We start from the raw sequence: 137,852 nt of genomic DNA, 5'->3' as shown, positions 1-137,852 counted from the left end.
TTTTCATCTCCCTTCTCTCCAAAACTTGGTCCTCAGTATCACAGCCATTTGATGAAACAGAAGTAAATTAAAAGGCTACAAGGCCCTGCCATCTCCATAGCTCAGGGATGTCAAACCAGAAGCCACAACACCAAGTGGGACAACAAGGGTGGTTTTGTTGAGCTGGATTAGGTCCAGTGTGATGCATTCTCTGGGCCATGCTAATGCAAGGTTGTACCAATGCACACAGGCACTCCCATGGGCCAAGGGACAACTGAGTGACATTTCCTGCCATCTCTACAACTGGAAATCCTTCCATCAGCTCAACACCTCCCAGCACAGGAGGTCTTTCCCTGGGTCCCTCACTTGAGGCTCCCAAAGGGAGGTCACTGCTCAAGTGACCAGTGCTCCTGGCCGAATGTGGGTCCAGCATCCCCCCACTGCTGGGATGGGGGTGGATATGTGACCCCATCCCACAGCTCCATCTGCTCCAGGGGACGCAGAAGGTGAAGTATTGCACTGTCAGGACATCAGTTACTGCAAACCGTTTCAAAACATGCTCAATTTGCCCAAGATAAGCAGGACTGAAGCTCTTCCTCCACTGCCCAGCACTTCCCCTGCTGCAGTGACAGGACCTATTAATTTCATTTTTGGTGTAGAAAATTGAAATCTGGGTCGGAAGCGTGGAAAGCAGAGGCACACAAGGTACACAGTCACTGCAAAGAAATACCACCCCTGGCAAGTCAGCAGCTACAAAGGGAGCAGGACAGGGACAAATTCTGGACTCTTGGAGGGCCAGCACCAGTCCAGTGGCCAAAGAGAACTGCATCAATTTGTACCCAGCTGAGCTTGGCCCCAGAGAGCTGAGAGCAAGTACTGCTTGAGCCAGGAATGAAATCAAAGTAGTGAAACAGCAAGAGAAAAAAGTGTTCAGAGCCTGTGAGTTCCTAGAGCTGGTAACAATATTGAGACTTGTTACCCTTGGTGTTGTCCTCAAGTCATTCCTCACGACTTGGACTGAAGTGAGAGCATAACTGTGTGGTGTACCACAGCTCACCTTGCACACCTTGCTGTCTTTGATGCAGGGAATGTCAGTGTTACCTGGTTGTGGGAACAGATGAAACTCTGAGTAAGTCTGCTGGCATCCTCTGCTCTCTATTGTCACAAGTCCCCCTCAGGCTCTTCTCTTTGCCTTCCCCAGTCTTACACAGAATTTTGGCTCTTTCCCTGTTAATTAAATGACAGCCGTCTGCAGCCAGAGCTTGAATTACACCTGCCTAAAGCGATCAGCAGTGATTGGATTTGTCGTATCATTTTGATTGCAAAGATTCCCACACAAGTCAAAACAAGCAGAGAGTGCAGGCATATGCTGAGAGCTCTTATGAGGCTGAGACAACTTCCTTTCTGCTCACACACCCCCAAGGCCTGTCCCAAGCTCTTCTCTGGAAGAGTTTCTGAGCAGAGTGCTTTTTTTTCCCTTGAGCTGCAGCTCTTTGCAGTGGGAGCAGATGATGCTGCTGCTGGCCAGAGCTGTTTGTGGGACCCGAGGTAGTGCTAGAGATGAGGCACAGCCCACGTATATCCTGCTCTGCTGTTTCAGATTATTCCTTCACATCAGGCTTGCAGCAGTTGATGTTTCCCTGGCTTGTTTTACAGCTGTGGTGGAAGAAGAAAAGCCAATGAAAGGGATATAACTGAAATAGGGCAACTTAGAAGCAGGCTCATAAAGATGAAAGAGTACAGATCAGTGAGGCTCTATGGAAGCTCTCCCCAGCAAGCATCGTGCCAGGATTTCCCCAGGGATTGTCCACTCCTCTCCATGCTGCACTGCGGTGCAAACACCAGCCCTCCTCTGCAGCTGTTCTCCACTCCCCCATAAAGTTTTGACCATACACACAACAAACGGGATGCCCAAAACTTCCCAGTACATCAGGAAAAGTCTGTCCCAGAGCTCATGGGAGGCTGTGATGGCACAGCTGGGCTGGGAGTTCTGGGAGAGGACTCGTGAATAGCTTGGGGAGAGGAGGGTCAGGCATCTACTGAACCCCTGATCGCCTACTTGCATCAGCTCTCCCATTGAACCAGGCACATGTAAAATGTTTTCAGTAAATATCAAACCAGCCAGGAAATGGACAATCCAAGAATTGAAAATCGTTGGTGAAATCAGGCTGAATTTGGGAAAACTGCAATGAAAATCCCTGGGGGAACAAGGCAGAAGAAAGATATTGCCCTCTATAAATGAAATTTCTAACTGTGCTTTCAAAGGACAGTTTCCTTTAAGACCAGACCTCATTTTTAAAGTGAAGCAAGAAGAAGGAAGGAAAGTGTGTGTCAGGTCAAATAACCTCAAGGAAAATATTTCAGCTCAGGTCTAGTGAGACACCTGGGGTCCCCAGCTGAAAGACAAAACAGGGGCAAACGGAACCAATTTTTTCCCCCTGATTTATTGGATCAAATACCAGCCAAAAGCCCTCTGACTTGCCAGCTCTGCTCTCCAGCCCAGGGCTGTGGCAGGAGCACCCACAGGACACTGCTGGGGGAACGTTTCCCTCCTGCTCAATCCCGCTCAGGAATTGCGGTGCCCCCTTCTGTTGCTACAGAAACAGCCATGATGTCATCCCCGCAGATGAGGAGGAAGTGCAGGAGCTCCCGGGAAGGGCAGAGAGGTCACCCAGGATCGGGTCCTCCCTGTGCCAAACCCCAGGCTCTCTGTCCCCGGGCATGCGAAGGTGCGCCGGCGAACACAAGAGCTGCAGGAGAAGAGGTGAACCGATTTGTGTCCTCGGGGAGCACATTTTAAGCGTTTTAAGTACCGATAACTCACATTTTTTTGGAGGTCTGGAATAGATTCCTCAATGTATTGGTTTGGAGCAATAATGACATCCAGTGGCTGGTTAGCTCAGTTCTCAAGGGGAATTGTGCATGAGCATCCCCTGTCCTGTTGCTGCTCAAGGGTGTTAGAAAGGGACAGGCTGGAGCAGGGGGGGCTGTTTGCAGGTCACTCCACGCTCCCCTTGCACCTGGAAGGAACAGCACTAGGACAAGTGCTCCAAGAGCTAAAGAACCTGCTCCCAGGACATGTTCCTGCTGCATCCTGCCCAGCAAGTCCCAAGCCTGCTTCTTTTGAAGTCTCTTGGTTTCAGGGAGAGAGCAGAATGAGAGCCAGGAACTCTGCTGCTTCTAGCAACCCTGGGCTTGATGGAGAAGTGCATGTGGTGAACACCAACCTACAGCAGCCAGTGAGCAGCATGGGCACTGGACACTGACACGGTTTGTGGAATTCAGTGGCAAGAGCTGAGACATTTGAGGCCAAGCTGAGCAATTTCTGTGCCCAGGGAAACCAGGGAACCCTGAAACACTGGGACACCATGACAGGTTACATGGGCTACGGGATGCCAACACAGACCAACTCCATTGGATATCACTGTGCCCATGCCAAGGGTGACACTGATTGCTGTGCCCCACAGCCTTCTCAGCAATTGTCCTGAAAGGGGTCCCCAGGCACCATGGAGAAGGGGTTAAGGTCTGGGGCACATTGCAGCCTCTGCATAGGAGAAACACTTTTGTCTCTATGGTGGGCAGGAGCACATTTCCTTGGTGTCAGGCAGATGGGCTGGAGTCAGTATCTCTTCCCAGCCTTGCTGTCCCTGCTTCAGTCCCAGCCAGGCTCCGTGTGTGGCATTTGAAGAAGCAGCAGCTGAAGATCCTCTTGGCAGACCTCCTCCTGCAAGGTCAGGCTCTCACGCAGGCACAAAGCCAACCTTAAAAACCAAGCAGCATCTCAGGGCCTTCGGCAAGATGCAGAGTTGTGTCTCTGTTGTCCAAACCAGGGACTGGGACAGCACAATTTAGGGATCCAAGGCATAGAATATTAGCAGATTTACATGAGATTAAATGAGACTCAGCACCTGGGGGGTGGCTTCATCACATCCCCTAATGACAGCAAAGGCAGGAGAATGATGTATTTGAAGCCAGAGCCCAGACATTGGGTTTTTAAGGTCCCTGAACACATCCTTTGCAAAAAGCCAGGTTGGCAAAGCCTGTCAGGAGTGGTTTCTCTGCTCATCCCTGCCAATGATTACTGGGTCAGGCAGAGGTTTCACTCTGGAGCTGATGGCTTTACATGCATGGATGTTCCCAGTTCCCCTCAAGGCTCCAGCAGCAAACGCAGCTCAGCTCACGTGCGCCTGCCCAGACCCCAACCAAGCCACTGAGACGTGAAGGATGCAGTTATGCAAGCAGAGAGTGAGCTCCAGTGCCTCTGCCCCTGAAGCTCAAAAATGGGCTGAGCTGGCAGAGGGGCTGGCACAGCATTCCCCCACAACCCTGCCAGAGCAAACAGGATGATTGGGATCAATGCAGGTGTGGGCTATGGCATGGTCCCAGGAGCCTCTCACCCCTTGACAGCAGCCTTAAAGCTCTTCCTCCATGTGTGAAGAGTAGGAGGTTTGCCCCACAACTGCTTCTCATCTGTACCTGCATCTTGGGGAGAGCCACCTTTGTCCTGGATGAGCAGATGGAGCCATTCATCTCTGAGGAACTCGGGAGAATGCTAAAGTCAATTAAGCCAGGGTACTAATTGCAGAGGGTCAATAGGCATCTTTCACTGCCCTGGAAGATGTGCAAAGACCCATGAACAATCAGGGATACAGAAGATTAGTTGATTTGGGGAATCATCTCTTTACAAGGCCACCTTAACAGTAAGGCCATCACCTTGTAGAATGATCTGTGCTCTCTGCAGTGACATTTTCCCAGCATGGATTGCACTGTCTTCTATCACAGCCTATAAGCTCACAAACATCTTCATTTCAGTGCTGTGAGGGCTTTGCTCACACTCCTCACTCCTTGGAGAGGATTACTCCATGTGCCCAACACCCAAACACAAATGCAGGAGCAAAATGCCTCCTGGCATTGCTGTTAGCAGAGCAAATGCTTGCTTCAACAGCTGTATGGACCACAAAACTGCCTGTCTTCAGCTCCCAGGGGAAAGGGACTTTGCCAACAAAGTGCTTCTCCATGGGACGTTTCACCCAGGTGATGAATGTACAGGCTTCTTGTTCTTTTCTCCTTTAAAAAACACGAGCAAATGCTCAGAGTCACATCTGCATGGGAGATGCACTCTAGAGTCCACCATGTCCCTCTCCTGCTGTTTTTGACAGGCCACCAGTGTCTCAGCAGTGCCAGGAGAGGAGAAGCCCTGAGGCTATTCCTTTGAAGTGCCATGTGCTACTGTGACAGGGAAACCTGTGCTGAGGTGAGGGAGAGATCAGCCACAGCTGGTCCAGGTGTTACCTTGGCCAACACATTGTCTGGATGGGATGTCTTTGTCTGCAGAGCCTCAGGAGCCTGGTGGTCTCAGCCAGCTCTTCTTGGCCAGCTGCTGGTGCACAGAGAGTGGGAAGCAATCCAGGACAGTCCTGCTGTGCAGGTTTCTCAAGCAAGGAGCAGAAGAAAGAGATTGTTGCACAAATGCAGAAAAACTCAAGTGTTTGGTAGGGATTTTTTCTGAGGGAGACGTGAGGGATGGCCAGCCTTTGGGAGAGCAGGGAAACAGAACACAGGTCTGGCTTCCCTGCTTTCATTTCAGAATCACAGAAATCATGGGGTTGGAAGGAACTCACAAGGGTCATTGAGTCCAGCTCCTAGTAAATAGCCCGTATAGGGATCAAACCCACAACCTTGGCGTTATTAGCACCGTGCTCTGACCAGCAGAGCTAATTTCATTGCTGTTGCTCATTTCTGGTCTGGGGTGAAAGGAAAAAGGGGAAAAGAAATGGAAAGGAAGAGTGAAAAGGGAGGGGCAAAAGAATTAAAGAAAATAAAAAGGAAAGGGAAAGGGGAGAAGGAAGGAAAAAGAGAAGCTATTCTAAACCCAAAAGACCCTTCCAGGCCAACATTTAACAGGTTTTCTCCTGTTATATTAGCACTAGACAATCAAACTGTTCAGCACAAGGTTATTTCCCTCAAGGATAAAGCACTGACCTGGTGAATGCTTAAAAAGATCCAACAGACATGTTATTGTGTTCCTGAAGGCTGAGAGATCACCAACAGCTCATGCTGGTCTCTGATGGCCTCGTGCTGCTGGGCATGATGGATTTGGAATGAGACAAACTGGATGTCTCAGCTGAGGGAAGTTATCCCAAGCTCTGCCTTTGGTCCCAGGGAGGAAGGGACTCCATTCCCCGGCCAGCCTCAGACACGAGGCAGTTCTGTCCCAGCTCACCTGTGCAGACACGTGGCTCTGTGGGGCTTCCCAATGTGCTCTTGCCAGCTGCCATTGAACAGCTGCCACTTGGCCCCCTGAGAGCTTTCCTCCTCCAATCCTCCACTGCCTCGCAAAGTGTGGGAAAAAATACACATCCTACCCACGGCATCCTCCAGTTACTGCCGCAGCCCCTCCTGCCTGCACTGGGGACACATGTGCTGTGCACTGAGTGATCCCAGTTCCACTGCAGGGCCCAAACCCCAGTCAGGCTCACTGCTGAAATGTGGGTTTCAGTTATGTAAATGGAATTTTTTTTTCTCTTGCAGCTCATGGCCACAAGGTACAGTTTTGTCAGTCACTAATTAAGCAAAATCATGTATTTCCTTCCTTCAGGCAGGGCTCCTTACACCCTTATATCTTGGCCTGAATATCCCCTACTCTCCTCTACAGATTTAATTTCCTTAATCTTTTGTCCTGTAACCCCTCCCTGCAACTTCCCATGCTGGTCTCTTACTGACATGCCCCAATCTGTGATTCCTCTGTGGCATCCCCTGTGCTGGACAATGCAAACAGATCCTGGGTCTTACACACAAAGCCTCCAAGTGGTACATCATCTGCCACAGGATCTTCTCCTCTCCTCTCCTCTCCTCTCCTCTCCTCTCCTCTCCTCTCCTCTCCTCTCCTCTCCTCTCCTCTCCTCTCCTCTCCTCTCCTCTCCTCTCCTCTCCTCTCCTCTCCTCTCCTCTCCTCTCCTCTCCTCTCCTCTCCTCTCCTCTCCTCTCCTCTCCTCTCCTCTCCTCTCCTCTCCTCTCCTCTCCTCTCCTCTCCGATTTCAACCCACACTCAGCATTTCAGGCATATTCCCCCTCATTACATCTCATTTTGGGCCTCTAGTTTACCAGGATCGAGTTATATTATAAACACTAGAAATGTCCATGTAGTTAAAGCTCTAGGGCTCAGAGATGGGGGTTTAATTCCCCTCCCTGACACACTCTGTTTGTACAGTAAGGTGCTTAGATATGACAGCAGTGAGACCCATAGAAAATCCCTCTGAGGCTTATTTATGGAGGGTGGTAAAGTGCATTTGAACATCCAGTCCCTACAGGTGCAGAGTTGCTCAATCTCACTTTTCCTAGTCCATGTGACTCTTCTGTGGAGTTTAGAAACCTCAATATCTCCCCAGCCTAGCACTGCTCTGTTGCTAGCATAAATCCCAGCTCCCTGTGCTGCAGCAAGCCCTTTAGAGCTCTTTTAAATGACATTACCTTCGCTTTGTATATTTTTGATCCAAAGCACAGGAGAAAGCTAACGGAGGGAAATCAGCATTTTAATCAGCATTGGTGATGTGGCATTTCATAAGCAAGTCAGCTTATACATGGGTTTGGAAGATACAAAAATTGGCTAGTGGGAAGAATATTTACAGGAGTCTTTTCCCAGCTTTGGAATTAGAGAAAATAATCCTACTAAATTAAACAAAAGTGATAATAATATAAGAGAGTGCTTCTTAAGCACAACAGCATCCTTCCTTGCCAGCAACATAGAACTCAATGTTTTCAACACATGTACAATGCATTTTTAATGTAAACAGGCAGGAGGCAAAATTCCAGCATAGGATGTGAAATAGACAGAGAAATTGTTCAGGAAGGGAGCTGGAGAAATTGCTAACGTTGCACACAGAATGAAACTTTCTCTAAATCCCAAGCTCTGTCTGCGGGGCATTACAGCATCAATACCATTATCGCTGCACACCATGGGCCGCTTATTGCTTTTAATTATGTTAGCAAAATAAAGGATCCTTTCTGGCCGGACTGGATGGACAATGTTAAGCCATGCTGGCAAAGCTGGATAAACCTCATTAAGGAGAATTTGGCACAGGGAGAGATAAGGCTGCACGCTCACCAAGTTGAGGATACTTCAAAGGGGAAAAAGGCTTTTGATAATGGATTGCTTGGGAGTCACAACATGACTGGGCACCTTACCCATCCTGCAGCCAACTGCTACAGAGGAGGAAAGGTCTTCCTGGGAAAAGGCCCTCTGCTTGCCTTGCCACCTCCACAGCCATGTGATGTAATGGTGCTGCATCACAATCAACTTGTGGGGTGACAAGGCTCTGCCTTGTTATTTTAGTGCCCCTGAAACCACCGAGCATGCAGTGAAAGGACTGTGGCCCCAGGCAGGCACAATATGAGATGGCAGGTCCCTGCAGATCTGCTGCATCCAGCGGCTCCCAGACTGTATGGACAGCTGGGCTGCACGTTCTCCTGTGTTTGCTCCATTTTGTTTGCATGGAAGACACAGTGAGGGATGTAGGAGCAGGTTATTATGCATGCAGACAAGAGTGATTGGGGAGGGATGGCAAGGACACTTTGGGGACAAGGTTAGAATTCAAAATTATTTAGACAAGTTGGATGAAACAGCCCCAGTTACTGAGGTGAAATGCAAATGGGGGACAACAGCCAGGCACTGCAATTCAGCAGGAGGCACAAACTGCTCACATGCAGGGTGGGAGTGAACAGAGGCATGACTTTTCTTCCAGAAAGGAGCTGGGATAATGGCAGCTGCAGGATAATGGTCTCTCCCGCAGATCCAGATGAGGAATGGTTCCTCTCCTTGCATAGCTTAACAAGTGGCAGAGGAGAGATGTTAGCCTTGCGTCCCCTTCAGCTTAACTATTCAGTCCTTAAGGCCTTTAAAAGATAACCTTCTGAGGAAGGGAACAGTCTGTCCTGCACAGCTGCAGCAGACAGGACAAGATGACACGGGTTTAAGTTGCAGTGAGAGCAAATCAGGTTAGACACAGAGAACTGTTTACAGGGTCTGAAAGTAGGTAACTTTCAGATGCTGGGGAGTCTCCATGACAAGAGCTGTAAACTTTTCTTTCCTGTTAGTCTACAGGTCTTTTCTCCCTTCTGTGATGTCTAAAATGCTATCTGTGTGGCAAAGGAATTTGAGAATTTTACCCATCCTTGAGGAGGAGTTTGTCTGGGTTCCCCTGAAGCATTTTCTCTAGCACAGGGGAGGCAAGGCCAGCCCATCATCCTATGTACTAACACTGCCCTGAATATTGGGAAAAGATAGAAGTGATGCTATTTTTGAAGGCAATATTGAATATAAATAGACATGGCAAGGTGCCAGCTTCAAAACAGAACTGTTTCCAATAGAGCTGGGTGAGGCACTCAAAGAGTCTTTTGAAAAATCCATTATGGCTCCATCAAAACAAGGAGCTTTTCAGGATGACAGACACATAGGTGCCTCCTTCAGCTCATTCATCGAAACAGAAAAATCAGGCATGCTTTCTCCTTATTTTCTTTCATTCAGATTCAGCCCCTTCAGAGGAAAAAAGAAGTAAATTAAAGTTCCTGTTGCAGAGAAGAAGGCAGCACCATTTCAAATTTTAACAGATCTTCTATTGATCAGGCTTAAATCAGATCTTAAATCGGCTGCGTGCTGCCTGCAGTCGAGCTCTCGGCTCAGCAGCTGCACTGCTGCTGACATGGAAAGGACTTAGCAGGCAAGCAGAGAGCTCCTGAGTCTGCAACCCTCATCTGGTGCTCAAAGCTTCAAAATGCAGAAGCTTTCAAGACTGAAAAGCCCAGGCTTTTGCCTTTCCACCAGTAGGTCTTTGAACACCTCTGGGTCTTTGTAATAGCAGCATCTGCTTCATCATTTCAATTTCTGCATGAGTCACAGTTCCCCTCATGTACTACTTTTTCTTTTCCCACTCTGCCTCAGAGATAAGAATTCACTGTCCCAGAGCAGAGATTTGAGAAACCTCAGGCAATGGATTCATGTCCAGAAAAAAATGAATCTTATCTATGACAAAGAGGGAAAAGGAAGGGGGCGAAATGTGTTTGTAGTAAAATTGTTAAGAGACCAAATGTGTGCTTCCTTAGGAAGTTCCTGGGTTGTAAAGCACCAATTAACGTGCACATGATGTGAAATATGAATAGGCCAGGGCTTTGACTCATCCCCCAGTGCAAACCAAATGAAGAGCTTGAGTTTGCAACACAAGCAGCAATTTCAAGAGGGAAAAGGGAAGCCTTTCATTTGAACTGGATGTGCCTCCAGCCACAGCGGAGGGACAGAGGAAGTAATACAAGTTAAGAAGTGCCCAGGCGTGGAGATGTGAGAAAAGGGCGCCTGAGGTCTGCCCTGGCCACATGCCAGATGACAGCCCTGGGACCTCGCAATTATTTCCATCATGAATCCAACAACAACTGCAGATTTGCACACATAAGCAAGGACCTCAGATTTCAAAGGAACAATACACATTTCAGCTGTGGATCCCCAAGCACTGGGCCATACTGATCAAGTGATCCACTCAATGCCTCTGGGAGCAGAATATTTTAAAAATATTTTAGGAGACAGGACAAGGATCAAATTGTTGAGAAAGCCACCAGAAATGATCATTTGATTCTTTAGAAAATGCTTGTTCTACATGATTGCAGCTGAATGCTGGGGACAGGAGGAGGTAGATGGGTGATATATTCTTAGTAGACGGGTGATATATTCTTAGTTGTGACCCCCAGCTGTCCCAGCCAAGACAGCATCAGTGCTCCTGTCCTGCCTGGCTGATATTTGGGACCCAGCAGAGTTGGTGCTCAGATGCTGAGGACAAACCAAAGCCATTTTTGGTGCACTCTCTATTTACAGTTGCAGCACAACCAAATCCATCAAACGGGAAGAGGAGTTCAGTTGTCACTGTCACATCCCAGAGGAAGACTGGGCTGAGTCAATTAGAAGACATACATGAGTATTGATTATTGCCAAATACAAATTCTCTCTCCCTCTCAACTACGTGGTATACTGTTAGTTTGTTTTCCCCCTCCAGGTTACTCTTAATTTCAAAATAACGTGATTGTTGTTGTTCCCAATGTACAATACAAATTGACAATATAATGTAGCTTGTATTGCCACAATCCCTACTGGCTTCTGATGAGTTAGTAATTCAGTCATTTGATTTCCTCATTTTTTTTCCCATTTCGCTTGTGGATTCCAAGTGCTCTGAAAATGTATTTCTTGTTTATGTTCAAAGCAAAGCCACTTCACAGCTGTAGGATGTTTGAAAGGTCTTTCTTGCCCTTCGACTCTACCACAGAGAGGTCTGGATCTGTTCCAAAGAGCTCATCCTGTAATTGCGGCCATCGGTCACTTATTCTCAGGGAAATTTACTTCAAGAGCATCACAGTGGGGTGAGGGCAGGTTCCTGGGAGCCACCCCTCTCTGTATGCTGACAACTATTTTGGAGGGGACAGTAGAGGCTGTGAGCTCCCTATTTCAGCTTACAGGCTGGGATTAAGCAAGGAGTGGATGCAGCAAGCTACAGTCTCCCAGGGTAAACGAAGTGTTAGATCCCACCAAACACATCTGCCTAAAGACCTGTCTATTCAAGTGGGAATCCATCATCCCTACTTCTGGAAATAAAGCCATTAGAGTACCTTGCTATAAACTCATGAGCCTAAAAAAGAGTCTCCCTCATCTGAAAATGGAGATCTCGTGGTCCTGCACAGAGGAAACAGAAAAGTCTAACTTTCTACACAAGCATCGTCAGTCTCCTGTCCTTGCAGCAGGGGAGTCTGGGAGTCCAACTTCTACCACACCTGCAGTTTCCTGCATGGAACTGGCAAAATGCACTGACTGCATTGAATAAGCCTAGGGGCTCAGAGGTCCCATGATCTCATCAGGAGATATTAAAATTCTTCATCTTCCTCTTGCCTGACAAAAGAGGGATGAAGTGTGCTTGGGCCAGTTAGAAATGAAACTATTTCCAGTGTATAACATCTATTGCTCTCCTTGGGGATGACTCAGGATGTGAGCTACACATTTCTGGTGGGATGGTACTGGAGAGGACAGCAGTGCCAGCACTTCAGTTCTGTATTTATGGATATCATCAGGAAAGTTTTATTGGATACATATTTTGCATCCCTCTCTCTGGAGGACCTTGCTTACTTTCCTAGTAGTTCTGTTCTCTTGCTTTCAGTAACTGATTTTATACATGTATGTATACACAGGGGATTTGAGTAAGAATTCCTCAAAGTGTGGAGAAACACTGGGTGTTTCCTACTTTATATAGGGAAGGAACACGGAACTGCAGCCTTGACTGGAAGTCCAAAGGGGCTGGAGTGGGTCTAACCCTTCTACCTGCCACCACATCACATTTCCCTCCTCCAAAGGAGGACTGCCATGCACTTGTCTTGCACAAAGGTCACCTGCCAAGGTTGTTTTTTTCTCCCCAGCAAGACGTGCTGCTTTCTCTACTTAAGTCACTCACCAAGGGCACCCGAGTGCCCTTCTTGAGGGATAATCCCACTGGTGATCCCCCCAGGGAGGCCTGGGTTGTGTTTCAGAGGGTATAAGATTGCAGCACATGGTCCCAAAAGCCTTTCTGTGAAGCACTGAGCCCAGCTTTGCCCAGGGATGGTGCTCACATGGTGGCACAACTGAAATATGGGATCACTGTGTAGATAAATACAAAACCCTTCTGCATTCAGATGCACCAGAGAGTGATTCAGTACCAGTCTTGGTTTAGCACCTTGGTCTAGGTACCACATGCCCTGATCGGAGTGTGTTGTCCTTTCTCCAAAACGTGAGACATCCTAAAATCTTCACCCAAATAGGGAAAAAGGAAGATATATTTTAGAGGTTTCCACAAAAACAGAGTGTCCTGCAGGTAGTTTGGGTCAATCAAATGTTTTCTTTGGCTCACTTTTCCCATGTAAGATAAAATGTGGATAAAAAAACCAACATGAAGTGAAATGACTGCAACTTTGTTTGAAAAATCATCAAAGCAGAACACTGTAACCTAAAAGTTACTTTTGAAAAGGGAGTGATCAAAACAATATGGCCTGATGTGTCGAAATAACATTTCCAACAAAAATTCCTTCAACAACATTTTCTCAAAAGCTCTTCATTGCACCATTCCCAAAAGGACCATTCCTGGTGATAAGATATCACCTAAGAATTTTCTCCTCTTATGCTTCCTTTTAAGGCAGTGGTGACGTGCATTGGTCTCTCCTTCTCTCTTCATGTGCTGTCTTTGAGACTTCTAGTCTTTTGTACCAAGTCTTGCTATTAATGTTGGGCATGGGGAGCAGGTGTGTGAGATGCACAGCACCACAGACCTGCACAGATGTATCACATCTGCCTGCAGTAAGGGGGGACTCCTTGCAGTGACATTGATGTCCCCAAGACAGCAGTGACCTTCCAGCAGGAAAGGCAGCCCCACATGAAGGTCACACGGCAGGTTTTGCCCCACTCATATTGGTAAGTCCAATGTGCTGCTGTTTTGCTGCTGTGCATGTACAGAGAAGACACGCAGATAAGAAGGGGTGTGCTCATGCACTTGTCAGCAGAGCATTGAGATGTCCAGCACGTAGGGGAAATATATATAGAAGATGATCCTTGGAGCATGATTGTGTGATCCCTCTGCCCAGGATAGTACATGCCGAACTCTGTCCACACGAGTAGGCTGGTACAGACCTGAACAGAGCAGAATGAATGCCCTTCTTCATCATGCAGGTGTCACTTCTCCTGACTCAGATTCAATTGCACTCATGGAGATGATTGCAAATTTCAGCCTACTCTTGCATATCAAGCACATATTCGATGTTCCAGGGACTCAATATACAAAAAGTCAGCACGTGATCTCCCCTACAGCCCCCGAGGCTTGTTCATCCCTGGTGAAGCCACGTAAAGAATGAGTTTGGCCTATTTTGTCAGATGCAGGGATATCTGTGGGATAGTATATTCAATCCTTTATGTCATCTATCTCTTCTCTGCAAAATGTATCTGTGACTACTTCTCCGTTTGCTGTTTTTTTAAAATGCAGAATTATACAATGATCTTCAAACTGAAGGAGAGAGGAATAAAAATGTTTAATTTAAAAGTTTAACTAGTCAAAACAAAGTTAGGGAAAGCACTAAGCATCTCAGGTGCTGGTTAACCTATAAATGAAAAATAATGAAGGCTGGGAAAAGGAATATTAAATTAAGTATATTCTTAGAGGAATCAGATCTTGGCTCATATGCAAGTCTTTAGTGCTGCAGGAAAGGAATGGGAAGACTGAGCTGGAGGAAAAGGGAAAATCAGTGTCTTCTCATGGAAAACAAGGGAAAACATCAGTGGAGCTTGGGTAGAATGGAAAATAGCTCCACTTAAAAAAAGTTTAGGTCACATTCATACCACATAACAGCAGTAACGTGTTTTGCCCTCAAAAACAAACAGCAAAGCAAGTCTCATGCTCACATACAGCTTATCCACACATGGAGCTGACACACAGCCCTGTAAGGATTGTTCCTGTTGCATGGAGCTCCTGCCTGATTGTAAAGGAGTTGTAGTGACAGGAGAGCTCCCAGAGATGGAGCTGCACACTCCTCTTTCTCCTCCAGACAGGGATACAGTCCCTTGGGAACACGCAGTGGCTTTTGCAGATACAGCCCTCTTCATCATTTATGGCAAGTTGCCTCAGCACCCTCCCTGGATGCCTTCCTTTGCCCTGTGCGTGTGGGACCCAGGAACAGTGCAAGGGCCATCTCCTCCCACAGCAGGTTTGGGGACAAGGATGGCTATAGACACATCAGTCCTGCTGTCTCCAGCTTCTCTGTGGAACCTGATGCTGAGGGAGACATGTTGCATTGTTGTGAAGAAAAGCAGAAACTCCTCTGCAAAGCTCTAAGGTGTCTTCCAAGTCAACAGCAAATAAACTTCTGCAAAGAATGCTGATTTGTAATGCTGGTCCCAGCTGGTTTGGGGAACACTGTTCTGCTGGAAACCATATTTCATGGTCTGTAACTGTGACAGGGTTTTCTGAAGATGGCCAAGCATGGGGGAACACTTCTCACTCCCTGGAAGCTATTGGTTGTTCATCACCACAGATTTACAATTTAATTGAAAAAAAGAAAAAAGAAAGAGAGAAAGAGAAGAAATTTTGATTAACACTGCTCTTAATCATCAAAGCTTTAGCTGGAAACTACCTGGTTTTGCCAGCCCAAGCCATAATATGTATTAGAGGATTGACAGTAGAAACAACCAGAGAGGAGAATAAAACAAGAATGGGGCAAATGATGGTCTCACTTTCTCAGGAGCAACTCCATGACACAAATAGCTACTCCACATTTATGTGGCTGCAGATCAGCTTGCCCCAGTGCCTTCTCAACACTGAACATTTGTCCTGCCTTCTAATCTTTACGACCTTCCCCTAGCAAGTCTCCTGTCAAGCTCCTATTTGTCCTGTTTGCATGATATATCAGGAAACATCTCTAAAAAGAGACATCAGTCTGTGGCATGCAATTCTCTCTGGGAAATAATCAGCTTTGCTGTAGGCTGTGTAGGGGAGATCTGTTACCATTCAAGACCTGTCCCATTCAAAAACTGCTGAAACAAAAAGCAAAAATACTCTGAGTCAACCCTGAACCAAAGTCCCAGCCAACATCAGGGAGCCCTTTTCTGTTAGAAGAGCCTCTTTTCAGTTAAGACTTTCATCCAAGGTTATCCGAACACTTGCAATCAAATGGCATTTTGTGCTAACATTAATCCTGGTGTCCTGGCCACATTCCAGTTCAAGTAACAACATTCTGCCAACCTAAATTCCTCCAGAGGTTTCAGTAGGATGGAATTTTCTTCTTCCTTTTTGTCTTTCATTTCTGGGCAGTTAATTCTGGACAGTGCAGAAGACTGACCATCTTCCAACCCAGCACTGGCAGCACCTCTATCAGGAGGAAAGTGGACCTTGAAGTGAGAAGGACCAAAATCCTGCACGAAAACACATAATTAATTATAAATGGCTTTTAAAACACTTTGGTGATTTTCTTTTAAATTCTGATATCAGTTGAAAATGTAGAGCTGGAATACTACTGACATCTCTGAGAAAGTTTACCAGCAATCCCAGCAATCAGAACAGAAGGTGCCTTTTAAGTTGTAATCAATACACTTGTGACACAAATGAAAGGGAGATGTTACATAAGGAGTTTTTTCCACTGGAGAGAGCCCTGACAGACAGTTATTGCACTGAGGAAAGGAAGTCACCCAGATGGACTCTCCGTCACACTAATGAAGCCATCTCATAACTGTAACAGAGACCTCATGTATCTGCTGTGACACTTAGCAAATCCGGGCATGAATAAATAACCAAAGTCCAATTGAATTAACCTCCAGCTGATCAGCCCTACTAAACAAATTATCCTAAACTCTGAACAAGATTAGAAGGACTGGCACAGGCCATAATCATGTGGCAGGAGTGTTAATTCAGTTTAACAAGTTTAAACCTAATCCTCCAGTGTTCTCAGATCTCAGAGTTTCAGGGCAAACTAGTTCCAAAATGCTCTTGGAAAGGTTAGAAAAAGAGGCTCACATGAAGTTGAGAACAAAAACATGAGCTCAGCCTAGAGTCACCTAAAGATACAGAAGAAGAATTGCAAATGCAGAGCAAAGAAGGATTTAAAAAGCGCATTTCTTACTGAGACAGAAGAGAATAAGAAAATGACATTGATTTCCTCATGGAGTATTCCAACCTCATTTCCAGGATGAAACTTAAAAAGTTGATAGCATATCTGCCTTTCTTAATTATCATGTTTCTTGTGCAGAAACAGGAGATAAGCACCTATGAAATAAGGGACAATAGTCCATTTTAATGCCATTTTCCCCAGTAAATAATTGTATTTTGTTCTAAGAGTACATTTGTACAGTCCATCAAAAGCACAATTAAATTATCACAAACTTCAGTTCGTTACTTAGAATGGCACTAACAAACAATTTCAGTACTTGTTTCTTTTTATGTTTATTCATAAAAGAATTTATGTGGTCAGTTAAAATTAACTTTGAACTTCAACTTTTATAGACTCAATATTTTGCAGGGCTTTGAAGTATTAAATCTGCTTCCAACGGGAAATATTTATTTGATTATTCTCTAAACACAGGAGGAAATGTAGTAAACTATACAAGTTTTCTGAAATGGAGATAACCAGGATTAGAAACTCCTCTAAAAACAAATTCCTGCAGCACATGCCTCACAGAATCTTTCAAATCTCAACATTCTTCATAAATGTATTTCCAATCTTCTGTCATAGGTAAGTCCTTCAATAGAGCTCCCAGTTTCCTAAAATCTCACCCCTGTTCAGTGAATCTGTTTAGTAGAGGCAGATGAAGACAGAAATCTGAGAGTCTCCATAGCCCACTGAAGGACACCTGCCTGAACTCACCTGCCTTGCCATGGAATGTCTTTATGCAAGTCTGACTTGGCTTCTTTACTGTGGCTTAAAGCATAACTTCAGTTTCATGTGCTAAACTTCAGCACCAGAAAGGATGATAATTTTGACTAGATGGCAAACAAATTTAATGTAAAATAAAAGAAAGAGACATTCACACACTAGGCATTTCCACCATCTTCAATAGATTTGACACCTATAAAAAACTTAAAAATCACATGAGGCCAATCTTCACCTAATATTCAGTATTAATTCATAATACCCAGAAATCATTTTGGAATTGTTTCATTGGCAAGGCGTTTGTTGCCCATTTTGTTGAGAACTTGCCTGAATGCTTCCACATATTTGTGTGCTGCAAAATTAATACCTCCTGTAATTCTGAAACTTTTGTTACACAACCCTCCAAATGGAATCATGACTTGTCTACTGTGTACTTTGCTGTTATTTATGCAGTATATAAATGCAAGGTAAATATTTATTCTCATTTTCCACTGTGTGCACTGACTGATATCTCCAAAAGTTAACAGCAGCATTATGAACTGCAAATGATGACACATTGTCAAAGTTGAAACCATTTGGTTAGATGCCTCTTACATTTTCAAATATTCCCAATGTAATTTCAAAACTGTCGTGAACATAATGAGGCAATGGATTTTTCCTCTTTCAACTGTGTAACAATGAACAACTATTAGAACCACTTTATTATTTCCAGAGTTTGAGGGATCAGTGGCCACAGAGAAAGTATGCCCTTTTCAACCAAGTTTTTAATTGTTTTCTCACTTGAAAGAGGAGCTAATTTATTACTGGCAGCACAGAAGGCATTTGTCTCATCAAGATATATCATTTTAACTGTGGGTGAATTCTAGACAACAACACTATTTAATTTGCTGCCACAATTAAGTGATTTATAGGACTGACTGTACTATTAGCATCATACTAATACTCAGACATTCTCGTTACTTCTGCAAGAGCCATGGAGTTAATTTCTGTGCTTTCACACTTCTCAGGAACAGAAGGATATGAATTTTACTCTTAGAAGCTATGCCACAGTGATTTTTACAATCCACCCCATTTGCATCTTGTCTTCCATCTGACAGACCACCACAAGCACCTGAAAATCTCCTACATAAACTATAGTGAGCTTTAAGGCAATTACTGCTGTCTTTACTGATCCATGGAAATAATTCCTTTGGCCATTGCAGCAATACAAAGCTTCTGCTGCTCACAAAGTAGATGTGCTGATGGATGACACCATCCACGGGCGCTGTCATGGTTGTGATCTATGAAGGGCTGTTATTTGACAAATGAAAATTATGTAAACAGTACTCAAACTCAATCTTGCCTCATGATGACTCTGTCTGTTCCATACCCCCTGCCTACAGTGCCCTGAACAGCCAGCTGTTATCTCATGATAAATATCGAGGATAAAATTATCATCAGACAGCACCAGGTTGACGGCATGATGTAATCCTGACTCTTTTAGGTAGCTGGAACTCTTTTGGCTCTCTTAGGTAGTCTGGAGTGTTTCTGGAGGTGTATCTCACACATTTCAAGAATGTCATTTTCATTTCAGTGGTTGTTGAAATAATTTCTGGAGAAATTTTTCCAAGGAAAAATTAAGATGTGCTGGTTTTAAGGGTACCAAATATATGAAAACTACTGCTGCTTGAGATCAAGCACCCCAGAAACTGTTTTCAGCAAAGTCCTTCTGCAGGTGTGACTTGCTTCACTCATGCCAGGCTCTGCAATCTCAGCAGGAGCCCCTTCCCAAAATTCTCCCCCAGCATCAAGGTTGCTCCTTTCTCCTCTCAGCCCCATGGATCTGTAATCCTCCTCCTCCAGCCTGCAGAGCAGCTCAGAAAACACCAATGACACAGCATAAAAAAGTCCTACAAGGGCTGGAGTACTCCTCTATTTATAGGTCGCTAAATCTGACTAAAAAAATCTTCCACAGAGCACCAGTCAAATTGCTACCTAGATGTTTCCAGGCCCAGCCAGGGCATGCTGGCTTACTGCCATGTTTTTAAATCCTACCCTGTGCATTGAGCTTTCTCAGGAAAATCTGCTAGTGCTCATATGTGGGCTGTTACTATTGACACAAACATTAATGAACATTCCCATATTGCTCCCTTACTAAGCTGCAAGTGCAAGAAACCAAAACAATAGCATGACCTGACATTCTCAAGCATGTAAACACATCCAGCACTTCTATTTCAGATGTGCAGCTGAGTGCAGCTCACTCAGAATGGGAAAAATTTGGGTTTAAGTGTTATGTTTGTTTTTTCTTCTAAGACTATGCTTTTTGCTGGCTTTGAATTTTACATTGAAAAAAAAAATGTTTCATCAACAACAGAATAGGCTGGAGTGGTTCTGCAATGCCTGATGGATTGGCTGAACCTTCCTCTCACACAATCAATGAAATAAGAGGTGCTCCGTACAGTAAGAGCCATGGGGACAACTTCAGAACAAAACAAACCTCTTAGAATTGTCTCTCAGAATAAGAACTGATAATCTTGTTATCCTAGGGAGCACAGAAAAGGGACCAATGCACAAAAGAGCCATAATCCCCTCATCTTCCTTCAAAATACAAGCACGTAAACTGAGAGCCTCAGAGCTTTAACTCTGAGATGCTGTTCAGGTATTACCTAATCCTGGACACATCTGAACTCCTCAGCAGCTCACACCCCAGCCTCAGGTTCCCCAGGACACCTGATGCCCCATTTCTGCTCAAGTGCAGAAGCAGTTGTCCTGTGGTCGTGTTTGGCAGGCTCATACCTTTATCAGGAGGAGCTCTAGAAACCCAGAGATAAAACAACCAACTTCAGGTGCAGCAGAGGTGACTCCTGACTGCAGACAGTCAGGTTCAAAGCCGTGTCTCCACCCTGCACCAAAGGCCAAAGGCTCTCTCCTGACCGCAGAGAGGCAGCCAGAGAGACCCGACTGCTGGGGCTGAACAGCCCCAGGTGTGCTCCTCTCCCTGCCTCCCCCAGGGCCTCCATTCACTATTATTTCCTGAACACGGTCTCTTCCAGACTAATTAAATGCAGTGGGGACGGCTTGAAAGGAGAAATCCAGGAGGTGAATTTCTGCCGTTTCTTTCACTCCTTTTACAATGGCCCCAGAGAGAGAGCCCCCACACAACCCTGCACCACCCACACCCCCGACCTTGCTGTGACAGTAATAAGGGGAAGAGGAGCGTTCTGATATTGTCTGGCCCGAGGAATGTACTCACAGGCAGCTCCACTTCATGTATCTGATTTATAACAAGGGTCAGAATAATTCCCAAGGAGCTCCTGCATCAGGGAGCAAACTAATTCCTTTCCTCTCTCCTTGGCTGTGCAGCCCAGAGTCCAGCTGCACCCGAGGTTCCAGCTCACAGTCTATATTCTGCATCATAAAAGATACAAGAGAGAAATCTAAACTAGAGAAGTAATAACCTGTAAACTAATAAACCAGCCCAGCACTTTGACAGTGAGGCACTCCCCAGAGCAGGGATTATTAATGTGTGTCCTGAAACACTGTGTGTCTATGTTCGAGAGTAGTGGGAAAGATTTCTGTTGCTCTATGGATCTTACACATTTGTTCTTATAAAATCAGTTCAGATAAATGCAAAGACTAATATAAAAGCAGCCTCCTTCCAGTCTACACACACAGAGGCACTTAAACAGTTTAAAAGAAAAGCAGTACGAAACTGCTCGAATAAATAATAACAAAGGTATTAAGCTGCAATATTAGAAGTTTTGCTTGTCAAGGTATGGGGCTGCACAGACATTGATTTTCTCTTATAATTGAGATAGTGGCATGCACGACTTAAGTTTCTTTGGCAGCGAGTGCATGGGAGTGGAAGAAGGGATCTTGAAATCCTGTGAAATCTCCAGCTGAGGATTTGATGGCTCTGAAACTGCCGTCGGTCTCGATTCTTTATTTCCCTCGAACTGTAAAATGGGTTATACTAACAATCTGTTCTGATGAAAGACAGTTTATGAAGCTAAATGTAATAATGTTTGCAATGTGATCAGGGATCTATGGAGAAAAAGTGTTATAGAAACCAGGAGTGTATGGATACAGATCTTTCTCAGGCAGAAATGCTGTGAAGCAGATGACAGGCAGACAGACTCCCTCAGGAAAGGTCCCATTACCTGTCCTGGTGTGTATCCTCAAATCCCCATCCTCTGCCTCAGTCACACAGACAACAGGAGTCTTCCCCTTAGTCCATTTCTTTAATGTATTCGCTTTCAGTGATGAGAATTCAGTGCTCAGTTACTTCAGCTTGCTATATCCCACCTCAGCCACATGCCAAAATGAGACATTCAATTGACTGAAACTGTGGAAGACAACTTTTGGGTTTTTGTCCCAAACTAATGCAAAACAGCAAAGAATGGTGTTTTCCATGTAAATCTGAACTACAGTGGACTCCCTTTGTTCTCCTGTGATGTAAAAAATAAAATGAAGTCTGGCAAGGATGGCAGGAAGAATCCAGTCCTTTGTGTCCTGAAGTAAAGTTACTCTCTGGAGAAGGCAGAGCAGAAATAAATTTCTTTATGAGTCAGGAGGTTTTACTGACAATAGCTGCTATTATCTCTATCAAACAGGCAAAGCCTCGAGTGATTGTGGTAAGCAAGAAAGAGGAATGCTGTTTATTCAGTGCTGGAAAACAGACTATTTGCCAGACTGTGAAGAGTACCGAAAAGGTATAGAGTCTCTCTGTTTGAATTAACCACAAAAATAACCTGCTGAATGAAAAGCTTTTCCATGGACCTCTGCTGCTCTCTAATGGTGCCTTAAAGGATTCTCAGCACAAGTGTATATGCTTCTCCTGTAATCAAGTTTCGGTAAAATTTTTAATGCAAAACAAACAAAAGAAGTATTCATGAGGGCCTTCAGAGATGTTACCTGAACAGATAACCCAGAGGTCAGGTAGCTATTGCTGTACCCATAGGCACGATACTTGGGATGTGGTGAGGATGCTGGTAAAGGAGAGCTAAAACATGGGAATGCAGGTTTCAACTGTATTTTAGGTGCAGCAATTGCAGGAGTCTGGGAGGTTGCAAACTTCTGGGAAATTCCAATTTTCAGGGTTTTGTGTATATTAGAATACAACATTTTTATTCCTGCGTATCAGTATTTCAAAGGAAAAAAATAACACTGTATTAACTGGGAATAATTAATAGAAACAAATGTTTGCACCTGGGACAGACACATTTGGTTTCACTCTCCTCACACAGATGTCTTTATTTTATCCCTCAGTACAGCTCCATCGGGCATCTGCCAACGCTCGCTCAGCTAATGGCAAGGCCACTTCCATGACCAAAACCAGCTTTGTTTTCATAGAATCACAGAATGGCTTGGGTTGAAAAGGACCTTAAAAGATCATCTCGTTTCACCCTGTCATGGGCAGGGACACCTTCCACTATCCCAGGTTGCTCCAAGCCCAATCCAACCTGGCCTTGGACGCTTCCATGGGGCAGCCACAGCTGCTCTGGGCAACCTGTGCCAGCGCCTCACCACCGTCACAGGGAAGTTCTTCCTAATAGCCAATATAAATTTCTTCCCTTTCAGTTTAAAAGCATTCACCTCGTCCTATCCCTGTATGCCTACATAAAAAGTTGCCTCCTTTACACAAGCCCCTTCTATAAGCAACTTTTATTTAGATGGGAAAGCACGCTCAGGATCTCACAGTGTGGCGTTAACACCCAGCAGTGGGAGCGATCGTATCCCACAGGGAAATGGAGGTAAAAATAAAAACAATCTTCACGGCCCTTCTAGGGCCCCCAGGGTCACCTGGCCCCTCACAGGCCACCCCCTCATGGCGCAGGGGGGGTCCTGCTCTGTGACTCCTCCCCACCTCCCGGCGTGAAACGGGAGAAACCAGACGTGAAGAGCGGAGCGGGGGAAAGGGTTCGTCCCCGGGAGAAGGGGTTCGTCCCCGGGAGAAGGGGCCGGGCGCGGCAGCTCTGCCCGAGCCCGGCGAGGGACCGTGAGAGAAGCGCGGCGGGGCCGGAGATGGCGCCTCCCGCGCGCGAAGGCGGCGGGTAATGGCGGCGGCGCTGAGGGAAGGGGAGGGGACAGGCCGTGAGGGCAGCGGCTACCCTGCGCCATCGCCCCCCGCCGGCTGCGGGAGGGAGGGAAGGAAGGAAGGAAAAGGAAAAGAAAGGCGCCGCTTCCGCCACGGCGGGGCGGGCCTGGGCGGAGAGCGGCGGCGCGGCGGGGCTGGCAAGGGTAGGGGCGGTGAGGGCCGCGGCCCGGCGGGATGGGGGGTGGCTGTCTGCCTGTGTCCCTGTCTCCATCCCTCTCCCAGGAAAAGCCTGGTGGAACCGGGGTGGAAAGCAGGGCTCGAGGTTTCCCCCTCGGTAGCAGCTACCCTCGTTAGCAGGGCCCCTGGCAGAGGCAGCGGGGCCATGCAGGGGCAGTGATGCCATCGCATCAGGATTTCCCAGTCCTCCCCAGTCTGGGCTGGGGGTTTGCACTGAAATTAACTTAAGCGTGGGTATTTAAAATTATGGAAAGGACTCGGTCTTTCTGTAGCCCGTAGCGCATGCTTTTAATCTAACGTTGTCATACTGTTGGTGCCGTTTTGTTCTTTTTTGGAAGCGATGGAAGCGAGTCCCATCGTGACGTCCAAGCAGCGAGAGGAGGTGGTGCACGGGGTGCCGACGGAGGTGGTGTGCACGGCCTTCTCCAACTCGGTCCTCGTGGTGGTCACACAGTACGGCAAGTTGGGGACCATCGTCTACGTGGACCCCAACACCATCGGCGACAACGTGGGCAGGCCCTCGCTCACCACCAAGGTGCTGCTGGGCAAGGATGAGGTGAGAGCGGATGCGAGGCGCAGAGGCAGCGAGGATAAGGGGGAAATGTAGTAGGTGGGGCTGTGCGAGTTGCCAGGGAGGTTGATGAATCACAGCAGTTAAGCAGTGTTTGAACAGTGATAAGATTAATTTTAAAATGAGGAAAGAGGGGCTCATCAGGAAAGTATGTGCGCTCGCTCGCTCGTCTGCTCTTGGACATAAAAGTTTAACTAGCCATCAGTGGTTTGGTGATCTGTTGTTTAGTGTCCTACAGGATATGGATTGCTTCTGCACGTTTATGGAAAGTTTGATAAAGCTCTGTTGATTTAAGGGTTGCAAGATTAAATATGCAGCCATTGATAACCTTTTTGGGTTTCTGTTCCAGTGAGTTTGTTTTCCTTTTCAGGTCTGTTTTCCCACCCCCATCCTCCCCTGTCTGTGCCAGCCCCATAATGGACTTTAGTTGCCCCCTCCCAAGTGTGCCTGCCAGCACCTTCCCTTGATAAAGTTTAATTTGTTTTACTTCAACAAAATGAGGTTTTTATTGAGCATTTCACAAAGCTGGAGAGAAAGCAGAAGCAAATGTGTTTCACAAAGCATCAACCGGTCAAACATTAAAACAGAAAGTTACAGAGCTACAAGATTATGAGGCTTTCCATCAGGGTTGAAGCTATCACATATTACTTGCTAGCTTTAACTAGAAAAGCTATAGCAACACAAGTTCCTGATTCTATCCATGACTTCCCCTTGTGGAGTTTTTTCTCTTGAGTAATAACCTTCCCTTTTTGGATGGGAGATACTTTGCTTTCTCTGCTTTGCTATCTGCTAATGCTGACCGCCTCCACCCCCAAGCTTATTTTGTGTTTTATTTGGAAATGGGAAGTACTATGTTTACTTTATTCCATTCTGTTTTTAAATAATTTTAACTAACTTAACTGACCTAAACTTCAAGAAAACACTTTCATTAGTTTGCTGCTTTGCTGCTTGTTACTGTTAACATCCTTCTTTGGGATGTTGCACACCTCCAAGCAGCAGCTAATACAAAGCAAACTCATCCTTCTGACAGATCCACAACTGTGGGTGTAAATAAAACCTAGGCAAGCTGGGTGGTTTGAAGCTGTGCTGGGTGAGGTTGAGACTGGACATTAGAATACACCTCTTCACCAAGAGGGTGGTCAGACACTGGAACAGGCTTGAGGTGGTTGATGCTCTGAGCCTGTCAGTGTTTAAGAGCCATTTGGACAATCCCCTGAATAATATTTTAACCTGGTCAGCTCTGAGTTGTCAGACAGTTGGTCTAGATGTCGTTGTAGATACTGTCTAAGTGAAATAATCAATGCTGTTCTGATCTATTCTTGTTATAGAAACCTCATGGAAAAGATTATATCCCTTTTTTTGCCTCCTTCAGCCTCACTACTTACTTCTGGTTTTCATTAGTCTATTAAAATAAAAAGTAACATCTCTAACACCAGGCATACAAAAAGTGTGCATATAACACCATTTGGGGGTCTCTAGGAATTACAAAAATAACAGCTTTTTTCCAGGGCTTGTCAGTGGAATGTCCCCTCTTCAGACCAAGTTTTTAAACAAAAAAACTGTACTTGCAAACTTCTTTAGAAACCTGGCTGTGAAGGAAGTAAAGGCATTTGGATCCACCACATTTCATATAATTTAACACTGGTGTCATAGTTCAGGTGGGAGGATTGTGGAAGGAAAGATTCTCCGTACTGAGTTTCCAAGTTTTCCAGACAGTGCTGAACTCAATTCAAGTGCAGCTCCAGTGAAGTTGTTTCAGGCTGGTGTGGGTGGCTGGCACACACACGCGGGACCAAACTCTTCCCTTTTAAACTGATTGAGAAAGTGCTTTCTAAAGTTCTCTGTCCCATGGTTTGCCTTTGCTGACCATGTTGGAATTGCTCAGTAAACATCGACTCAGGCTGAGTCCAGGATCAACAGGTTCTCCACGTCACTCCAGGGCTTTTCCTCTCCTAACTCCTGCAGGAGGACTCTCCCACCTGTAGGAATGTACATCTGTATCCCTTTGCTTTTCAGCCCCTCGTCCATGTTTGTGCCAAAAACCTGGTGGCATTCGTGTCGCAGGAAGCTGGGAACAAACCTGTTCTCCTCGCCATGGCTTTAAAGGACAAGACCGTGGAAGGAATACAGGCTCTACGAGAAGTGATCCGAAGTTGCCAAGTGTGGTGAAGTTTGTGCCATCTGGATTCAAGGAAATGATCTTGAGTCCATGACTCATCACCACCTATTTAAAAAGGACTAAGAAATGAAAATGATGGAATGTCTTTGTGGTGGTTTTGGACGTCCTGAGGAATTTCATGAATTTTTCTCTACTGTGTAGAAGATTTGTGGGTTTTGTTACTGGGACAGGTTTGCAAGTCCATGAAGACAGTGAGACGAGATCAGTTGTCTCAACATAGGAGAAAAGTGCTACTTTTATCATGTTGGGTGGGTCATTTATTTGGGAAAGGGCTCTGCTCTGCGCATGTGTCCAGAGGAGCAGCAGATGCCAAGCTCTGTAGCTGTGCCCTACCACAAAGTGGGAACACCCACTGCTGAGAGAATAAAAGAAACATTGTCAAATCAAATTTTACCTAGTGTTTTTTTGGGTTGGTTTTTTTTTTTTTTTTTGGTTTGGTTTGGTTTTTTGGGGTTTTTTTTTTCTCTGTGAGAATCACTTGAATTGAAATACAAGCACTGATTAAAAAAAAAAAATCAACAGTTGTATAATGGGAAAGATTTTCTTGCCTTTTTTAAGGAAATGAGTCCTAGATGGCTGCTTTGTCCTTATGTCCATTCCTTTCTGGATGTAGTCTGAATTAATTTTCTACTTTGATTTTAAAGAGAGGCAGATAATGATGCTCTGCAAATTTCATGAAAGGTGATGTCAGAATGGAAGACAGAAACCCAAAATAGTGGTGAGAAAGTAATCTCTGCCAATGGATTACATGCTACCAACACATCAGAGAAACAACATCCATGGGCTGATCACCTGCAATGAACATCTGTCTTAGGAGATGTGGGAACAGAGGGTCTGGGGGTTACATAGGGTTGTTTCTGCCAAGTCATTTACAAAAACTGTCAGATTAAGTTGTATGAGCTGATGCAGAGATTAATAGCCAAACTTTTGCCTTTTGCTTGGAAAGCACATTTGTTTTTACCTCTTGTAATAAACAACAAGTAGTAAATTTTTAAGTGAGCTGTTACACACTTTTGTCACTTATGAACTTGACAGCACAGACAGAGGCCAGGTCTTGGATTCTGGGCAGGGAGGAGTTGTGCTAAGACCAGTTGGTACAGCAGAATCAGCACAGAGCCTGTGCCTAACCCATGGTGATCCAGCTGCCAGGTCACTTCTGTTGTTAAAAAAATTCCCCTGAAGTAGAAAAGCAGAAAATGGATTTTGAAAGGACTCTTCTCTGGAGTAAGGGTTATTTACAGCATTTAAAAGGATTATGAGAAATGAAACTCCTTTTTAAAAATACATTCAAACACTGCAGGCTTCCAGCTGCCCTTGACAAGAAACTTCATCTAAAAATAATTTTCAAAACTGTGCTTCCAAGAATCAAAGATTCGCATCTGCCAGAACTATAAATTTTTCCTCTTTTACACTTCCCTTTTTTTTGTCTAGGAAGGCTGAGAGAGGCATGTGGAATTAGTTATTGTCAATCTTGATTTGCTAGTAGGGATTCTCTTCTGACACAAAACTGGTGCTCTCCCTGTGTCCATAGCTTGAGCAGCTTGTGGAAAACATACATGAATAAGCAAATTGGATGGAAATTGCATCTTCCACTGTGGTGATACAGTGGTGATACACCACGTCTGTGCCCCAAAGAGCTGAGTGTTACTACCTAAATGCCAGGCACAAGTTAAGCACCTTCATTTCCTGGCTGTGTATGTGCCACCCGGTCTGCACAGGACGGTGGGTGAGGAAAGGACGTGGAAACCTCTCTGATTTGATGCTCAGAGCCAGGACAGACTTACCTTGCTGCCTTTCTGCGTGCGATAAATTAGAGCACGAGCAATTGGTCCTTCGACTTTGCTCCTCTCTGCTGCACAGTAAACCAAGGGGGAGGCCTGTCCAAACAACAGGCACAAGGTGCCACCAGCTGTCTGCCTTTTAGTCATCGCTCTCCTCCAGGTAGAAATTAATTCCCAGTTGCTGGGAAAGCTGCCTCTGCCACCCAGGCAGAGCTCTTGCCCTTGGCCGCAGGACGTGTGCTGGGTGGGGGGCAGCGGCGTCGGGCAGCGCCGCGGCTTTCCATCCGTGTTTGCTTTGCGGGCGTGGGTGCCGAGCGCGGCGGACTGGAAAGGTAAGTTGGGTAGCTTTTCTGCGGGAGACAAAGCCCGACCTGCTGCTCCGGCTCCCGCGGGGCCCGGGGCGCAGGGAGGGCGCTGGCAGGGTGAGCCGGGCACAGCGAGGGGGTGCTGGTAAGGTAAGCGGGGCGCCAGCGGGGCACAGCAAGGGCCAGTGGAGCGCTAGTGGGACTCGGGGAGCAGCGAGGGCGAGTAAGGTACTGGCAGGGAGAGTGGGACGCTGACGGGGCCCAAGGCGAGTGGGGCACTGGTGGGAACAGCGAGGGTAACTGGGGCAGCCGCAGGGCCCGCGGCCAGCAGGCGGGCAGGGCTGGGACGGTGTCCGGAGGAGGAGTCTCCAGAGGTGCAGGTGGAGGAGGGCACGGGGGATGCAGAGGCAGGAGCACGGCAGCCAGAATCCCTCCCGGAGGAGCCCCAAAGGGTGAGTGGGGGCCCGGGGGGTACACAGCAGCTGGGGGAAACCCCACAAATCAGGGTTGACTCAGCCATTGGTTCTGAGCACCTGTGGAAACCGCTGGGAGGGCAGAGCCTCCTCTAAGAGCCCTTTGCCTGCGTCATCCACTCCTCCAGATGGGCTTCAGGGAGGGCTCGGTGCTGCCCTGCCGCGATTTGTGGCTGTGTGTTGTAGGTCCTTCCTCCTGAGTGGCCTGATGGTGGTGTGGAGAGGCTGGTCTCCCATAAATAACCCGAGAGTCCTGGCTTTATCTGAAAGCAATCAGGAGGAAAGGCATGTCTCCTGCTCTGGTGAGGCTAAGCCTGGATGCTCCCCTCTCCGGGATGTGGATCAGGGATCTCAGAGGCACTGCTGGGGGACTGCGAGGGCTCACCTTTCCCTGTTGATTTGCTTCGCCCCACAGGGGGCTGCCCCCCAGATAGGGATTTGTCCTAGGTGCTGCAGGACACAGGGAGGGATGTGAGCTGGGAGTCAGGCTCTGGCAGCCTGCAGATGGACGGGAATACCTGGCAAGGTGAAAAGCCCCATTTGCAGGTGGCCTGTCTGAACACAAGCTTCACTTCTCAGTTTATCTTCTCAGTTCTCACTTAGCATCTAATATCCCAGGGAGTGTGTGTAACAGGTAGACACAGTTATGGCAGGTACCTGCAAGGTGTCTGAAAACAGACAGATTGGATATGGCTCAGTCCCATCGAGCTGAATTTTGCAGCTGATATTATTCCCGGTGTCTCCTTGCTGCCTTTGTTTTGGAAGCAAATGGCTCTCTAACTGCATTGGATTGCCTGACTACCTTGCACGGCCGGGATCTAATTACCTATGGAGCTGGGAGCCCTGTCTCGGAGCGGCACCGAGGCTTTTGCTCTTAATGACTTGCTCTGCCATGTTCAGAGCGTGACAATGTCGGGGAGGCTGCCAGGACTGGCTGTTGGTGCCACTGTGCTCACACCGGGAAAGTTAATAGGAGATAGGGTATCTTGGGCCAAGCGTCTGTGGCACAGCACTGGGTTGAAAACAGAATAAATGGATCTGTTGAAGAGCACAGCTCTCTGCAATGTCTTGGGGAGTAAGCTGGATCCTTAGAAAAGTGACTAGAAAAGCACAGCTAGAAAGAGTGAGCTTTCAATCCTGCTCTGTCATGATACTCTGGCAGAGGCAAAGCGTGGCCAAATCCAGCCATTTAGCCCCAGCCAGCAGCAGGGCAGCCTCCAGAAAGAGTGAGGAGTGATTGGGGAACGGGGCACAGCCGGACTCTCATCTCCCTCCCTGTGCCACGAGCTATCTCCGTGCTCCTGTTAATGTTTACAAAGGCAGGTCCGGCAGCATCCAAGCCTGTCCAAAGACCAGATCCCGCCCCGGCTTTCCCGGGATCCTTTTTCCTGCTGGCCGGGGCAGGACCACAGGACGGTGGCAGGGAGGAAGAACGCGGCTCCCTGCTGCCCGTGTAACACTATCGGCCGCGCTGTCCCCGCAGCAGCTCCGGCTCCGCTTCCCCGCTCGGGTACTCCGGGGTGAGCTCCTGGGGCCCCGCCAGCTGCCGCCCGGGCATCTCCGCTTACGCGCGACTCCTGCCAGGCGGAGCCGGGCAAAGGTATTTTTAGGGCTGTTGATCTGACACCAGCTGAGTTTCCTCTCCTGTGAGGTTGGGGTTCGGTGACAGGGCAGAATAGGGAGCCGCGGGGTCAGCTCTTCCTTTGGTTTGTTTTCAGTGTTTAATTGGACCGAGGTCATTCCCCACCACTTTTATCTATGGCAGATATTTTTCTGCTTCTCTCTGGTTCATGCTTACAGTTTTACCCCAGGTGATAGTTACTGAGCAGCTAAAATATTTGTTATTAACAGTGCACTGAGAAGCATCTATATTGTTAGAGTTCAGCTTGCAGGTTGTTGGTTTTTTAAACCCTATTGTTATTCTTGGGAAAAAGCAGCTTTCCATAGATTAGCAGAAAAAGAACCCAAACATGGCAGTTTATGCATCTGTTGGCCTTGAGATATGAAGCTGCCCTATAAATAATTGCTTATTATTAGGTCCTTGCTGTCTGGAGCCGCAGGGTACACGGTGTCCATATGCCCAGCCACCCTCTGCACCAGGAATGCTCAGTGCCTTGGGGCAGCCAGCTTCCAGGAGCACACACCGAGCAGGGAGATGCCACAGCAATCCAGCATCCCCAAAGGGCCGCAGCTCTGCCTCTGGCATGGCAGGCTCGCTCCCTTGTGCTTAATTTGGGTGCAGGAGGGACCGCTGGCTGTCCTTCAGGTCTTGGGGTTGGCACTACTGGCACACTGACACCCCCACAATCCCAAAATAGCTGAGTGAAGAGTGTGGGTGACACCAAATGTCTGGTTTCTTAAGCAGCCCCAGGCTTTGCTCCCAGCAGGCCACACATGATGAAAGGAGCCAAATTTAGGGGGGGACCTGGTGTTTTCTGGGCTCCCAAGGAAGATGACACAAGTGTCCTGATGGCTTGTTGGTAAGGGACTCTTTATTATCCTGGGTGAGAGATTGGTTTAACCCCTAAGTCTCTGGTTTCTGATGGAAAAGGGTCCTGAGCCACAAGTATGAACTCACAGGGGCGCAAATATGTACAGATCAATCCCTTTCAAGTGGGAGTTATTCCTGAAAAAGCAAGGACCAAAGCTCAGAAGAAGTGTATCTTTTGGGAGACATGGGAGCTGCATAGACATCCTCAGGGAAAAGAGGGCCTGCTCTTGAAGGATATTTGCATTTTCCTGCTGGGAGAAGCAGACCAAATCATGGCAAAGGGGCTGGTTTGGGTGAGGGACACCCTGGAAAAACCCCGAGGAGGAGCTAAACCTCACAGGAGGTTTGTACATGCTGTGTGGGCTGGGAAATCTGCTGGGACCTTCCCTGTCACCAGCTTACCTCGCTCCTGCCTTCCTGCACCACTCCCCTTTCCTCTCTCTCCCTGCAGATGAGTAATGCCACACGTGCTGTGCCCTCTCCCATGGCACCTGGCACACCGGGGCCTGGCACAGCAGCCAGGCTGGCCTCAGCTCCCCCATTCTCAGCTGTTGCCCTGCTGACAGCTGCCCACAACAACTCCCAGGAGAGCCAGCAGCTTTTCCTGACCACGACAGCAGCGCACGTCATCTCTGGCATTTTTGTGTGGTCAGCACTCATCATCACCTTCCACCAGGTATGGGCTGCAGCAGAGATGGGGCTCAGCACAGGGGCTGACATGAGAGCAAAACTATTGATTGCCCCCAAGTTCATTACAAAACACTCAGCTCCAGATCTTTCTTCCTGTTGCTGCCCAGAGGCGATATCTCTGCTGAGAGGAGCCTGGTGCTGGCAGCTCGTAGGGATGGACTTTGCCCACACTCTCCCCAGGTGGCTGTCAGAGCCAGGAGAGGTTGCAGGGCATTGGCACTGCCCAGAGGCAACACCCAGTGGGGCATTTGGGGTGCACAGCACCAGCTGCCTTGAGGCATACCCTGAGTGGGCATGGTTTAGGGGGCTGTGCAGGTCCGTGTTGCTGAAGGCAGCCCTGGGGCAAGCTGCTGTCTCCAAGCACTGGGATGGGGCTGCACAGGGGAAGGCACATTCCTCATACAGCCCAGAGAAGGAACCTGATTTCCACATGTTTTCATGCAAGGGATTGGCCCAGGGACCAGGATGTGTGTGTTCACTGTGATGGGTCTGTGGTGGAAAGCTGGCAGAGCTCTCACCCCAGAGAGGAGGGTTAACAGAACACTCCTGTGGGCTTGGGGAGCATCTCTAGTCCCCATCCTGACTTGTGGCAGCCACAACTCTGCATGCTGGGCACTTTGCAGATCTACACACACCTGAGGAATTACACCGTCCCCAAAGAGCAGCGCTACATCATCCGCATCCTCTTCATCGTGCCCGTCTATGCCTTCGACTCCTGGCTCAGCCTCCTCCTCCTCGGCAGCCACCAGTACTATGTCTACTTCGACTCAGTGCGTGACTGCTATGAAGGTGAGCACAGCATCTGCTCAGCAGGGAGGCTGAAGGCAAAGCAAGGCTCTCATCCTGCTGACCTGTGTCTCTGGAGCATCTTGGATTGTGAAGTGGCAAATCTCCATCGCTTTCACTTCCCACTCTCCCTTCCTCCGTGCCGAAGTTTTCCCCTTCCTTCTCTGTCGGCAGCAGGGAGGGGATGCCCCACAGGCAAACACGAGCTGGTGCCTTTCAGATACAGGCTTGGAGGCACCCCAGCACCATGATCCCGGGAAAGAGGTTTTCCTGCTGCCTGTGGGTAGAAGTGCAGCTTCTCTAAAACACGAGGCAGATGTACCCAAGAAATTGGGGAGCTGGGGTGTGTTGAAGTGCAAGGGAAACTTGTCAGGATTAAGGCTGTTTTTCTACCTTGTTCCTCTCTTCCTCAGGAACTAAGTTGTGTGGGGATTCGCATTCCTTCAGGTTTGGAGTATATGAAAAGTATGTGGTGGGGATGTCCAAGAAAACTGTTGAGGACCCACTTCTTGCTGGCCACCAGCTACTTGTGCTGCCCCTGAGCAATTTTGAGGTACTTCCATGCAGGTGGTCACTGTGTGTGCCCAGAGGAGCTGCTGTGTCTGTAATGAACTTTGTGCCCATTGTGTCTGACTCCACTTGGAAGTCAGATGGATTTGACCTGCTGCTCCTCTCACTGGGCTCCCACCCACCTGCATCCCAAATCGTGATGCAGTGCCAGGTTGGATAAGGAAACACCTGAGCAGGAAGGAATGTGAGATGAAACAACCTCTTCCAGGACTTCCATCAGTTCTGCTGATCATGTCTGCCCTTGCCTTGGCAGCTTTTGTGATTTACAGCTTCCTGAGCCTGTGCTTCGAGTACCTCGGAGGGGAGAGCACCATCATGACAGAGATCCGAGGGAAGCCCATTGCGTAAGTCCCAGCATCCTGTGAGTTCCTTCTCCACCCACTTTCCCCACCCAGCACCTCCAATGTCATCCCCTCGCCTTCTGCTTTCAGGTCCAGCTGCTTTTATGGGACCTGCTGCCTTCAGGGTATGTCCTACTCCATCGGGTTCCTGCGCTTCTGCAAACAGGTGGGTACCCGATGGGGAGCATCGACTGCACTTCCCTCAGATGAGGGCTCTCTGGGTGGCAGGTTCCTTCCCCACTGCCCTGCCAGGGCAGCTTAGGTTCATTATTCTCTTAAGATGCTGGATTTGGAGGCTTTTTTCCTCTGAGGGAGGCAGGTCACCAGCTCACTGGCAGCTGGCCAGCAGCAAGGCTGCTCGCTGTCCTTGCCTCTGACTCACTGCTGAGTCAGGGTCTCCTCCCACTGCAGAGCTCAGATTGCCATCTCTGTCCAGTCCCAGGTTAGCCTGGATGCTGTCTCACTCTCCGGCACTGCACTGTGGGCTGAATCCTGTCACCCGTCTGTCCCCAAGCCCTCTGATCCCCCACCTTGGACTGGCTATGCTGCCTTTTGGGAGCTGCCTTCTGGAAGCCCCACTCCCTCACATCTGCAGACCCTTTGCTGGTTCATATTTCACCCCACAGCACTGCTCTCTCCTCTGTGTGTGTGCCCCTGGAGCAGAGGGGTGGGATGTGGGGAGTGGGATGTCCTGCTGCCCGTGGTACACCGTGTCTCTCCCCTGTGCAGGCCACACTGCAGTTCTGCATTGTGAAACCCCTCATGGCAATCGTCACCATCATCCTGCAGGCGTTCGGGAAGTACCACGATGGAGACTTCAAGTGAGGATGCTGGGTGGGGCTGGGGGGGGTGAATGGGAGAGGATGGATCCCTGCCACATCACCAGTGTGTCCTGCCAGTCTCCCCAGGAAGCTGCTGCATGCAAAGTGAGCACTGTGAGCCCAAAGTGACGGGGAATGGAGACTCACTAACCCCAAGCAATAAAGGGACAAAATTCCTGTGAGCCATAATAAATAAAATAATAAGTAAAAAGAAGCCCCACCAACAGAGGAGAAGCTGCTCTACCTCTGCCCTCCTCCCCCTCCTGGGCTGTGTTCTCCTCCACAGCAAAGCTATGCACTCTCCCCTTCCCCCTTTGATCTCTCTTTGCTCCCAGCTGCACTTGCTTTGCTCCCCGCAGCCCAGGGTAGCAGCTCTCTCTCTCTCTGCCCACAGTGTCCACAGTGGATACCTCTACATCACCATCATCTACAACTTCTCTGTCAGCCTGGCTCTTTATGCCCTTTTCCTCTTCTACTTTGCCACCATGGACCTGCTGCGCCCGTTTGAGCCGGTCCTCAAGTTCATCACCATCAAGGCCGTCATCTTCCTCTCCTTCTGGCAAGGTGGGTCCCACCATGGACACCCAGCACTTCTCCCACAGCCCCACCTGGATCAGGGGTGCAGGAGCAGAACTGATTCCTCTCCCTTCCCCTGCACAGGGACACTGCTGGCAGTCCTGGAGAAATGTGGGGTGATCCCTGAAGTTCAGATCATTGATGGGAAGGAGGTGGGAGCTGGGACAGTGGCTGCTGGCTACCAGAACTTCATCATCTGCATTGAAATGTTCTTTGCCTCCATTGCCCTGCGCTACGCATTCACCTGCCAGGTGTACAGGGAGAAGAAAGAAAACTCAACAGGTAACTCTTCCTCACTTCTTCCTTTCTTCAATGACTAAGGAAAGAGGAAACCTCCCTTATTTTATTAGTATCCCATTACCAATGGGATGCTTAAGGCTACAAGAGGAATTTCTTTATCCTGTGCTCCGTGCATTCCTTCTCCCTCTTCCCTCATGACACCCACAAGCTAAAACAAGGGGGCAGGGAAGGAGACCTTGGTGTGACTGGGCAGGATTAGGGGATGGTGGTATTACCCACATGCTGTTGGAGAGGATCTGTCCTCTTTGGAACATGGAGCTGGGATTGCCTTCCTTCTCTTTGGAACTGTAAGCTGGCATGGCCCACAATGAGCTCCACAATGATCTTGAATTTCTAAGGAAAAGTGTCTTGGATCACTTGGGCTCATTGACTGTCCACCATCCCTTCACCCTCCTGCTCTCCCTGTTTTGCAGCAAACCTCGCCCCGATGCAGAGCATCTCGAGTGGGCTGAAGGAGACCATCAGCCCCCAGGACATTGTGCAGGATGCCATCCACAACTTCTCACCCACGTACCAGCAGTACACCCAGCAGTCGATGCAGGAGGCAGAGCACAAAGCGCCGGGGGAGAACAGGCACATGGCCGCCAAGATAGATGGACAGAGCAGCAGGAAGAGCAAAAACATTGAAAAGAGGATGCTAATTCTGTCAGATGAGGAGCTGTAGGAGGTATCAGAAGAGACACTGACACTGAAGAGGTTTTAACCCATGCAAAGGGCAGGTGTCTTGAGGCTGAGACAGCCTGGGCTAATCAGAGTACTGAGAAGTCAGGAACTCTTTCCAAAAAGCCAGTCTCTCAGAGGGAAGATGCAATAACCCAGAAAAGGTTAAGTCAAATAGTGTCAGCTTCTGCTGTCATGGATGGAGCCGTGTTGGACCCTATGTTGCAGCCTGGGCTTTGCTGCCCCACTGTCTCTCTGCCAGCCCTGTGCCAATGCTGGGGGATGCCAGGCAGCGAGGGGAGCCAGAGTGCAGGAGAGACCAGCTGCCCTCGCCCTCCTCTTACCTCCATGCAGTGCTGAGGCCTGAGAGAAATGCTTTTCTCAGCACAGTTCTGCTCTAGTTTCTCCCAATTTGAGTAAAAAATGATCTCTAAGGGCTCCGTGGAGAAAAACAGCCCAGGAAGGTGACTTCACTTCACCTCAAAACCCGGTAAAGGTTGAAAGACGTCATTCCTTATTTTTACATCTTTCCCCCTCTCCTTCTCACAGCAAAGCTTATAGAGGTATGCAAAAGACCTTTACCATGGAGAAAGAGTAAGTCATCCTCTTCTCCCTCCAGATGTGGATGCAGCTGTCCAAGTAACTCCCCCGGGAGTGTGGCAGGACCTCACTGGGACTAACCAGAGGTCTGCAGCTGCATTTCTGAGAGCTGCCAGTGACAGAAGTGCTTGTTTATGTCTAAACCCGTTTATCTCTGAACAGATCAGAAGTTAAAAGGGATTCCAGCTTCCTTATCAGAATCTTTATTAGGGAACCAGACTGTGACTGGTGGTGGTAGGAATTCACTTACTGAGAACTGTCTGTTCCTCCTAACCCTTCACTACTCCCCATCCCTGGGCTTTGCCTGACCTGTGGGAAGGCAAGCAGGAGCTGAGCCCAGCTGGGTGACCATGGTGAGGAGAGAGAAGTGCTGAAGGATGTTGCCGTATCTTGGCTGGGGCAAGACCACAGGCAAGGGAAGACTTTATGGAGGGATGCTCCTCATATCAGTGATGGCAAGCTCACATCCTTTTGTTAGGACTTCTCCTTTCTTCCCTAATTTTTAGTCCAATTTCTATTCTCCTGTTAATGAGGTGATCCCTGGGAATTAACTTAGGCACTGGTTGGGCTGTTGTCTGGGATGGTAGCTGGCTAGTGGAAGGATGAAGGCAAATCTACAGCCTCAGATTTGCAGTCATGTGAGAAACAAACCAGTGGATAAGGCTTGGAGCCCTTTTAAACACAAATCATAGAATTTGGATCTTTTTATTCCCTGCTCTTAAGCTGCAAAATGTAAATCACAACAGAAAATTATTTATTTCTTTTTCTAATAAACAGCAGTTTCTAGCACAGAGCAAGCGAGCGTTTTCACTGAGCTCAGCAAGCAAAGCCCACGATCTGCCTGTTCCTGCTATAATGCTGATGCTCTTAAGCTTAACGTCCTCCCTGCCCCTCAATGCTGGCCCAGCAGAAATACCTGCACACGCAGCATCCTGCACATTTTGGCATTCCTACAGGATTTGTGCTCATCTTTTTGACTCCACAAAGAACGTGCGTGTCTCTCGCTTCCTCTCTTTGCAGAGCACTTCTTCCAACCCTCGCCCAAGCTGTGGATGCAGTGGTTCAGAGGTGCTGGATCCGGTTTAGATAAGCTAAGCCCAGAGTCCAACACCAACAAGACAAGCTCTATTTATTATTATTGCTGGAGAAATCTTACCGTGCTACAACCCAGACTCCACATGAGCAACCTATAGTTCAGCCAGCCCTGCAAGTCCCTCTGGTCCAAAGGAGCACTGCTTGTATCTATCTGCTCAGCCAGTGAGACTGTGGCCACTTCTGCAATAAGGTCCATAAACAAGAGCCAGATGCTCTGCACATCCAGGCATTCATCCAGGATCCTGCACATCCTGGGAGCAAGACTGTCCTGCATAGAAAGTGCAGCCTCAGTACTCAGGGGCAAGGCTGCTCGGCTTTGTAATGCAGCCAGCACTGAAGCAGGGACATCTCAGCTGAACATCTTGGTCTTCACCCCTCTGGGAGCAGGCAGCCACAGCTGCAGGAACAGAGGCTGCTCTGGCTCCTGGGGCGAGGACAGACTGCAAAGGTGATGATGGCACATCTGCTGGCGCACTCGCAGACGCTGAGATAAAGACTTGCACAAGAACACAGCAAGAACTGTGGTTGTACTTCATTGCACAAATGATCGACTCCGGTGCATAATGGGCTGCCTCCATTGCTCTGCCAGCAGGTGCAATTCCCACTGCAGACAATAACATTTGCCTATTTATGTCAAGCCCTGATTACTGTATTATATGTAAAACAGATCTTTCTTGCAAGCCAAACAAGGAAGGGAGAAGAAAAAAAAAAAAGTCAGCTGTGACTCATGCAAGTCAGCAGTGTGATACCAGCCTGAAGGAGCCGTGCTGGGCTGGACACCAGCTGGCTGCCGCGATGGCAACAGCAGGCACCCTCCCTGCTCCAGCCGGCGCGAGCTGGGCCTCCTGCTCGTCCGTCTTCTTGGAGAGGGGAGAGAGGCAAGAGCTGATGGCTCAGGCTGGGTGCTGTCACTGCCCTCAAACCCTTAAGCTGTCAAAAGGCATCCACGGGGAATGGAAATGCCAGCAGTGTTGTAGGCTGGACACGGTCTCCTCTAACACGTCTCCTCCACCTCCGCAACAAGGACACGGGGAAAGCTGGCGGCGAGCACACGGGTGACCTACACAGGAGCCTGCTGTGCCTGGAGCCACGCCAGCAGGCAGCCCGGGAGGAACAGGCGTCTCTCACTGCCAGCAGCAGGCTCCGGTGGTCGGCAGATTTGTTTTCCCGTTGTCACTTGTCCTCGGGCTTTCCCCAAGGACAAGGCTGAGCTGCAGCTATCGGATCTCCTGGTGCTTTTTGGGCTTGGATCAGGCAGGTTTACACCCCACTCATGGCAGGGATGATTGTCACAGGGCACACCCTACCACTACACCTGCAGGAGCTCAGGATGACCTGCCTAAAAGCCGAAGGGAAGGAAGGCATCCGCTGGCACCACAGCAGAGGCAGCTCTCACGCATGGCTGCTCGCTGCACAGCACCTAGTTAGAGATAGACACTTCTTTTTTTTGGGTGCTAGCACTCACCAAGTCCCTGGGCCCAGCTGCTGACAGGCACCGGACTGCCAGACATGCGGCAGAGAGCAGGATTTGTGCTTTTACCACGCTGTTCACAGAGACCTTCTATGCTCCTCCCCTGTGCACGGTGAACACCGAGTTTCCTTTCACTTCTGAACCTTCACTTGGCCCATCCCTGATACCCTTTTCCTCCTGAACTTATCCTCCTCCATCCCTCCAAGGGTCACACTGGCACACCTCCCTGTCCCCTCCACTGTCCTCGCTGCAGTGACTCCAGGCAGGAGCCAAAGGAGCTGATCATGCTGTTTTTGCTCAGCGCAGACTGCCATCAGCCCCAGGCTTCATCCACATGCCTGCTCAGCCAAGCCTGCCTGGCCCCACCTAATGACCATCCATTACCTGCTGACACACAAAGCCTTTCAGCCCTGCTCCTCTCCACTTTGCCCTACCTCTTAATTCCAGCTTTGGCCAACACACCCATCTATCTCCAGCCTACTGCCTCAACACAGGCCAAGTGTTTTACCCCCTTCAGCTGTTCCCTCAAGAAACTCGACCACTCGAAATAGGGAATTAAAGCCAACACAACCCCTGAAAGCTCACTGGCACAAGGTACCACCTTTTGAAAAGCCCCAACAGGGAAAAGCAAAAAGATGAAGTATTTATGTAAGGGGTTAAAGCAGTTTATTCACAAGAAGTCACACACGGAAACCATGAAGGGATATTTCACAACCCAAAGGAAGAGAGAGGAGTGTCTCTCTCTAGCACTTCAAGACAGGTCACAGTGTCTCCAAGCCACAAGTGGCTTTGCTCAGCATCACAACTGCAGGCAGGTGCCTGCTGAGCTGTCAGTCCTGCTTGTGCTAACACAGACACCCACTGATTGTGCACAAAGACAGAGCCCCTGCGTTAGGAACAAATACACACTGAGCATGGGATGGACCTGAGAAACAGCTCGGACAAGAGCTATCCCTGGAGCACATTCCAAGTGTTCCAAGAAAGCACCACAGCAAGGCTGAAATGGGCTCCAGGAGGCTGGGTCAGATGATTGCCAAAGCCCAAGCTGCCATCCCACTCGCCTTAGCCCAGCCTGCCTCCAAAAAACACATCGCTCACCGCAGCACCACTGCCAGCCGGGTGCTGCACTGGGGACAGGCAGCAAAAAAACCCGAGGAAAACACTCCACTGAAGATCAATTCAGGCTCCAAAACGCTGACCATAGACCAGGGCAAGTCTGAAACCAGAAAATGCTTTATTGGAAAGGTACAAAAAAACCAGTCACTGCAGCTAAATTTACAGCAATAAATTACGTTGTGGCTGTCAAGAGAAGTAATGGACACATACACAGGGCTATTCGCCTTACAAACAGGAATCCACATTGCTTGGTATATCAATAATTTATTTTATAATAAAAAAGCAGCACAAAAATAAATATTGAAATGAAATTACTGAGTAACCACAGAGGATAGAATGAGCTGGTGATAAAAAACAACTTAAAACAGAAGACTTCTATCATTAAAAAAATGAAAGCAAGTATCCACCATCTACAGAAACACCCCAGCAGACTGAAATACAGACGAAGGAAAACAAATCCACATTACAAAAGTTTTTCGGTTTTGTTTTGTTTCTTTTTTTTTTCCTTTCCCCCCCCTTTTTTTCTTTTTTTTTCTTTTTTTTTCTTTTTTTTAAATAAAAACAATCATGACAATGAAGTTTAAATGATTCGAGAGAGAAAAAAAAAACTGCCACCTTCTCCTCCTCCCCGGGTCTGAGCCATCCCGTGGCACAGCTTGTCTCTGCCCCAGCCCAGTGCCTTGTCCCTCCCTGCCGTGGCACCCAGGTCTCTGCACTTTTCAGTCTCCTCCCAGCAGAGTTGGGCAGGAGCAGAGACGCTGCCTTGTTTCAAAGGGATCTGGAGCTGCCCTGGAGGGAAAGGTTCCCCAACTCCCGACAGAGAGCACAGCAAACATGTCTATGAGAACAGAGGTGTCCCTTCCCGGTCCCTGCGTGACGCTTTCGTCTTCTCCTGCCTTCCCGCCCAGCCCTCGGTTCACACTGCGAATGGGGAGCAACCAAAGAAAGGCCAGGCCCAGGGGAGAGGATCCCAGCACCCAAAACTGAGAGCCCCCACTCCTCCTCAGCAGGCTCAGGGGGACAAACTAAGAGGGGCAGAGAAGGGAGCCCCGGCATCCAAAGTACTGCAGCAGAGGGACGCGCGGGAGGGGCGGCTGCGGGGACGCGTCCCACGTCACCAGCTCCCCACGCCACGCTCGCCCTGGGTGTCAGGCTGGCAAGTGCAGGACGGAGAGAAAAAAGAAAAAAAACCACAACAAAACAAAACAAAATAATAAAACACAACAGAAACAAACCGAACCTCAGAGGAATGCAACGCGACAACCCCAAGCTGGAGGGCCCTCCAGGGAGGAGGGTGGAGGAGCTGGGTCTCCAACGCGATCAACAGCTTTCGGGTCATTCCTCCCTCCACGTTACCTTGCAATTCTGATCCCTCTGTGGAAGTTTAGCCAGGACATTTCATTCCCCTCCAGGTCACCACCCAGGGAGCCCTGGACTGGCAATTTCTTTTAATAAAGATTTACAGTATCAAACTTGGAAAAAAAATTATTTTTTTTTCTTTTTTACGAAAAATCTGTACGATAAAATGTATATAATTATATATTTATATATATATTTCTCTCTCTTTAAATATTTCCACGTGGTCCTTATGGATATCCAATATGGATTACCTACCATGGCTATGGTATCAACAGCTTTAACAACACCCAGGCCTCTTGTTCTTTATCGAGTGACCAGAGATTTAAGTGCCTACCAGCACTAAACTAGCAATCACTTGGACAAGCCTTTGGCACCCTTCCAAGAACTGGAAAAAAAAGAAATACTTGGCCACAAGGGAAGTGCCACATAAAGATATGTTTCTCAACTCATTCCAACAGCAAGAAGACCCCAGGAACAAAGTTCGACCTCCGTCCCCTTCAGTGAGACAGGTCTGATTTCCCCGGAGGGGTGTCAAGGGCAGCCAGAGGGTGTTCCTATCTAGCCAGGAATGTTACGGAGCTCTGGAGCTGTTTAAAAGACTGGAAGCATTTGGGCATTTTCAAGTCAACTGGCCTTTTTCATTAAAGTTTTCATTTAAAGCCCCAACAGTGCCAGGAGTCTCCATTTTGCCTGTTTTTGGAGGCACCTGTAAGGTCTGGGAAAGTGTCCAATGTCTGTGAGCTGGAGAACATGAGAGGACCAGGAAATGACCATAACATCTTTCTCTTCCTCAGCTTCTGCTGTGGGAGTCAATAACTGGTACTGATACACAGGACATCAATCTGCCTGTTTGGAGATAGGGAGGGAATGGAGGAGAAATGAGGTAACACTAAGTGTCATCCAAACTCTACGTGTTGGAAAATCACTTGAAGGAAACTCCCTGCTCCCCTCCAAAACACGTGGATCTGGCAGGGGGAACGAGCCTTCAGGAAGCATTTCACTGACACCCTTTCTGGCTCAGTAAGGTCACGGATGTGGATGTTGGGGACTGAATGAGAACCAAGTCTGAGGTTTCTCTTTTCATTAACCTATTTCACAAAGGATCCTCCTGGGAAATCCAGAGACTCCGATGACAAGGTGAAAAAAAAAAGAAAAAGCAAGCTAACAACTTCTTCCAAAGACAAGTAGGGCTTCACTAAATTTCTACCAACTTACTGCTATTCAAGGCAAGACAAAGCCTCAAACAACAAATTATACTGGGTGTCAGATGCCAGTTCACTGTCCTCTTTCCAACAATGGTAGCACTTGATTATTCTCTTTCAGTCCAAACCACTTATGAATTCTCCGTGATCTTTGTTTTCTGTTTGGGAGCCCAAATTCTCTGAGCTCTTCTCCTCATCTTAAACCTCAGCAATCTCATTCTATTCTCACCTGCGTGAAAACAGGCATCGTCCATTCCACAAGTCTCTGACCTGCCCTACAAAACACACAATCCCTTTTCTTTCCTACTTCAAGAAGAAAAAAAAACAACAACAAAACACACGAACACCAACATAGCTATTTTTTTTACAGTGACCTGGAAACATTCATTGTTTCATCACTGCTGCGTGACAGCAGAACCTCTCCTTTCAGCTTCCCAAATCCTGCCCACTGCCAAGCCAGAAATCCCTCTCCCAAACCACTGCTCAGAGCCAAACAAACGACTTCTCAATCCCAATTCTTCTGTCCCCTACACGCACATTGATTTTCCATCCTGCCCTCCGTGCGCCTCTTGGGATAACTCACCCACTTGCAAGAGAAAGCATCAAGTTTCAGGGTCACATTCACACAGGTTGTCTGAACACTGAGGGTTGATCACTGTACTCTTTGGATCCCAAATTCAGCATCCAATGTGCAATGGAGAGGGAAAGACTCTTCCAAGCTCGCATCTGACCTCCCCATAGCCCTTCTCTGATCGCCAAGAACTGGTGAGCGCAGCTCTCCAGCTAAGGATGCTCACTGCTAACATACCAATGCTTTTGTCAAAGAGGAGACACTGAACTTCTCTCCTCCTGGCTGAATGCTATTGCCCTCTAGTTACACTTCAGTGCTTTAGAAACATCCTTCCGAAATGCTCTGCACAAACCCCTTCTCGTAGTGCTGATCCCAGCAGAACTGTCCTACCTTCTCTCACAGCCAATTCTGCCTCCACCAATAATACGTGCAGCATTTTTCCTCCTCATCTCCCCTTCTCCTCCCCATCATGCTGATCTTCACAGCATTTACTGTGCCTCCTTCCCTTCAGCTTCAGGTAACCCAGGAAAAAAAAGCTGCTACTTCAAGATTGCGGATCATTTGGAAGAAATAAACTGCATAAATATACCCAATTCACAGGCACACCTTTGGGAAGGAGCTATCAGGAAACTTGGGCTTGGAATAAAGAAGGCTGCAATGTAGTTTTTTTACAGGCCACACAGGTAATGGGGCATATTAAAATATGTAAAATATATATTTTTCCATATTTTAACAGCATGAATTGAAAACAAAAGGTTATTCTGAATGGGTGTGGTCAGACCCAAGCATTTATCTCCATCATCCTCCCACTCCCATCCACTCTTAGCAGGCTGAAATCAAACCCAAAAAGCCTGTATTCCTGCCCTCACAACATCAAATGGAAGTGGGGAAGGTAGGGGAGATCCTTCTTACAAGGAGTAGGAGGCCACTAAAGGAAACTTTTTCCCATACATTCATCTCACATGATGATCTCTACGGTCCGTATGTTTCCTGGCTCTTGAGCATCATTCACGAAGACTCCGGAGGCTCCTCAGGTATCTTCTCCCAGCTGGAAAGCTGCCCACAGCTGAGAGGGGTTTGTGGAGGCAGAGGGAAGGAGGAAGCAGATCTTGCAATTTGTACTGCATACAGAGCTCAAATCCTGGACACGAGAGGTTGATGGAGCCACTGAGTCCAGAGAGAAGCAGCCAGTTAAGTTCCCTTTGTAGGAACCCTTTGGGTTTGTTTGTTTTTCTCTTTTCTTTTTTTATTTTCTTCTGGTTTTTTGCACTTTTGGAAGAGACTTCTTAAAATGCCAATTCTTGACGTGACCAAGGACTCCGGAACAATGCATAAGAGCCTTATCCCCTCCCCGCTGAAAGGCTGCTAGTTCCCCCCACCGAGGGCACTAGGAGGCTGCTGAAAACGGCACAGAACTGGATGAGATTTCGGCTGATTTCACGATGGTGATGACACTGGTGGTGGCAACTTTGGTCGGGGTAATAGGCCCTCGCGCCACAGTACGAGCAAAGGTCTGGAGTGCTTCGTACTTGGAGCGCAAGGCATCCAGCTCTAGCTTCATGCTGCTGTTTTCTCTGGCCAGCTTCTCCACCTCTTGCTGCAGCTCAACCCGCTGCCTCTCGAGCTCCTCTTTCTGAGTCACACGCTTGATGCGGCAGCTGGCAGCGTAGCCCCGGTTCTTCAGCGTGCGCCTCCGCTGCTTCAGACGGATGACCTCCTCTTTGGTGAGACCCCTCAGGTGCTGGTTCAGCTCCCGTACGGACATTGACACGAGTTCATCATCACTCAGCACTGGGGCATTCTCTCCTGACTCCTCCTTTACCTGCAAATACCAACAGCACAGGGGTAGCAGCAACCCAACGTGAGCGGACGCTCTGGGCAGCAGAAGGAGGAAAGGCCACCACCCCTCAGCAATGTGACATCCCTACCTGGAAAACACCCCTGATGTGCCGTGGAGAGCACAAGCTCCACTAAAACACCTGGGTTAAACATTGCAGAGATCTGAGTACTGTACTTGTCTGGGTTTGGGTCACCCTCTTAGGTCAGACAAGGCAGTGATCTTTACATACCCAATGTGAACCCAAGAGCAAGATTTTCAAGGGGATATGTAAAGGCAACTGAAGCATTATTTTTGTGAAGTCCTTTGTCAGGACCTGGAATTCATAATGAATGCTAAAGATGACACCTTTTCCCAGCATTATGCTGGGACACCAGTGCAGCATCTCAAAAGCAGAATAGCTGCTTCTGTGCAGGGCTTAATTCAACATTTTGTGGCTTTTCGTTGAAGATTGCTCATTTCAGTAGTGAACGAAACCAACCATGCTTGGCTTCAAGGACAGCCTGATTTGGTTTTGCTGGGGCACAGCACGTAGTAACTGAAGTTACATGAGAAAACTACCAAGGCCTTGCCCTTTCCTCAAGCGCATTTGCCACTACGGTTATTTTCAGAATCACTGAATTGTTTAGGCTGAAGAAGATCTTCAATGTCACTGAAACTTTTAACAACTTTTAAGACACCATCCATCCTTTTGTCTTTTCAGAGACTGCAGGACATATGGAATGAAGAGCCAAAACATTAGACAGAAATTTCAACAACACATGAACAGCCCAGGCACAGACCACCATCAAGCTGGTAAGTCCGAGGCACTTATTGTCTCATGGGACTGGGAGACACCAGCTGAACAAGTCCCTTCCCCAGTGCCTCCTAGTCCTGACAGTAAAAGTACTTCATTGCCAAGACTGGGAGCACTTCAGGATGCTACCAATACCTCAGAAGTCTCTTGGATAGCTGCTGGGATATACCAGCCTCCATGCCATCCCAGAGACTTCAGGCCTTTTTCTGGGTAATGCCAGTATTCTTCTACCCTAACTTTTCCTGTAGACAGTGGGAAATTTGTATCAGCGCCCATTTCTAAGAGTCTCTCGGAATGAAAAAGAACAGTCACGTACAACCAACATCGCACAGCTCTGCGACAGCCTCCCCAGCCACCCAGCACCACCCACTCAGCTTCTCCCCTACCTTTAATGCCTTGTTCGGTTTGGGATTAGTCGTCATAACCTGAGCACAGTCTTCCGGACAAAACTGCTCAGAAATTGCAACTGGAAAAACAAAACAAGGTTTCCAGGTTAATCTCGGAGATGAGGGCAGGAAGGTCGTACCCAGCCCCCCAAACCCACCACCACTGAAAGAAATAAGCATGCAGTTGTTTGAAGCACTGGGATGGATTCAGATATCATCTACCCTATTCAGCTAAGAGAAAGAGAAATTTACGTTGACAAGAAATTTGTGTTGCATTGCTTTTTAACACCAAGACCTCATATTTTGCTGTTAACCACGCTACAGTCCAGGAGAGAAGATAGGGCAGGGAGGAAAGGAGGACACCCACATTGATCTGTAAACAAGAGTCACACTAAGCATCACGCACCACCTTGCCATGTGCCACCCCTTCCCAAGGGGAGAATGAAGCGTGGCCTCCAAGGCCCTGTCACTGGCTCACCTCCCTCTGGAGGCATCCCAGACGCTCCAAATGGCCTATTAGGGACTGAATTAAGAGTTACCTCTGCTCATAAAAGGCACTGAAAAGCCACAAGACAACAACTCCCTTCATTCTCATTTTGATGATTATTAGCCCAGCTCAAAACTGAGCCAGCAACCCAGAGAGAAGCTGCCTGGTTTGTAACCTGCTTCCACCGCTGTCCCCACCCAAAGGAGACGCTACCAGAAAACCCCAAACAACAGAAACAAAAGCCCCTGACAACAAAGCCAGGAAGGAGTTCACCTCTCCCAACACACCAAGACTGTTGCTTCCCAACCCTCCAGCCCCAGACTGCGAGAGCAAACCTGCTGGATATTTCTAGTGACGTGGAGGCATGTCCATCGACAGCCAGCCCGTCCCCTGCCGCGACGCTGCCCTTCAGTCTCACCTTAGCCAGCGACTACACCCCTGCGACCAGCGCCTCGCAGAAAATCCACCTGCCCGCACCTCCGCCCAGCCCCTTCACCCCGTGGTGACGGCAGCACCACGGCCCGATGGTACCTACCCTGGGAGAGGCACCGGCAGCCGTGCCACCATCACAGCCTCTGCTCTGGCTCCCCAGCGGGGAGGGGGTGAGGCGCCGGTGCCCCCGACACAGGGCGGCTTCGAGGGCTGCACACCCGCGGCACCGCAGAGCGCTGCCTGTCTGGCGGGAGTCCTCTCTCTCTCCCCCCACCTTCTCCAGCCCAGCCCAAACCCTCCCCATTTCCACGTCTGCATCGTGTCACACATCCTAATCATTCATGAAAAATCCAGCCAAAGCATCCCAAGCATGATTCCCTTCTGATAGTTGCCATGGTGACCTTGGGAAAGTAGCCAACCCGGAGACAGTCACCATGGAAACAGAGAAGCCCAAAAGCAATAATGACTTCAGGTCATGTCTGTGCAAAGACATCACGAGGTCGTCGGAGAGTAAACAAACTCATTCATATCTGCAAACAGGGGTGGCGGGATTTGGGGGGTGCAAAGGTGGGGCGTGGGGACCAGTGGGAGCAGGGTGGGTGAAGGTGCTGGCTCAGCCCGTGCTGCTGTCACTTGAATTTTATCAGTCAAGGCACCTCATCATCACACGACTTACATAAAAATCAAGATGAAGAGCAGGAGGGGAAAAAAATAATCCTGTAATTGCAGAGCTGCAAGATACTATCCTAGATATTAGGGAGTGTATTTAGGCGCCTCCTCTATTTTTAAGCCCGAGACAGCACAGCTCTCCATGTCTGGAGGAGGAACAAGGACAGCCGCACAGCACACAAGCCAAGATGCTCCGTGATGAATGGACCACTTACAGCAACTGGTGTGCGCTGCATTTTCTAGAGCATCACCGAGTCCTTCCCTGCTCTCCTCCAGCACTGAGCCCCACCCCGGGCACACCTCCAGCCACAGCCCCTTGTGCCAGGACAGCAGGAGCGGGCTGAGTGGGTGGGGGGGCAAGTCCCAGCCCCCCTCAGCTACCTTGGACAGACGGGGATGTGCCCAACCTCTGCCTGCGTGCTCTTCAGAGCACGATCTCCTGCGAGCACAGGCACCTCTTCACACCCCAGCACTGCCCTTTCACCGTCCACCGCTTCCCCTCCGCACCAGGCACCGGCTGCCCACCCCTACCTCCCGGCCGGAGGCACAGACGTAGGCACCGGCAGCTGGGGGGAAGGAAAAAGCTCCTTGTCTTGGCCAGCAGGTCTCGGAGCTGAGGAGCGCAGAGGCGCTGCCAGTGCGTAGAGGAAAGGGCCGGCAGCCCCCTCCCTGCAGAGGCGCAGCCGGGCCGCAGGCAGTTGGTGCCATAGTTATGCAGTGAGTCACCAGCTGTTTACAGAGTTTGAGCGCTCACATTCCCACAGCATCAGAAACTCTTCCTTCCCTCGGCGGCATCCCCCCTCCCTCGCCGCCCCCATCCCTACAAGGGAAGGGGCGCGCTGGGCGCGCTGGCCGCTCGCCGCGCTGCGAACGCCGGAAAAGGAAAGGCAGAAAGGAGGGGGAGGCCAACGACAGCCCCGTCACACCCACCAACTGCACAAAAAGCCTTTTGATCCTCACCCAGCGCGTCTTCAAAGCGTTTTCTGCGCCAGCCGATGGAAAAACTGAACGCGGCCACTTGGCTGCGCGGAGACGGAAAGAAATGTAAAGTATCATGGAAAACAAGAGCCGAGGGGTGAGGTTGCCTCCAGTGGGGGTCAGCGTGAGGGCTCACCTGCCACCCTGAGCAACGCTCCAGCTCTGAGTGATGAAACCCTTCTGGTCACCTGTTGCTCCATGTCACCAAAGCAACAGCTCTTCACCCAGCACATTCCTCGGTGGACAGCACAGGCGCTTGGCTCAGCGTCTTCTGCTGCACACCTGTCTCCCCCCACACACCAAAGCACCCTGGATGGGCCAGCATGCCTCAGAGACAGGCTGGGATCCACCCTACTGCACCGGGGGCCATGGGCCAGAGCTGCTGCTGACACTTACTGAGGAGGTTCAAGGCACCATCAGGAACTGTGATGCCAGACCCTCTTAAAACAAGGGTGGGAGACTGTGGGCTGGCCTGACCCAAAGGGCAAGATTTCATAGAGCAAGTAGAATCACTCAAACAGGCTCAAGTCTCACACTCAGATATGAGTGCCAGGGAGAGTCTTATCTCTGCACTAGGTGAAGGCACAGGTGTGGTCTGGGCTCTGCTCGAAACCGATACAACAACACTCGCAATCCTCACCAGCAGTCCTCCAGAGCCTTGGGCTTCATCTCCTCATCTACCAAATCCTTCCCAGCAGGATTATTTGGGACTATTCAGCTACCAGCAAGAAGACACTAAAAATCAGCATGTCATCTCCCAAACTTAAAAAGCAAAACCCTGCAATGAAATCATAAAGCACTCTGCAAACAAGTCCTACCCAGCAGCGTTCCCTAAACATGCTGCACAGGGGTCTTCTGGGACCCTGCCTGCAATTTGATTATTAGAACCCTTTTAGTCTTTACCCTACTCCTGCCCTTCTTTCCTTAATTGCATTTGCTGCATCACATCTAAAATTAGGAGCTCAGCTTTTTGGAACGAGGGCCGTGCTACATCCCTGCTCTGTAAGCAGTACGACACACTTCGAACGCCACATCAATAAAGCAGCAAGTAGTATTACACCAACTGTGAGGGGAAAAAGCTTTTCCAGAGCAGCTCCACGCTCATATTTACAGCAAGTGTTTTGACTGTGGGTTACATAAAGAGCCCTTGTAATTCTGCAATAAAGTTACCCATTGACAGCCTTGCCAACGCCCTCTCCCTCTCTCAGACAGCTCCTATGCATGCTGAAGCATCCTCCCAAAAACCTGGAAGTCTCCAGCTGACATCCTAAGCCTGACAGTCTCAGCTCAGAGAATCTAGAGATCCCAGTTCCTTCGTTTTGAAAGGGAAAGTCAGCAGAAAGCCTGACTCAGGCAGAGGTAGGACAGAGCTTTCCACACAAGGCTTGCAATTAAGAAAGAAAACATGCCAGAGTGAGATTTCAGACTTTCCACGCTACAGGGCTTTCCAAGCACATTACACATTAAGGAATTACTATAAAATCACTGCCGACACCCGACAACTGCAGATGAACTTAACATTTTAAAACTCTTTCTACACTGAAAGACAGCTCCGGCCACAACATGAGTGCCTGGCAGACGGCTCTGCTGGTGTTTAGCTTCCATCCTCACACTCATACAGGAGACTGAAAACATGCAGCCCTCACCTTCTGCCAGGCCAGCGACGACTTCCCGAGGGCAGAAAAACAGCGCAAGGTTCAAGCGGCGGCGGGGATCTCTGCCATCACGTCTCAACTCGGCACCGACAGCTACGCAGGGAATACTCTACTCATTCCCAAATGCAGCCATTTAATTCCTAGGCAGCTGTTTAAATTTCTCGTTTATCCGCAAGTTGTTCCCAGCTCCAGAGCGCCAGCCAAACGGATGTGCCTACCACGGGTAACATCTGAGCTGACAGGTGAAGGCAACTACAGATGCTTAAATCCTCGTCGCCGTGCCTCTGCCGCTCGGAGGCACGACACGGATTTCCAGCACATTGCAGCATGGTAGGCAGAGCACCATCCCTCTCCCCATCATTCAAAAAGCCATTCTCCTGCTCTGACAACCTTCACACATCCTGTAAGGCAGACTGACACTTGTCACTCATTTGTAATGAGAGCGGGGAGGGACGGGCTGGTGGTGTGAATCAGAGAGTAGAGAAGCATATGCGAGGCAATATATTTGACATGAAGAGAGAGAAGACACAAGGAGGGGGTGAGTCACTGTTTACTGTTCTAGAGGAGCTCCACGCAGCCCTCGCCCAGCTGGCCAGCTTTCCATTTCCCTTATGGATCAGAACCAGCATCCAGCAGCAAAGAGGAGATTCAGGAACCTTCAGAGCACATTTGAGAGCTGCCAGGACACAGCTCTCTGAGGCGCTCTCTGGGGAAGCCTGGACACGGATCAGACAGTCTTCAGTGGTTTGGTAAACAACCTAGTCAGAAGCTGCAGAGAGCCTGTGGTTAGGGAGCAGGGATATGGAGTACCAGGCTGGTATGCCTGTGTGTCACCTCTGAAACTTCATGGAGGAGGGAGGAGACTGAAGGGGAAAGGTATGCGACAGCCAGCCCTGGTACTGACAAGCTAACAGCACTTTTTCCATCACGTGCTTGTAAAACACGGTGACAGAGATATACTGGAATTACACCTCAGCATCACCAGCCCAGAGATGCAGCTCTCCAGCTGGACAAGCTGAGCCACCAAGCAACAAATAACTTGCTCAGACGCAAAGCCAGACCCTGGGGCAGAGCTGGGATTGGGATTTCTAACTTTGCTTCTCCTGACCCCAAGTGCCAGCCATCAAGTCAGAGATCTTCACTAAGTGCTAATAATGGGACATAGTGGCATCGCTATTTGGCATCCTGCAACATTGCAAAGCAGTAGGATCCACTATGCAGCCTGTCGTCCCTCCACGCAGGAGCGCAGTGCCAGGGTAATTGCTCTCATTACCGTCTTCCCCCGGCCCTTGTGCTGATGGTCACAGAGCACTGCATCACTTGTGCTTGCTTCATGCTTGGAAGACTCTCTGCCCAAGTTTGAAGATAGCCTCAAACAATAGCTGAGACAGAAGTGGAAACTGCCTGTTCATCTCTACAGGGTGCTGAGCCTGAAACTTCCTGATAATTGAAAGTGCTAGCACCGCTCAAGTATTTCACAGCTGGATGTTTACAAAAATGATCAGCGAGCGAGCTTATCCCACAAACCCCGACTGCCGCAGGGGCCAGCGCTCCCAGCTGTCCTTTCTTCGCTTCCCAAACATCTCACACAGCTAGAGATTTTCAATACCAAGTCCTGCAGCACATTCCATGCCATTAATCATCTTCCAATGCTGATGGAAATCAGAGGGTATCAAGCTGATCTGTATTTTTCCCTTTCAGGAGGCACACAGCAGTACTGAACTCCATGCCGCAACAGATTGCTGAGACGGGTGACGGCGCAGAAATGACATAAAACATGACAAAGCACGCTGTCCTTGACAGGCAAGCAGGAAAAAAAAAAAAAAAAAAGCCAACAAATTTTTGCCTCTGGCTCAGAAACAGTTGTGAAGCAAGGCAAGAACCTAGCGTAATACAGCCGGGAACACTGAAAAGGGCTCAAAGCCCTGTCAAGCTCAGAGCCCGCAGGAACGGGCAGGGTGTCCTGACGGCGAGAGTCACCGTGTGCCCAACCTTGCGGCAAGCGCCCCGTCGCTGCTCGCCGCCGGCCCCAGGTCCGGCAGCGCGGCCGGGCGGGAGCCGAGTGAACTCCGGGGCCGCGCAGCCCTGCGCGCTGCCATTGGGCGGCCGCGGCGTCCATCAGCCCGAGGAAGTGACTGCACGAGGAAGGCTTGAGGAAGGGCTCTCCGCAGGCGGCACCGCGGACACACACGGAAGGACGGGGGGGAGAAAAAGCGGAGGGACCTCGCGCTCCTTTCGTCAGTGAGGAAAAAAAAAAAAAAAAAAGCACCAGGTAAACTCGTACGCTGCTAAAACCCCACTGACAGCACCCCACGGCACACGACGGGCTGGGCTGGGGCGCAGGGCTGCGTCCGCCACAGGGCTTACAAAAACTGAAAGTGCAAGAAAAAGGCGTGCGGCTTTTCAGGGAAACGCTTAGCTCTCACTGGCTCCCTCCACCTTCCGCACTCCCAGCTCAGCTTTTAGGCACGCTGGCAAAGGAGGGGGCGGCCAGGTGAAAGCGAAAATGGAGGCCTTTCCCTTTTCTGTAACAACTTTGCCCAAAGGGGGCTCGTTCCTAATTTGAGACCTCATGGCCTGCTTTCAGCAGAATCTGTAAAATAAAACCTCCACGGAGGAACCCACGAGGGAGGGGAGCGGGCTCTCAGCCCGAGGTAGAGGAGGAGGAGGAGGAAGGAAACAGACCCTGACACACTGTGAGAGTTTGAAGATCTCAGTTCCCGTCGCTCGTGGCATGGATCTTTCCCCACCTTATGCCGCTGCCGTCACAGGGAGGCTGAAGAGGTTCCCCCCACCCACCTCCTCACTTCTGATTAAATCCCCAAACCGTCCCGCACCCACCAGACAGTCACGCGGCAGTGCCCGCTCCCGGAATGTCACCGTCCCCTTTCCTCCCACTGCCAGTCCCTGGGCGGCCCCAGAGCACCCCGTTTCCAGGGCGGCCCCATGCACACACGCATCCCTCCCTCCCCCCATAGGCTCCGGGACCAGCCCGAACACACCACGCACCTCTCTCTCTTTCGACCCAACCAGCAGCTGTGCTCAGCAGAGATAAGCCCCCCACCCGCCGCAGCCCTGACCCCCAGCCCATCCGACGGGCAGCGACGCGCCCGCCTGGCATTTCCCGCTGGCGGCTGCTCCTGCCCGATAACCCGGGGCGGACAGCGGATCACGAAGCCGCCACCACGCCCGGCCACCGCCGCGGCCACGCTGCCCGGCCCCGGCTGCGCCCCGGCTCCCTCCGTACTACAAAAGCTGCTATTTTTAGTCGGCGGAGCGCGCGGCGTCACAACAGGTTTCCTCACATGTATTTTAAGAGCCATTCAAAGGCAGAGACAGCCAGCGCGCTCATCCTCGGGGGGAAGAAAAATAACAACAAGAGACAGGGAAAGCATCACCCCGGCAAACACCCAGGGGACCCCCAGCCCCACGTCCCCGACAGTGAGGTGGTGCTGCCGGCCCCGTCCCACGGGGGCTGAGCGCTGCCGGCTCCGCACTGGTGCGAGGTGACAGGGAATATGTGGCGGCGGGGCCGTCGCGCCCCCGCCCCCCCGGGGGCTTCGGGGGCCGCTCGGCGGGGGCGGGCGGCGCTCCCCGAGCCCCCTCCCGCTCCCCCACGGCGGGGCCGCCGCCGCCCGCCCCTCGTCCCCCGCCGGGCCCCCACGTGCGCGCCCGGCCCGGCCCGGCCCGGTGCGAGGGGCGGCGGCACCACGTGCCCGGCGCGGTGGTGACTCAGCACTTTTACCTCCGCCGCCCCGCCCGCCCGCGCCCAACCGGACCCGACCGGACCGAGCGGGACCCGGGCCGGACCCGGGCCGAGCCGCCCCCTTCCCCCGCGATCCAGCGGCATCGCGCGGCCACCCCCCCTTTCCCTGCTCCGACCCACCCCCCCGCCCCCGCCCCCTCCGCGCCGCGCCCGGGCGGCTCCTCACCTGCGTGCCGGCGGGAGCGCCCCGTGGCGGGGGCGACGGCGGGGGCGGCGGGGGCGCGGGGGCGGCGGCGGGGGCGCTGCGCGGCTCCCTCCTCCCTCCCTGCCAGCGAGTCCCGCGGACAACAACAAGCGCGGGGCGGCCGCCTCCCCCCCGCCGCGCCGCCGACCAACCAGCGCCCCCGCCGCTTCCGGCATGGCGCGTCACCGCGCGCGTCACCGCCCGGCCCGCCCCGCCCGCCGCGTCACCGCCCGGGACCGCCCGCGCGGTTCATTCATGGGGAAGGGCGCGGGACGGGCGGGGCGCCGCTGCCGGCACGTAGTCGCCCCCCTTCGTGCTCGTCCCCGTCCTTATTCTCGCCCTGATGCTCAACCCTCCTTCATGTTCCTTCCCATCCTCACCCTGGTCCTCGTTCCTCTTTTATGTCGCCTTCATCCCCATCCTCGTCCCTGTCTCCTCTACACCACGCCCCGTGTGCCCCCGCCCCGCTGCGGAGCTGACCCCTCTCCGACAGCTCCCCACCACCCGGATCAGTTCCGATGGAGGGGGCACAGCGTGGCCGGGGGTTGTGCGCGCTCACACGACGGGTGCGTTTTATAGAATCGTAGAATGTCTGGTTAGGGAGGGACCTTAAAGCTCATCCCGTTTCAGCCCCTCTGCGATGGGCAGGGACACCTTCCACTAGACGAGGTTGTTCCCAACCCCATCTAAACCGGCCTTGAACACCCCCAGGGATGTGGAATCCACAGCTTCTCTGTGCAACCGCTGCCAGTGCCTTGCCACCCTCATGGAAAAGATTTCTTCCTGCCGTCTAATCTAAACCTGCTCTTTGTCAGTTTAAAGTCATTACCCCTTGTCCTGTCACCACATGCCCCAGTCAGAAGTCCCTTTTAAGCTTTCTTGCAGGCTCCTTTCAGACAGGGAAAGTTAGCAATAAGGTCTCCCTGAAGCCTTCTCTTGTCCAGGCTGAGCAATCCAAATTCTCTCCTCCTTTCCTCATAGGAGAGGTGCTCCATCCCTGTAATCAATTTGGTGGCCTCCCCTAGACTCACTCCAACTGCTCCATGTCCTTCCTGTGGTGGGGACCCCAGAGCTGGACACAGCACTGCAGTTGGGGTCTCATCAGAGCAGAGCAGAGGGGTAGAATCACTTTCCTTGACCTGCTGGCCCACTCTGCCTTTGGTGCAGCCTAGGACACGGTTGGCTTTCTAGGCTGGAAGTGCTTTGTTGGCTCATATCCAGCCTCTCATTCACCAGCACCCCCAAGTCTTTGGAAGGGTTGCTCTTGATCTGTTCATCCTGCAGTCTGGATTGATACCAGGAGTTACCCTGACCCAGCTGCAGCACCAACACTTGGCACTGTTGCAGGGCAAACGATGGTGGGGAAACATGTCCTGGGCATCCCAAGGCTCTTGGGAGGACTCTCTTGTTCCCTGGGCTCCTGGAGGTGGCCACTGACCAGCCTTGTCCTCCTCCACGAGCTGTGGACCAGCCTTTGCCCAGCACTGCCTGTCCTGCAGCCCCATGAGCATTACAACGGGGCCGAATCCTGACCAGGGGTGGATCCTCAACCCAATCTTTGCCCTTTTCTCGTGCAGTTATGTGAGCTGCTAAGCACAGCACCCTGACCCCAATGGTGTGAGCAGCATTTCAGACCCTGGGGGCATCCAACCATGATGATAATGCATCAAAAATATAATAATGCAGGCAGTTGTCTAAACCAAACTGCCTCCATCTCAGCTGGGCTTGTTTTGATTTCTTTGTGTCCATAACAATGTTGGAAAGTCTGTGTTAGCCCCCATACAACTTGTGCTTTCCAGCCTTGGAGCCAAATATTGACCCCTCCAGCCTTGGGACCAAATATTACAGCTCTAAGAGCCATAACTGAGGTCGCAAGATCCCATCTTTCCCCGCTCCCTTTGAACAACACGAGCTGCAAAACACAGGGAGCCTCATACCTGGCACAGCCCCATGGATCTGGGCAGCCAGAGCAAGGTTTAGGTGAATGCACTTCCCTGACGTTAAGAAATCCCTGCTTATTATTGGAACTGAGCTCTCAGGTGGTGGCATGAAGCTGCTGCCCAGTGTAGCTGTAACAGTTTTGGCCTTCACCTCTCCCAGATTTGCAGGAACCGGTTGAAATCCTGCACTGGGTGCTGGGACAGGGTGAGATAAGGGTGAGAAGGCAGATTTCAGCCATCACTGTGGTGTTCACTCATGCCTCTGAGGTTTGTCTCCAGGTCTCCTTTCCATCCAGGAAGGTTCTAGTGGCTCAGAGAGCAAAGACAAGCAAGGAGAGGGATGCTGGTTGTGGAAGCCTTTGGGGCCACTAATGTCCCCAACTGCGTCTGTGCTCTCTCTGAGTGGTGATAACCAAGAGTGGCCAGAGCCATCCTAAATCATCCAGGGTTTATCCCTGAGACATCCATGAGATGGGGGTCCTCAAGGGCAGGAGGGATGGGCTGGCTGCATTCTGGATGGGGGTTACACCCTCTGTGGTGACAGCCCCACACATGGGACTCACCAGAAGTGAGGTATTTCCCCTTGTTTTTGCAACAACATGGGGTTTGACAGATCACATATGGCAGGACGGGGGTAGCTGTGTCACCTGAAATTCTGTTTCTGGGTGAATTGCCCTGTTCACAACAGGTTACTTTTCATTTTCATTTTCTGGGGGAAGTACCTCAGCTCCAAAGGTCTGTTTTCATTCACTGCTGAACTTTAGACTGCAGTGGCCTTCAACAGTAAACAAGGAGCAGCTCTCCAGTCCCTTGGAAAGTGGGAAAGCCTGTGCAGTACACACACTTGTTAAGCAAATGAAGAGGAGTGCATGGGACTTCTGGTGAAACTTGGATGGAAAGAGGACGTTGCTCTGGGATGTGTGGGGTTTTGTGAGTCTGGCCCACCTGCTGTGTGCTCAAAACACACTCAGCATGACGATTCCCTGAAGCCACTATCCCCCTGAGCAGGGATAAAGTGCTCTCACCCTACAAGGGGGCACAGAAGCGTTCATTCTCTGGATTTTAACACCCTACATTGCATCGGCTGGGAAGAAACCTAAAAAGCCGCCCGCTGATCTCCCCATACTCTCCCCTCTTGAACAGCACCGCGCTGTTAGACACAAATATTAAAAATAAAACCAAAAAAGCGCACAACGCGGAGGAGCGAGGGGAGGAGGGGCGTGTAGGGATGCGCTGCTACTAGAGAGGCGCGGTAGGAGCCGGTCGAGCGGCTCGTCGGGTGTTTACGGTGGAGCTGCAGCGCCGGGAGCGCTGCCCGCCCGCTGCCCGCTGCCCGCCCGCCGCCCGCAGCCACAATGTCAAGAGGAGACACGTGTATGTAAGCGCCGGCACGGCCGGAGCGGGGCCCGCAGGCGGGCAGGGGCTCCCGGGGCGCGCCGCTCCCCGTGCCCGCCCGGGGACGCCGCGGCTGTGTGTGCCCCCCCGCCCCGCAGTGCCGCCGCTGCGGGCCGGCCGGGCACAAACCCCGGTGGCGTGCGGAGGTCCCCGCGGTTCGGAGCCACCCGCGCCTGGGGAAAGCGGCGGGAGGTTGCATAAGGCGGAGGCGCTGCCGCTCCGGGAGGTTCGCGGCCAGGCCCCGGCGGGTTGAGCCGTCGTGGTGGCCCGAGCTGGGGGAGCGCTGCCGGGGAATCAACCTGTTTGGGGGGGGGGGGGGGGTGGAACCGTTTTCTGAGCCTTTGCAAGAGAGCAGGGGTGAGGGGAGCAGGGTCTGAGTGAGAGTGAGATGGAGACAAGAAAGTTGTGTCTCTTTTTTAAGATGCTGAGATTGCTCTCTGCGAACTTAACAGGAGCATGGGGGTCTCCTTCGCTTAGAGTCCGGGAGGTGTTTGCCTGAGAGGTTGTCAGAATCAGCCTTTATCAGTGGAAAGCAAGGACTAATGGCATATTCCCAGCCATCCCTTGCCCAGCCCTCCTCGGGTCTAAAACCTCTGAGTCAGGGCTTTGGACGATGATGACAGAGGATGCTCAAAGAGGATGCTCAGAGCAGAAGACTGCTCAGAGCAGAGAATGCTCCACACCTCGGAGCTGCAGCTCTCAGCATCGCAGCTCTGTTCCCACAGGAAGAGCAGGCTTGGTTTTGCTTGCACCTTCCAGAAATACTGCAGCCCATTAAGGCAGACTCGGGAAAAACTCCTTGAGGGGCCCCTCTGCCACCTCCCAAAAGGAAATGGTGCTTTGTCCCTTGGGATTGGTGGACAGTCAGGTGTCAGTGTCTCCCTGCACTTAGCAGGGTCAGGACCACCTGACCTGGGCAAAGCCTTTCTTTGCCAAGTTTGCCAGGTGTATCTTGGCTGAAGGTGCAGATGTGATGCTGCAGGGTGCTGAGGTGGGGCAGGCTCTGCCCAAACCACAGGCATCAGGAGAGGGGAAACTGTCCTTGAGGCCTGGGCGAGCTCTCCCTCTCTGTCTCCTTCACACCTGCCACCCTCTCCTCTTCCATCCAGCACCAGGACAATGAAGTCATACCAGAAGCTGACTTCAACACAGCCAGCAGCATGCCAGGTGGAAGAGGAAGGGGCTGCCCCAACGCCCTCTGGCCATGGGAAGCTGGCCCCGTGGTGGGTGGGCAGCGGGCTGCTGGTGGCCGCTGTTCTGCTGAGCACCATCACTGTCTGGGTGCTGCGGCAGGTATCGGGGGGCTGGCTTGGACCCATGCCACCCCCAAAATGTCTCCTGGTACCTGAGAGCCATCGCTTTGACTGCTACCCAGAGCGACGTGTGGTGGTGACCCAGGAGCTCTGTGAAAGCCGAGGGTGCTGCTTCATCCAGAGTCCCCCGTCAGCAGAGGGCAAGCAGGGGGTACCCTGGTGCTTCTATCCCCCTGACTTCCCCAGCTACACCCTGGAGAGCCTCAACCAGACAGCGCTGGGCATGGTGGGGTTGCTGGTGCGAAGGGAGAAGGCCTATTACCCTCAGGACATCGAGAAGCTGAGGCTGGATGTGGAGTTTGAGACGGACACACGGCTGCACATCAAGGTGAGCTTCCTGCTCGCTGCCCTCAAGAGCCTGTGACTGTGCTCCTCAACCCTTGCACCTGCCATCCCATAGGTGACCATCCCTTACTCGGACCAAGTCTGGAGTCTGCTGTGCTCCAGGCATGGCTGTGTGGGCCCAGTGAGCATCTCCAGCCCTTTGCCCTCTTACTTTGTTGGTCTTTAAAGTGCTTTTTCTCCCTTTTGCAGATAACAGATGCAACCAACCCACGCTATGAGGTTCCCCTTGATGTTCCCCGAGTGACAAAGAGAGCAGAAAACCCCGTCTACAGTCTGAACTTCTCCTGGAACCCTTTTGGGGTGCTGCTGCAGCGCAAGGCAACAGGGACAGTGCTGTAAGAACCCACCTCTTGCTCACACTGTGGCAGGTGGAGAGCAGCTTATCCCACCCTAGGCAGGCTCCAGCATGCTTCCCAGAGGTTTTTGATTAGGAAAACCTATGCTGTGAGATATCCACCCAATTGTTACTCTTTGTCTTGCATCTTTTGAGCAGTGCTCACATGGGGATGTGGCAGCAGGTGGCTTCCTGGCCCCAAGGACAGGCCACATGCTTGCTCTGGCCGTGGCAGAGCTTTGTGGGACCAGCATCTCTCCAAAAATTTCCCACTGCTCTGATTCCTCCCAGGGTCCTACAGAAGCCAAACATTGTGTAGATCTCAGCACATCACCAATAAATGATCTGGTGGCTCAGGAAAAATGCCAAAGAACAGTTGTGGCTGTGCCCTCTCCTTGCTTTTGGGTTTCCCTGGCTATTCAAGCTATAGGGATACCCACAGCTCCAGACTTTTTGTGGGTAAGAAATGCAGGTGACTTAGCTGTACAGCTTCTGTCACCTCCACAGCTTTGCCCACACTAAGTTGGTGGTGAGCACCAACAGCTGCACAATGTCTGGCCTGGGTATTTTGGGATCCCATCCTTTCCTCCTTCCCATTTGCTGGTGGCTGTGGTCCATCCTGTACTTGCGAGCTGCTTATCAGTGACAGCAGGCTGAGAAACTCCATGGCCATATCACCTCACTGGTTAATAATAACCTGGGTGGAAACTTCTGGTGTCAAAGGGAAGGCTGTGCTGCTCTGGGTCAGGCTGGCTTGGGCTATGCCTTGTGTCCAGCCAGACCTGAATTTGCTCGGGGGCCCAAGGTGCTGGGGCTGGATGCAGGGTGGGATGTGCTGCTAGACTGACCATTGAGATGCTTTGAGAGGGAAGAGATCAGTTATTGATGGGTATATGGATCATAATGAGTCCCAGAACTCTCTCTTGACCCTCTCTCTTTCTTGGTGTCACCCTGGCAGGCTAAACACCACCGTGGCCCCCTTGATCTTTGCTGACCAGTTTCTCCAGATATCCACATCACTCCCATCCAAGTTTCTCTATGGGCTGGGGGAGCACCGTGGCAGCCTTGTGCACAGCCTGGACTGGAACACTCTCACACTGTGGGCCCGTGACGTCTCTCCCACGGTACATCTGCCCTCTCCCCCCAGGGGTGCAGAGGGTGAGGGCAGGAGGGCTGCTCTCCTGCGCTTTGGACAAACCCTGGGAAAGCATGGCAGGGGTGGGCAGCAGCACTGGGAGAGGCTGGGGATGGTTGAGGCTGATGAGCAGGTATGTGCCGGGGAGGATTTCAGAGCAATTGCAAAATGCTCTTGGCACTCCAAGGGCACTGGGTGTTTCCGCTCCACCCTGCTCCTCGTGCAATGTGTTGTGGTGAGGCAGGAGGTTCCCCCTCACCCAGCCCAGCTCAGTAGCAGCCCCTGAGCTGGAGGAAGAAGCATCTCCCATGGCCTTAAGCTCCAAACCTATCCTCATTCCTTGCCTTATGCTCCAGAGGAGTGACAGATGCCTGGTTAGGTGGTGGCAGTATATGCAGCACAGGGTCATTTATTCACCTTCAGTGACATGGGGCTCTCCTGCTTTGCCCTCTTTGCTTTCTTATCAAGCACCTCTCCTTGCAGGAATCATTCAACCTGTATGGAGCCCACCCCTTCTACCTGCTGATGGAGGAGGGCGGAAATGCTCATGGTGTTTTCCTACTCAACAGCAACGCCATGGGTAGGTGTCCAGGGGATCCCAGACCAGCTTGTCCATGGTGGAGGACCTGGCAGATTGGGACAGATGGGAGCTGCTGGAGTGGCCAGTTTGGGAACTTGGGGTGAGAGGAAGCCATAAAAGTGAAAGATGTGGTTTGATAGCTCCGTTATTGAGCGCAGCCATCTGTTTCCTGGCTACGGCGAGGCTCTTTAGCAACTGCCGAGCAGTTTAACCACACGCCCAGCTGCCGAGTTGCCATCAGGAGTGCAGATCCCTTGCCTGCAGGTCCATGCCCACTCCCCCTCCACCAAAATGCCCGTGCCCCCAGGCCCGGCAGCGAGGCACGGCTGGGGCACAGCCGGGGATGCCATCTGTCACCTGTGCTCTTCCCAGCTGTGCTGCGCCAGCTGCGGCCGTGGCATCTGCCCGTGTGTGCTGTGATAACACAGCAGCTCCTGCGGGCCCCTGCCATGTCAGGGGCGGCACCAGGACCACCTGTCCCTCCCAGCAGCTCCCTCTTGCAGCCAGCTGGGATGATGCTGCTCACACCTGGGCTCTGGCAGCTCCAGCTGTGCTCAGCTCTGTTGCTGTGATGCTGCTGAGGAGGAGCTCCTGTGAGATGCAGCCACCTGAGCTGAGGTGCAAAAGCTCCTCCGTGTGAAGAGCCGTTCCCAAGAAAGGCCTGGCTCCCTTGTGCTTGCTTGTACAAGTAGCTCTGGATTCACTTAGGAGGGGATTTTAGGGGATGACATGAAGGAAAGCACTGCACTTAAGTGCTTTGTCTTGGTCCAGCAGTGGAGGCTGGCACAGATTTGAGCTTAAAGAACAGATTTTCAAGATAGCATAAACCCATGATCTCTCTGGGCTATGATGATTTAAGCTTTCAGACATCCATTTACCATCTGCTGAGTTCAGGTCAGGGATTCCTCTACTCCCCTGAGCATTGCCTGTATTGCTGCCTGGGCTCCATCATAGGGGCTGAGGTCTGGGGGTTGCTCCCCAGTTGTCACTACCTTTTTCTCTTCTCTTTCCCTTTCTACCTTCCTTCTCTAAGAGGTGGCTCTGCAGCCTGCTCCAGCCCTGACCTGGAGGACCATTGGGGGTGTGCTGGATTTTTACATCTTCCTGGGACCCGATCCCCACATGGTCATCCAGCAGTACCAGCAGGTGATTGGTAAGTGCCCACACCCCAAAACAGCTATGTGCAGGCACCTTCTCCATGCCCACATCCCTGTCTCAGCCCAGCTTCACCACCATCCCCAACCCTCTCAGCTGGGGAGAGATCAGCATCCCCCAGCCGTCCCATCCCCAACCCTTCCAGCACATTGTGGTCAGTGATCACCTTTTATCCTCCTTCTCCCCTTACCGTCCCATCCTTTTGAGAGGTTGCAGTCATCTTGGGAAACCCCACCCAACCTCCCACTGCAGGTTTCCCAGCCATGCCACCCATCTGGGCTCTTGGCTTCCACCTGTGCCGCTGGGGCTACGGATCCAGCAACGAGACGTGGCAGACCGTGAGAGCCATGAGGAACTACCAGATCCCCCAGGTAACCCCCCAGGCCTGTGGGGCAGGGGGTCCAGTCTCCATCACCCGTTCCTGAGCCTCTTTCCTGCAGGATGCGCAGTGGAATGACATCGATTACATGGATGGGTACCGGGACTTCACCTTGGATTCCCAGAAGTTTGCCTCCCTCCCCTCCCTGGTGGAAGACCTCCACAAACACGGGCAGCGCTACGTTATGATCTTGGTATTCCCCCTCCTCTCCCACTGTCTTTGCCAGCTGTCTTTGCTGCAGGGATGTCAGACGAGGGCATAATGGATGTTTCTGGTCCCAGCTGGTCAGTCCTGGCCCTGGGGATTTTTGTAGGAGGCCAGTTCCCAGTGCTGGTCAGGCAGCTGTAAACTGTGACTGGAAATCCCCCTAATGCAGGGACCTTGGAGACATGGCCAGGTTCTTGTGCTGTGCTCCTGTCTCTCTGCGCGTACAAGGATGGCCCTGACCCCTGTGAGAGGCGAATGGAGGAGCTGTGGGTCAGGCAGTTTAACTTGTGGTTGCACAGCTCAGGTGCCCTCACATCCCCACAAGTGCTGGGATCTTGTGGCCCGGCTGTGATGTCCCTTCTTCCCTCTGCAAGGAGTGGGGGCATGGGTTCTGCTTGCTGGAGGCAGTGGGGACCAGCAGGTCCTTGCAGGGGAAAGTTGAATTTCTTCCTCATTGAACTCTCCGTAGTAACCTAAGCCTGTCCATGACCTGACATTTCTTGCATAAGAGCAAGATTTCTTGTATTTGTCCCCCACTCCCCAAAACACCATAATGGGTCCTGGAGACTTGCAGAAGTGGCATTTTAGAAAACATGCCTGGAAGTGTTGAAGCAAGTTTCTCTTCCCCTTGGGGGGAAACAGCCACAGTGTGTGGGCTCTGGCTGACCCTGTCTGGGTTCTTTTCTGTGAATCACATGGGTCTGGCTGTGGGAAGGAGCTGTGGTCTGCCTGGAATGGCCCTAACCCTCTGCTCCATCCCCAGGATCCTGGCATCAGCAGCACAAGCCCTCGTGGCTCCTACTGGCCTTTTGATGAAGGCTTGAGACGGGGCTTGTTCCTCAACACCACCCAAGGGCAGCCACTCATCGGGCAGGTGAGGAGCTCCAGGGAGAAATCCCAGCCCAGTGGGGTGTGCAATACCAGGGCTGGGATTTCATCACAAGAGGGGGAAAGCCAAGTGGCCGAGGGACTTCTCCAGGATAATTGCCGGAGTCTGGCTCAGCCCTTGTCTTCCTCATGTGTCACCTCCTGGTGTCTTCACCAGCCCCTGCTCAGCAGAAGAGCCTGTGGGAGTCATATGAGCTTAACAGAGTCAGCAGTGCTGCCTGAGGCTGGTCATCTGATTTCTCTCCCTTCCTGTTTCTGGGGTGAGGAGAGGTTGTCTGTGATAGACAGTGTGCCTCCAGACCTGCTCTGCAGCTGTTCCCTCCCACTCTGACCCCCCTGGCTGTTTTCTCCCACCTGCTCTTTCTCACCATCTCCAAGGAGGGGGCTTTTGATGTAGTCTGAAAACATGGGGGAAAACGAATTGGGTAAAATTCCTGGAATGAGGCAAAGAACAGAGAAATCATGGCTTTTCCCTGACATGTTCTTGGTGAGGTGGTATCAGGCCTTGTGCAAGTGGGGGCAGAGCAGCTGCTCCCGTCACCTGCCACTGCCCACGGACTGTGGGGACTCCTCAGCACCTGGTACTCCCGGTACCATGGAGCGAGGAGAGATGCTGTGTGTGTGTGTGTAGCACCCAGGAACTCAAAGCACTGGCTGGGTTTATCTTCTGTCTCACTGTCTGTTTCACCGCCCATTAAAATCCCCAGAGTGCTGTGGGTACCCTGTTCACCATGGTGGCTCCTCAGAAATCACCTGCTTGCTGAACCCGTGGATTTGTGGTGTCCCCACAGGTATGGCCTGGTTTCACTGCCTTTGCAGACTTCTCCAACCCAGACACACACCAGTGGTGGCTGGAGAACCTGCAGCACTTCTATGCCCACGTGCCCTTTGACGGCCTCTGGATCGTAAGTCCCTCCTTGCCCATGGGTTGCCCCCTGCCAGCATCTCAGCTGATGCCTGGTGTGTGTCCTGGCGGACTCTCCCTGCAGCTTTTCCAAGTCTACCACTAATCCCAAAAACACACACCTGAAATTACTGCTTAATTTTCTCTGCTTAGGACATGAATGAGCCATCCAACTTCATGGATGGGTCTGAAGATGGCTGCCCCCCAGGAGAGTTTGACAGCCCACCCTACACTCCAGGTAAAGAGGGAGATGAGATACAAGGCTGTGCTTTGAGATCACTGCCAAGTGAGTGTGGTGGAGGAAGACCATTTCTAAGAGACGTTGTGTCTCTTTTACACCCTGAATGCCTCCATCCCTACCTTCATGTGCCAGTATCCATGTCTAAGCCATGCACACTTGTTACAGCCATGTCAGGGTGCAGCATGGGGCCATCTGTGTGAGCTTTTGGCACTGAGTTGGCAGTGACAGCTGGCTGTGGGAGGGCTGACCCAGAGCCAGCAAGTGTGGGGAGTCCATATCCCCTGCACCCCACCACCACCGGGTCCAACTGGGCTCTCCCTCCTGGCAGCCGTGCTGGGCGATTCCCTCTCTGCAAAGACAGTCTGTGCCTCAGCAAAGCAGAAAGTCTCGGTGCACTACAACCTCCACAACCTCTATGGGCTGATGGAAGCCAAAGCCACAGCAAGGTACCTGAGCATCCCACTTCCTGAGAGCCTGGGGATAGGTTGGGATAAAATCGTTCTCAGAGCTGAGTAGGAAAGGGATGGGAATTTGAGTGCGATCTGAGAAGGGGGGAAGCTCTGACTGCTCACAGCCTCTGGGATGGGAATAACCCAGGAGAAGAGGGGAGCTGACACTGCTCTGAGAGGAATGGGTGAATGAGACTGGTCCTGCTGGAAGCCTTTGCCATACTGCCTGGGCTGACTCCCCACCCCTCTGCCAGGGGGCTGGAATTTTCCCTCAGCTGTTGTGGCATAAGGGAAACACCGGGCGGGCTGCTCCTACCTTCTGCCGCCAGCTCTCCTGTTGTTTTCCAGCGCCTTGATCAAGATCCGGGGGAAGCGCCCCTTCATCATCTCCCGCTCCACCTTCCCCAGCCAGGGCCGGTACTCAGGGCACTGGTTGGGTGACAACCGGAGCCAGTGGAAGGACATGTGTTACTCAATTCCAGGTGGGTGGTGAGCTTTCAGCTTGTTTGGAGATGTCTCCGAAACTGTGCCCTGTTGACTGTCCCTTCCCTCAGGGCTGCTGAGCTTCAGCCTCTTTGGCATCCCCCTGGTCGGGGCAGACATCTGCGGCTTCTCGGGCAGCACCTCGGAGGAGCTGTGCACCCGCTGGATGCAGCTCGGTGCCTTCTATCCCTTCGCTCGCAACCACAACACCCAGAACGAGAAGGTCGAGGGCAGTGTGCCCAGTGGGAGGCATCCTAGGGGTGGGATGCAGGATGTGGGATGCAGGATATGGGATGTGGAATGGGGGATGCAGGAGGTGGGGTTGCGGGTGAGACAGCTGCTGACTGCCCACGTCTTCCCCAGGCCCAGGACCCAACAGCGTTCAGCCCCGCAGCCAGGACAGCCATGAAGGACGTGCTGCTGACCCGCTATTCCCTCCTGCCCTTCCTCTACACCCTTTTCCACCGTGCCCACCTGCAAGGGGACACCGTTGCCCGGCCCTTGTTCTTTGAGTAAGGCCATCCCCAGTGGGAGCTGGGGAGATGCTTGGGCTGAATCACGGAGAAGCGGCCGATCGAGCGCTGTCTCCATCCCGCCACAGGTTCCCTCAGGATGTGGCCACCTGGGAGCTGGACAGGCAGTTCCTGTGGGGCCGGAGCCTGCTGGTGACACCAGTGCTGGAGCCCGGGGTGGACTCAGTCACAGGTTATGTCCCCCAAGGCACGTGGTACGACTTCTACACGGTGAGGAGCATCATGGCATTTGGCTGGGGGCTGGGTGATCCCTGCTTGACCCTCTCGGGGCTGTGGGTGGGAAGCCCTGGCTGAGCCCAGTGAGCCCTAATGGAGGGAGGGTTGGGGATGGCTGCTCTGCAGATCTGATCCCTCACACCCATGTCACTTCCTCCCTGCCCAGGGTTCCTCAGTGAACAGCAGTGGGGAGATGTTGAAGATGTCAGCCCCTCTGGAGCACCTCAACCTGCACATCCGGGAAGGTTCCATCCTGCCCACCCAGGTGAGTGCCCACCCATCACCTGTGGTGCTGTCCACAGCGTGTGTCCCCCAGCAACTCAACTCCTGGACCCCCATCCCCAGTGGTCATGACCCTACAGGACACATGTGCTTGAACCCCAGAAACCAGGAACCACCACAGAGGTGACCCGGGCGAATACCCTGCGTCTCATCGTGGCCTTGTCCTCAAATGCCACTGCCTGGGGTGACCTTTTCTGGGATGATGGCGAGAGCCTGGACACCTTTGAGAAGGGCAACTACTCCTATGTGATGTTCAATGTCACGCAGGTGGGATGTGGTGGGGAGGGCAGAAGTGGGGGGTCCTATGTTACCTGGTCACCTTGAGCTCATACTGTCCCCTCCTACAGAACATCTTCACCTCCACCGTCCTCCATGCCAGCACTGAGGCCACCAAGGTCACCATTGGCACACTGAGTGTCTTTGGCGTGCAGAAGCCACCCAGCAAGGTCCTCTTGAATGGCCAGGAGAAGGCCTTTTCCTACCTGGACAACCAGGTATGGCCCCATTTCAGAGTGCCCTTTGCTGGGTGGGGGTCCCCATCCTGAGGGTCTTCACCTCTCCTCCTCCAGGGTCACAGTGTGCCCAAAGAGGGGTGTGAGGACTCTGTGTGGCTCTTGTGCCATGCCAGGATTTAGGAGAAAGCATTCTCTGCTTCCCCCCCGTCAAGGCTGTATCCCAAAATGTCTCCTCTCTCCCCACAGGTTCTCACCGTGAGTGACCTTGGCATGAGCCTCAGCCAGGGCTTCTCCCTGCAGTGGCTGTGAGCAGGGGGCCCTGGGGTCACCCTCACCTCGCCAGGACACCCACCTGGGAGGTGCTCAATGCTCCAGCCCCTGAAGCCGGGATGCTGCCATGGATGGGGCATCAGGGACTGTCACCTGCTGCTGCTCGTCCCCCTTCAGCACAGCTGGGGACAGGGGGTGTGGGATGGGGGCTTGGCTGCTGGGTGCCCCCTGCATGGTCCTGGGTGGGTGGTGTGGGTACCCATGGTTCCTGCTGCAATAAAGGCATGTGGAGAGCTTGTCCTGGGCGCCTGATATGGGGACAGAAGGGGTGCCATGGGGGAGAAGGGGTGGGCAGCCAGGTGCTGCAGGGCCCTCAGTTTTAGTCCTTGACCTTGGTTCTCCTGACTCCAACACCCTGATTTCAGCTTCTCAATTTTAGCCCCAATCCAACACCCCCAGTTCTAGCCCCACACTCCAGCCGTCCAATTTCAGCCACTACTTTCAGCTCCCCAATTTCAGCCCGACTCCAGCCTCCAGTCCCGCCTCCTTGATCCTCCTATTTGATCCCAGATCTCCCAATTGCAGAATCATTTAGGCTGGAAAAGATCAAGACCAGCCTTGGTCTAATCACTTTTTCAAATACACCATGGCACTGAGTGCCACGTCCAGTGGCATTGAACACCTCCAGGGACGGTGACTCCATCACCACCTGGACAGCCCATTCCAATATGTAATCCCACTTTCCGTGAGGAAATTCCTCCTGATGTCTGATTTAACACCCCCTGGTGCTGCTTGAGGCTGTGTCCTCTTGTCCTGTTGCTAGTTGCCTGGGAGAAGAGACGGATCAAACACCAAAAAAATCATCCTTTCTTAAGAAAACGTTTACATACCTTGCAGCAACCCCAGCCCGTCTCTGACCTCGGGGTACCCCGGAGCCCCCCGATGCCCCCGGGGGTGCAGTTCCCCCTCCCGCCCGCCAGACGGCGCTGCCCGGAGGGGCTGGACGGGGCGGGCGGTGCCGCCGTGGCGGCGATTCCGGTTCCGTGTGGCCGCGGCCGTCGGTCGGTGCCGGGTGTCCGTCTGTCCGTCCCGGCTGTCGCTCGGTCCGTCCCTTCGGCCATGAACCGGCCGAAGGCGGCCGCCGTGCGGCGGCCCAGCGCCGTGCCCAAGCCCTCCGGTGAGTCCCGCGGGGCCGGGCGGGCGGGGGGCTGCAGGCGCTGTCGCTCAGTGTCGCTCGCTGTCGCTCACTGTCGCTCACTGTCGCTGTGTCTCCCCTCGCAGCGCACCCGCCGCCCGGAGACTTCATCGCGCTGGGCTCCAAGGGGCAGAGCGGCGAGGGCAAGGCCGCCGTCACGCTGCTGAAGCCGGCGCCGCCCGGGCTGCCCTCGGAGCGCAAGCGGGACGCGGCCGCCGCCTTGGCGGGCCCGGCGGGGCTGCCCGGGCTGACCAAGCGCCCCAAGCTCTCCTCCACGCCGCCCCTCAGCGCCCTGGGACGCCTGGCAGAGGCGGCCGTGGCGGAGAAAAGAGCCATCTCGCCCTCCATCAAGGAGCCGTCTGTCATCCCCATCGAAGGTGAGGCCTCGCTGCGCTCCTGCCGTCGCACGGAAACCTCAGAGAAAGAAAACTTCTCCTTTCTCTGGAGTCTCATCCCAGGAGTTTTTCTTGATGCTCACATAGTGTTGTGCTATCCTCGAGAGTTTCCTTTCCTGGATGCAGGGATGAAGTCAAGGTTTTCTCTTCTGTTGGCATTGGGTTGTGTTCATTCTGTCTGACAGCTGTTCGGCACCCATATGTGAAATACTTCCTTGAGGAAATCTCAAAGTCTGGATTGTGGTATTTTAGTCACATACTTCTTTAGACTCTGGGTCTGGATGTTGTGTTTTGAATTGTCATTCCGTTTCTGTCGTTGGATACATTTGCAGAGGAGTGTGCTAGCATAGAAAAACAATGAAGGGGCATTGTCGGTTTTGAAACAGAACTCTTAATGGCAATTGAGTAGGGAAAAGCTATTGCAGGGGCTAAAAGTGAGCTGGTGTGTGCTTTGCTGTCCCTTGTGACTGGTCCTGAAGCACCTCAGGGTGGTTATTTGGCATGAGGGTAGATGCTGATCCCTCTGTGTTGGTGGTTGCAGTTGTCCCCACGGTGCTGCTGGATGAGATTGAGGCAGCAGAGGCAGAAGGCAACGATGACCGTATCGAGGGGGTGCTGTGTGGAGCTGTGAAGCAGCTGAAGATGAACAGAGCCAAACCTGACACCACTCTGTACCTGAGCCTTATGTACCTGGCAAAAATCAAACCCAACATATTTGCCACCGAAGGGGTTATTGAGGTGAGGACTTGCAAATTACTGATGGATCCTTCCTGCCAAACTATGAGCAGGGCTGCACTTTCTCTCAGGCCAGAGTGTGATCTGCATGGCTTTGTAAATACCAGAGTTCTGTGACAAGCTTCTGCAATTTGTATTTCTCTTTCCGCAGCTTCTCTCCATGCTATTTCTCAATAGATGACTTGTTTATGATTTTATTTTTTGTGGATATTATTCCAGGCACTGTGCAGCCTACTCCGAAGAGATGCCTCCATCAATTTCAAAGCCAAAGGGAATAGTCTTGTGTCTGTCTTGGCATGCAACCTTCTCATGGCAGCTTATGAAGAGGATGAGAACTGGCCAGAGATCTTTGTCAAGGTTGGTGAACTGAGGAGGCTTCTGTTGGACTGAGGCAATGGTGGGCAGACTGGGTTGGGGAATGTGGATGTCCTGGAGTAGCAGAGCAGCATAATGTTTAATACAGCTGTAGGGAAGGGGGTGACTGGTGTCCTCTTGTCCACTGTGGGAATGCAGATGGGGGAGGCAGAAATTGGAGTCTGGGCCCATACTTTTAAAGAAAAATCTCCATGGATTTCTGGAATGTAGCCTCTATCGCCTTTTGTTGCCTTATCTCTGCTCTTTTCTGAGTTGTGTTTGAGAGTCTGTATTGATGTAAGTGTTGCAGAGACTCCTTGCTTTTTATTTGGTGTGTAGAGATTAAAACAGCCCATTAACTTAAAAAGACTGAGCTGACCAGCTTCTGTATTTTGATGGTAGAAGTTTTGTAAAGTCTTTTTTGAGACGGTGCCCAGTAGAGCTTGGGATGTGATGGTGTGTGTTTTTGGTCTTGTATAATCTGGTTTTCACCCATGCACTGGTTATGCTAGTTTCCTACTCTGTGTATTTTTATGGATATAAATCCATACAAACTCACAAATACTCCTGTAATTAACCCCGTGAAAATGGATTGTGCTCGCTGCTGCAGGTGTACATTGAGGACTCCCTTGGGGAGCGCATCTGGGTGGACAGCCCTCACTGCAAGACGTTTGTGGATAACATCCAGACAGCTTTTAACACAAAGATGCCTCCTAAGACCATGCTCTTGCATGGAGAAGTTGGACGTAGTGGAGGGGACCTCAGTGCTGGTAAGAAGATGTCTGGGAACCAGGAACAAAGGTTTAGGGAGAGGATGGAGCCTGCACTGCTTATTGACTTGTGAGAATAGTTTGATACTGGATGGAGTCTCATAGGCCAGGCTTTGAGTTCCAAGCAGTGCTCTTCTTCTTTTTGGGGCTCTTTCGTGTCCAGGGGATGTTTGAGGGTGGTGAAAAATGAGCCTGTATGGGATGCAGTGTGAGAGGCTGTGGTCTTGCTGGAAGGCATCCCTGCAAGAAGCGAAACAAGCCAGAGCACAAGTGATTGATCTCTAGAGAGTGGAGTTGTCTTATGAAGTGTGCTGTGTCCAGTGATTGATCTCTAGGGAGAGGAGTTGCCTCACAGAGTGTGCTGGTCTCTCTTAGGGAGTAGCCCACACCCTTCCATGACAGAAGAGGAGGACAGCCAGAGTGAGCTGCTGATTGCAGAGGAGAAAATGAGCCCGGAGCAGGCAGGCCAGCTCATGCCCAGGTACAGTGTCTCCCTCTCCTAACACAGCTGTGTGGCAGATGTGTCTGTAGATGTGTCTGTGCTCACCCACCCTGCAGAGCTGTGTCAGGAAGCTCCTTCTCTGTGCTCCCGTGGCACCTGCTGGGGGATGTTGAGCATCAGATAAAATTGGTTCCAGGAGAAAAGAGCTTATTTTCTTGGTTTGCAAATCATACCACAAACAAAAAAGAGCGCTGATCTCTGGACTGGCTTTTGTGGAAATGAGTAAAGTTCAATTTGTGTGGCCCAGGTATGAAGACCTTGCAGAGAGCGTGGAGGAATATGTCCTGGACATGCTGCGGGACCAGCTGAACCGGCGCCAGCCCATGGACAACGTCTCCAGGAACCTCCTCCGGCTGCTGACGGCCACCTGTGGCTACAAGGAGGTGCGTCAGATGGCCGTGCAGAGGCTGGAGATGTGGCTGCAGAATCCAAAGGTAAGGGGAGGAGCTGTTGAAGCACAACCCTGATCTGGAATCCAGCCAGGAGGGCTGCATACTGTACACCAGTTACGTTTCTGATCTGTAGTGGTGAGTGGCTGGAGCCTTTCTGCTCTTTCTCTGCAGCTGACCAAGCCAGCTCAGGACTTGCTGATGTCGGTCTGTATGAACTGTAACACCCACAGCTCAGAGGACATGGAAGTTATCTCCAACCTGATCAAAATTCGACTCAAGCCAAAGGTCCTTCTCAACCACTACATGCTGTGTGTCAGGTACTGGGTCTGTGACAGGAAGAGAATGGCACTGTGAGAGCCATGCCCAGGGACTTGACAGTCTCAGTGTCTCTGCACAGTGGTTTTAAATACCCAACTAGGGGCATGGAGTGTCTTGTGTTCATTTAAAAGAATTTCATTGTCCTAGAAATCTTTCAGTAGTCCTTTGATATTGTCCTTTGATATGTCTTGTTCATTCTTTTCACTTTTGTGTGCTAAATACTTCAAGGAAAAATGAAAAGAATGTGTCCAGCTGCAATGAAAGGTCAGTTCAGGTATTCCTGGTCTTCCCTTGCAGAGAGCTGCTGAATGCACACAGGGATAACCTGGGCACCACCATTAAGTTTGTGATTTTCAATGAACTATCAAATGCAAGAAATCCCAACAACATGCAGATCCTGTATACTGTGCTTCAGCACAGCTCAGAGCAAGCTCCAAAGGTAGGTGCAGTGTCTTGGATGACTGATGGTAACCCCAGAACCCAGAACCTGACAGATTTAGTTGTTTTGAGGCTCTGATGAATCTTTTCACAGACAGCTGTCTGATCTGTAGCATACTATTTTGAAAGTGTATAATTATTCTTGGTAGGAATAAACATAAATGGGCATTTTCTAACTCCCACATTCTGGGTGATAATGCAGTTTCATGAGAGAAACATTATTACAGCTCCCCAGGGGTCTGAAGGACAGGATACCTCCAGCATGGTTTCCTTGTGTCTCTTCATTTTGTGGGTGCAGACCCATTACAGTGCACTGAAACTTTTCTCTCTGTGGCCCCAGTACCTGGCAATGGTGTTCCAGGACCTGTTGACCACCAAGGACGATTACCTGCGAGCTTCACGGGCTCTTCTGAGAGAGATCATCAAACAGACAAAACATGAGATCAACTTCCAGGCCTTCTGTCTGGGTCTCATGCAGGAACGGAAGGAGGCCCTGTATGCTGAGATGGAGTTCAAGGTACCATTTTTGACCCTTGTGCTGCTGGATGTGCCAGTGATGCACTGAGCTCTTCTGTGTCTGTTTTCCTGGCCATTCTTTCTTTTGCTTTTTGGTGTCTGAGTGAGTCACTATTTGTGTGTCTCATAGCAGCACTCCCATATCTCATTTCCAAACATCCATGTTCATCATTTTTGATGATAAAACACTTCCAGAAGGCAGCTTTGGGTGTTGCTATTCAACTCTTTTTTTTTTTTTCCTTTTTCTATTTTAAGGAGCGATTTGTCATCCACATAACCGACCTCCTAGCTGTCTCCATGATGCTTGGTATTACGGCCCAGGTGAAGGAGGCTGGAATTGCTTGGGACAAAGGAGAGAAAAAGAGTAAGCAGGAGAACCTAAGTTCTCTCTGAGGATGGGCATCTTGGTATATATCTGCCCCTGATGCTGGGAGCACATCAGCTAGGGTTGGGAGTTTGCTGTCATCCTGGGACTGACAGAGATAGGAGATGTGGCATTTGCATGGCTGGGTGCTTCTCATATCTATGGAAGCAGTGGCTGAGAGGCTGGGGAAAGGGAGCTGTGGGTGGAGAGGCCCTGTGGTTCCCCTTCCCTAGTGGAAGGTGTCCCTGTCTGTGGTGCAGGAGTTGGAACAAGATGATCTTTAAGGTTCCTTCCAACCCAAACCATTCTGTGATTCTATCATTTACTGTTGATGCCTCAGAGTCCTGGTTACTGTCTTGAAACCACCACACTTCTGATGGGCCCCATGTGTGTAATTTGTGACCTGACTGTTTTTCAGACCTGGAAGTGCTGCGCTCTTTCCAGAACCAAATTGCTGCTATTCAGCGTGATGCTGTCTGGTGGCTGCATACGGTTGTTCCATCTATCAGCAAGCTGGCTCCAAAGGACTATGTGCACTGGTGAGAGTCAGCCTGGTCATGTCTGTACATAACCAGTCCCTTCCCCAACACTGTGATATATTATGAAAAACCAGGTATACACCAGGGTTTGGTTAGATTTCTCTCTCATTTTCAGGCAGGGAGCAGAAACAGTTTTAGCAGGGTTCAGGCTGGGACTGCCTCCATCTCTGAAATTCTTTCAGCTGCATCCTCGTACCAGAAACATATGATAATGGAAAATATTTCTGATTTATATTATTTGGGTCCACTCAGTAGGGGATTTTTAGCTACCTGACCAAACAAATTCCCTGTGGACTTCTTGTTGGTTTTTTGTTTGACATCCTTTCTATGGCTGAGGGCTCCACAGGTAGTTCTATCTTCTGGAGGACATATGGTAGCCTGGGGTCTTGATCCAAGGCATTAATGAGGCAGTTCAAGCCAGAATTAATAGTAAGCAAGATAAGTTACTGAAAGTATAAAAGCCCAGAGCCCATATTGTATTGTCCTCTTTGTTCTGAATTGTGTTGTTACTGTTGCTAGACTCACTTACCTGAAGGGGCTCCTTCATGTGTAGGATAGGAAGCTTTAGCAGGATTTGGGGGAGACTGGACTGTTGTATGAGTTCTTAAGCCTCACAGATGGTGTTTAATGTCCACTTCATCTCTGCAGCCTCCACAAGGTGCTCTTCACAGAACAGCCAGAAACCTACTACAAATGGGACAACTGGCCCCCCGAGAGTGACCGCAAGTGAGTGTGTGCCCCTCCCGTGGCGGGTGCAGGAGGGGAGCTGCTCAAGCTGGAGACAGAGGAATGGGTGTTTTCTGGTGATCCTTATATAGCTCTGTGTTGAAAAGGCTTGGAGCTGTGCTCAGATTTTCTTCATCTGTTACACTGCCATAAAACCGGGGGGTGTTGTTCCACTCTCCATCTGTTCCTCTTCCTCCTTCATTCCTGTTCCCTGTGCCAAGCTGTTCTGTATCTTGACGTTGTAGTTGTAAGGAGGGCAGCCCCGCAGTGCCTGGGTAACTGGGGTAGCTTGGGGAGCTCAGACTCAAGCAGGCTGAATTGGAGAGGTACAAGGCAGTGCAAGTGATACTCAGATAATAATTTGTTTCAAATAGTTGCATTTGGAGCTGGAGATCAGGGAAGGTGGTGTAAACTAGGCTGTGATGTATCTTCTGCTCAGATGAGTTGTAGGGTCTGTGGAGGGTTCCAGGAGTCCCCGTGCTGCTGTCCAAAGAAGTGAGATTGTTGTCTGGTGTCTCCTGCAGCTTCTTCCTTCGCCTGTGCTCTGAGGTGCCCATCCTGGAGGACACCCTGATGCGCATCCTGGTGATCGGGCTGTCGCGGGACCTGCCCCTGGGCCCCGCCGATGCCATGGAGCTCGCCGACCACTTGGTGAAGAGGGCTGCAGCTGTGCAAGCAGATGGTGAGGCTGCACAGAGCTCCCACCAGCAAGTGCTTGCTTCTGTCTCCGCGTCCTCCTATTGCCACCCAGGGCTGAGACAGCTCCTACCACCTACCAAACAGCCTTTGCATCACTTAAAGCATATTTTAGTCGTGATGGCTAAGCATTTGGCTCGAAGCCAGACATGTACTGCTGTTGCTTTCTCACTAGAGAAGCTTCTTATTTTCTCTTACTGTTTCTCTCTGTTACTAATTTTGTATCATGGAGTGTTTGGGAAATTATTGGTTGTGTGGAGAATGAAGGACTGTGAACAACCACCCAGAGTTTTGAGTCAGCATTTTTAAATTCAATTTAGTCCTTTGTACATACTGTAAAATGAAATTTATAGGCTATGCAAAAATGGTAGGATTGGAAGTTAAATTAATTAACCAATTGTGTGCACTTCCCAAGTCCATTATTAGGACACTTAGAGAATAGCAGTTACGAAAGCAATCTTTACTCTTACCCCTTTTATGAATTCATTTAGCATTTGTCTAAATTCCTGCGTTGCTGGGAAATACGTCCATTCAGCTGAGCTGTATGTGTTTGTGGCAGAATTCAGGGTGTTGTCAAGAGTTTGTCAAGTCTAAATCTTACATGCTCTTAGTGCTGACTGGTTAATGGCAAAGAGCAATCCTGAACTGCTCAGTGCTTGTGAAAGGATCTAGACTTTGCTGTTCAGTATCCTCTCAAAATATGTCCAGCCTCTCATAGAGGATTTTAAATCCTACACCATTTCATATACTGGAAGACTCAGAGTTAGAGTGAGTCTGAAAACTTGCAACAAAGTTGAAATGCATTTTTAGTTCCTCTGAACTCCAGAAGTTTTGATCAAATTTGTTGCTTACCTGAAGGAATGTATCCAAGTTCTGAAAAAGGTACAAGTATCATATTGGATGCATTTGGGAAAAAAAAAGTACCCTTAAGAGAAAAAAAGTACCCTTAAGAATTTAGACCAGATTGCTGCTGAAAAGCTCCATATCCTTATACACTGACTTACAGGATTTTTTAAGTGTTGTTGCTTTTTAAATGTTGGTTTTTTTGTTTCTGTAATATCATGAGAGCAAGCCCACAATAACATACTTGCTTGAAGTAAAATTTGTTTTATACTGTGATGCTTGAAGGACTTTCAGGCAGGTAGACAGGTCAATAACTTGTTCAGTCTTTTCTTCTCCTCCAGATGTTGAGGTCCTGAGGGTAGAAAGAATCCAGCTGATCGATGCAGTCTTAAATCTGTGCACTTATCACCATCCAGAGAATATCCAGCTACCCCCAGGGTAAGACTTATCACACAGATAATCTTGCTGTGATCTAGCTCACCTTCACCTTGTGACTAACATTCCCAGCTCACAGATTTTAAGATGCTTTTCTGAATTAAAACTGACAAGGAAGGCTTTTCAGGGTCGTGTTCAGGTGGGTATTTTTCTAGAGCAATCAAGACCCGAGTCGTGGAATGTACTTTGGTCTGCAAGCACTGACCTTTCTGCCCCAGAAATCTTCAGCTGAATCCTGCTGTCCCTCCTGAAAGGATCTGTGTGTATGTGTGTCTCTTTGTTGGGAAGAGCACTGGACTGGCATGACTGAATCTAAACAATGCATGATCAAGGAGAAAAGCAAACTTGAGATGGGCTTGAGGAACCAAACTTGACCACTTATCTCTATTGATGGTTTTTGCAGGTACCAGCCTCCAAATCTAGCTATTTCTACTCTCTACTGGAAAGCCTGGCCTCTCCTGCTTGTAGTGGCTGCATTCAATCCTGAAAACATTGGTGAGTGTGGACATTTCTCAGCATACCAGGTCTGCTGCAAAAAATTGGCCAAGGTGCTTTCTGCAGAAATCTGGTTGCGTTGTGTGGAAGGCCTGTTGGTGGGTTGGTGAGGTAACTGCAGTGAAATAACTTGTGTATCCCCTGTGGGTGAAAAATGTGTGGGGGTGGGATTTGGACCAGCACGTGGCTGGAATCACCTTGTTTGTGCTGCAAGTGTTAGAAGCTGTTCTTAAGTGAGTTTGTGTCTCCCCACCTTGGAATGTGTTACAGTATATATAAAGGCTCTGTTTTTTTCCTGTATTTCTTATTGTTCTTCTCTGCTGCAGGTCTGGCTGCATGGGAGGAGTATCCCTCTCTAAAGATGCTCATGGAAATGGTCATGACCAAGTTAGTATGGTTAAATCCCTATGTATATCAAACAGACCACTGAAAAAACACATTTCGGAATTAAGTTTGTGCCATGCGACTCCTTCATCTCCAGTGGGACTTGTGTAAAATGAACAGGCATTAGCACTGCAGTTGGAGTGGGAAAAGTACCTTCCCTCGACAAAAATATTATAAGCAAGGGAATAAAGCTGAGGAAAAGGGGGAGGGGAATGACTGCTGTGCTTGTTGAAAAGGTCTCAGTCTCCTGGCTCCACTGAGAAACTACTTGTTTTTTTCTACATTGTCTATCAGAGGCGGGGTCCTGTGTTCTTTCTGACTGTGGTTCGTGAATTTTGAATAGAACAAGATAACCATTTCCTTTTTTAAAACTTATTTTCTCAGTAACTATTCCTATCCTCAATGTACCTTGACGGATGAGGAGACACGCACAGAGATGATTAATCGTGAACTTCAGATCTCCCAGAGAGAAAAACAGGAGATTCTTGCATTTGAGGGTCATCTGGCAGCTGCATCCACAAAACAAACAATTACAGAAAGCAGCAGCCTCTTGCTGTCCCAGCTGACAAGTCTGGACCCTCAGTAAGTAGCTTTCTGCATTCTGGTACCATCATGAAATCCTAGCTATCAACACCTGCCAGGAAACCCTGGTTGATGTGGGGAAGAAGAACCCTGTAGTGTGGTAGCCTGTGGGATGACAGAATCACAGAATGGTTTTGGTTGGAAGATCATCTGGTTCCAACTTGTCTGCCACCTTCTATAAACCCCTCATGCACTGCAGAACTGACTGATCCTCACCACATCAGAGTGAGTCTGTCAGCCTGTGGGTAACTTGCTGTTTCTGTGGCAGGGGCCCCCCTCGCAGACCTCCACCACACGTCCTGGAGCAGGTGAAGAGCCTGAACCAGTCGCTTCGCCTGGGCCACCTTCTGTGTCGCAGTCGCCATCCTGACTTTCTTCTCAACATCATTCAAAGACAGGTGGGCTGTGGTGGGACTGGATCCCTTGCCTCTGAAACTTGAGCAGAGTGAGGGGCAAAAGGAAGCTAAGTGAGATTCAGGGGAAGGTGGTTTGCTGCTCAGGAATTAAATGATCAGTGTGCTGCATCTGTGTTCTGCTGATCTTGTTACTCTCATCCTTCCCAGGCCTCATCGCAGTCAATGCCATGGCTGGCAGATCTGGTTCAGTCCAGCGAGGGCTCCTTGGATGTCCTGCCCGTGCAGTGTCTTTGTGAGTTCCTGCTTCATGATGCTGCTGATGAGTCGACCTCAGGTGAAGAAGAAGAAGAGGGTGAGAGTAAGGACCAGCGTGCCAAGAAACGCCAGGTGAGCAGTCTCTTGGGGATCCCTTCTGTTACCTACTTTCTGTGCCTCCCAGATTTGATTTCACTGGACTGACCAACTTATCGCTCCACAGAGACAACAGAAACAAAGGCAGTTGCTTGGACGTTTGCAAGACTTGCTGTTGGGACCCAAAGCAGATGAACAGACAACCTGTGAGGTGCTTGACTACTTCCTGCGGCGCCTGAGTTCCTCCCAGGTGGCTTCCCGGGTCCTGGCCATGAAGGTGAGCAGAATGAGAATCATCTTGACTAGGGTCTGTCTGAAGCCCAGGGTAGAGCCCTAGGTTATCTTGAGTCCAAAACCAGCACAGTGAAATTGTTCCATGTCATCCTCCTTCAGTGACTTGTCTCAGTCTCCAAGCCCCATCAAATACACTTCTGCTCCCTGCTGCTCAGTAAGAAGTTATTGTTCAACAGTTGAGTTGTACTTAAGATAGAGCTGGATTTTACTGTTTCCTGTGAAGTTCAGGTGTAGAATCAAGAGATGGTGTGTCATGTGCAGTAATTGGCAGAGGCTGTTGTCTGTGAGGAGTGTTGAGTGAGTGCCTGGTGCTCTGGAGCATAGACAAGGCAAAGAGAATTGCAGGGAGCTCAGAGAGATCATGTTCAGACTGAAACTTCCAGCAGGGTATCTGTCAAGAAAACACATCACATGAGCTGAAACCTGTTGTGCGCTGCATTTGGATCATTCTGTGGTATTTGAAGCACGTTTCTGTTATATTCACTAGTATGAAACTAGCAGTCCAGCTGTGGCTTCATAGGTAACAGCTGTATCTGTGTGACTTGTACAGGGCCTGTCCTTGGTGCTGTCGGAAGGAGGAATGCGTGATGGGGAGGAGAAGGATCACCCCATGGAAGAGGACTCCGGCGATTCTGAGCTGCTGCAGGGATATCAGTGGCTGCTGAGAGACCTCCCGAGGCTGCCACTGTTTGACAGTGTGAGAGCCACCACAGCTCTGGCCTTGCAGCAGGTGGGTGGAAGCAGCTGAAGGGAGGAGTGTCAGCTTGTTCTTTTTCTACTAGTGCTGAAACAGATCTAAACAAACTGGATCTGGCTGTGATGTTGACATGGTTATGTGCTTGCAGAAGAGTTTTGCCTATGCTGGTGCTTGTTTTCATTAAATCCTGATTTCTAATGGAAGGAATTCTCATTCTAGGCCATCCACATGGAGACAGATCCCCAGACCATCAGCGCTTACCTGGTGTACCTCTCCCAGCACGCCCCAGTGGAGGAGCAGGGACAGCACAACGACCTTGCTCTGGTGAGAGGAGAGATTGTGTGGGGGACACATGGTATGGGACTTGCTGTACCACCAGGATGAGTTTTAGGGTGTGTGTTACTCCGAAAACTGCATGTTTGTGTCTCTGTGTATGGGTTGAAAGGCAAACCTGTGTTTGTGCGGCAGCCCATCATCTGAAATGGGGAATGCAAGAGTGAATAGTGTTTCATAAGTAAGCAGGTGCTAAACCTGCTGTCATATGTGTTTGGGGAGAGAATGGGAAGTCAGGAACTTTAGTGGTGAGATATGTACTCCCCTGTAACCAAAACTAGATTTCTGGCTTTATTTGTTTGTGTGAGTTTTTTTGTTGTTGTTTTTTTTTTTTTTTTTTTCTGAAAGAAAAGCTTTTGGTGATTTTTTTTTTTTTTAATAATGATTTTTTTTTTCTCCCTGGGTGCTTTGTTCATTGGTTTTAAGACTCATGTGCTGATAGTGCCTCTGTTTAGATACATGGAGGAGGCTGAATGATAAGCATCAGTAGATCTTTTTCTTCAGAGAAATGCAATGTAAATGCTTACTTTGTAATGGGGTGCATCAGAATGCATCTGTGCTCCACTGGGGCACTGTAAGATGCATGCAGAGCAGTGGCCTTTTCCCTCCTGTGTCAGTTCTGCTCCTGACCCCACAAGCTGATCTTCAGAGTGGTGTGTACTGGGCTGATGATGGGGGCTGGAGAACATGATGCAATGGAACAGGGGGACCTGGCTGTGTTTTGCAGTAAAGACCTCCTGGTTGTTTTTTTCCCTGCAGGATGTCGCCCGACTGATCGTGGAGCGCTCCACCATCATGTCCCACCTGTTCTCCAAGCTCTCCTACAGTGCTGAGTCAGATGCAGTGCTCGTGGCTCTGCTCTCCATCTTCTCCCGCTACATCAAGCGCATGCGGCAGAGCAAGGAGGGCGAGGAGGTGTACAGCTGGGTGAGTGCCTGCTGCCTTGCCCCAGCAGGTCACACAGACTGGGCAGGTTAACAGAACAGAAGCCCTTTATGGTTACTCAATTTGAGTAAACCAAGTCCAGTGCAAGAATTCTCTGATCTGAAAATAATGAGATTATGACACGGTATCAGAGCCAAGCCTATGTGTTTGTAAAAAGCCTTTTTAACTTTTCCCCAGGTATCTTGTGTGGCTGCTGTTGGAGATATTGGGAACCATGATCAGACTAAATTTGTCCATTCTCATGTTCTCCTTTCTCTCCCCCACCTTTGCTCATCCTGTCTTTTCCTGCCTTTTTCCAGTCAGAGTCCCAGGATCAGGTGTTCCTTCGTTGGACTAGTGGGGAAACAGCCACCATGCACATCCTTGTGGTCCATGCCATGGTTATTCTCCTGACACTGGGGCCACCTCAAGGTTGGTGAAATATGCTCAGATTTTTTTAGGGGGTAATGGTCAATACAGGGTGGCTTTTTTCTATCTCCTGTCTCCTAACAGGTCAAGCTGGTGTTAATCCTTCTACTCACAAGCTTGACCCTTGCAGTACTTGTTTGTAGCTGTGAGATTTATCAGAATATTGCTGCAGAGAGTGAAGGATTTGCAGGCTGGGTTGTTGGGGTTTTTTTGCCTTCTGCAGACAGCAGGAAATACTAAAACAATGGTGTGTTCTGGTGTATTGATAGAGAGGGGCAGGGCATTCTAGCTGCTTGTGAACATGGGAAATAACTTCTTATCCACTCTTAAGCAGGGGATGGCGATTTTTACACCTTGCTGGATATCTGGTTCCCGGAGAAAAAGCCCCTTCCTACAGCTTTTCTGGTTGACACGTCCGAGGAGGCTCTGTTGCTCCCCGACTGGCTGAAGCTGCGGATGATCCGCTCCGAGGTCCCGCGCCTTGTGGATGCAGGTGAGCCTGTGGCATGTTTCAAACCCTGCTGAAAGGAAAGGGAGAGGCTTCCCTGCTCAAGTGTATCCTGCTTGGATGCCTCTGGATGGAGCCATCCATCACTGTTAATTTTATCGCAGGGGAGTGAGTCTTAATGGATCTTCCCCTTTCTGCGTATCTTAAAGGAATGAGAGACTCTGAATTGAGATCCCATCTCTTTTACAACAATTCAGATGGAACTAAGCTATGCAGTCACCAGCACTGTGGAAAGCTGTGCCTAAAGGATGTAAGCTAAACCTCTGGTTGCTCTGGTCCTCATACCACTTGTCAGTGCTCTCTTTCTTCTTGGTATTCAGAGCTTTCATCCCATTTTACTAATTAAATGACAGCTGTCTATAGCCAGCGATTGAATTATTCAATAATTCCTGCCTGCAGCCATCAAGAGATAGGGTGGAAGTTATTTTTTAATACGAATGATTGCATTACTGAGGTTCTAATAAAATTAAACAGAAGATCAGATTAGCCAGTGAGTGAATTAACTGGAAGACGCAATAAGGCAGCAATGATTTGCAGAGGAAAGAAAATATAGTAGGCAGCTGTCAGACTTCTGGCTTTAGGCTCTCTGCAGCCCTGTCATTAATGTGTCACTGTTGGTCCAGACAAAAGCATAAAGATAAGTAATAAAGATAACCCTCCATGGGCAGTTCAGAGGTCTGAGGACTCAGTGTTTGTCTGTTTCAGCCCTTCAGGACCTGGAGCCACAGCAGCTGCTTCTCTTTGTTCAGTCCTTTGGAATCCCAGTTTCCAGCATGAGCAAACTTCTGCAGTACCTGGATCAGGCGGTATCTCATGACCCACAGACACTGGAGCAGAACATCATGGACAAGAGTAAGAGCTACAGATGAGGCTGACTAGGCATTTAACTTTTGCTTGAATAGTTTCCATGAGTATCTTCTGTGACTTCCTTGGAAAAATCCAAGCTAGTTCAGCAAACTTTGTGCCCAGGTTGCTTTGGCAGCTTGTTGTCACTGTAGACACCTGGGTGGCCCTTGGCTGTATTTCCCAAAATAGAGGAGAATTTTTGGATTGGAATGTACAGAGTCAAAAAGTACTTTGAAAGATACTTTGTAAAAGAAACAAAGTTTTCAAGGCATCTTGTTTTCAAGGTCTGTGGGAACAGCAGATTCTCTTGTCTGTGGGAGCTGTACAAAGAGGCAGTTCTGTCCTGCTTTACTGAAGAGGGTAAGATGATGATGTGTTCTTATTTCCTCCTTTTTTTAGACTACATGGCTCATCTTGTGGAGGTTCAACATGAGAGAGGAGCGACAGGAGGCCAGACTTTCCACTCTCTGCTTACTGCCTCCTTACCAGCCCGCCGAGGTACTGCCCGGGATAGCCTAAATATCAAAATCATCTTCTGAACTTCCCTCCTTGGTTGCTGTTGAGAGGAACAGGCAGAAATGTCTTAAAAAGCAGTTGTGTTGCAATAAACCAGCAAGCTACAGTTAGACACTTGCTAGATTTTTTTGCTTCTGGCAACGAGAGAAATTCCAATATTTTTGGAGTTTATTACAGTGAGTTTTTCTGAGTCATACGGAAAAGTAGGTCTTGCTTGGAATTAAAAGAAAAGCTGCTGAATATCTCAGTAGTTAGAGACTGTAAAGCTGAAGGTGATCTGGTGTTGGGGCTCCAGTTGCTATCTACCATAACAGCATTTTCCTTTCTTTCCTTTCATTCCTCTTGCAGACAGCGCTGAGACTGCAAGGTCAAAATCTAGTCCTGAAAACTCTCAAAGTCAGAGTCGGATCCGGGCCTTGAGCCAGGTCCGTGTTCTGGGCCCAGAAGATGATCTGGCAGGCATCCTTCTGCAGGTACTATTATAACCTCCAGCTGAGCAGCTGCTTCCCTGCAGCAGCTTTACCAAATCCATTTCTCTCATACTTGCATCTTGTGACTCCTTATCCTGCAGTGTTTGCAGGCAATAAATATGAAAGCCCTGATGCAATGAGGCTGTGCCATTACTGCCTGCTGAAGTTGATACTGGCAGGATTTTTTCTAGTAGTTGGAACGTGATGTGGCTTTTGATCATGCCTAGTACTGCCAGTACCTACTAGCATGTTGCTGTCTCTGCACCTTGTTTGTTCTGTGCATAGTGCCTTTCCTCTCAGCAGTGGATGTAGGATTTGTGAAATGCTCACAGGGCCCTGGCAGCAAAGCTGTGTGCAAACAGCATTTGTACTCTGGCTTGTCTGCTTACAGAGCTTCCCTCCCTCCATTGACTGCAGAAGGAGCCTACAGGGAATTAATTGGCCAAGTCGGTTGTTGGTGTTTGGGTAGTACATTCCCCTGCAGTGTCAGTGCTGATTGTCATGTTAGGGTTGCAGAGTTGCTGCTTATGTTCATGTGCCAGGCACTAGAATATAGAAAAAGCTGTATCAGAAGGTTCCTGTTAGCCTACAGTCAGTAAAACTATCCAAGGTAAATCTTGGCTCCTCTGCCTCAGGGTGTTCATGGCACAGCAATCCTTTCATTGTCTGTCATAAACGTATTCCCTGTTGTATTCCCCCAGCTTTTCCCACTGACCCCGGACCCGCGGTGGCAGAACTCCAGCCTGCGGCCGCTGGCCCTGGCACTGCAGCAGGCGCTGGGGCAGGAGCTGGCTCACATCCGCCAAGGGGCCACACCAGCCAGCGGGGTCACAGCCAGCGGGGTCACGGCCAGTGGGGTGACAGCCAGTGGGGTGACAGCCAGCAGTGTCACAGCCAGCGGTGTCACAGGCAGCGGGATCACAGCGCGGCTGCTGCAGGCCTTGGCTGCGCTGCTCAACTCCCCTCACAGCGGTGCCCTGGTCATGGCCATGCACCACCACCACTTCATCTCCTGCCCGCTCATGCGCCAGCTCTACCAGTACCACGTGAGTGCCTTTGGGAGCATTTTGTAAAGAGGGGTGAGGGAGAAATGGGAAATCTGTTTTGGAGCATTTCATAGAGAGGGGTGAGGGAGAAATGGGAAATCTGCAGTGCATCTGCTCTGCTTTGTGCACACTTTGTAATGCTCAGCTCAGTTTCCCTGGCCATGGGCATCTGGATGCAGGCTGGCCACATTAGCCTAGTACCGATGTGGTTACCTGCAATGTTAGTGTACCTTACCTAGCCTGGTAACTGTTTTTTGGATTTGCAGCTGTAGGTCTCTGCTGGTTTTGGGATCTCTAGTCTGCTGTCCTGTAGCATTGGACATGTCTTGCAAGCCAGGGCATTTGCAGACAGTTTGAGAGCTGAAGTCTAATTCATAGAGTCATAAAATGGTTTGGGTTGGAAGGGACCTTAAAAGATCACCTAGCTCCAACTCCCCTGCCATGAGCAGGGGCACCTTTCACTAGACCAGGTTGCTCCAAGCCCATCCAACCTGGCCTTGAACACTTCCAGGGATGGGGAATCCAGAGCCTCTGGACAACCTGTGCCAGTGCCTCACCACCCTCACTGTAAAGCATTTCTTCCCAGCGCTCCATGCCGCAGGACACTGCCTTCTCCTCGCTCTTCTTCAAAGTGCTCATGCAGATGCTGCAGTGGTTGGAGAACCCCGCGGTGGAAGATGGTCCCCTGCGAGCTCAGCTGAAGGCCTTTGCTGTGCAATACTCCTCAAGGCACAGGATCAGTGATGGTACTGGCACTGGGCAGCTTATGGGACTCAGAGGGGACAAAGTGGGACAAGAAAGAGACAAACAAAACTGCACCTGGAGCAGGAAGTGTCATGGGCAGCCTTTTAGACAGGAGTCATAAGGAGTTACAAAAGTAGCACACAGTGCTGCAGAAACTCTTGGAGGCTGTGAACAAGTGCCTTAGCTCTGGGGGCTTGCAGTAGACACCTGGTAGCATCTCACCAAGCACAGCAGATCTCTCAGGGAAAAGTTACAATTTCTGAGGCCAGGAATTCTGTGTGAGCTGTTGTTTTGGTAGATGAGCATGCAGGAATGCCTCTGGAACAAGATCACATCATGACTTGTAGAGTTGTTTATCATCTGCCATCCATTGGAGTCTAACCAAGAGCTTGGGCATGGAAATGGGCTTGTGGTTACAGAGCCTTTTCTTAGCTGCATGTCCCTGTAACATGCAGGAGAACTGTCAAGGGTTGTGGTGGCCATAAATGGCAGTAGAATGTATATTTGTCTGTTTGAGTAGCTGTGCCCTGGAGCCACCTGGGGAGTCTGTAGGAGGGAAGTCTGATGTGGGGGCTGGCTTGTCCCTGTGATGCCAGTGCTGTGATTTCGTTACAGTTCGAGGTGGCTTCCTGCACCTCACAGAGGCTCTTTCTTTCCGTCGTGACCCTGACTTGATCAGCTCCACGGTCTGTGCCATCATTGCAACCCTGAAATCAGGAGAGACATGTAATGTGGAGCCAGAGCTCATCAGCAAAGGTATGCATGTCATTCTGCTCTCCTTCTTTGCAGCAGCAACAGGGCAGTGCCTACTGTGCAGGCTGTGGGAATCTGCCTTCTCTCTGGATCAGAAAATGTGAACTGATCTAAGCTCAGCCCTATCTTGTATTCACCTCCTTTCCCCCACTGTATGTGGATTTATAAACTGTGATCTAGGGCTGGGATTAAGTCTCTGAGCAAACTGTTGGTTTCCACTAACAAAAAGAGAAATACAAGCTTACTATCCCAGATAAAAATGGCTTCCCTCTTCCTCATTGAGCCTGGCTCTCAGGAATAATACTTGCAAGGTTCCATACCTTTCACCACATCCTGAAGTTAATGAGTGGCATCTTTCTCCCTCCGCTAGTCCTTCAAGGTCTGATTGAAACCCACTCTCCGTACCTGGAAGAGCTCCTGACTGTCCTCTTCTCAGCTACTGTTGAGACCACTGCCAGGTGTCCTGCCATGAAACCAATTGCTGTGGTGTGCTCCTTGTTGCTCCAGGACAAAGAAGATACACCAGTAAAGAAGGAGGTAGAGAGCTGCAGGTGAGCCAAGGCAATGATGGGAATTCAGGGGCAGGTCTGGGTGCATGGTATCACCAGTGACACTGGCCTTGCTTTGTCCACAGTGCTGAATCAGCTTGGCCAGGGCCTGCCTCTGGCCTTCTCAATGACTGGCTGGAGATGTTGGACCCAGAGGTCATCAGCAGCTGCCCTGATCTACAGCAGAAGCTACTGTTCTCCTGGAACAAAGTAAGAATTGTCGGGCAGAGGAGCTGCTATGCTGGAATGACTTTCTGGGGTACTGGCCTGCACCTGGAAACAGGGCAAGGGGTAGTTTTATGTTTTGCCACGTGTTACTGTGTGAGTTCCAAAGCAGTACAGGCTGTGCAAGGCTCACATTTCTCAGTGCAGGGCTTATGTTTCCTCTTATCTTTATATTTCCTCAGCTGTGTTCTTTTAAGGACCTCAAAGTGCTTTACAGACACAACACAGTCCCATAACAACCCAGCCAGCTGTGTTTCCATTGGTATTTTTGCAGATGGATCAATAGCTTGCCCAAAGTGCCATGCCAAAGTTAAGGCTGAAGCTGAATTTCACATCTGATGCCATGTTCTGTCAGATAGTGCTGCCCTAAATCCTCTTGCTGTCATTGTCATCCTTCTGCAGTACACATGGCATCTCCTACACCCACCTTGCTACCAGGATCTGTTCATTACCTCTCTTCCTCTTTTGGTGCTTCCAGGCAGGGTCCCAGGTGCCCTCCTTCCGCCCGTACCTCTTGGCTCTTCTGACTCACCAGTCCAGCTGGACCACGTTGCACCAGTGCATCAGGCTTCTGCTTGGCAGGAACAGGGAGCAAAGGTGAGTCTTGTTTGTCAGGCCCAGCCAAGGGATTGAGTTGGGCAGCTCATGTCTGTCTTGAAAGAGAACAAGACCTGCCATGTTCATGATGTGTCTGCCAGGAGATGTAAGTCAGCCAAAAATAGACTTTGTGAGAAGGATACAGATTTCATCTGCTCTTTTTTTTTTTTTTTATTTGTGTACCTTGATATCAATATTGCCTACTCTTAGGTGGAAGCAGAACATAAAGATTTGGCTGTCTTCTAAACAGGAAGTGCTAATTGTGGGTAATCCATGTTGCATTGCCCTTGTTGATAATCTTTATGGACACAGGGTTTGCAGGATGGCTTGGACGGCAAACTGGGGGCTGTCTCTGAACCTGGGCAGGCTCTGATGAATCTTTTGGTTGTACTAAACTGCATTTCCAGTCTTTCTCTAACCTTTTAATGATATCAGCCTCCCAGTTTTGATCTCTGCAGCAGCCTTAGCTCTCAGCTTCTGTACGCAGCTTTCAAATACTGGAATTCTAGTGTAGTAGTATTGTTACAGTTATGGACCAGGAAATGTTAACACCTAATAACAACAATGCTTCTAAAACTGGTAGCATTTCAGTTTATTATTTTATTCTTAAATTCTTGCTCAAAATTACAATAATTTCTCAGTTCAAGGTAACTGCTGTGATAGGGGCAGTAAGGTCATTGGTCTGATTGTACCAACTGTTTGTGTTGATGACCAACTCCTGGCCTTGGTGCAAGGCTCCATGTAGCCTCCACACTTGCTGAATGCCATTTGTTCTGCTCTGTACCCTGTGCTGTGCTTATTGCAATAACTGTTTAGTCATAATCTGGGAACAGAACCAACCCCCTTCTCGGGACTTAATAGATCCTATTTTTACATTTGCAGATGTTTCTTTCTTCACAGCACTCATCATGTTTAGTGATGCTTCCACGTGTTTGTGTGCTGCCCGAGGGTTGTGTTGATTCTAATTGCAAATCTGTCTTCTTTTGTCTTCTGGCAGGTTTGACCCAACTGCATCCTTGGATTTCTTGTGGGCCTGTATTCACATTCCTCGGATCTGGCAGGGAAGGGACCAGAGAACTCCTCAGGTACTGGTTCAGTTCTTCCAAGATTCCTATCTGGATGGAGTGAGAGGCAGTGTTTTCACAGTGCCTGATTGTTCTATGGCCAAGAGGTGGCTGGAGTGATTCAGGTGCAGTGTGCCAAGTTTGCTGCCTGTACCTCAGCTGGTTACGTAGCTTCTCTGCTGTTACATATTACAGTGGCAATTTATAGCCCAAAAAGCTGATAGGAACACATCAAGTTTGCCCACTTGGCATTTCCCTGCAGCAATTGCCACAATATCTGGTGAAGGTGTAAGGCTAGATTGGCAAGCAAGCTAATACCCAGCAGGGGATAATTGCCATTTTACAAAGAAAAGGAGGCTATGTCTCTTCTCCACAGAATTTCTTTGGTTTGATGACCGGATTATGCTTTTTGACCAATCACACATGCTGAGATGGAAGTAAATGAAGAAGTAGAGGAGGGGTAAAGAGGTTTTATTTGGGGCTGTGATGCTTTCAGAGCTCTAGATCTGGGGCCATTCTTAAGTCTGGTTCTAAGATGTTCCATTCCAGTCAGGGAAGGTGTGACTAGAAGGAGCTAAGGATTTTGGGATTTGGTGTGGAATCATTTGGGATGTTCTCTTGCATTACAGAAGCGCCGTGAGGAATTCGTGCTCCACCTGAAGGCATCAGAATTGATCAGCATGGTGGAGCTGATCCTGGCTGAAGCAGAGACCAGATACCAGAACACTGACGAGGCCTCCTGCACACTCATCCAGTCTCGACTGCCATTGCTGCTCAGTTGTTCTCATGGAGACCTTGAGAACGTCAAAAAAGTAACAGAATATTTGACCAGCTGCATCCAGCAGTGGGGAAGCAGGTGAGGCTGCAAATGAGGAGCATTGTCTGCTGGAATTGTAGTTCTGGGGCACAGGCAGGCAGGTAATGATGAGACTTGCCAGTATGTCTTCATTAAGAATATCATGTTCCAGAGCCTGTATGAAAAGTGCACACTATCCTCCCTGAGGTTTGGGGGAATAGCAAGTGGTTTTAAGTGGTACTCAGACCAGGAAGCTGACTTCAAAAGGGAAATTTAAGGGCTTTTTTTAGGACTTCAGAATGAAATTCTTGAGATGCTTGAGTTTTTTTCTTTCATTCTTTAAGGCAAGAGTTATTTTAATTACTAGTTCCTAACGTGGGATTTCTTGTCTACTCATCCCTTGAGTCACTGCTTGTAATACATCCTGCTTCTGACTTGCTTTCAAAGCTGAATGGAGACCAAATTGTTTCCTAACAGCTATTTTAGGACTGTGGAAAGAACAGGAAGATGATGTTTTTGTGGCAGTGAAAGGAACTGACCTAATTCCAACCTTGCGTATGGTGATATTAGGAAAGCTTCTGAGTAACTGTTGCTTCCTACTGCCTCCTAGTACAGACTATGTCAGGATCTACAGGGGTTTCAGGTGTGTAGAGAACATGTTGGTTAGTCTGAATAGTCGTGGTTCTGACTTCTTTTCCAGTTGGGCTGGGGCTGACCATGGGTACCACATGCAGGAGCTCTGCACTGGGATGTAAGCAGAGCTTTCTTGTCCTATGCCCTTTGGAACTGCAGTTTTCTATTTCCAAATGGCCTCATGATGGATCCCCATAGACTATGGATGGATCTCTGTAGAAAGTGAATGATTTGAGTTGTTCAAAAGGAGCAAAGACATAAAAAACGCTGGTTGAGATTGGTTATGTCTGTGTTTTCACATGCTCTGTTTGCCACATGCAGGAAGGCTGTGACTAATGTGGTGGGTCTGGGATGTTTGTTGGTTGAACTAATGTAGTAGCCAGTGGCTGACCTCTCCCTTTTACCTTTAGCTCTGTGGGGAAATGCTGCCAGGACCTTCTGCTGCAGATATACCTGCAACTACCAGAGCTCCTTGTGCCTATGCCGGAGATGCTTCTTACCAGTGAAGGAGCCAGGGACAGCAGCACTTGCAAGGTAAAGTTAGAGGCATAGAAAAGCCCCTTTCCAGTTGTGTATGCAGAATGGATGCTACCTTGATGCCCAGTTTAGAAGGTGAGGACTGGCAAAAGCTTCCTGGGTGACTTTGGATTCTTTATTTTGCTTTTCTGTTACTCTGCCCCTGCCTGCACTCTCCAGAGCAGAGAGTTCTGGTGTGGTTTATTTTGCAGTGTCCTTCTATAAAATAGTATAAGCTCCACAAGCTTCTGTGTGCCAAAGGCTTCTATAAGGCACAAATGTGCAGGCATCTGATCCTGCTTTGATGTCTGTAGGGACTGTGGACTTCAGATCCCATGCCAGCTGGAACACTGCATCTACTCACAGATTCTACCTGAAAATAATTTCTGTTAACCCCCCTGTGTAGCTGGAAAGGAATTGGGAAACACTGCTGGAGAGCCAGGGGCTGGTTTGTACATTAAACTTCTTAACAGTTTGCTCATTATTTTTCTTGCAGCTTGATGCCCTGGTTCACAGATTCATTAACCTCCTCGCAGACACCAGTGACTCCAAGTCATCCGAAAGCCGCGTGTGGGATGCCAATATGGCCTGCAGGAAGTTGGCTGTGGCTCATCCCATCCTCCTCCTTAGGTACCTCTCTCTCCCTGTGTGTGGCTGGGGTTTATTGAAAAGCATCCACCCTTGTCCTAGAAAGGGAACAAACTTGCAGCAACCACAACGGTGGTGAGAGAATTCACCTTCGTGTAGAGAAGTCAAGAGAAAAGGCAGCAAAGTTACATCTTTTACAATGAGGCAACGCCTTGTGTCTGTCAGGAAATAATCTTGGAATGGGAGACTAGGGAACAGAATGTGGGTGGGAAATCAGGCTTGCTGAGTCTATCAATATAGGGATCAAGACCAGAACCCTGAGAGAGGATAAGGGATTTTGCCTTCCAGGAACTGAGGTAACATGTAACTTTCTTGAAAGATCTAGGCCTAGATTTTCTTGTTTGGTGTTTCAGGCACTTGCCAATGATTGCAGCACTGCTGCACGGCCGTGTTCACCTCAATTTCCAGGAGTTCAGGCAGCAGAACCACTTGACCTTCTTCATCCACGTCCTGGGGATCCTGGAGCTGCTCCAGCCGCAGGTCTTCCAGAACGAGCACCAGGCGGCACTCTGGGACTGTCTGCTGTCCTTCATCCGTCTGCTGCTGGTAGGAAAATCCCTGCTTCCCTCCATGTACCTGCTGCTGGCCACTAGATGGGGAAGCTCGTGTAACACAGGGCCGACCTTGGTGCTTCTCGTTTGAAGGGAAAGCCTTCCTTGATGCCTAAGAACAAAAAAGTGCATTAAGCACCTTGGAGAGCTTGAAGAGGAGGCAGGAGAGTAAGAAACTGCACCCTGGTACCCAGAGGTGCAGGATGGGGCAGTGCATTGCTGCTTTTTTTTGTTAACTCTCACTTTCTTGATTGTTTCCCAGAACTACAGAAAATCCTCGCGGCACCTGGCTGCCTTCATCAGCAAGTTTGTCCAGTTCATCCACAAGTACATCACATGCAATGCCCAGGCAGCTGTCTCCTTCTTGCAGAAGCACTCGGATCCACTCCAGTAAGCTTCCTTATGCCTGTTAGCCCATGCACAGTCAGACTGCCAGGAGCTAATCAGACAGAAGACAGCAAGAGGATGTGACAGAGTAGCTGCTAATATGGCACTTTTTCACCCTTGTCTCCCTTAAGTCTCCATTGAAATGAGCAGCATATCTCTTCTTTATAGGTGAAAACTGAGCCCAAGGAAGTCACATAATGACTTTAACTCACATAATGGCCTAAATGTTATATTGAGGTATTATAGCGCCCTGCAGCCTTTCCAGAGAGGCAGCTGGAGAGTCTTTCCCCCGAGCAGTGGCTGCAGGGTCCCACCTACACATATGTGGGGAAAATGCATTTAAGTTCCAGTTATGAAGAAAGGAAAAATCTTGTTTCTGCTTCTGAGAAGCTCTTTGTTTCAGTGTACATATCTGTGCTCATGCCCTTATTGCTACTGAAAGCCAATACATGCCTCTTTTTCCCAGTGACCTGTCATCAGACAACAGTGACCTAGCAATGCTGAAGTCCCTCCTAGCTGGGCTGAGTCTGCCTAGTAAGAGTGGCATCTTGGACAGGGGCTCTGATGAAGAGAAGGATGGTGAGTCTGAGTGGGAGAAGAGTTACTCCAGCTGGTGAACCTGCAGTCTGTTTTGGAGAACAGGTGTTTTTGTGGGATGTATACTGTGTTTGTTCTTGTAACAGCCCAGTGGGTTTAGAGTGGAGAATGGCACTTGTATGCTCAGCAGTTGGGAAGCAGTATCTGGGATGGGTTAATTTGTTTTCCTGCCAGTGGTATCACTACTGGAGCAGGAGAACAGCCTTTAACAAGGGTGCTTTTCCTGGTCGTGGATTTTGCCCTTTTAATCCACACTTAAGGATTGACCTGTTGGGGGTATTCTAAGGGTACATCCACTCTTCCACTGTTTACAGCTTGCACAGCTTGCATGGGAAAATTATTCAGTATTAAAAGAGCTTGTGAAGCTTCCTCCTCAGTGTCAGTTGATGGGGTTACAGGAGGTGCAGTGAGATTAGAGACAGTGTGAGAGCCAGGAATTGTATCACAGCATTGCTGGTGGCTCATGATACAGCACTGCACTGGTAGGGAATACTGGCCAGTCCACGGGCTGTCAGGAGTGTCCTGCTCTGTCTCTCTCTCCCCCCAGATGAAGCAGCTGCTGGCTCTCTCCCCCTGGTCAGCGTGTCCCTCTTCACTCCCCTCACGCCAGCTGAAATGGCACCATATATGAAGAGGCTCTCCAGAGGCCAAACAGTGGAGGGTGAGTGAGGACCTGCAGAGCTGTGCAAAGACACAGGGCAAATGCAGACATTTGTCAACCTTGTTTCTTATCTGCCAGCAGCAGCCTGGTTTCCTGTTTCAATCTTGTGTTTGGAAGTCACCAGCAGTTAGGATGTTGTTCCATTTTTGGATTAACTTGTCCATAACCTCCTGTGATTCTGTGACACGGGCCTCCTATGATTCTGTTATCACTTAGCTCAGCAGTGCTTCAATGGCCTCTACTTTGAGGCTCTTCAAGGATCTTTAAGCATTTTGGGAGATAGTATGAGTAAATCAAGGAGTATTGCAGTTTGAGCCAGGTCTGAAGTGCTGATAGGAATGAAATACCAAACTCATGAGAAGCAGGATTTGTTAGAAATCCCTAAATGGCCTTCGTGGAAGAAAACCATGTTAACCTGTCATATGGGAACAATAATCTTCTCCAAAGGTCTTCTGAAATTACAGGTGTCCTGTGTTCAAAAGTAAGTTATGACAGTTTTCCTTCCAAGGTAGAATAGGACAAAAAAGTCCTGCCTGTACCCTGTTTCTTAAAGAGACACTCCGTGATGGTCTTTAGTTAGAGAAGAAGGTGTTCTGGAGCTGAGACCTCTCACCCCATGGTATTCCTTCCTCTGTATGGGCAGGTTGGGATGTGTTGATCTGACACATCCCTGGTCTCCTCCTTTCTGAAAAACTGCCTTTATTACACTACCTCTGTGTGCGAGTGGGAAAACTTGATGGCTTGGGAGGTTGGTTTTGTGGGGAGAAAGAAAAGATTCTTTGCTGGATCAGTGAATTTCAGTCACCTTTTCAACCTGTGTCTTCTCCCAGACATCCTGGAGGTGCTGACAGACATTGATGAGATGTCCAGACGGAGGCCAGAAATTCTTGCCTTTTTTGCTGTGAGTATTGGTGTCTCAAACTGCCACTGGAAGGAAGAGATTTTTTTCACCAGAATCTGTTGCACAGCCAGCTTAAGCACTACCCTTCCTCTGCTTTTTGGGTGGTTGTTGCAGCACCTTAGAAGAAAAGTGTCCTCAGTTAGCCCAGTATTTCCCTCCACTGCATACTGGCTCAACCATCATCTACTTTATGTCAGAGGAAGAATTAAACCTCTGTCCTCTTCCCAGGGCAAGGAGAGAACAGAACAGCTCTGTTGAATAAGCTGGAAACTAGGGAAAACTCAGCTGTCCCACATGAAATAAGATTACAGAAGGGTACTTTAAAGTATTCAAAACCAGGATAATCTGTTTTACAAAGAGGGATTTCTGGGGTCAGCCAGTACCTGCTGGATTTGTTTTGGGCTGGGTTGGTGTGGAGGGGGAGTAATGCCAGTCTGAGGAGTTTGTGCTCCCTGAATGGTCCTGTGATCCACATTTGTCCATCTTTCAGACAAACCTACAGAAGCTGATGAGTTCATCAGAGGATTCCTGCCGAAACCTGGCCTTCAGCCTGGCTCTGCGCTCCATCCAGAACAACCCCAGGTGAGCCCCACTGGAACTGAGGCCGTGCTGGCTGATCTGGGCTGTACTGACACTGTCATGTTTCACTCCCAGCATTGCTGCAGATTTCCTGCCCACCTACATGTACTGCCTGGGCAGCCGAGACTTCGAGGTGGTGCAGACAGCACTGAGGAACCTGCCTGAATACACCCTCCTTTGCCAAGGTAGGTGGAGATCAGCCACCCTTGGGGTATGGTTGGCCTCTCAAGGGTCAAAGCTGGGGTCCTGTGCTGGGAACAGCTCCCCTGGGAAGTTGCCATGGATTGCTGTTGCTTAGGCCAGGCCATCAATACCCATAGTAGCTTTGGGCTGAGCGTCACAAGGGGGATTTGTCATAGAGACTAGGGGAGCTTCCTTGGGGTAGATTTGCTCCCTTATGGTTTTCTCTGAGTTGTGACTCTCACATGATCACAGACCCACAGAGCTGTTAGCGGGGGGATTGTGCCAAGTTCTTATGGAAGGAGAGATTTCTCATGCAGCTGCAGATGCTCACCCAGTGGTTGTTGGTGGATTGCTCTTGCATGTGGAGCCGTCGAGCCAGTCTTCACTGTGCCTTTCCCTTCCCCAGAGCACGCAGCAGTGCTGCTGCACAGGGCCTTCCTGGTGGGCATGTATGGCCAGATCGACACCAGCTCCCAGATCTCAGAGGCCTTGAAGATTCTGCACATGGAGGCCATGATATGAACACGTGGTTCTGGGAGTTCTACTTCCAGAGGAATTAATTTAATGGATTCATCAGCTGCATTACTGCCCTGTAAGAAGAACAGTGTATTGCAACCCATGTGCTGGAGGATCAAAGAGGTGATGTGGCTGGCCAGGCTGTGCTGGAAAAGAAGAAGGTGCTGACTGAAGATCAGAAAGGGGCAAGGATCAATCTGGCTGGCTAAGAAATCATCATTGTGGGAGAAAAAATCTCCTGAACATTGTGCCAAACGGGGACCACTTCCTTCATGGGGTCTTGGGGCAGTGGCTGTCAGTTTGTTGTTTAGGGTTTTTTGTCTCTCCAAGAAGGCAGAGCTGCTGGGAGAGCAGAAGGGAGTGAGTGATGGCCCTTGCACTTGAAGTGTCTGCACTCTCTTTGTTGGAGAGAACATGCAGATTTGTGCAGGGGTAGAGACCACTTTGGTTTCTGGGGATGGGTGGTTTTTTATTTTATAATTAAAATTCTCTTTGTTTCCATTGTGCCTTTCTCTGCTCCCTTGGGCATAGCTTGACATCCCTCTCCCCCTGTTCTTCAGACTCTTGTTATTCTAGACAAAGCATCTCTGGAAGACCTGTCTCCATGGCCAAATGCTCACAGAGCTGTTTCGGCCTTTTACAGGATATGCAAGAAATGGAGCAGATTTGGAAGGTCGACTGGGGTACCCTGGATGAGTTGGGTCAGCACCAACTGCTGACACAACAACATTTAAGAGGTTCCTTGGAAAACTTTTGTTTAAAAACAAATAAACTTCTTGGTCCATCTGCAAACATTCCAGCAGCTGGCCAATGTCACAGTGGAGGCTTTGAACAAGCAGCTGGGTTTCCTCTTTAGGATCTGCCAGTTCCTCCCTGTGACTCTTCTGACCACTGTTCTTTGGTCCTTGCCTGCTGATAGGGGTGATGGTTTATTTGCCAGCTCTCATTTGAAGACAGGAAATCTTCCTTTCCCCTGCTTCAGAGAAATTACTGCTCCATGTGCTCATTCTCCAGCCTCACTTAATTCTCATCACCAGTTTGTTCTCATATCCTTTGTCTCTATTCCTCTGGTGCTCCACTTGTTAGTAGAGAAACATTATAGTATAGTAAAGACAAACATCCTGGAGGAATTTTATCTCCTTGCTGGTGGCAGGGACAGTTGTGACCTCATAGGTGGCTGGGTGGGGAAATACTGCCTGTTCTTGCACATGAGGAATACCACAGCTGAACTCTTTAGCTGGTGTGTCAAAATACGAATGAATGTCCAACTGGCTTTGCAGAGAAATGGAGAAGAAAAGGGGGAGAACTGAACTTCCCATCAACTCTAAGTAGCCTTGTCTTTAAATAGAGATTAGAGCCATCAGTTATGGATGCAACATGCTCTTTTCCTCAGCAGCATCTGCTTCGCATCCGGAGCCACTACTGTGGCAATTAGCTCCATATAAATTATGTGGAGGAACAGCTGAAGGAGATCAAGTCAGTGGAATGGGTTTCCTGAGGGGCACAGTGACAGCAGGATTAACGCCAGTCCAAGGGGAGCCAGTAATCTCACTGAGAACCCTTACCTTAGTCCCTTATCACACATAATTAAGGCACTGCTCAGTTTGTCAGAGCAGGGAGGTAGTTCTGTTGGTGCTGCTGTGGGCCTAGAGCAGCTGGGAACTTGTGCGACTTCCTGGAAAAGGGCTTTTAAGGACTTTGAGTCAAGGAGTAAGGAAGATGTCTCAAGACTGTAATTGTGCAAAGACAGTGAGTCAAACACAACAGTGGTGCTTTGGTGAAGATCCTCTCTGCAGCTGGGGCTTTCCAGAAATTCCACTCTGGGGCTGCAACTAGAAACATTTACAGGCAAAACCAAACAATGTGGCTGGTCCCAAATGATCCTGAGTCTGTTTTGCAATGCCTGTGGTGAGCAGACCTGCCCTAGGATGCCTGGGTCACAGGAGCAGGACATGCTTGGATGTTGGCAGAACTACTTCATGACCCCTGAGTCCAGAACAGACAGGCTTTGCAGAGCTGTGTGGCAAGAGATGTGTCTGGGAAGGTGGAAGGAGCGTCTCCAGCAGCAGCAGCAGCAATCACCTTTTGGGAGATCAGGAAATGAAGTCGAATGGAGATGATGTGGGTGGAAGTTACTCTGCAGAACTGAGACTTGCCATAGATCTCCCAGTACAAAACTCATCATCTCTGATTTGTTGATCTCTCCTTTTTGCTGTGTTGAAGGTTCCCACAATGCATTTTCTCTGCTGCTTGGACCCAGTGGAACTAAGCAGGTTGCCTTGGCTTGAAGCACATCATCAAAACCAGATCAGTGCTAAAAACAGGGCTGTCAGGGGGTGCCTGGCTGTGTGGAGACAGCTCAGGGCAGGAGCCCATCCCTGCTGTCAGGGAAGGCAGCCGTGACAACTCTCAAACGGTTGGTGACAGTGGTACTGATGCCCTGACACTTGCCTGCCTGTAATCTGTGCTCTGTAACTCCCATCTCTGCCTGGCTGAGCACCTCCTCTCCTCCCATCCTGGCTGGGTTGACAGTGTCACCCTTCACAGCTCTCCCAGGCTGCTCCTGGGGCTGGGGCCATCTTCTGTGTCTTCAAGAGCTTGTGCCTTGATCAGAAGAGGAGTGGTGAGGAGGTTTGCAGGGTCTTTCCTGGCCAAGCCCATGGGGCCCCATGACTCACCCAGTGCAAGTCACTGCTCCCATCTGCCTCACATCCCAAACTGGTGCAAAATGCTTGTTTAGACACTTTTCTACCATCATCTCCTGTAGTCAAGAGCTTTCTAAAGAGAACTGGGCTGCCAGAGCCGGTGTCTGGGGCTGGGGAATGTGCTTAACACTGGCTCCTAAGGGAGGCTTTTTGTCTTCTTAGATACACTGGCAATCTCCTGCCAGCTGTAGGGAGAGGCATGATGGGGAAGAAAAAACTGGCCAGAGGTTTGTTTCTCATCCTGTGGCTGCACCCAGCTCAGGGCAAGGCTGGCTCTTGTCCAGCAGTCACATGATGGACCTTCACTGCTTGGCTGGGCACAAGTGGGCACCTCTAACCTGGCCATACCACGCATCTGCCAGGCCCTGTGTGGCTGGAATTGTGGCCCCTCACATGTGCCAATGTCCTGGAGGTTTGTGTCTTTGTGACACAGCTCTGGGCAGGGTTGTGCATCCCAGGAACTGAGGGGTGTCCTGGAGCAACATGTAGATTTGGTCATGAGCAGGGCATGACTAACCAGGCAGTGCCTGCCTGTTCCTGACTCGGTGAGGCTGCAGCCTCGGGGACATGCCTGGCATTGGGGAGCTGGATGAGCCCCAGCACTGAGCTCAGAGGAAAATCTGCCCAACCTGCCATGCCAGCAGTGGAAGTGCAGGGAGATGTGTGCAGGTAACAGCCACCAACTGGGATTTCATGGCTAAAGGCTGATGTTGTGCCAGCAATGAGAGATGAGAAAGGGTAAAGAGAAGCCTCACCTTGCAAGCAGCAGCAGGCAAGAAGTCTTGTGCAAAATAAAAAAAAAAAAAAAAAAAAAAAGGAGAGGAAAACTCTGTCTCCATTAGCTCATGTCTGTGAGTGGAGTGTATTCCCAGGACTGCTCCCTGGGGCCCTGCCATCCACTCCCCCCAGCCAACCTCATCTGTGACCTCCATCAGTGGCAAATGCAATCCTGGCCCTGCCTGCCCTCAATTAACTTCCTTCTGGCCATACCACAGTTCAGGACGGTACAGTTCACACTTTACTCGGGGACTTGTTTGCTAAAAGCTATAAATGGTAAGACTTTTGTTAACTTTAGGAGTGTCAAAGCCAGCCCCATGCCAGCTAAGTAGCCTGGCTGCTCTAGGGGTAGCATTTGCCTGAGGTGGACTGTTCCCTGTGTTCCCTGTCCTTATATTTAGATAATTTGCCCCTAAAGTAGCAGAATACAGAGCTGGAAATTTCCCATCATTTTAAAATCAGAAGACCTCTGTAATAACATATCTGTCTGTCCTGTGCTGCTGGTGGTGTTTTGGGATCAGCCTGTTTGCAGGAACACCATCTCTAACACAAGAAGATACTGGCAAAAAAATGTCAAGACCCCCAGCAACAATTAAAAAATTAATTAAGCTACAGTAGCCCAGTCATTGCTGGGTAATTATTAAGCTGTAAGAATCGCTAATTGTCTTATTAGCATTAAGCAATTATGCAAATAATGGAAAACATACCATAAGAGTAATAAAATTACCTCCCTTTCTCTCTCTTTTTTTTTTTTAACCAATAATATTCAAAATATTATTGGATATTCAAAATCCAAAGGGATGCATATGGTTTTATTGTATCTTTGGAGACGAGTGAGACGTCTAAGGATGCTCAGCCCTTTTGGGGCATCCCAAAACACATCTACCATGTTCTCTTGCAGAGCTTGTAGTGCCCCACACCAGGCCATTCCCTGGTTCTGCACCCACCAAGGCACCAACACAGGGACACAGGGTGCCAGTGGCTGTGGAGGACACAGAGTGGCCACGCTGCTATGCCAGGACTGGAGAGTCCCAATTTTACACTGTCACAGATGTTCCAGGGGAGTCCCTGTCCTCCCCCTAACAAAGCACACAGTGCTTCAGGTTTGGTCTGGGTGCAAACAAGGCAATTTGTAGTTTTTCTTCAATTCAGTGCAAAAGTGGAAAGTTCTGGCCTTCAGAATTACTCTGTCTCAAGGATTTTATTGCTATTAAGTTCGTAACCTGATGTGAGAGCTGGCTTCTCTTCCAGGTGAGGTCCCAGCTGGATTTCAGGGTTCAGAAATAACCTGAATGATGAGCAAGTGTTTTTGTGTTCCTTGAAACAAGAACAAGACCTCACTTACCCTCACTTCCAGGGAAAGGAAACTTCACTTACTCATGTCTGCAATGAGCCTGGAAAACACCAAGTGCTTTTTTGCTTCAGCACGTTCACACTGTTAATCACTAACAAATTTTATTGGTTTTACAGGCTTTAAACTCTGCTCTACTGATAAGACACAGCATTTTCAAGTGCCCAAGCCACTTCCTGCTCCAGGGTGTGTCCTGCTCCCATGGTGGTGCCTTGATAAACCTGGGGTCACTTCACCCAGTTGCATGATCCAAACAGGTTTTGGTCTGCAAAACACACATTTGCTTTTGCTTTCTGATAAGAATGGGGATGTCTGCAGCTCCTGGAGGACCAGAGAGAGTGTTCTGCCATGGCAGTGCAAAGACCAGGGATCACCATCATCTGTTTCTTCTCTCTGGAAGACAAGGGGAGATCACCTTATGAAATAAATACCACCCCCAACCCTCTTGGAGAGCTCCTTTCAGTTCCCTGGGACTGGTGACCCACCAAGCTGCTGTTTATGTCCTTTTCATTTTTCCTATCACCTTGTGTGTAAGATGCAGGATGTGAGGAATCTCTTACCTTTGTTGCCTGAAAATAACTTTCTGATATCACCCTCTAGCCTGTCCCTCATTTCACTGCACTGGGGGACAGAAAAGCCATCAGGACATCTGGCTGGTAGGTAAGAGGGACAAGGGAGAGAGACTTCTTTCTGTTTTGATGTGATATTGTATTATGCCTAGGTGACAGGAAACTCTTTGTTCTGATGCTCATGATTTCTGATTTTGGTCCTTTGAGATTTTAGGATAATGGGTTTACCATTTATGAACTTCTCAGGGGGATTGTTGCAGAGAGATTTATCAAAGTGCCTTTTCCTGTAACTTCACATTTCTCTTTCATCTTCTTGGAAGAATGGAAGAAGTGGAAATTCTTGTTCAGACTTGAATTTCATAATAACTTTTTTTTCTGCTACTTTTTGCAGGTCAAACTAGTCAGACTCTGAGGGGAGGCAGGTATCATGTGGAAGCATTTCTGCGTGAGTAGCTGTGAAATTGTTGGGGCTTTCTTTTCCCTGTTTGGGGCCTTTCCATCTCTGTGGAGTCAGCCTGGCTGCCTTCTGGGAAGAGAGCTGATGAGGCATGTTACTGATGAGACAAATGCTTTTTCCTTCTTGTTTTAAATCCCTCAATTTAATTCAAGCCATTGGCACGGGGATGTATGAGAGCTCTTGGCTACGACACACACTTCCTATTGTTGGGAGTGAACAGCCCGCAGCAAAATTATGAAGTAGCTCAATTTGATCAGCTGATTTCTCACAATAGTTAAAAGATGTGATTTTTTTCTATGATGTTATGCTCTCTTATGAGAGGGAAAAAAAAAATGCATCTCTTGATTCTCAGCTTCATGAGGCCCCACATTTCCTGACACAAGCAATTAGCCCTTCCTCCCCTGGAGTCTTCAAGCTGACAAATGTTGGTTGGGTTTTTTTGGGCTTTAGGGTGGCCGAGTCAGATATTTTTTTCTCTACTAATAGTAAAATCCATTGGTTGCTGCATGTGGGAACCAGGATAAATTTAAGAGGTGATGGCAGAGTAATCCCCACTAGCCATAGTCATAGCAACTGTCAGGAAACACTCAGCATTTCTCCGGTGCAGTCTGGTATGTAAGAAGAGAACTGAAAAGGAATAAGGAAGAGAAAGAAGAGTGTCTATAAGTAGAGAAGAATAAAACAGTCCATGTATGTGGATTGCTATTCCAACAAGCTTCCAAACACACCTTGGGAAGGGAGCTAGGGGAGCAGGCTGTGTGCTGCAGGACACACTTTGCTCCATGAGCCAGCTGTGCATCATAGGTGGGAAACCTCACCCAGCAGCTCTGGGAAAAGCTCAGTGAGCAGGGGCAACGTCTGCAAAACAGGATAAGGACCTATAAGGCTCCCTCGAAGGAAAAGATGTAGAAAGGAGAGGTACAATCCAGAGTGAGGATTTGTAAACATCATCCCCTGAGAAGCATCCTGGGAGAACAGCAGCTGTGGGTAATAGGCAGCTGCACAGGCAGCTCTGCTCCCTTCCTGCCCCGTTCCTATCTCAGTGTGTGTTAGTTTACCTGTTGGTGCATTAAAGGCTCATCATAGCTGCAAACTCCCACAGAGCTCTCCTTAATTCACCAGCTAACACTGCACAAGTCTCTGCTGCCTGTACTTTGGAAAGCCATTATTGGGCCAGCAATAATATTCTTACTGTATTAGCAAACTCCTTCAGAAATGTTATTTTAATCACCGTAGTAGATAACGTGGACCTGATTCCTCTGGTGCAGCAAGGGCTGTACCTCCAGACTGACCAGCAAGGGCTGTACCTCCAGACTGACCCTCTCTCGGGATGCACAGCTTGGAGCCAGTAACTAATAGTTTCTTCTTCTGGTGTCTGCAAGCCTGGATTTGTGGTATGACCGTCCTGGTGAAAAACAGCACAGTGCAGGGAGGGACGAGGTGAAATGTGCAGGCCTGTGATACACAGGAAATCACAGCTGCTCTGAGCCCAGCCTGGCTTTCCACTCCCTGGGTCTGTGTCCCCTGCCACCCAGCCCCAGCTGCCCCTTCCCAAAGCACGAGGTAATGAGAAGGGACTAACTGCATTGAGTCATTAAGCTGGGTTTGTTAGAAGACAGATTGTCATGTTAAACAAATATATTAAAACAAAAAACAACACCTAAGTCTCATTCCCTGGGCTGTGCCCCATCTGGGCCATTAAATCTGAAAGGGGTAAGTACAGCTGTGTCAAAGCTGCACTCAGGAGCTGATTTTCACTGTTTGTATGACTGGCAACTGGCAACCACTCCATTTCCAAACCTCATTTCCTTCTCCTCTTTTCCCAGTGCTGCACTATGTTGACTGGAAGCGCAGCAGGGGATGCAAACAGAAACTCCACAGCCACATTTCCTATACCTAGTGCTTCCTCTTTATTTCTCACCAAGGCCTAAGATACCTGAGGATGGGAAGGGCTGCTCATTGTTAGCCAGGCTTTTTGTAAATGATACAATTTTATCAAAGGTGGTGTGGAAATGTGGGACAGCTCATCTTTCAGGGCTCCAGCAAGCGTATTTTTTGAGGGGAGTGAGGGGTAAAAACCTAACTTTGAGTTAATCCAGCATTTCTTTTGATCAGTCCCTTGGTAGTCTGATTAATTTTGAGTGCAGATGTTTCTGCTTTCCATCACAGAATATACCCAGGACCTGGGAGCAGCCTCACAGTGCCGTATTTCCTCCTCACCACACCACTCTTGTTACAGTCGTGCAGCAACATATGCTAAGGCCTTATTACAAGGGATTCCTATAAATGGCATAAAGGATTAATAATGTATTTATAACACAACTTTGTTTTAGTATAAAGTGATCTATAAATTTGTAATAAATGTTTTATAATGTTTTTGTAGCCTGTTATAAATGATAAATGGGAGACTATAGATGCCACATCAAATATTCATGCTGCATTGTGTGCATTATTATGCCATTACTGTTCAGGAAACCATTAATAATAAAGTGAATGGAGATGTAAAAGTTGCTGACATGCCCAGCAAGCCATTTATAATGAAATGTATAATCCTTACCATAAAGTAAATACATTGGCCAGTGATTGTTGATGAAATGGAAACACTCTGAATTATTTGTGAGGTATTTATATATTAATGTATATTATCCATATCATGTCACTGAAATGCCGTTAATATATTATATGTATTATTGATTATTTTTACCTAATTTATAGGCAGCTGTTTAAGTGTTACCTTGTCTCTTCTCATGCTTTGCCAGCTGCATGAGGTCTGGTGAGTTATTTTATGGGATGCGTGTGCTGCGGGGCAGCTGTTGCGATCCGGCCATCACAGCGCTGGAGCGAGCCCAGCGGGGCAGGGCGGCAGCGGGGCCGCCTTGCTGCCCCCCTCACCCGGCCACCCCACGCTCATCTGCGGGGACGGGGCGGGGAGGAACCCGCGGGTCTTTTCCAGCCTTGAAACCATTCCATGATTTCGTGACGCTGCCGATGCCTGATGCAATGCCCCAGCAGGGACAGACCCCGTGCTCCCGGCGGGCCTCCCTCCCTCGCCACAGCCAGACCTCTGGGCAGGTTCTGGGGAAGTTCTGGGCAGCCGACCTTCATCCTCCTCCTCCTCCTCCTCCCCGTTCCTGGCCCGGCGGTCTCTCGCTAGGGCTGGAGAGGGGCTCTGGCGGCCCCGGCCCCGCTCACATTTGATGTCACTTGGTGATGCTGGGGATGTATCCGCCCACCCAGCTCGGGATTATCCAGCGGACAGTTACATTTAGGTGTCTTATGGCGCTTTTTAACTTTTTCTCCTCCAAATGGGGAGAAAACTCCCCCTCCCAGTGACTAAATCCACGCCTCCCCTGGCGGCCGCCCCTTCGGGCAGGCCGTTTGGACGTTTTCGTGTGGGCGCAGAGGAAATTTCCCTCGCCCTCGCTCGCCGCGGGACGTGCGGGCTCCCTTGGCGGCCCGGCCGCCGCCGCCGCCCGCTCCCCGGGCCGAGGCGGCCCCGCAGCCGCGCCTTCTCCGCCGCTTCTCCGCCCCTCGCCCGCCTCTTTCCCCGCCTCCCGCCGCCGGTCCGGCCGTCACCCGCCGGTTGCTCGGCCCGGGCTGGGCACGGCACGGCGCGGAGGGTCCCCGGCCCGGCCCGGCCCGGCCCCGGGGCGCGGCGCCCACCGGCTCCCCGCGGGCCATGGCGGCCATCCAGAACCTGCAGCTGTGGTGCCGGCAGCAGTGCGAGGGCTACCGCGATGTCAGCATCACCAACATGACCACCTCGTTCCGCGACGGCCTCGCCTTCTGCGCCATCCTGCACCGACACCGCCCCGACCTCATGTGAGTACCGTGCCCGGGCATCCAGGGCCGCGCCAGGGCTGCGGGCTCGGCGGGGCCGGGACCCCCGGCTGGCGGCCCGGGACCCTGGCTGGGCTGTGGCATCACTGTGGCCATCGAGCTGCGGACCTCGTGTCCGGCATCCTCACAGGACCCACTCTGGGCCGTGGCCGTGCCGCTGTCCATTGAGCTGTGGATGGGCTGTGGCCATCCCACCGTCCATCAAGCTGCAAACCCTGGGTTCTCCATCCACCCAAGAACCTCTCCAGGCTGTGGCCATCCCACCATCGATCAAGTTGTGGATGGGCTGTAGCCATTCTGCCATCCATCGAGCTGTGGACCCTGGTTTTCCATCTTCCTTGGGCTCTTGTCCTCCCTGTGGGCACATGACCAGCAGCATTCTGCTCACACCCACGCTGAGAATCTCCAAGAGAAAAGCTCCGCTCTCCCAGCCTACGTGCTGGATTTTTCCATACATTTTCCTTTTTCCCTTTTCTTCCCTCAGTAGCTGGATTATAAGTGCTCTAAATGCGTCCTTTCCATTGCAAAACAAGTTCAGGCACCGATCTTTGGGGCAGCATTTCCTTCTTTGCTGCTGTGTTTGCTCTGGCTGGGCTCTCCTCGCTCAGCCCAACAGCTGACAAGCTCAGCGCTCACAAGTCGCGAGGCAAGGACTATTTAAACAAAATGCAGTAAAAGGGCAGGGCCCCATAGCCACTGGATTCCTGCACATCCTTGTTTTTCCCATCTGGAGCTCTGTCTGTGGGAGGTTAAGTGCTTTCCATGCCTTGCTGGTGCCACTGGTGGTGCCCTCTGGGTTTTGAACTGTCCCTGCCCAAATGTTAACGTTTGGGAAGGTGAATGGCCAAAGGGTGTCATAGATCCTGCTTCATAGTTGGGGTTTTTTGAGTTTGATTTTTTTTTTTCTTCTGGGCTCTTTGAGATGGGAGGATTGATGGGGAGAAGATGAAGACAAGGGAGCACTGGAAAGCGTGCCCAGGAGTACTGATGTAAGCATTAGGTCTCTCCTAGTCAGATGTGCCCAGCTGGGTAAGGAACAGATTGGGTGGCCTGTACTGCAGTTTTCCTCCTGTCCTATGTATTCTCCCTTTTTCTTCATGCTCCGAGGACAGCCTACCACATGGGTTTGTGTGCAGACATCCCTCCTGCAGGTGTCTTGCTTCTGGTTGAACCCAAGAGAAGATCTCTTGTTTTCTCTCCTCTGTTGTCTTGAATCTTGACAGAAACTGCAGCAGGCTTGGGCAGTGGTGGGTTAGTTCAGGAACTCCAAGCACACTTTGTTGTCCCGGTGCTCAGGCAGTCACTGTGATGTTGCCATGTATGACTTCCTGACATGTTGTCATGTCCATGTGACTCCAAAGATTTCCTTTCCTTCCTTTGATTCACAGTCCCAGAAATACAAAACTCGGGGGCAGAAAGGTTGAGGTGTTCTTGTGGAGGGGCTGTGACTGCATCCTGCAGCTGGCCCATCCGGAGCACGGCTGTACACAGCAGCTCAGCGATCTGAGAGCTGCAGTAATCCTGTTGCCCAGTTTAGTGAGTTGTTTATAATCCTTGAACTGTGCAAAAAGGGTTGTGGATAGACATCTCTTAAATAAATTTTCCTCTGCTGAAGAGGGAAGATGTTCCTTGAGGCATCTCTCTGTTCCCATTCGTTTTCTTTTATGGTGGACATTCTGCCTGACTTTATTTGGGACATTGCAGAAGCTTTTTCTGATTCAGACCAGCTCAGCAAGGGCTGCCTGAAGTTAAAGTAAGAGAAGCCTTTATTTGTGACCTCCTCCATCAGTGTCAGTGCGGCATTATGGGAAAGCACGTGTTTCATGGGCTGGGCAAAGTCCTGCTGGAAGGAAATGGTGCTTTCTGGTGGTTGATGGCCAGGATTGCCAGGTGCCATGTGTCAGACCCTGGGGCAGATTCACCATGCATCCCTGAAAGCTTCTCTGAGAGTTCTTGGTGCGGGGTACAAGGGTGGTGAAGTGCAGCTGGGTGCACGTGTGACTGTGACTTCTGCTTCCCAGGAGTCCACCCTGGGCTCCTGTCCTTGCTTCTGCCACAGATCCTAGTTAAAGATCAAGGACACCAGACTGGAAGTAAAACTAGAAAGGGGTGTTGGGAGCACTTGGTGTGTTTGCAGCAGCTCTGCTGCATAGATCCCTTTCAGAGCATGATTCAGTCACAGCATCAGTTTTGCAACAGTGTTTTCTGTCTTGGTTTACACAAAATACATTCTTGGCCTCAGTTCAGGGGATTTCTCCTGCAGGAGCCTGAAAAATTACCAGGAAAACTTCAAGCTCAAAACATGGACATAAACATGGGCTTCTCCTGTGAAGTATGTGGCTCAGAGGACAAGCTGGTGTGGGTCTTTCCTTCCTTCCTGTTTTCTTGCTGGAAAACATATGGAAAAGACGATAACCTCTCAAACTTAGCTGGAGTTGGCTTGTGTGTTACCAGTGAACTGGGCAAGCTGTGTAAAATTAGAAATGCATTTCCCACTCACTTCCCACTCATGCAAGGATGCTCAAGGGGAGTGGAGATCCATGCTGAATTACCATGGAAATCCACTTCTTTTTTGTCCCAGACAAAGAGTGCTTCAGAGTCAGTCTCAGCTGGGCACACACGCTGTGTCAGGCAGGCTCCAGCCCATTTTCTGGGATGGTTGTAGAGCCTGGGGACATCTCTTGTCAGAGGAACACGAAGCCTCATGGCAGCGTGGTAGGAGGCTGAGGTCAGCAGCTGCCACTTGTGATGGTGAAGGTTGTGCAAGCTACAGCCACAACTTTCGTGGCCTTGTCCTGATAAATGAGTTAGAAGAGGCAGGGGAGCTGTGCATGCTCACTCAGATATTAATGCCAGATGTCAAGGAAAGGTTTTGATTAAGATCCTTCTCTCCATCCAGGATCTTGCTCTTTCCCAGACTGCAAGCTGGTGTTCTGGGAATAGGCTGGTGGTGAAATCCCCCTTGGCAGCTGAGCAGCAGCGGTGCTCTTTCCTCCAGCAGCATTTCCAGGTCATTGTCAGCTCAGCAGGGCAGGATTGAGGTCACACTGGCCCTGCTGGGGAATGGGTTGTCTGTAGGCTCTCTCCTCAGCAGAAGGTTGGGGTGAAGCAGAACTGCCTGCTTGCCTTGGTGGGTCTGTGGTTTGTGTGACAGGCGTAGGCAGGGGGAGGATGGCTCGGCGTTCATTTCTGTCACTTGCCAGCCAGAGCATGGCAGTGTGGAGTAGGCATTCCTGAAAGGAGCTTGAGCACATGGGGGAATTCCCAGCCTTGTCCCACCTCCCCAGCTTTGCATCTCCAGAAAGAACACTGCTGAAAGGTTCTGTTCCCAGCAGAGCATCCTGGATTTGAGCCCCCTGTTCAAGGAATGTGAGCTGGCAAAGGGTGCCTCACTCTTGTACAGTGATCCTTTTGACTGCACATCTTATTGTCTGTAGAGAAAATAGCACAAAAGTACCAAAAAGCAGAAACTTTTTTGGTGCCATCAAGGCTCTGGGGTTTTTTTTTTTCGCTCAGTCTGCTCCAAGGTCAAGTTTCCAATCAAGTTAGTGCCTGCAGCAGCAGAGATTCCTCCTGTGGAAGCACAAGTGCTTGCAGAGGACTGTGGCGTGTTTGTGAGTGCTGGGTCTGTGCAGCTGGAGCAGGGGGTGGTCACGGAGGTGTGTGGGCATGAGAAATGCTCAGCCACTTGTTTGCTAGGAGAAGGGTTTTTTTCAGAGCTAAAAACTTCTCCGCTATTCCTGTGCTAGTGAACTCCACTCTGGTTTGTTTCCAGCACTGGAGGCCTCTCTTGGGTCACATTTATATTTCTCACATTTTCCAATTAATTCAGTTGCCTGTGTTTTCTCAGTGGAGAACTCCTACTTCCCTGTTTGTATTACCTTTGCTGTCTTAGGATTACATTGGTCCAGAGAGCTTTGATATTCCAAGATAGGAGATGCACCAGCAAGATCAATTTCCAAAAGAAATATTAGATGTAAGCAGTTCACCTGACTAGCCAGGGAAAGAATGATGCTGAGAGGTCAGGAGACTCTTGCAATGACCAAATAACCTGGTTGTTTGCACTTTCTTTTGAGGAATAGAAGGGGATTTGAGACATTCATCATCAAAAGATTGGGGGTTTTAGGTCTCTGCTGCATGTCAGGGAGTGTACACACCACCACAGCAAACAGCATTGAGTGTGGCTGAAGGCCACTAACAGACAATAAATAGTAATTCCAGTGTCTTACATGTCAGAATGACCAAGGAAGCTGGAGCTCCTCTTTGTTCTTGCAGTGTTTTGCTGCATTTCCATGCTACAGAGACTACTTGGGAGCAGAACTGGGAGTGAGGCAAAGAGCTGAAATCACCTCCTTCAGCTGGATCTTAAAAAAAGCCGATTTTCTGGCCTGACTTAACCCAAGGATGGTTGTATCTATTGTTTCACTGAGACTTTTTCGGTGCATGATTATTTTTGTTGCTCTTTTTAATCCATTGTCTCAGGGAAGGGAAATCTTTGGGCAGGAGCAGGTTTTGAAGAAAAACCTCTGCAATTCCCTTTGATTTTGCACAGGAAGGAGTCTATGGTTTAGAGGTGGGATGTGCCTTGTCTTTACGTGCTCTTTGGGGGAGGTTAACCTCAGGGTCTTATCTGTCATTCTTTCCCTCCTTATCCCACATACCAACACCAGATGTGGGAAGCAGGGAGGAGGCATAGGCTGTGGCATGATGAGCAAGCCTGTTTAAGGTGCCTCTCTTATTTATGATGTAATGCTCCACTTTCTGTGCTGAGTAGATAAAGGACCTGGCTTGCTCCTTGCTGTTACAAGCAGTGGAAAAAGTTCCCCTGCTGCGATACAGATCATGTGTTTCTCTCATGAATAGGTTGCTGTGAGCCAGCTTTGCCCTGGCTCTCAGAGTTACTCTGGCTCATCCCAGAGGAGAGGGATGGGCTGAGAAGGTGGGTTCACACCGGCTGTAAAGGTGCTGCATACAAAAACTGCAGAGTTGGTGCTGTTTCCTGTTTACCAGTGAGAATTCCCTCTCAGGTATCAGCCTCTCGCTCAGCTCTGTGCCAGCAGACACAAGGATTGTAAGGTGAAACAGGGTTATCAGAAAGGAATTGACCCTGCCGACTTGCCTGGGCAGAAGGAAGCAGTGTTGAAAAGCAAGGCTGCCAGCCAGCAGCCAGTTTTGTATTCCCTGTTTAGCAAGTGCCAGTCAGTTTAAAACAAAGCTGATGATGGCTGTTTCCTAAGCAAGGCACACGCTCTGCTGTGGGTGAGGGAGCATGCTGTGTTGTGGCTCTACTTCCAAACTCTCCCCTGTGCTTTCAGCCCTGCCCCAGCACATCCCAGGTTCTGAGTTCCCAGCACAGTGCAGAGGGAGTGGGATCTGGGTTGGACCAGGGAGAGGGAAAGCAAATCTGGGGAGAGGTGAAGAGGGAAGTGATGTCTGGGGTCAGCAGAAAGGAGTTGTTGACTTTGGCTTGGATTTGTGAACAGTAATTGTCACTTCCTTTTCAGCTACTGGTTATGATCACAAATCCAAAGTTACAGCCCTAGGTAAAGCGGAATAAGATTTCTGCTGGCAACTTTGTTGTTATCAGATGCAGTGTGGTGTGGGCAGAGGTTTTCCCAGGCAGATCCCTGGTGCTGGTTTTGTGGAGTTCTGCCAGAGGAAAAAAGAGGATTTGAAGCCAGAACTCACGTGCTGCTGGACCCAGGAGCTTCTGAGATCAGAGGATATGGGTGTGCTGGAGAAGCGTGTGATACGTGCAGTGTGTGAGGGATCCATGAGAGACCTGCTTGGAGCTGAGCTCTTTCTGTGGGGAGACGGCTTTCAAGGCAGGAGAAGAAGATGGATGTGATTGGAATGTACTTTTGGGAAGAGAGTGTTAATACCTGGCCAGCAGGTTGTTTTTGAGATGGGAGAAAAGCAAGGCTTTTCTGGGGGCCGAGAAACCACCCCATGAATTCGAGATTGCTCCTGTCTGTCTCAGCAGAACCCCTCAGTCTGCCTGGGATGTTTTTGCAGCAACAAAAAAAATGTCCTGTCCACAGGCAGCTGTGGGAGTCAGCCCTGCAAAGGTAGATGTGCCAAAATTGTCTTGTGCTTCCTGTGGGCAGATGCTGTGCCTGCTGCACATCTCTGTGCTGGGTACAGCAGGTCTGTGACTCTTGGGTGGGGTCTGCCACATTGCCCTCTCCGGAGCTGTCCAAGGGTGAGATGGGCTCTGTCCCCTGAGCCAGTGAGGCTCCGAGAGGTTTGAGAGCTGTAAGTGGAGCAGCTCACTCTCCATCACCAACCTGAGATTTTTCTCTTTCTGTATTTCAGAAACTTTGACTCCCTCAGAAAAGAAAATGTGTATGAGAACAACAAGCTGGTAAGTGACTTTTAATGTTTACTTTTGGTCTAGTCCATGACCTGGCACTTTGCTCACGTGATTTAGCAACAGAAACCCTGCAGACACAGTGTGCCCATTGCGCTGTGTTCCAATCCTTTGCCTTATCCTGCACCTTCCAGCCTTCTTTGAACAGCAGTGTCCAGCCTGGCTGGGTGCTTGGAAGCATCTTCAAACTGTGCATACTTCTTAGCTGGCCACACAGTGATGCCTGTCCCAGTGTGTCCTGTGGCAGCAGGAGCTCAGGGAGAGGTGGTAGACCTCAAAACATGGACATGTTGAGTATGTGATGCTCCTGAGGGTTAGAGCAGGAGCTGGGAAGAAGCTGGTGTGAGAGGGGAAGCACAGGGAGTATCCTCCCACTTCTGCTCCTTCCTGGTGCAGGGGATCAAGATGGATACATCCTAAAACCTGATGCTGCCTGGACACTTCAGCCTAGTATTGAAGTTTCTCATGTTCTTTCCACAAAGAAAATAGGAGCTAGGCAGTCCAACCCCCTCCTGCACTGGATTCTAGCATGGTCTTAGTGATCCAAGGAAGGATTTTCCTCTCCCTCTCTCTGTCACAAAAGGAGAGGCAGCGAATTATAACACTTCTCTTCCCTTGGCATTGCTCCTCACAGTTTCATGGCTGCTTGACAGGAGCTTGGGATATGAACGAGCCATGGCAGCTTACCCTTGTCTGGGCTGGAGGAGTGACACACTCTCAGGCAGTGAGCTGGCTGAAGTGCTTCTTGCCTCTGGAAGAGCTAAACCTGTCCCCCCATGGCTCCTTGGCTTCTGCTGCCCTTCATCCCTGGCCGTGTCAGCAGCTCCCATGACAGACCCTCTGTGCCCAGGCTGGGGCTGCAGCCTGTGAGCAGTCAGTGACACTCTGGGGTTCAGCCTGTGTGTTCCTCTCCTCCAGGGGAGATTCAGACCATGAGTTTTGCCCTGGAGGTTTGGTATTTGGCAGGAGTTGGGCCATGGGAGCGTATCTTGGCTGAAGTGCTGAGGATCCCTGAGTGCTGCTCCTTGTCCAGCTGGGCTGATGGTGTCTGCTTGTGTCTGGGAAATGAGCTCTGCGAGCTGCCTCCGCTGCTTTTATTAATGAAAAGCTTCTTTGTGCTTCTCATAAAGAGTTGCTCCCCTCCTTTGTTGCAGTCTGTGTGTCGCCTCCTCCCCCTTTCTTAGTTTCTTTTATGTCCTTTGTTCTGCTCTCTCTCTCTTACTCCACCTGCTGTGGGATGACTTGTCCGTGTTGTCCTTTCGCTGCTGGTGTCCTGCTGCCTTGGCTGTGCTGTCTGTGGGATTGACCCTCCACCTCTCTGTGCTCCTGGGCTGGCCTCCTCCTTGGGCTGCTCTCCATCCTAGCTCCTGCACTTCCTTGTTCTGGCTGTCCTCGGGATACAAGTGGGCCTGATTTCTCCCAGCGTTATTCCTCTGCTATTGTCCAGACCCATCTTGATGCCTTACTCGTCAGAGGCTTCTTTTCAAGGGCTGTATTGTGCATGCAAAACAGCCTTGTTTGAACTGCAATTTGTTATATAAGGTCATCTGTCAAGGAAGAATGTGTCACTTCTCAAGTGCCACGAGACCAACCCCAAACCCTAGAAAAATTTCAGTTGGTGGCATTTTTTTGCTAGAGATTTCAAAATTATATCAAGAGGAGGACATTTTCTAGAGGCCTTGAATGGTGGTGTGGTGTAGCAGGTAGAGCCTGTGCCAGAGGGAACCTGTGCCAGGCCAGCTCAGGTGGCCTCGAGCATATCACTTTCCCATTTTGCCTGGCCATGGCAGCAGTGGCACTTCCTTCCCCTGGAAAGCCCTTGGAGCTGCATTGATGAAAAACATGATCCAAAACCAACATGCTGGTGCTTTAAAGGCCAGCTTAGGCAGGCAGGTGGAGGACAAGTGTGACTGGATCCTGTTAGGTGGTGATCCTGTTGTGTCTCCAGGCAAGAGCAGTTCCCAGGAACACGAGGATGCTGCAGGCACAGGGGACACCATGTCCTAATGCTGCTCTCTGCATTGCTCACCTGGCTCTGGCCAAACCAGGGGGGTGCACAGAGCATCCTCCTCCTCACACGTGTTCTGTGCCCCAGTGTCACCCGTGGCACATTGTGGCAGGAGGTGTCATGACCTGGGTTCCCACTAAACCTCCCACCAGGAATGTCCAGCAAGAAAACTCGACTGGTCAGACCAGTTGTGCAGCCAGTGCCGTGGGGAACACTGCAAAGAATGTATTAAGTACCAGTTTACAAGACAGGAAAGTGCCAGACTGGGCTGGCAGCTGGGATGACACAGCCAGTGGTAACTGGCTGAAAGCATTTTTAATGTCAGCTCTGTTACATTTTTACTGGGATACCCAATGGAAAAAAATGGTAATTATCTCGCTGAAAAATAGTGGCTGTTTGTTTCTTCTAAGCAGGAATGGTTGGCTTGTACACCAACACTGTGTGTGTCCATGCCAGAGGTCAGATGCAGAGGAGTTTAATGTATTCAAGGGTTTTTTTTTTTTTGTAACCCTTTCACTGTGGACTTTAGCAGTAGCCTTCCTTGTGCCTCTGGTCCTGCAAGTGCTGTTTCCCTTTGCTGTATTGGCATTTCAACAGGGATGCTCCAAAGGGGGAGAAAAAGGATTTTTTTTTCCTACAAGTTGAGAAGGAACAAGGCTGGAAAAGGTCCTTAGTAAAAGCCCTAAACTGAGCTGAGCAAGGGTGAAGTTTGGATGTTGCAATTTTTTTTGTATTCTATTAAAGGCTTTTGTTCAGAGGCAAGAGAAAATAGATTTTGCCTCCATTACCTGCAGTTTCAAAGCGGAGGACACCACAAAGAGGAATATTCACCCCAAATACACATTAGGCAGCCTGGAAACAGTTAAATTGGAAGGGAGCTATCAGGAATTCTTCTGCATTACCCCTCTTTTCCCCCTTTCTGCTCTGGGAGAGCAGGGTCCCTCCTGCAGCCCAAGATTTCCCGTTTTCAGCTGGAGAAGAGCAGGCAGTAGGAGGCAGAAAGCTTTAACATTTGCAGAGCAGTCAGAGATGAAAGCTGCCTGTGAGCACCTAGCAGCCCACTGTTAATTGGGGAGCGCTCCAGGTTGGGCTGGGAGCCTGGAATCGAGTCTGCCAGCCTGGACTGACACATCTCCTTCTGCCAGGCCTGGCTCTCTGCAGCTGTGCACTCACACACACAGGCAGGCTGGAGGAAGAGCAAGGGAAGCCCAGGTGAGTTACTGTGCAGTGAGCTATGGCCAGCTTGCCAGGCCAGATTTTTGGCTCCTTGCCTGGATTTCTCAAGGCAGTGGCTGGAAGCCATGACTCCGTTGGTTCCTATGATGTAGGAGTTAAACTGGTGCAGCTGTTCCCCAGTAGAGTTATTATTGGAGTGGAGCTGTTTGCAGTGCACTTTCTTACTTCTGATGAGGAGCAGCTCTGCTGCCTGGTGTGGACAAGACCTCTCTATTTTATTTTTTCTTTCCCCTTCTCCAGGCATTTCGAGTGGCAGAGGAGGAGTTGGGGATTCCAGCCTTGCTGGATGCAGAGGATATGGTTGCTCTGAAGGTCCCAGACCGGCTGAGCATCCTCACCTATGTTTCCCAGTATTATAACTACTTCCATGGACGGTCTCCTAGTAAGTACCATATTTCCTGCAGGGGTGGGAAGGTTCAAGGCTTTATTTCATGCTTTCCCTTGCCTCCTGAAAAGCTTGGAAAAGCAAAATGGACTGCACAGAGGCCTTTTAGGTACCAGAACTGTTTCACTGAGGGGATCTGAACCCTTTGCACACCAGCCTACAGTTGCATCACTGCTTTTGTAAAGGTACAAGTCCATGTCTTGTCTTTGAAACTACTGCCTTAAAATTTAAAATGCAGTCTAAAATTTCTTATGGTCCAGCCAGAGAGGAGCACTGAAGGTTCCTCTCCATGGTCCCCACCTCAGCTTTCCATTCCCGAGCACCTCCACCCCTGTTCCAGTCCTTGCCACGCCTGAGGGCTGGTGAAAACACAGAATAGAACAAGGCTGAGCTTGTCTGTGAGGCTGTGCCAATGTGACAGCATCAGTGGTAGGGCTTGTACAGCACAGCAGCACTGATAGAAGGAGGGAAAAGAAAATTATCACCCTAACTGACATAATTGTGATGGAAATTCTGTCAAACATAAAACAGGCCACAGAGCTGCCAAGGCATTATATTCACATACTGGAGAGTTTAGCTGGGCTCACAGGAGCATTATTGTAGTCTTGGTTTATATTTGGCTTTAAGCTCACACAAAATGAAGTAAAATGATAAACCAATTTTACAGGTTCCTCCAGAGGAAACTTTAGAAAGTGGGACATGAATGACTTAACTGGTTAAGGTGAATCTAAATGGAGAGATATGTATTGAAAATGTCCTACATGTTGGAAAGAAAGCACAATTCACTCAGAGCTGCCTTTAATGTTTAAACTCTTCCTACTTCTCCACCTCTTTACACATTTAGGCATGCTTTTGCTCTCCCTCCACAACTTCTTCCCTCCCCTTCTTCATTTTTTATTTCTTGTTTTAAAACTGTTCTGATTGAAATCAAACAAATTCCATCATGTTTGTTCCAAGTGGTGAGAAACTGGGTCAGGTTGGGGTCTTTGCCCCCTCCCCCCTGCATCTTGTCTACCGCGTCATCAAGCACAGCACATTTTTATACTCTCTAGTGTCCCACAAAACACTTGGGTTGCATTCCTGTTGCTGGGGTGAATGTGAATGTCTGAAAATGAGCCCAGCCTGGAATGTGCCCTCTGACACCAAGCAGGATCATGGAATCACAGTCGTGCCCTTCAGATGGGTTCCAGCAGGACCATGAAATAAGCAGGACACAGGAGGACAGGGAGGGTGAGCAGACAGTGTTTTAGTGAGATCACGCTTCTGTGGACGAGTAGAGTTGAAGCCACCCATCTTTGTGCTGGGCTTTGGGAATTCAGTAAATGGCATAAGTGGGAGGTGAGGGGGCAGTCTGCGCCTCAACTGTTTGCTGGGCCAGCTGTCCCCTGCTCCCTGCACTAGGAGCCCTGGGTGTTTATTTGGAGAGTTGGCTTTCTTGAGGGCAGACTGCTGGGAACTGGGCTCCCTCTCTGCTCCCTGCCCTTTCTGTGTTTACTGAGCAGGGTATAATCTCTTTTCAGATGAGTGACCATTTAAGTGTCACTTGGAAAGTGAAGCTGTGACTCAAATATCCCACAAGGAACACAAGAGACATCTCATTCAGAACGGGAAGTGGTGCAAGAATAACATCCCTGTGAGACACTTGGGGTTTGTGTCTGTAAAAACTTTGCACAAAGCCTTATTTCCCAGGGAAGTTTCCCTGCACTTCTCAGGGCGCAGGGCACCAATCCCTGCTTGACTGAAGTGTGTTGGAGATGCTCTTTTCTCCACTTGTAGTGAATTTTGAGGGGCTCTGTTTCATCTGCAAAGAAAAGAGAACTGGGCATTTTCAGGCTGCTTGTGATAAGTCCTGGTTTCCACATCAGCACCCCTATGGCACCTCCAGGTCTTTGCAGAATTACCCATTTTTAGTGGTCATTTCCACATTCAACAAGGCTGTTTGCTCTGTGGGAGTCTCAGCTGGGATGTGGGGTGGACACTTGCAGCAGTGGATGTTCAGGCTGTGTAGGAAGTCTGGAGCACAGCAGCTTGAATGAAGCAAACCCTCTGTGCTTCAGCTCCTTAGCCATTACACCTCTGACTGTTCCAGCGGGGCCTGTTTCAGTCAGGATCAATTCCAGCCAAACCCTGGGCTGGAATTGAAAATCCAAGGTCTTATTCTCTCCATCAATGGATGGTGATTTGCATTTCTTCACTTCTCCATTTCTCTTCATGAAATTCCCTGAGAAGAGAAAAATCAGCAGTTTCAGAATGTTGTTCAAATTCACTTGTTGCCTCTCGCCCCTCAGTCCAGTACAGAACTCTCATGAAGGAAGTCTGTGTCTCCTTGTGTGCTTTCCATGTTACCCATCAGGCACCTCTGGATATTCTTACTTTGTAAATTATTCCTAAACCTTTGAGTTTTCCTTATGTCTCCTTAAAAAAATTCTTCCATTCTTCCAGTTGGAGGCATGGCTGGAATCAAGCGTCCTTCCTCTGAATCTCCAGAGCAGCATCCTGGGAAGAAAACTACCCCAGAGCCTCCTAAGCCAGTGCCAGCAAAACTGCCTGCTGCCCACCCACCAGCCAGAGCTAAGCCAAAGGAAACCTCCCCAGTTACCACGGTAAGAAATGTGGGTTTGGGTGTTCTTTGTTCCTTAAATCTGTTCAGTGGGATATACAGTACTGGGCTGGTTCAAGGCTCCTGGTGGTGAGGACTTAGTCTTTAAATTTTCTGTTCACTCTGAGTGATTTAATCTGATTTAATCTAATCTGAGGTCTGATTCTGGCATAGATTGAGGTGGGAGTCACTTGAAAACCATCAGTCAGCCTGGATACACCGTGAACAGGACACTGGTGTCTTGGGACATGGATATGCTGTTCTTAGATATTGGGGATGGAGATTTTGACAGGATGTAGTATTATTTTTGCTGGAAAACATTGATCCAATTATTAGATGCGGTTTCAAAGCAGAGTAGGGATGAAAACAGAGTAGAAGCCCTTTCCCAGCTAATTAAAATCAGAGACCTTTGCCTATAGGCAGACAGGGCACCCTGGTCCTCTGACTTTGTGGGAATATATTCCCCATAGTCTGTCCTTCCTTCTGTGACAAAGGGATTAGAGGGAGAGGGGATTTCCTAGATGTCACTTCTCTGTCCTGGCTGTGCATGCCAAACACTCACCTCCTTGGGTGATTGGTAGCTGTATCCAGAGCCATGGTCTTGTCTGCTCACCCATTGCTTCTCCCCACAGAAAAGGGTCCTGGCAGAGAGTGGGAATGTCCCCAGCAGCTGCTGTGGGGTCTGTGGGAAGCATGTGCACCTGGTGCAACGCTACTTGGTCGATGGGAAGCTCTATCACAGGAACTGCTTCAGGTACAGCAGCTCTTCAGAGCAGGGGCACAGCCCTGGGGGTCTCAGAGGGCCAGCCTGGTTCCTTTGGGACTGGAGACAGTGGTGTGGCAAATTTTTTTCAGAGTGGAGGAAACTTGGGCTTGCTCTTGACCTGTGTGTAAGGGAAACTGTCTCCACAGGTCTCTTTTCATCTACACCTTTCCTGCTTCAGGCTGTGCTGTCAACAGCTCTTGTTCTGGTGCCTGAAAAATGTGCACACAGGGTCTGCTCACTGCCAGTGTGGTGCCTTCACCCTCCTGTGGATGGTGGAGTCGTGCCTGCACTCCCAGCTGTGAGTCTCCCAGCACTCTGGAGGATGTTTCCTGAGACTTTTGTATCCACAGGTGCAGGCAGTGTTGGAACTTGCTTCTTCCTGGAAACTACAAAGCTGGGCCTGAGCCCGGTACATTCATCTGTACCAGCCACCAGCAGCCAGACAATGTCCAAATCTCTGGTCTCCACAGTATTGGGCAAAAACCTGACAGTACCCCAGCCCCTACTGCTGCCAGGGCATTCCAGAAAGCAGCAGAACCCAAGAAACCAGAGCAGGTGTTGAAGAAACCCAGCCAGGAAGGCCTCACTATTTCAACCAAGCCATCTGTTTCATCTTCTGGAAGCTCTGGCTTCAAAAGTGTAAATACTCCGTGGTCCTCCTCAGCTGTAAATAAATCAGATGACTGCAAAGGTGCCTCTTTGGGGAGTAAAGCAGATCCCCATGAAGGCCCCCCATCGAAGCCTCCTTGGACATCCTCCACAGCAAAAACACAGCAAGCCCGAGAAAATTTTTTTCGGTCTTTGGAGTCTTCCAGCAATAAATCTTCTGACACTCAGAAACAAGTCCAGTCTCCTCATGGCCCTGATAAAACTGCCCCTGCCAGAAGCACTGCTGAGGTCAGTCGGGTGAATGCTGGGAAGGATCAGGCACGTAACCATATTATACAGGCTCTGTCTGCATCAAGCACTTCTCCAAACAGGCCAGGAGGACTCACTTCCACCAGCTCCTCAGCACCTAGCAGGTAAGCACTTTCTCTTTGCCTTTTTACTGCCAAAGTATTCCTTGGGATAACTTGGAGAAGCGCCTGCATCTTTCTTTGCTTTGTTCTGGCTGCTCTTGTGGCTCAATTTTGAAGGCATGTAGGGGCACATACAAATCATTGGAACAAAGGCAAATAAAAAGGTCCATCCTTTCAAAAAAACTCACTAAGTTGTTCTTTTTTGCAGCGGCAAGTTTTCTCCCACCACTTCTCAGAGTTCAGCTCCAAAAACACAGTCCAGCAAAACGGGGTACACGGCACCAAAGCAGGAAAAGGTTACAGACCCTGTGCCCAAGAGGCAGGCTGCCAGCAAACCTGTTGACTCTTTGCACAAGCCAGAGTCAAAAGGCATCAAAGGTGAGGAGGAACGATTCACACAGTTCTGCCTGGACACAGCACTCCAACTTTATGCCTTCCTCTTGGACCAGTACAGCACAAGTGTCCATGACTCCTGTCCTTTGTGTCTGTGCCACCACGTAAGGGTGTTCTGACCTCCATTTATCCCTTGCAATTGCTCCCTCTAGCATGGTGAGTTCTACTACTCTGAGGATCTCCAGGTATTTGAAGTTGCACTTGCTGTCATCAAACACTGGGATCATGGTGGCTTTCAAAGGCTTAGATTTTCCCAGATGGGAGACCTTGCCAGAACTTTGGGATGACTTTTTGGTTGCAGTTGCAGGTTTCCCAGTCTCCTTGTCTGTTTTGAACCAAGCTTCCATCATGGTGACTTAGCAGTGGGCCAGGGGATGATATTCTGGGGTTCCCAGTGTCTCAGGCACTTTCAGGTGGCTGGTATTTTTTTGGGCCAGAAGAAGTGTCTGTTTGCAGTTTGCTGTGACTTTGTGGGGCTTTTTGTCTCTCCCTCTTCCTGCCCCAGCCTTTGATCTCTGAGATCTGTGCTGTTTTTTGTTGTAGGCTGTTGAATGTGCCTGTTCATGTACTCTGTGGCTGAATTTCTGTAACTGTAGGTTTTAAAGCATTTGATCTGCAAGGGACAAAATGCCACTGAGATGACTTACTACCTATTGTATCTGAATCTGTTCATGTTAAACTTGTTGAGCTGGTGCTGGTTTGCTACAATAACATCATAGTACCTGCCCCAGTGCATGGCTTATCTCCTAGGATTCTCCTGAGACTCAAATCTGGCTTGTTTCTTTTTATTGGATGTTTTTGTTCTTGTTTATTTTTATTTGCCTTGCTATGTTCTTTTCTTTAGGAAGCACGAATCTTGCTGACAACAAGTCTGAGAGCCCAGAAGGGTGGAGATCTCGATTGAGGCCTGTAGCCAACAAGTGAGTGTCTATGGAGCTGGTGGGTTTCCATGAGAGGTGTGACCATCCCAGCTGGAGATCCACACCAGGATGTCCAGAACTTTTCCTGTGGACCATTCTGCAAGAGGGATTCTTTGTTTTTTTTCTTTGCAGGGACCAAGATGGGTCTAAGAAACCTACTGATAACTCCCAGGTGGGAACAGGGAGCCCAGCACACAAGGAACCAAAGCCAAGCCCATTAGTTGTTCCACCAGCAAAGCAGGATTCTGGTATGAAGGATAAAAGCTTTGCCTTCATTTTGCTTATCAGGAAGGGGACAGGCATTGGTACTGCAAGGCCCATGTGAGGAATGTGTTGGTGGAGGCTGTGCCTTGCTTTCAGGGGTGTTTGCTCTCTGCACCTTCTTTAGCCTTGTGGTGCCTTTATTTTGTGCCTTTATTTTGTGCCTCCCATCCCTCCCCAAGGAAAGGGACTCAGTCTCCACAGGGTTCCCTTCTTCTGCAAGACAGGCAGCAAGATTTCACTTACACTCTCTTGCATGGTTGTGTAATGTTGAGAAATCTTAGTGATGGTTCCCAACTGTTTATTCGCCTCCCAAATGTTTATTCTCCACTTACTCTGGCCTTGTAATGAGCGTTTTTTCCCTGTTTACTTTGGGCTTATGCCCTTCATTATCATCAAGAGAGGAGGACTAGGACTAGAAATGGAGTTTGGTAGTGGTGAGTGCCAGAGACATAGGGCAATAAAGGGGTTTTTATGAGATGAGGGTTGAAATTTCTTACCCAAAACCTGTCTGTGCTTCTTAATCCAGCTTCATCTGCCACCACGAAGAAGTTGTTGATTCCCAGTTCAGATCTTATCAGGAGCTGTCAGAATTCAAAGCAAGACTGGAAAGATCCTGAAGGGTCTGCCAAGAAGGAGAAAGATGGCAACCAGTTGAAAACAAGCACTGCTACATGTAAGATCTCTTCTGCCTACTAAAGTCACTCTCAGGGAACAGCCTGAGTGGTCAGTATGGGATACGTGTCCCAGAGTTTTCTGTGGCTAACCCTGTGGCTGCTGTCATGGGGGCAGAATCTGTGTAATTAATTTTTATTAGCCAGCTTGGCTTAAGCAGGAAGCAGTAAGGCCAGAGAATTCAGTGGGAAAGGAAGAAATTGAAATAGGAATTTTTCAAGGTCACTGCCCTGTCATTCTTTAGACTTGGTGCTATGAAGAGGACCATCTCCTAATCTGGGGAACTGGAATCTAGTTGATATCTCTGTTCCTCTTCAGTTGAGTGGCTTCAGGAAATAAAAGGAATGCAGGGATCTGTCACCCAGAGACTCACAGGAGCAGGAGCCAAGGCTGCTGTTTCTTTGATTTTCAGATGTCCTGACTAGTTTGTCCCTACTCTTTATTCAGTTTCTTACTCCTGTTTGTTCAGCCACAGCTTTACTGTGCACCTCTCCTCCCATGCCCAGTTATCCTTGCTCTGACATATCCCACGGCAATGCTAAGGAAATTTTCTGGAACTAACCTGATGCTTGCTGCTGTCCTGTTTGCTCAGCTTCTTTGTCTCCCCTTTCCTTACCCCATCTTGCTGTGTCTTACCTGTCTGGAGTAGAAGATTCCCACAGCAGGGCTCAGTTCTGCCTCAGTGTTTCTTTTGGAGCAAACAGGGCGGGTCCCGATGGCTCAATGGCCTCGTGCTTTATTTTTTGTCAGCTGGTTCCAGCATTTCCCTTAGCCAGCACCTTTGACAGCTACCAAATATTCAATCTCCAGTTGTTTAGTCATTTTAAAAAGTTTGCTGTGCCTCCTTTGCCGGCATTTTCCCAAAACTTTCCACCTCCTCTTTCCTCAGACTCAGCCCCAGGGCTCAGCATTAGTCTCTCCCAGGAAGTGAGCTGTTAAGATAAGGGAGGCTGGGTTTGTATCTGTCTTTCTAAAGGTTAATGATTGCCATGGGGGAGGACTATGGGAAATTTTCCTGGCAGTCTCTCCCCATTTTCCCCACCTGAAAGGCTGCTTTCTGCTGCTGTCACTGGGCAGGCTGTGGGTTAGGGACAGAGCTGTTGCTACTCTGTGTAGATTGAAGATATTTACCTCAGCACTCAGAGAGAGCTGTGAACAGTCAGCTGCTGTTCCTGCCCTCAGTCCTGGGGTTGTGTTGAGCTGGGGATTGTGAGCATTTCTATAGATCATTCATTTTCTTTGGTGGTAAGGTGGTGTTTTCTGTTGAAAAAGGAAACTCCAGGGTTTTCCTGCCAACTGTCCTACTTCCACCTTGCTGGCAAGCAGCCAACCCATCCTGTGTCTGTCAAGCCACAACCTGAGGGTATCAGGGGATATCAGATCCTGAGCTGGTCACAGGGTGTCATTTTACTGGCTCTTCCCCTCCAAGTGACCACAGTCTTCTCCCCATCAGTGGTGCAGCTTTCTGCCTTGGTTGGAGGTGCTGCAGAGGCCACTTGGAAGGAGCCTGGAGAAGCAGGACTGAACTGGGAGAGGGAAGTGTTGTTTAGGCAGACAGCTGGAGGCAGGAAAAATCCCTCTTTAAGAGGGACTTTAATAATCTTTAAGAGAAGTGTGAACTGCAGGCAGTGCAGAGGCAGCAAACCAGCAACACCCAGAGGGAAGAGATCCCTGCTGGGGGCCAGCAGTGCAGGAACAGCAAAGCCACATCCAGCATCTTCTCCTTTTGCACTCTTCCTAGAAAGCACAGTAGAGCAAGGCCTGGGCAACTGTAGAGCTGTCCTTGAGCTCTTCCTCAATCTCCAGAGACTCTCAGGAGGCTCCCGCAGTCAGTCTGTCCTGTCTTTCTCCTTGTGTGTGCTGAGCCTGCATCGCTGCTGCCTTTGTTACAGCCCTGCTCTTTTGATAGTAGAGTTTTCCTTCCTTATCACATCATCCGCTCACGCCTCTGTTCTCTCTCTGTGGTAATTATCCAGCCCAGCCCCTCGGGTATCCAAATACCTCACACTCTTCTGTAGTTATCCTTGCAGCACAGTTGGGTAGAGGAAGCTGAGGCACAGTGGAACAAATACACATTGCTTAAGGATTGATTTTAATAGGTGTCCAGGGCCTAAATAATGCTGTGTAGTGGGGCCTAAGGGACTTCTCACCTAGGAAGTGTTTTGTGGGAGGAATTGAACCTTAGTTTCCTGAGATCTACACTGAGGTCCCCTAGACCATCTTTGTTTCATCAGTATTTACTGATACTCCTTTGTAAAAGAGCACCAGAGGGACATTTTTAGTATGTCTTGGTATTTCCTGTGACAGTAACCCAGACTTTCTGTGCTATCCTTTGGAAGCTTAATAAGGAATGGGTTTTGCCACAACAAATATCTTTGGGTTTTAACAAGATAGTGAATGAACAAGGAAGTCAGTATTCTTCCAATGAGTGGAAGTTCCAAAGTCACACCTGAATTAGGTGACTGTCTATACCCTGGGCTTGAAAGCAGCAACCTGTGACCTCAGTGACCAGGCACAAGGAGTATATCAGGCTGTGAGGATATGTCTCTTTCTTTGGTCAGGCATGTGGATGCATGTGTACCATCTGTGACCTCTGTTGGGTAGCTGGCACCTGTTGTGCTCTGGTGGTGTAGGCACTGTCCCACACCATAAAATTATTTAAAGGTTGTTGTGACATTCTTTGTTTGATTTTTTTTTCTCCCTTCTAGATAAACAGCCTGTTCCAAAAAGCAAAGACAAGCTTCAAGTGGTGTCGCCAACCAAGGTATGGCTGGAAACTAGGTGTAAGGGGAGCAGGCTAGGGTTGTTGAATATCCTTCTGGAGTTCTTGTCCAGATATATCTAAGTTTGTCTTATTGGGAGGGTTTATTTGGATACCCAGGGAAAGGGTGAAAGGCTCTGGGGCTGAGACAAGGTGGAGAAGCTGCTGGTTATCTTCCATGCAGGGAGAAAATCTGAACTGGAGTGAAACAAAGCCAAACAAAACTGTGGTAGACATTGCATTCCCCACAGATGGAGGGAGAGTGTCTGCAGAGTGACAAGTGTGGGTGAAGTTACCACTGACAGCAGATGTGTCACAGCCTTGCAGTGGCATCGCTCTGCTGTGAGCAGCCAGCTCTGCTGACCTGCCCTCCCAGGCTGTGGTTCCTTATGCCCTTGTCCATCTCTGTTGTGACCTCAGCAGGCAGTCTGAGGGTTGCTCAGCTATATTTGGTCCTGTATTTTTTTCCCCTAGCTGCACCCAGACTACCTCCCTGAGGAGAAAATCCAGGAGAAGGTTCATGACATCGAGAAGCAGCTGGACGAGCTGGAATTGAAAGGAGTGGATCTGGAGAAGCAGCTGCGTGCCTGTGAGGGAGGTAAAGGAGACCTGGTGCCAGCTCTGCTCTGGTGGGGAGGTGTGGGGCTCATGTCCTACCCCTGGGCGCTCCTTGCTCCATTTTTAGGACCTCAGGCTGCATGTGACACACCAGGTTGCCAGAGGTTCCTGGTATACAAAGATAAAGCCCGGGGAATTTTGAACCTTCTCCGGCTGTTTTGTAACATAATTTCTGAGCAAGGTCTGTGTTAATTTGGCTGAGGATCAGGGAGTTTTTGGGAGTCCTGTAGCAGAGTGTCCATAAGCAGCTTCCTTGAATCCACAGGGAGTGACCTGCATCCCTTGTGCCCAGGAGCTCCAAAGATCACCTGTTTTCACTGGAGGTTGCCTGGGCTCACATAAGTCATGCTAGGCTCTCCCTGAAGAGATTGTGTGTTTGAGCCAGGGGAGCTGAACTGATGCAGCTTCTTGCCCTTTGCCTCCCCTTTAGATGAGTCCGAGGATGCCCTTATGGTGGATTGGTTCAAACTGATCCATGAGAAACAGCTGCTGCTCAGACAGGAATCGGAGCTGATGTACAAGTGAGTACAACCAGAAATTCACCTGTCTGCTTGTGCACTTCCTGTGAGCAGTGAAGGAGAGGGAGTGTGGCAGCCCAACAAAATGATGTGCCAGTGTTGGTGAGGATGAGAAGGGTTGAGGGTGTCTCTGGGAGAGCTGTCAGCATCATGGTGTATTAGCTGGTGGGCCTTTGAGCACTCAGGGTCTGTGAAGAGCTTATGAAGAGGGAAACTTCAGAAATGTGATGGAGGAAGATTTCCCCTGACCTACCAGCCCCTACTCAGGTGCTGGGCAACACAGAGATGAGGCTTTAGCATGACAGGAGAAGGATCCAACCCTGGGCCATGGCAGGGCAGTAACTCATCACTTCTGTCATTCCTTCCAGGATGAAGCAACAGAACCTGGAGGAGCAGCAGTGGAATATTGAGATGGAGCTGCGAAGCCTCATCAACAAACCAGGTAAGGACTGGCCCCACTGGGAGTGCTGCTGACCCCAGGAGCCTCCACTCTGTGTGCCAGCCCTGGGATGTCCTTCAGATCTGAGGGCACTGCCAGGGACTGCAGTGTGGGGATAGAAGAATTAGCCTTGCTGGAGCAGGGTGCAGGCAGGAGGCACAGTGGGGAGGCAATGCCTGTAGCTGTGAGATGGGCTTCCCTTGTCTTGTGCAGAGGAACTGAAGACTCCCAGGGAAAAGGAGAAAGAGAAGGAGCTGCTGGAGTCGTACCTCAACACCGTCAATGATCGCAATAATATTGTGGATTGCCTGGATGAGGACAGACTCAGGTGAGGGTGCTCAGATCGTGGGAAATGAGCCAACACTGCTGTATTTCCACTGCTGCCCAGGCTGTAGGGGTGGATGAGTGGCTGTAGTCCAGAATTCTGCTCCATGGGAAGTGTGTGGTCACCTATCATCAACCATCTCGTCCTAAATGCTGCTGTCTCTGTGTCCTTGGCAGCTGATGGAAAGAGATCAGGACCACAGCCCTGTTCTCTCTCAAGCTAAAGCTGCTGTGAGAACAGGGCTGTGAAAATGTGGAATGCGGGGGAAGAGAGGGAGAGGCTGGAGATGGGGAGGCTGGAGGCAGTATGGGAGATACAGGAGGAATCTGGGAACATGAAGTCAGGAATGTGCTCGTCTGCTGCAGCAAGTGAAAGAACAACTGTAGCCAAGAATTGGATCCTTCCCAAAGGAAGACTGCTGTGTCAAGTAGCTGGATTTGTGCCTCCTGATGCTGAGAACAGCTTCCATTTCTTGACGTCAGAGCACCACCTCCTGCTTGTGGATTCTGGTACTGCCCAGGACAAGGTGGTGATAGCAGTGTGCTTGTCCCTGATGGCCGTGAGCATTTCTGTAGCACCCCGGGCTACTGTGTCTCAGCTTCATTCATCTCCTCGGGTGTGGTGGTGTCTCACCAGTCCATGAACTCAGATGATTCATCAGCCAGCTGGGAAAATGTCTGGAAATCCCCACACAGGCCCTTGCTTTCAAGAGAACCAGATGGAATTTGCTAATGTCTAAGACTGTAGCTGTTGGTTTTTTTTTTCCCTGCAGCCTTCTCAGGGTATGCTATGGAGGTTGGTAATTTCTTACTGGGGAATAAGAGCAGTATTTGCATGAGCTTTGGTATCTACCAGCTTGTGATGAACACAGTTTTCTAATACCATGCTGTTCCCTTACAGAGAGAAAGAGGAAGACCAGATGTTGGCAGACATGATACAGAGGTTGGGTAAGGGCCCTTTCTCCTCTTACAGAGCAGCACTGGGGCCCACTGGGGCTGTGGCTCTTAACCTGCTCTGTGTCTGCTCCCTCTCCTGCAGATGGATCTCTTGAGAGCCAGGAGCCAGAGAGGAAGAAGAACAAATTCCGCTTGTCCAACATATGGAAGCAGAAAAAACAAGAGTAAAGCTCAGGAGCTTGATGTTCCTTTTCCCAGTGGCCCAGAGAGACCCATCAAAGGTGTGGTCCTTCCTCACTGCTGCTTTCTTGGAGCTGTGGAGGACTGTGAGAGGCCCCAAGAGGCCCATCATAGGTGTGGTCCTTCCTGCTTTACTGGAGCTCCTGGGCGGTGAGAGGCTCCTCTGCTCCCTGACATGGAGACTGCAGGTTTGCTGACCAGAGGGACTGTGCGAACCCCTCTGGCCCTGGTATGGGGCCCAAGCACATGGACTTCTAAGACTTTTCCTTCTTTGGCTTTGGGTCAGAGTTGGTTCAGCCTTGTTGGCAGCTCAGGAGGGGCAGAGCTCAGTACAGAATGCAGGAGCACAGCCCTGCATGGCACCCCACAGTGTCCCATAGCTGTCACCAGGGCTACACCCAGACTGCACTGGGCTGTGGAAGGGCCATTGTCCCTCCTTTCCTCCCTCTCTGCTTATGCTGTGTCTCTTTGGCCAGGATCAGAGATGCAGAGAGGGAGATGCTACAGGGCAAGAGGGGTTGATGGTTTCCCTCTTATCACACCAGTACAAACTGGAGGCTCCATGTCTGGGGGAAGCAGAGAGCAGAACCACCTCTGTGTCTGTGGCGTGGTATGTTCTCAACCCACAGCAGTTTCAGCAATAGTGATTTGTCTCCAGACCTCTTTTGGAAGTTGCTGTCGGCTGATTTCTCAAAGCCATGAGAGGCTGCTCACTGCTTCATTCCCTCTGTGGGGGAGATTTGTAGCCTCCTTATTTTTCTGACTGCTCAGTGGAGCAGCGTTCTCGTTGTCTGTGGCCTATCCTGATGAAAATGAACAGAACTATTAGTTTAATAACCTGGTGCTAACTGGGAGCACAAGGGAATTCATGGGTTTGCCTCACCCCTGAGTCTTTTGCATGGGACCAGTATTTCAGTTCCTGAGCTCCACCCCTGGACAGCCAGTGCCCTCAAGGGGTGTTGTGGCTTACCTTGGGGAGACCAGGAGTGTAGGAGCAGGTTCTGGGCTGTTGCAGGGAGCCTTTCCACTCTTCCCCCAGTCCAGCGTCTGCCCTGGGTGCACCCTCTCTTCCCAGTCAGCCTGGGGAGCAGGGATGGAGACAGTCACGGAAAGATCAGATTAATTCGTGTTGCCTCTGGTCTGTGCGGATCTCCTCCCTCCGCGCCAGATACTCGAGGTTTCTGCGGGTGCCGTTGCCCAGCAGGAGCAGGATTTTGCTGGAGGAGGTTTGTTCCCGCTGTGCCGGCGGCAGAGCAGAGGCGATGCGTCCCTTTCCCACGAGGTGGCAGTGGGACTCTCCGGCCCGGGCAGGGATGTGCTCGGGGTGGGACCCAGTGCCCGAGGGGCTCCTGGAGCCCACAGGGGGCACCATGTATGTGCAAGTGATGGGATACCCCGGACCTGCATATGCTTTTGCACAATAAAGAATTACTGGAGCATATCTCAGCATCCCAGAGTGATTTGGAGTTACTGGGGATGTGACTGTCCCGGTCACTGTGAGCACTGATAGTCCCTGTCTGGAGCTTGGTGTACCTGTGATGGAGCAATCCTTGCCCAGAGCCTGCAGGGCAGCTGCACGTGCTGGAGGAGCAGTGGCACCAAAGGTTTTTTCACTGGTTTTGTTTAGGTGTCAAACTCATCCCTGCTCTCAGGTAAATGCAATTCCCCCCCTTGCTGCTTTAGCATCACGGACCTTCCAAAGCCTGTGGGGTCCCAGCCTGGCCAGCAGATGTGGGAGAGACAAGAGGCAGAGCTTGTTCTGCCAGAGCTGAACGGCGGCATTGGTGACCCGAGTGGCAGAACCATGGTGTCACCGGGGAGAAGGCTGATGGAGGCTCTGCCACCACTCTGCTCCTGTTGGCCTGTGCTCACCCAGAGGGAAAGACAAACTGTTTTGTGGGGACATGCTGACCACTGGGGCTGGCACACTGTGCATTGCCATCCTGGCCTGCTTGTCAGGAAGCTCTTTCTTTCCTGGGGCTGTGTGTAAGCATGGGGGGAGGGAGGAGGGCTCCTCTTCCAGACCTGGGAAGTAGCAGCAAATCCCCAGAACTAAACCTGCCTTTGTGGGCTGCCAGCTGAGGGGAAGGGAGCTGAAACCATCTCTGCTGAAGGAGAGAAATACCTTTCCTGATGAGCTATCCCAGGCTGTCCTTATTGCTGGGCTTTCATCTTTTCAGGCTCTGAGTCTCCAGTCTCAAGTTTAGTCTGCGTGGATTTGGAGGATGGTGGCAGCATCATCCAAACTCATCCAATCCTTCCCTCTCCAGCCTTCACCCACCTTGAAAACAGGCAGGAAATGGACCTCTGCAGAAATGTGATAACAAAGAGCTTAAACAACAACCCCAGGGCCCTGTGGTGGCAATGGTTGGACCTGCTGTAAAGTTTGCTTTTGTGAGAAGGCCAGGCTTCTGCCAGACGGCAGGCAGGGGTATACCTGCTAGCTACATGCTCCAAGAATAGGTTTTCAAGGGAAAACTGCTCATTCTCCCATCTGGAGTCTGTTTGGGATGGTAGCCATGGTCTAGGGGATATGAGGTTCACTTGGAAATGCTGTGTAGGTTTAGGTTTAAGTGGTCTCTAGGTAGAAAAGCACTGAGAGTGGGAGGGGAGACAGAACGCAGCCTGCCTCACTGTGCTGCTGGTGTGAGGGTGACTGCAAGACTAACCTCAGTTATTTCTACACCAAATATGGAGGGTATATACATCCAAACACATCCTGCTCAGCGTCCCAAACGCTTGTCTGTATCGATGGAATGCTGTCTGGCTGTGGCCAGGGTACACCAAAACCCAGCTCAGTACAGCCTGTCCCACAGCTCCTGCACACCTGACAAATGCTGATGGTGACCATGAGGCTTGTTCCTCCTTCCTCTGCCTTGAATTTGGGACTCATAGGATTTGCAATTCCACCATTCTCCTAATCCCATGCTTGAAACAAGCCCTAGAAGAACTAAGCTGTTGGCTAAGGTGGAGAAAGGGAATGGCTTTTCTCCAGCTGGCCGCTTTTAGCTGAGCTGATTCCCCTGCCTGACCCCTGTTTGCTCTCCTGGCACAAGCAGCTTTGCTCATCCCATGGAAGTGCTCCAGAAGGCAAAGCAAGAGGATTTGGCCCTCGGACTGAGCAGGAAGGGAGGTGTTGGGAAACCAGCTCTCGACTGCCTCTCCTCAGTGGTCACTCCTGAGTAATTGGGCAATCCAGGCACACTCCGAATGGGTTATTCGAATAACCGAATAGGAATCAAATTCCTCTCCTTTCTCCATGAGAAAGGGCTGTTTGTGCTCTGCTCCAGCCCCACCAGACGCCGAGCCCTGAGGTCAGGCTGGCAGGGGGTTGACAGATACATTGCTGTGTGCATGTGGGTGTCTGCATTTCGGTGATGACTGAGAGCTTAATTACTCTTCTAGGTCAGCTGCTCCACTTCTAAAATGGTTTTAAGGGGGCTGAGCTTCCTGCTCATTTCCTGGATGGCCTCCAGTCGAGTTCATGGCCTCACCAGCTCCTGGATACCTGGAGTGCCACCGCTGCTTTCTTTGTAGCTGAAGAGAAATGTGGGGACTGCACCCCTGAGCCTCTGCCATTTAGGAAGCTCTTGGGGATCCGTCTGCAGGTTTGGGGTGATGGGGAAGCTGCTGCTGGCTCAGTCACTTCCAGACTTGCAGATGAAGCTGTGATTAGGCTGTGTATGTGTGTGTGTGTCTCTCTCTCTTCTGCTGTTTCCTTTAATTACAATCTCCGAGGTAATTTCTGACGCATCATTAACAGTTCTGAGTAAACAAGGGGAATTCTCCAAATTATTTGCCATGAGCACAAAGGGAAATCGACTTTCATCTTCTCCCTCTTCATCCAAGTAAGAAGCTGATCTGCAGTGAGCATGGGGAAGAAGAGAGTGTTGTGGCTGCCCTCTGATGCTTTGAGTCGATTTGAGACAGAGCAGCAACACATCCAGCTTTTCCAGCTGACTGAGGCCAGTTCGGCCCACAGCTTTTTGTCCCCACTGCTGAGCAAAGTGGCTAGAACTTGTCACCATTGCAATTGTACATGAAAAGTGCTTCCTGCCCATGAGAGCTTTGGGTGCTGCCTTTGAGTGTTCACCTCTTGTTTCCAGCTGGATGAATTGGAACACTAACTGCTTGGGAGATAGGACAGTCCAAAAACATCCTCGAGGCTTTGTCTCACCTTGCAAGGTAAAACCCTGGTCGTGGCTGTTGGGTTTCAGGGTAATACCTGAGACCAGCGTGGGTTTAATGAGGGAAAGAAGGAGCACTGACATGGAGAGACTGCAGGGTTGGGAAGGGAAGGAAGGAGTGCTGACACAGAAGAACTTGGAGCCTGGGAAACTAGGTCTGGTCCAAAGCAAGAACTCACAGGGATGCTGGTGTGACCTGTGAGAGCCACAAATACACCTGGCAGCCGGAGGAGGAGGAGGAGGAGGCTGGAGAGTTCTGCTTACCTGGGAGTCCATGGGAGAGCATCCCAACCTAGTGCAGGGCTCAAGGGGAAGGGGCCTCACTCGAGGGGTGTCTCATGGAGCTCAGAGGAGGCAGTGCCTCTGTTGGAGCATCCCTACTTCTGCCCTGCTCTGACAGCCCCTTCACCCACGCTCCAGCACGGTGGCAAAGCATCTGCAGCAGCAGCCGAGGGAGCGAAGATTATTTATATTCATGCTGCAGCTCTGCCAGCCGTGACTCTGTTATCTGCCATGCATGAATATTATTTGAATACGGAGTTTGTCGTGACTATTCTTCCGCGTGAAACGAGGGATTTGCTGTGGGATGGGAGCCCTCCCTCTGGCTGTCAGTCAGGAGGGGTTTCCTTTTCCTGTCTCGTTGGAAGCCGCGTCCCCAGCAAGGTGAGACAGTGGACACTTTTTCTCTTGTTAATATCCATGTCTAATCTCCTCTCAGAGGGGCCCTTTGTCCTAGACTGTAGCCAAGATGAGTAATTCAGGGATAGATGAGACGCTATAATTGGTTTGTGACAAATTAAAACATTTTTCCTTCGGAGCTGAGAGCAGGACTGTGGTCTGGAGCTGTCAAGCGTCACAGGGGAGGGTGATTTTCGGAGTAAGCGCATTGCAAATTGGCTCCAGATATGCCTTGGAGTCTGAAATTAAACTCCAGCTGGTGACTCTTCTCAGTTGGGGTTTTCTTTTAGGGGGGACAAAGGGAACATGTGTGTGGAGGGACAGCCTGATCGATACAGAGACCGTGACTGCATTTTACATCACGCCATGAGCTGGGAACCAGAATGAGCCATGGTGGGGATGCTGGGGAGCACCCAGAGGCTTGGTGGGACTGGGCAGGCCAAGCACCAGGACTCACCACTGCCTGTGTTTCCTTCACACTTCTCTCAGTTGTTCCTCCATCACAGAAAGGGAGAACCTTGATGGAAAGCTGCAGATCACACCATCTCCTCTCTTGGGCACAAGTGGGTGCCAGCTGCAGAACCTTTTTAGGAGATGCAGGCTGGTCCTTGCCCTATAATAAGTGTTTTACCGAGTCACAAAGAGTCCCTCACCTCCACCCAGAGTGCAGGGGACTAGCCAAAATTCAGGAACACAGGGATCATCAGGACAGACAGCTTGATGAAATACTTGGTTTGACCCTAAGATATTTATGAGCTAGTCTAGGGCAAAGGGGTGGAGGTGGGAGGAAAAGGACTTCCTGATGCAACTGCTCCGCACAGCTGCATGGAGAGAGCTACAGCAGCAGCTCCACCTCGCAGTGAAGATGGGTAGAGAATGAAGGAATGCTTGGAAAGGACGTGGGTCTGTAAAAGGAGGTTTAAAAGACCCAAGAGGAATCACCATGTGGGCTGGTTTGTGTGTAAATGGTGGTGGGGAAGAAAGCCTCGAGGTCTTGTACCTGGTATGGAAGAAAAGGGAGGCCCAAGGAAGGGGGGCTGTGAGTTTTCCAGGAAGGCTGTGTCTCAAAGTGAAGGAAACAGTCTGGAACAGATAGTCACAGTTATGAAAACAGGGTAAGTGCAAAGGCTGTCAGCGAGTTGGAAGAGTTCAGACCCTGGAGGTGCTGGGTGAAGAAAGAAGGAGATCTGGGCATCTCTTAGATATGAGGACTAAAATGAGCAGGCCACGGTGGCAGGGTGATGGTGATGGGGAGTTGGGGGGCTTGGAAGGAAAGATCAGAGGATCTGGTTTAGCAATGGAAAGTGCATAGATGCAGCAAATCCTGAAAGGCAGGATCAGATGGTGAGCTGTGACTGGTGTCACTGGCATTAAGACGTTAGCTAATCCGGTTTAAGGGGATAAGCCCAAGAAAAACTGTGGAGACCTAAATTGGAGCTTGTCACTCTCCTGTGGAAAGCAGAAGTGTGGAGGAGGAGGAGGATTTGCTGAAAGAGACCCTGGATGGTTGGTCAGAAACAGAGAGGATGGCTGAGAAGATGAAGGGTCAGGAGGTATCAGGTGGGAAGGAACAGGAAGGACAGGAGCCACCAAAAGTAGAGAAACCCAGGAGCTTCCTGGTGTGCACAGTGTCTCTACAAATAAATGACCTGTAGCCCATCCTAATGGTGGAGCTGGCAAGGTAGCAGGGAATCTACAGAAACCCAGTGATTTTGGTCTGGGAAGCTTAAACGATGCATATCAAAGCCAGGATGTAAATTGCGTAAGTGTGATGTAGGTCTGGCACTAAAGTGATAAGAGTCATATCAAGGGAATAACTTAATTAACTGGTCTTGATCAAAGAACTATATGAATTCAATAGCCCAGTTTTCAGCGCTAAATGATGAAGTTTAGAAAAACTGTACTTGACACAATTATCAATTTTCCTGTCCGAGGAGCTTTGAAGTGCCATTAAGAAGGGACAGTCTGTTGTTTTGTTTAGGACAATTTTCTCTTTCCCTCCAGTGATCAGGAGGCAGAGGGGGTCTCTCTCCTTTTCAAGTGCTCTTTTGAAATGGTCTGAAGCATAATAAACACTGGATGTCAAGGGGAACGGTACTGTGGATTTCACAGATTAATTGTTTCAGATGATGTAAATCAGGAACAAAGAGCTGCCCTTTCCCTGCCATCCAGAAAAAAAAAAAAAAGAAAGACCAAAAAAACCCCCAAACCAACCACAAAACCTGTTTATTTCCCTATAGCTTTCATTTTGCTCAGATTTTTGGATGGGAAGTGGTCCTATTTAACTTCCACCAGTCCTAGACCATCCAGTCCCTCTGACAGACCATGCTGTTCAAACAAGGTAGTGGGTATGAGCAAGGACTGAGTCAGCCTGTGGAAAGGTTTCTGGAAGTCTTTGAAATACTGAATGCCATGTCTGCCAGACTCGCCCTTCTGCTTAGGTGTCGTGCAGGAGTTGGGTCTTTTCTCTGCTGTTACCTTGGCAGACCTCAACCAGGGATTCCACAGAGGCATCTGCACTTTTGAATGTGCCTCCTGGAAAAGGATGTCTAAACCTTGTCAGGGACAGTGATGGGGGTAAAGCCCTTCTGCTTCCAGCTACTTCTACCTGTGAACAGACTTCCCTGCCCTTCTCCAATCTCTGGGCACTGTGTCCTTTCCACTGGTATCTCATTCCCAAGGCAGGGAAAACTGGGAATGTGTCTTGTCTGTCCAGTGCAGTGTGAGGCTGCTCTGAAAAGCTGAGAAGCCTCAGAAAGTCCCTTGGGAAATCGAGGATTAATTCAATTTCTTTCCTACTCCAGGACTTCCCTCTGCAGAACACAGATGGACTCTGTAATGAGGTGGTTCCTCCTCCTGGGCAGAGAGAGGGAACGATTTCCAAAGCAAGCCCAAGTTCCTCTTGCTTGGGTCTTCCCCAAGAATAAGGCAAGCAACGGCAGTGGGATGATTCCCTCTCCGAGCCACACTGCTGGTTTTTCTCCAGGAGATGGAAGGAAGCTGGGTGCTGGTAGCCAGGAGGCAAAGCTGCAGCTGGCCACGCCGGCTCCGAACAGCGAGGGCAATTAGAGATCACAAGAGCTGGGGTGGCTTCGTCACATTTCCCTGCTGCTGTTCTGGAGGTGATAATATAATTCATATCAGAAGAGTTAGTGGGCTGAAAATGAATTGGAGAAATCAATCCAGAGGGTATAAATGAATTAGCATGTAAATGAGGACACTTGCTCTACATAGTTTAATATTGCCTGCAGCTGTAAATAATTCCAGGGATGGAATCAAAAGCCGCAAACAACTTCATTTTTGTGCTCCTCCCCCGTCCGGGAGCACCTGCAGCTACGACCGACCCACCCTTGCAGAATCATCACATTGCAAGGGAGTTAAAGGAGATTAGATGTATAAACTCTTATATTTTTTTTTCTCCCTTGACTGGCTGTTATTTACAAGACTGCTGCTCCTGGTTTCGTGCATCAAGTCCCTGTTTGTGCATGCACATGGCAGCCTGAGTGCTGGGGAGGGGGAGATGGGGAACCAGAGAGGTGAGACCTCGTGCAGCGCATCACGAGCCGTCCTGGTCACCCTGTGGTGGGCCGGTGTGTGTGTGTGAAATAGCAATTTCTCACCAAACAGCTGCACTAGGAAAGCTCTCAACTCAGGGGGAGGACTTAACTCTCCTGGGGTGCCTGAAGGTAGGAGAGGTGGGTGCTTGGAGAGCAGGAGCTGGCACCTCCAAGGGTGCCACCTTGGTTCTTGGTGCTAACTGGAGAGAAGGCATTTCCAAGGGACGGGGAAGCTGCACACTTATGTGGGGTGTGGAAAACTGGAGGAGGTGCAGAGCCAGGTCATCAGAGTAGGGTAGGTGTGGGGAAGCCCCTTTATGAGAGACGACTGAACGAGCACAGCTTATTTGGCCTAATGAAAGGAAGGCTGAGAGATGTGATTGCACAGGCAGATAAACACGAGAGAGGGACAGGAGCTAGTTAAGCTAAAGGCCAATGTTGATACCAGAACATGCAGATACAAACTAGTCATGAATAAATTTCATAGGGAAATGAGCTGGAAGTGTCTAAGCACCAGAGCAGAGACTATGGACGAGCACTGGAGAGTCCACACAACCAGGCTGCTCTTGCACTGGCGTTTGACTGTAAAATAGGATTATAGGAGCACGTCTCTCGAGATCAGGCAACTACGTTTTGTGATCTGGGAGGTTCTGCCTGTTGCCAA

At 49.9% G+C, this 137,852-nt stretch overlaps 6 protein-coding genes across 14 annotated transcripts; 5 read left to right on the top strand and 1 right to left on the bottom strand.

The window, feature by feature from the left end:
• The first annotated feature begins 23,230 nt into the window (after positions 1-23,230).
• On the top strand, positions 23,231-27,383 carry PSMG3 (proteasome assembly chaperone 3). Of its 5 annotated transcripts, none has more exons than XM_066198236.1 (3): positions 23,231-23,283; positions 23,977-24,194; positions 26,226-27,383. In XM_066198236.1, the coding sequence occupies exons 2-3, from the start codon at positions 23,979-23,981 to the stop codon at positions 26,376-26,378; spliced, it is 369 nt and encodes a 122-aa protein (XP_066054333.1). In that variant the 5' UTR covers positions 23,231-23,283; positions 23,977-23,978; the 3' UTR covers positions 26,379-27,383. The 5 variants fall into 5 exon arrangements, with proteins under 5 accessions (XP_066054333.1, XP_066054332.1, XP_066054330.1 ...); XM_066198235.1 differs by having other exon boundaries at positions 23,242-23,303; XM_066198233.1 differs by lacking the exon at positions 23,231-23,283 and adding an exon at positions 23,290-23,417.
• A 1,293-nt stretch (positions 27,384-28,676) lies between these two features.
• TMEM184A (transmembrane protein 184A) lies at positions 28,677-37,573 on the top strand. The gene is made up of 9 exons (XM_066198331.1): positions 28,677-28,926; positions 31,890-32,114; positions 32,752-32,917; positions 33,738-33,828; positions 33,916-33,991; positions 34,555-34,646; positions 35,041-35,210; positions 35,307-35,504; positions 35,936-37,573. Exons 2-9 carry the CDS (start codon positions 31,890-31,892, stop codon positions 36,184-36,186), a joined length of 1,269 nt encoding a protein of 422 aa, XP_066054428.1. The 5' UTR covers positions 28,677-28,926; the 3' UTR covers positions 36,187-37,573.
• Positions 37,574-40,558: 2,985 nt separating this feature from the next.
• MAFK (MAF bZIP transcription factor K) lies at positions 40,559-54,854 on the bottom strand. 2 transcript variants are annotated; one of them, XM_066198294.1, is made up of 3 exons: positions 54,769-54,854; positions 46,616-46,695; positions 40,559-45,418 (listed from the first exon to the last, which is right to left on the bottom strand). In XM_066198294.1, exons 2-3 carry the CDS (start codon positions 46,649-46,651, stop codon positions 44,984-44,986), a joined length of 471 nt encoding a protein of 156 aa, XP_066054391.1. In that variant the 5' UTR covers positions 46,652-46,695; positions 54,769-54,854; the 3' UTR covers positions 40,559-44,983. The 2 variants fall into 2 exon arrangements, with proteins under 2 accessions (XP_066054391.1, XP_066054392.1); XM_066198295.1 differs by lacking the exon at positions 54,769-54,854 and adding an exon at positions 47,638-47,727.
• Positions 52,955-68,576, top strand: LOC136297941 (lysosomal alpha-glucosidase-like). Of its 3 annotated transcripts, none has more exons than XM_066198291.1 (20): positions 52,955-53,108; positions 59,231-59,762; positions 59,969-60,114; positions 61,072-61,237; positions 61,732-61,828; positions 62,862-62,981; positions 63,236-63,354; positions 63,424-63,555; positions 64,333-64,443; positions 65,249-65,362; positions 65,515-65,599; positions 65,931-66,048; positions 66,400-66,533; positions 66,606-66,757; positions 66,898-67,046; positions 67,136-67,277; positions 67,450-67,548; positions 67,668-67,832; positions 67,913-68,059; positions 68,267-68,576. In XM_066198291.1, exons 2-20 carry the CDS (start codon positions 59,241-59,243, stop codon positions 68,327-68,329), a joined length of 2,781 nt encoding a protein of 926 aa, XP_066054388.1. In that variant the 5' UTR covers positions 52,955-53,108; positions 59,231-59,240; the 3' UTR covers positions 68,330-68,576. The 3 variants fall into 3 exon arrangements, with proteins under 3 accessions (XP_066054388.1, XP_066054389.1, XP_066054390.1); XM_066198292.1 differs by lacking the exon at positions 52,955-53,108 and adding an exon at positions 58,057-58,100; XM_066198293.1 differs by lacking the exon at positions 52,955-53,108 and having other exon boundaries at positions 59,237-59,344; positions 59,497-59,762.
• A 774-nt stretch (positions 68,577-69,350) lies between these two features.
• On the top strand, positions 69,351-97,139 carry INTS1 (integrator complex subunit 1). Of its 2 annotated transcripts, none has more exons than XM_066198053.1 (47): positions 69,351-69,467; positions 69,572-69,862; positions 70,422-70,618; positions 70,835-70,972; positions 71,580-71,739; positions 72,115-72,220; positions 72,489-72,675; positions 72,805-72,950; positions 73,249-73,390; positions 73,730-73,906; positions 74,161-74,269; positions 74,688-74,808; positions 75,457-75,534; positions 76,059-76,216; positions 77,415-77,511; positions 77,912-78,003; positions 78,330-78,390; positions 78,772-78,969; positions 79,238-79,367; positions 79,533-79,712; positions 79,804-79,953; positions 80,521-80,700; positions 80,887-80,991; positions 81,760-81,927; positions 82,245-82,356; positions 82,688-82,846; positions 83,567-83,713; positions 84,107-84,205; positions 84,572-84,696; positions 85,395-85,739; positions 86,326-86,485; positions 87,099-87,239; positions 87,607-87,787; positions 87,871-87,994; positions 88,488-88,606; positions 89,604-89,691; positions 90,300-90,526; positions 91,510-91,633; positions 92,112-92,245; positions 92,617-92,809; positions 93,077-93,204; positions 93,668-93,780; positions 94,346-94,459; positions 95,290-95,360; positions 95,851-95,942; positions 96,015-96,124; positions 96,529-97,139. In XM_066198053.1, exons 1-47 carry the CDS (start codon positions 69,410-69,412, stop codon positions 96,642-96,644), a joined length of 6,651 nt encoding a protein of 2,216 aa, XP_066054150.1. In that variant the 5' UTR covers positions 69,351-69,409; the 3' UTR covers positions 96,645-97,139. The 2 variants fall into 2 exon arrangements, with proteins under 2 accessions (XP_066054150.1, XP_066054148.1); XM_066198051.1 differs by having other exon boundaries at positions 82,685-82,846.
• Positions 97,140-106,065: 8,926 nt separating this feature from the next.
• Positions 106,066-130,207, top strand: MICALL2 (MICAL like 2). The gene is made up of 17 exons (XM_066197996.1): positions 106,066-106,319; positions 112,653-112,701; positions 116,192-116,333; positions 118,779-118,939; positions 119,568-119,689; positions 120,052-120,723; positions 120,929-121,098; positions 121,958-122,033; positions 122,166-122,281; positions 122,824-122,970; positions 125,678-125,733; positions 126,205-126,328; positions 126,779-126,869; positions 127,235-127,308; positions 127,519-127,633; positions 128,531-128,577; positions 128,669-130,207. The coding sequence occupies exons 1-17, from the start codon at positions 106,177-106,179 to the stop codon at positions 128,752-128,754; spliced, it is 2,391 nt and encodes a 796-aa protein (XP_066054093.1). The 5' UTR covers positions 106,066-106,176; the 3' UTR covers positions 128,755-130,207.
• The last annotated feature ends 7,645 nt before the right edge of the window (positions 130,208-137,852 follow it).

The sequence above is a fragment of the Chamaea fasciata genome, unplaced genomic scaffold, assembly GCF_029207755.1.
Source record: "Chamaea fasciata isolate MVZ Bird 193981 ecotype frontalis unplaced genomic scaffold, bChaFas1.0.hap1 SCAF_16, whole genome shotgun sequence".
Lineage (NCBI taxonomy): Eukaryota > Metazoa > Chordata > Aves > Passeriformes > Sylviidae > Chamaea > Chamaea fasciata.
The sequence above is the reverse complement of the archived record's forward strand: the minus strand, read 5'-3'. Positions and strand labels throughout refer to the sequence as shown.

What these genes read in the sequence shown, in the direction of transcription:
- MAFK (XM_066198294.1), bottom strand. Translation starts at nt 46,651, where the DNA reads ATGACGACTAATCCCAAACCGAACAAGGCATTAAAG. An exon ending in AACCGAACAAGGCATTAAAG is followed by an intron (nt 45,419 to 46,615) that starts GTAGGGGAGAAG and finishes TGGTATTTGCAG; the next exon opens with GTAAAGGAGGAGTCAGGAGA.
- LOC136297941 (XM_066198291.1), top strand. Translation starts at nt 59,241, where the DNA reads ATGAAGTCATACCAGAAGCTGACTTCAACACAGCCAGCAGCATGCCAG. An exon ending in ACTCAACAGCAACGCCATGG is followed by an intron (nt 61,829 to 62,861) that starts GTAGGTGTCCAG and finishes TCCTTCTCTAAG; the next exon opens with AGGTGGCTCTGCAGCCTGCT. An exon ending in CGTGGTACGACTTCTACACG is followed by an intron (nt 67,278 to 67,449) that starts GTGAGGAGCATC and finishes CTCCCTGCCCAG; the next exon opens with GGTTCCTCAGTGAACAGCAG.
- TMEM184A (XM_066198331.1), top strand. Translation starts at nt 31,890, where the DNA reads ATGAGTAATGCCACACGTGCTGTGCCCTCTCCCATGGCACCTGGCACA. An exon ending in TCATCATCACCTTCCACCAG is followed by an intron (nt 32,115 to 32,751) that starts GTATGGGCTGCA and finishes GGCACTTTGCAG; the next exon opens with ATCTACACACACCTGAGGAA. An exon ending in TACCACGATGGAGACTTCAA is followed by an intron (nt 34,647 to 35,040) that starts GTGAGGATGCTG and finishes CTCTGCCCACAG; the next exon opens with TGTCCACAGTGGATACCTCT.
- PSMG3 (XM_066198236.1), top strand. Translation starts at nt 23,979, where the DNA reads ATGGAAGCGAGTCCCATCGTGACGTCCAAGCAGCGAGAGGAGGTGGTG. An exon ending in TGCTGCTGGGCAAGGATGAG is followed by an intron (nt 24,195 to 26,225) that starts GTGAGAGCGGAT and finishes TTTGCTTTTCAG; the next exon opens with CCCCTCGTCCATGTTTGTGC.
- INTS1 (XM_066198051.1), top strand. Translation starts at nt 69,410, where the DNA reads ATGAACCGGCCGAAGGCGGCCGCCGTGCGGCGGCCCAGCGCCGTGCCC. An exon ending in AAGGAGGTAGAGAGCTGCAG is followed by an intron (nt 87,788 to 87,870) that starts GTGAGCCAAGGC and finishes CTTTGTCCACAG; the next exon opens with TGCTGAATCAGCTTGGCCAG. An exon ending in CTCTGATGAAGAGAAGGATG is followed by an intron (nt 93,781 to 94,345) that starts GTGAGTCTGAGT and finishes CTCTCCCCCCAG; the next exon opens with ATGAAGCAGCTGCTGGCTCT.
- MICALL2 (XM_066197996.1), top strand. Translation starts at nt 106,177, where the DNA reads ATGGCGGCCATCCAGAACCTGCAGCTGTGGTGCCGGCAGCAGTGCGAG. An exon ending in CGACACCGCCCCGACCTCAT is followed by an intron (nt 106,320 to 112,652) that starts GTGAGTACCGTG and finishes TCTGTATTTCAG; the next exon opens with AAACTTTGACTCCCTCAGAA. An exon ending in CTGGATGAGGACAGACTCAG is followed by an intron (nt 127,634 to 128,530) that starts GTGAGGGTGCTC and finishes GTTCCCTTACAG; the next exon opens with AGAGAAAGAGGAAGACCAGA.